At 43.5% G+C, this 144,179-nt stretch overlaps 6 protein-coding genes and 1 long non-coding RNA gene across 9 annotated transcripts in view; 2 read left to right on the top strand and 5 right to left on the bottom strand.

The window, feature by feature from the left end:
• The window catches only part of LOC308094924 (keratinocyte differentiation factor 1-like), a 13,247-nt gene extending 2,036 nt beyond the window's left edge, over positions 1-11,211 (top strand). For 2 of the 3 annotated variants that reach the window (XM_080441748.1, XM_080441749.1), the window contains exons 2-8: positions 1,526-1,689; positions 2,864-3,062; positions 3,983-4,203; positions 4,687-4,846; positions 6,730-6,986; positions 7,805-7,888; positions 9,525-11,211. In XM_080441748.1, the coding sequence (XP_080297874.1) occupies positions 1,554-1,689; positions 2,864-3,062; positions 3,983-4,203; positions 4,687-4,846; positions 6,730-6,986; positions 7,805-7,888; positions 9,525-9,592 (1,125 nt within the window). In that variant the 5' untranslated portion in view covers positions 1,526-1,553 and the 3' untranslated portion in view covers positions 9,593-11,211. The remainder of the gene's footprint in view (positions 1-1,525; positions 1,690-2,863; positions 3,063-3,982; positions 4,204-4,686; positions 4,847-6,729; positions 6,987-7,804; positions 7,889-9,524) is intronic. The other variant, XM_080441750.1, reaches the window with a different exon arrangement.
• Positions 11,212-19,575: 8,364 nt separating this feature from the next.
• On the bottom strand, positions 19,576-26,700 carry LOC308095726 (chemerin-like receptor 1; the record flags this gene model as incomplete). The annotated part of the gene is made up of 4 exons (XM_080442765.1): positions 19,576-19,697; positions 21,618-21,870; positions 23,540-23,785; positions 25,654-26,700. 4 exons carry the CDS (start codon positions 26,698-26,700, stop codon positions 19,576-19,578), a joined length of 1,668 nt encoding a protein of 555 aa, XP_080298891.1.
• Positions 26,701-44,847: 18,147 nt separating this feature from the next.
• On the bottom strand, positions 44,848-45,875 carry LOC308095308. Its single transcript, XR_013934055.1, has 3 exons — positions 45,682-45,875; positions 45,287-45,391; positions 44,848-44,934 (listed from the first exon to the last, which is right to left on the bottom strand). It is a non-coding gene; the product is annotated as an uncharacterized lncRNA (long non-coding RNA).
• Positions 45,876-49,073: 3,198 nt separating this feature from the next.
• gon4la (gon-4 like a) lies at positions 49,074-99,311 on the bottom strand. The gene is made up of 27 exons (XM_080441301.1): positions 99,280-99,311; positions 96,539-96,782; positions 92,499-92,701; positions 90,875-90,952; positions 88,964-89,014; positions 88,756-88,806; positions 88,022-88,114; positions 86,579-86,671; positions 85,406-85,570; positions 84,257-84,455; positions 83,637-83,738; positions 82,434-82,474; positions 82,128-82,219; positions 81,804-82,020; positions 79,690-79,776; positions 78,847-79,009; positions 77,905-78,055; positions 75,929-76,076; positions 75,635-75,751; positions 73,462-74,313; positions 72,967-73,044; positions 69,641-69,838; positions 67,790-67,933; positions 56,741-57,013; positions 55,103-55,200; positions 53,739-53,841; positions 49,074-51,555 (listed from the first exon to the last, which is right to left on the bottom strand). Exons 2-27 carry the CDS (start codon positions 96,732-96,734, stop codon positions 51,442-51,444), a joined length of 4,107 nt encoding a protein of 1,368 aa, XP_080297427.1. The 5' UTR covers positions 96,735-96,782; positions 99,280-99,311; the 3' UTR covers positions 49,074-51,441.
• A 2,962-nt stretch (positions 99,312-102,273) lies between these two features.
• On the bottom strand, positions 102,274-103,383 carry LOC308095725 (chemerin-like receptor 1; the record flags this gene model as incomplete). Its single annotated transcript, XM_080442764.1, has 1 exon — positions 102,274-103,383. The coding sequence occupies one exon, from the start codon at positions 103,381-103,383 to the stop codon at positions 102,274-102,276; it is 1,110 nt and encodes a 369-aa protein (XP_080298890.1).
• A 4,878-nt stretch (positions 103,384-108,261) lies between these two features.
• Positions 108,262-109,299, bottom strand: LOC308095724 (chemerin-like receptor 1; the record flags this gene model as incomplete). Its single annotated transcript, XM_080442763.1, has 1 exon — positions 108,262-109,299. One exon carries the CDS (start codon positions 109,297-109,299, stop codon positions 108,262-108,264), a length of 1,038 nt encoding a protein of 345 aa, XP_080298889.1.
• Positions 109,300-143,298: 33,999 nt separating this feature from the next.
• LOC308095723 (chemerin-like receptor 1) overlaps positions 143,299-144,179 on the top strand; it is a gene marked incomplete at both ends in the record, with an annotated part of 1,056 nt that continues 175 nt past the window's right edge. Inside the window, one exon of the mRNA XM_080442762.1 lies at positions 143,299-144,179. This exon is cut by the window's right edge and continues 175 nt beyond it. Coding sequence (XP_080298888.1) covers positions 143,299-144,179 — 881 coding nt within the window.

Genomic DNA, 144,179 nt, shown 5'->3' with positions numbered 1-144,179 from the left:
ACTGCAACATAATGGCAGTGAAGTATCAAACTCCCTAAATGCACCAGAATACAGGAAATTACATCTATTCTGTTAAAAGGTTTAGCCCCCCCATGCATTTTTACACTCTCAGAGTTCCAGACCCTTAACATAAGGGTCAATTTGGTTTAATTTCTACACATTAGTTACAGACCCATTAAGGTTGGTGTAAGTGAAATAAATGATATTTAAATATAATTTAAATCATTATTAAATATCACGTGTGCCATCGCCACACGTTGTGTGCTTGTAGATCTGCTGTTTGTTTTTTTTACAAATTTGAAAACTTGTGACATTCTGCACAATGAGTCCTTTCTACTTTTGGTACTTTAAGTACATTTTGATTGGTGTAAGTGAAATAAATTATATTTAAATAATGATATAAAATTATCCAGAAATGCGTGTGATATCAGATTACTTTGTAGTGACACATGTTGAACAGAAGAACCAGTTTGATGACTTTGCCTCGAGGCACCAGGTGGGATAATATTTCATAACATTTCATGTCCTTGTGACAGGAATATCCTCGGGCGGATAGACAAGTGATTTAAGTTTCGTTCTGTAGATAACAGCCTCGGTAGCATTTGATTGAATGGTTGCGGTCAAAAATGCGTGTGAATGTGTGAAGTTAATAAGTACATTTACTCAAGTACTGTACTTAAGTAAAATGTTTAGGTACTTTTACTTTACTAAAGTATTTCCAGTTGTCAATACTTTTATTTCTTCTCCACTACATCTCAGAGGCAAATATTGTACTTTTACTCCACTACAATTATTTGAAAACTTAAGTTACTAGTCAGTTTGTAGATTTGGATTGTTATTACAAAACATACATTAACCACTTCAGCCCTTTATACATTTCGGCCATTTGAAAATAGCCGATCTGCAAGCTCACAATGCGTCGCATTGTACTCAAGTAAATTTTTAATTCCGGACTTTTACATTGCAGTATTGATACTTTTACTTAAGTAAAAAAAAAAATTGTACTTTTTCCACCGCTGTACATGACCATGTATTTGTATGTATCTGTCTAAAGCATTGGTTCTCAAAGTGGGGTCCGGGGACCCCCAGGGGTCCTTGGGGTGGTTCCAGGGGGTCCCCAGCAAAAGTAATTAACCACTTTATCCATTTATAAGTTGGCTATTCAAAAATCGTAGATATACAAGCTCACAGCGCGTCACTTCGTGCTGCGCTGCGAGCTTGTAGATCTGCTATTTTTTAACATTTTTGAAAAATCTTGAAATTCTTTAAAACATTTTGCATTTGCAACACAAATCTTCTCTTCTGGGGTCCCTGGCTCAAAATATTTTCAGATGGGGGTCCGCGGACAAATATATATCAATTTGGGGGTCCTTGACATGGAAAAGTTTGAGTGTGCTATCCCAACATATCGTACTAGACGAGTACAATAGCAAAGAACAATAGCATTGCTTTTGCTCTTTGATTGCAAAGCCAGAACTTGACTTTAACATTTCATCTGATTTCCATCGTACACTATTTGTTTCAGACCTTGAGACTGTGTGTGTGTGTGAACCATGTCTAGCAGCGCCGCGGGGCCCCAGACGCGCTGCTCCGCGGGGCCCGACGAAGACAGCCGTGTCCCCAGCTTGTCCCGTATGAGCAGCCAGCGGTCCTCGTATGAGGAGAGATGTGTGGACCCGCCAGAAGACGGTAGAGCCGCTGCACAATTTGTCATATTTGTAACCTTTTAATGTGATCTTTTTTATTTCCCACAGCAGCCATATTGGAAATAAATCGGGCCTCTTACTTTACTGATACTAATGAAGGCTCTGTTCCATTCTGGTCAAACAGAGTCAGGGTGCTGATTATTGTGCATGTTGGCTCACTGGAAACACTCTGCTACACCAGTGGGTCTCAGCGTGTGGTCCAGGGACCCTCATGGTTCGTTGAGAGGGTTCCAAATGGACCCATACAGGTGTGTAACTCTGAGAGTGTACAAATACGGGTCCATTTGGTTCCATTTGTACAGAGTTACGGTGGTCCTTGAAATTAAACAAAAGTTTGACAACCACTGTGCTACACTAAATGGAACAGAGCCTTCATTAGAATCATTGGTAACACCTCTGAAGGGAGTAAGGAAGAGGCCCAATTTCTTTTCAATATGGCTGCTGTGCATAGAGCCTATGAAATGAACATGATCGTCCGATTATTGGTATTTATTGATGTGTGTATCAGCAGGGATGTAGCACAAAGTAGCAGTTGTTGATTTAATGAGTGTTAGGTTTACTTTTTTGGTACACAAATGTACACAGAATTTACAGAATTAATGTTTTTTCGTATATGTTTATAAAAAAATATGTACATTAACAGGAATGTAAAGTAGCACAACATGTGAAAGTGTTATGTTTATGTGACAGTGTAATAACAATATGTTTTGTCACTAAACTCAATGAGTAATCGTGATCTCGGGTGCTTGGGTGGTGCAGTTGTAAAGTCCCTGCCCACCACCACGGAGGTTGTGAGTTTGAATCCACCGTGGATTCAATTGTGTCTACACAAACACGATTGGCCCGTGTTCGAGGGAGGGAAGCCGGGCGGGTTAGGGTGATATCACTGCACGTATTCGTACGGGCTGGGGTGCGGCACCTGTCAGCAGGGACTGTTGGGCGGGCGGAGGAGGACCAAGGCTCTACGTCCTCCCGGTAGGGGCTCCTCACTGGAGTCATTAGGATATGGACAGCAGTGACAACACACAAATGTGTGAGGGGAGGAATTAATTGGCATAACGACTAAATTGGGGAGAATAAGCACAAATAATAATAATCGTGATCTCAATATTGATTAAAAAATAATCCTGCTAATCATCTTGGCCACAATCGTGCAGCGCTACAGGATGACGGCACCCAAAGCAGGACGGCGCAGAGTGTCCACAAAGCCCACCCCAAAGACGCCAACGGACAGGGGTCTGAGACCATCGGCTTCATCCCGGGCACGGCTGAACCCGCCGGCTCTGGGGCCCCCCAGACGTGTGGTCCCTGTGGGGCCACAGGGGTCTGCAGGAGCCTGGTCTGCAGCCTCTACAGGTAGGCCTGTGTCACCAGCATGAAGCTCTACTTTAATTTATCGTTTTACAAATAATTGTGATTAACATTTTTTATTGTTATTATTCTGTTATTTTGGCACATATACATTTAATTTTTTTTAAACAAAATGGCAACTCAAAATCTAATCAAAATAGATAATATGCTATGACCAAAACTGGCTATATTTACATGGATTTAAGTTCTCAGTCGTCATTTAGTTTCCATAGAAGCCAGCAGCTCTCAAGCTCATGGCTATTTTCAGTTATTATTTTAAGATTAGAGCATTTGAAGTGGTCAAACAAGCAATATGTTTCAGAAGCATCTTCCATACAATCTTAACGGTCTCGGATATTTCATATAAAAGCAAAGGTTAAAGCCTGAATCTGTGATTTCTTCACCTGGTTGGCAGTATGTAGAACAGCAAACATTTTCAGTTGTGAGATTTCATATTTGCTTGAATCCATGTATTTGATAGGAACAAAGGTGTGAGTGTGGGGGGGGGGGGACATGTCATCAGATGACCTGACGAAGGTGTAGCTACATCGAATCCTTGCCCTAACTGTCCGAATTGCTCCAGTGCCTTCATTCTATTAAGCTATGTTTAGCCATTTAAAACCGGGAAAGTATCATTTTCGATTTTAGCGTTGGCTATTTAAAAATAGCAGATCTACAAGCTCACAGCGCGTCACTTTGTGCCGCGCTGCGAGCTTGTACATCTGCTATTTTTGAACATTTTAGACAAGTTTGAGTGATTTAGATTTTTTTAACATAAATCTCTTCTGGTGGTCCTCCCTGGCACAAAATATTTTCTACCAAATACACAAAAAAACAAAAGTTTGAGGACTACTGATTTAGAAGGAATTTGTAGAATCGGCCTCAGGTCTTAATGGGTTAATAGATGGCTTATCCTGTGTTTACAGGGTGTGCCAACGCACCATCCTGGCACCGTGCTTGGCGCCCGAAGTTGACCACACCTCTCCGGACGAACCGGAGAAGATCAGCCTCCGTGCCGGGTCGAACCCGGGTCCGAACGGAGAAGACGACACTGCTGATTGGCTAGAAGACCTCCACATAGGCGGAGTCAAAGTGGACGGTCACAGGCAGGACCTGATCATTTCAAATGATGTCCCTCCATACCAAGGTTATTTTAGTTTAGAATTTGTATTCGTTTTTGGTTCAATTTCAGTTTAGTTTTAGCAAAGCGAGGTTACTGTTTTAGTTCTTATTTTGTTGAAAAGACTTGGGTTTAGTTTTCTTTTTTTTGTGATTTCTAAAAAAAAAAATCAGAAAAATAGCAGATCTACAAGCTCACAACATATCACATCAAGACATCATGACGCGTTATGAGCTTGTAGATCAGCTATTTACACTATTTTTAAAGATTTTTGAAAATGTAAAAAAAAACTAAACAAATCTTATGAAATATGGAATATTCCCATAGACTAAAACTATTCACATTGTCTCTATGATTTTATTTCGTTTTGTAAACACAATACAGTTTCAGTTATCGTTGTAAAGCCAAATTATTTTTATTTTATTTTTCATTAACTAAAATGTTTTTCCAATTCTAGCTTGAGTTATTTTGTTAGGTTTGTTAACTATTATATCCCTGCTTTGTACTCAGCAGCGCTACCCGGAGGCCAGTGTCACACCAGCCCGTCGTCCCTCTACAACTCGATGGCATACGATGACGAGTGGGATGACAGCGGAGAGGGCGTGGACTCTCTGATCGCCAAGAAACTGCTGGAGCTCTACTCTGAGTACCAGATACAAGAGCTGGCCAGGTAACCATCTCACAATTTTGATTGATTGAAAGTATTCAGTCAGACATGTAAACAGCACAGAGGTACAGTAAGACATTAATGCTAAAAGGATACCACAAAAATGTCCTGTGGAATTCCTATGTATTCAATTCATCACAATACTAGAGGGAGCAGCGACAACAACGATATGGTACCACCCACCTATAGAAGAAACATGGACAAATTGTCTTTACTACTCTGCCACCAAAATGTGGAATGCCCTGACACCACCATTAAAGCATGTGAATCACTGGCTTCCTTCAAAACAGGCCTGAACATCCATCTTTCAGGAGGCCACAAGGGGAAGTAAACTCACTTTTCCCATAGAAAGGAGTTGGCATTCACTGCCGACTTTCTTTGTATTCCCCCCCTTTTCTAGTCCCCAGGACTTTTTTTGTGTTGTCCTTTTATCCCAAATGTCTGACTGTGCCTCATGCTGTTTACATTTCTGTCTAATAAAGTGTTCAATCAATCAATCAATCAATAATATTAATATTCAGCATAGAATATTAACACATCAATACATGCCATCAACAAATACAAACAACTATATGTACCAAGGAGAAAAAGGGGGAAACGGCGGCAGTGACACCTCCTTTCGATGGGAATTGAAATCTTTGTGGTCTTCTGAAAGATGTTTTTATTTATTATTGAAAGAAACCAGTGATTCACATGCTTTAATGGATGGTGTCAGGGCATTCCACATTGGGGTGGCTGAGTAGTAGAAAGACAATTTTCCCAAGTTTGTTCTAAATTTGGGGGGGTACCAGGTCGTGTTTGCTACCTCTAGTGTTGTGATTGTTGGTGTCACTCACTTTGGAGAAGGAGTAGGGCATTCATTTATGAAAAAAAAACACAAAATATGGAGATAAGAGGTTTCTGCCTGACAGCAACGATATATAAGCAACGTTTTCCAGAAAACTATTATGAAAGCATTTGTAGAATCACGCCTCAGGTCTTTAATAGGTTAAAAATAACATGGCGATTCATCAGCAGCGAGTGGCTGGTCTGTGGTGAAGCACTTTTCTCACCGACAGTCTGACAGAAAACACCCATCAACACGTGACGCTGTGCTTCTAAAATAGCACGCCTGACACAGGATGTGGCTTCACACATGCTGCGTTTGGTGTTTACTGTACCTGGTGACCTAGTACAGTGGTTCTCAAAGTGCGGTCCGGGGACCCCCAGGAGGTCCTTGGCTCGAGGAGGTCCCCAGCGAGATTAGTTAATACAGCCTCAAAATCAGTTGAACCACCTTATACATTGGCTGTTTGAAAATGGACGATCTTGTGGTCTACAAGCCCATAAGGCGTCGCATCGCGCCGCGTTGTGGGCTTGTAGATCGGCTATTTGCAAACAAATCTTGGAACAAATTTGAAAATGTTTGTTTAACGCCACAATTCCTTGTATGGGGGTCCCTGGCACAAAATATAGTTTGAGAACCACTGTCCTAGTAGATGGAGGTTTGATATTTACAGTCATTTATTGGGTGAAGTATTCCTTTAACCCATTAAAACCAGGAAAGCATTTGCACTTCGTGCCACGCTATGAGCTTGTACATATGCTATTTTTGAATGTATTTTTGATGTATTTTTTAAAGCAAACATTTTAACTCAAATCTTTGCTTCTGGGGGTACCTAGAACAAAATGTTTGGGGGAGGGGGGGGGTCCGCGGTCAAATATATATAATTTTGGGGGTCCTTGACATGATTGAGAACCACTGATATAGAAGCACGTTTTTTTCAGAAAACTGTCAGGATTTAGAAGGCATTTGTAGAATCGGCCTCATATCAGGACTTAATGGGTTAAGTAAATGTACCACCACTGAACGATAACCCATCCTATGCCTCCTATTTGTGTCCCAGGTGCACGTCGGACTCGGTGTTCCTGAAGAAGACCACCCACATCAACCAGCTGATCAACTCCCTGGCGGAGGAGCACCAGATGGACGAGCAGGAGGCAGAGTGTCGCCTGGTGCGCGGCATCATCCGCATCAGCACCCGCAAGAGCAAGAAGAGGAGACCGGCGCCCCCCGGTGGCCAGCGGCGCAGCGAGAGGACGCTGTCGGACAGCGGCAACGAGACCATGAGGGACAGCGACTCCGTCTCGTTCAGCAACAACAGTTGAGTTTGACCCATTTAACACATCGAGTTTTTTTTCACAAAAAAATTAAAAGAGCTAGATGTGTTTTCCTACAACTGATAACATAGGAGTGGACAGAAGTGTAATTTTTTTGGGATGACATCACATCCGTCCATTCCTTCTCTCACACTAGGGCAAAATCAAATATCACCATATTCCTTTCAAAGACAAATATATCTGAGAATGAGAGTCGACTTTATTGTCATATCACAGGTTTACTGGTGTAAAAGAACATGGGGTTTCAGGAAAGAAAGGGGGGGTTGGTGCAGGGAGAAGGAGAGCAAGAAGGACAAACTGATTGATTGAATGCATGCTTTATTAGTTAAAAGAGTGTAAACCGCACAGAGGTACAGTAAAACATTTAGCCTAACAGGATAACTGTTTCCATTGTGGTCCTATGTATTCAGTTCATCAACAGGGCATAGAATATTAACACATTAATGTTATATGTTTACAAATAGCTTTAAAGAGATCCGAGCACTCAAAAAATGTGGAGGAGAGGAAGTAAAGTTAAAACAAATATATTCTATAAAAATGCCAACATGTTTCGACCGGTTAAGTTTGGTCAGAGCGAGAACTGAATATACAAATACAAATGCAAATAGCTATATTTAAAGAGGAGAAAAAGGAAAAAACGGCGGCAGTGTATGACTCATAGCATAATAAGCAGCATGAGTTTTGACGTGAGGGTCCACATAGCAGCAGGTTTCTACATGCGGTTAGACATAAGGATATCGGATGACTACAAATCCCACAAACCCCATAACTTCCATGTCTGTTGTGTTTTGTCTCTGCCAGATGACTACAAATCCAACCCAAATATCCAGATATCAGAACAGACCAACTCTGACGCCTTCGCCAGGAAAATGAGGAACTACGGAGGTGTGGCAAAGTTTTATTAACCATGTTTTTTAACTGTGAATAAGGTTGGGATCCGGAACCGGAGGAATCGGTTCCATCACATTTGAAAATGGACCTCACTTTGAGAACCATTACATTAATATGCATGCGCTACTGTTTTTTGATTGATTGATTGAAATTTTTATTAGGCAAAAGAATGTAAAACAACACAGTTACATTTATAATGCTTTTGTCTAAAAGGTCCGGCCAAAAAAGTCCTTGCGGACTTGTTTCCGTTGGGGTCCTTGAGTTAATTTCATAGACATATATAGTAGCAACCAAACAGTTCAAAAATCAACATGAAAATACTGTATGATATGATTGAATTTGCGTTCATCAACAAGTATAATGAAGACTAAAATGATATAGAATCTTTACAATCTAGGAGTCGTTAAAGGGAACCGTTAAGGACTCGGACCGTTAAGTGGGAATCGTTAACCGGAATCGTGACGATCCTAAAGAAGCCCAACACTTAACTGTGAAAGTGTACAAGTGGATTTGCACTCTCTCACAGTAAAATCAATACTGAGGATACCGGGTGTTTTCCCCCTCCGCACATGGGTGGAACGCATGGGTGTGGTCTGTCTGGTGACAGCTCGGTCACAGACAGCTTGCTGTGTCTCGGTCACACAAATAGACAGCAAAGAAAACAATGTAGTGCTTTAGAGTTACTAGGATACCAGGTAAACATCAAGCCAGTGTCTGTCTAAACCAAGGGTTCCCAAACTTTTCAGGCCACGACCCCTCAAAATAATTTTAACTGGGACCCCCCCCCCCCCCCACCCTGACAGGCACTTGGAATTGTAGGCATTACATTTACGTTTGACTCGTTTCTACAGATACATATTGTGAAAATATGTATCTGTTATTTTCACAATGTTTGCCTCTTTATGGCCAAGTTGGTATTAAAAAGGTCTTAAAAGTCATTCAATTGTAACTTTAGAAATGTGCTCACAAAGACCAGTTGTGACAATATGGGGCTTTATGTATGTGGAGTCAGCCAACAGACATGCTCTTATGGCGACATAATGTACCTCAATCGTCATAAGATTTATTGTTTATTCATATTTTATTCATCCGTTTTTATCCCTGGGTTAGGGTTAGTACTTTTGTGGTATTGTGAGGACATAATAGTCGAGTGTACGTATGTGTGAATGTACTGAGTGTACATTCACACATACGTTTATTTATGCTGCAAACATTGTTTAGTTTTATAATTCTACAATTCTACTTAAACAGGGGGTCTGCGACCCCTAGGGGGTCCTCAGAGTTATTACACAAATCTTTGTGTGATATTATTGAGGTTTGTTTTTGTACAATATGTAGTGGGGGTCCCTGCTTCATCTCTCTCTCAGCTAAGGGGTCCTTTGCCTGAAAAACGTTGAAGACCCCTGTTATAGAGTTTTTTTAATCTATTATTGCATTGCCTGTTCTATGTTGTAATGTTTTTGCTTGTCTCAGACCAAGGACAACAATGGAAATAAGTCACTGACTTTGTTGTGTATTTTTTTATATCCTTGACGTTTCCTTGAGAAGCACGTGACACGTGTTTTTCTTTTCTTTTAATCATGACGTCTAATAATTCAAATCAAAATGAATTCTGGTTTGTTCCCCACAGAATCACCCTCTCACTCTGAAGCACAATCCTCTGGGGTGCACCTCACTCATTCACCTGTGAGAACCTGAATCCTCGCTCATTCCAGTTCAAAACCTGTGACCTTCCGGTGCGCTGCTCGGCGACTGCACTGCGTCTCAGCCTCACGTGCCTTTAATATCTGTTTTATTTTTATGTCCTCTTAGCGTCCATGTACGTACGTCGTCGTATATCATGTAGGAATGTGTAAGATGAGAGTCTTAGAAACTGTTCTTCTGATCCTGTGGATTATGAACTTCTGTGGAATATGCTGGTTGGTGAAAGTCCAGGCTCAACAGCAACGGTGGTGTAGAGAGGCATCCAGGCCATTTTGGATTTGTTTTGTTGCTGCCTATAATGCCATGCCCACAATAAGGCACCCGGGGTGAATGTGGTTAATAATGATCATGAATTAATGAATGTTTTATACTAACATTAATGGTTAATCATAATGAATTGTTCCCTCGCCCTTGAACAGAATCACAGCCGAAACTTGACTCCCGTTCCTTCCTGTGCCAATGTTTTATGTTTTAATGTTTTGTAATTAGGGCTGTCAAAATAGCTGAGTTAATTCATTTATGGAATTAATTAGATAAAAAATGTTAACGCAATCCACACAATGAGTCAAACGAGATGGAAAGAAAACCTTTGCGGATGGAGAAAAGCACGAGTTGCTTGTTGCCAGAATAGGCTGCACAATTTACAATAGGCAACAGCTCAAATCACAGCACAAATGTGTTTATAATATGAATGGTGATTAGTCATGATTAATTCATTATTAATATCTAATCTGATATTTTTTAAACATACATAGTTTGACAGCCCTAGTTTAAAGGTTTTAATGTTTCCATTTGTTTAATGTTTTTAATGTTCTAACATTTTAATGTGGTGTTCTTTGGGTGTGACTCTGGGATCATCCAGGCATTAGGAGGATTTGCACATCATGTAATTGAAGGAAGTTCTCTCACTAATTAACCAAAGAAGCCTTTATTTCACCCTAAAGAAACCTTTATTTCACCCTAAACATTCACTGGTTGTATTTTATTTTTTCATTCATTTTCATTCCAAGGACCACTAGTTCGACACACATTCAACCATATAAAACTGGCCTTATCCCTGGGACCCCAATCTACAGTACATGGTAAAATCCTCAGTGTCCATTTGGACCCACTGGTAGACCCCAGACCCCACGTTGAGCACCAGTGATCTAGTGCCATGTTTTTTTGGTTTGTTAGTTTTTGTTGTCTTTAACGACTTTTTAAAAATTAATAGCCGATCTACAAGCTCCCAACGAATGAAGTGAACAATTATGACCCCTAGGATGTTGGGGTGAAAGTGATTCATTATGTACATTTGATATTATTTTCAGTTCTTGGTTGATTAGTGAGCAGAACTCATTCCGTGTTTATTGATAAACATAATCACAACCGTCTTGTGGATGAAATTCATGTAATCCAGTTATTAATTGATGACTTGATGATTTGTACTTGTTAAGGCCAGTATGCACATAATGAACTGTACGCATCAGTGATTGTATATTGAATGATGTGAACTTAATGTCGTAGAAGATTGAATAAGATTGTTCTGGCCACATCATTCTTGAATGTCATATAATGTGAAGTTCATACGCAGTGAATGTAAAGAAATATAGATTTGTTTTCTTGCATCACAACTTGCATTTACATTTTTTGCTTTGTTGTAATCACAGCCTTTGTCTGTCTATGAGCAGCTAATCTCCAGCACTGTTGGACCGATAGGTTTGATACTTTGCACGCATATTACTCCCGGGAGGCAGAGGAAGAACCTCTGCCCCACATGTTTCAAATCAGCCTCATGGTACACATTATATTGAAGTCATGTGATCGTGATATATCTGTCAGATGTTTCATATTCCATTCCAAAGCTACGATTAACTTTCAAATTTAGCAGCACAGCCTGGTGGAGATCTGTGCGCACAGATCTCCAAAAAAGTACTTAAGTACAGTACTCAAGTAAATGTGCGTAGTAACTGTCCACCACTGACATGAATTAAAGGGGCATGACACCCCGGGCTGATTTTGTAGTTTGTTTTCCAGTTCAGGTTAAAAACTACTGCAGATTAAAACATGGCAGACTAATAAGCAACACAGCTCGACCAAACAAATTAATGAGTGTGTTAGAGTTAGTGTCCAGAGCCAAGGGAAAATAAACTACAAAGTCATGCCCTCAAAGAGCGGCTTTCCATTCATACAGGTAATGAGTGTATTTGCCCAGCAGGGGGAAGAAAAGCCCAGGCTCTGTGTTGTATGTACACTGACTGAAATGTTCACCTGGTTGTGATTTTAGTTCTCTTTTGATTTAGATACTCATGTATCTACAGTTCATATGTCATAGTTTGTTAGACAACATAGTGGTTTAATATATTCTGCCCATATGTAGATTACAGTAGATTAATTCAACAATACATTTATGAGTTCATAATATTCCTGCAACACACATTATTTCTGTGTGTGTTATAATACAGAACTTGCCTTATGAACATATATTACTGTAATATGATACATATATTAATTTATAATATTTGTTCAGCTAATTCAGTTTGAAGTCATTTATTTTATTCATTTTTCATTACAGCTGTTTATCTAAACCAGTGGTTCTCAAACATTTTAGTCTCATGTCGCCCCTGTAAATAACATTTTCATCCACGGCACCCCTGAAGTACATTGTTACTTATAGCACCTTATGTCATATTACACATTACAGTAAGTACATATGTAAATCCTTCCCCCTAAGATACAGCATGTCACGACTCTCACGAGGAAAGCTTGAGAGAATATCTGTTTTATTATAGGACAGATTGAAAATAACTTTACACTTGACGTTTAACCAGTTGAACCCTAATCTGAGTTCTCAGAAGTTCTCGCACAATTGAACCCCAGCATCCCTATTCTGTGGGGAACATTCGCTAAAAATAGCAGATCTACAAGCTCACAACGCTTGCATTGTTCTGAGCTTGTAGAAGTACAGTGCAACTCAGGTCCATTTGACTGATTTGAACTAAGTGTAACTAAGTAAAACAGCAGGGTAAAAATATAACAAAAAACACATCAATAATTAATAATATACGACAGTATACACTGTCTGCCCTATGCAGGACAAAGCATATACAAAATAATTGTGTCGTTACAGTATCGCGCCGTATGCTTAGGCAAAAACGTAAACAACCAATATACAAACAGTATATATATATACAATGACCCACATTATGCATAGTAAAGAACACACAGTCACATTAACATGACAGCAACCACCAACCCGCCAAATGCTTGATGTAAGCTAATATAATATAATATGAACACAAGCAAAAACACAGTCACAGTGTCTTCAGGACATCATAGGAAACATTGATATTGTTACAGTGTCAACAGTATTATCAGTACAATACCCACACCCTACAGTGTCACTGAGGAATAGAATACACTGATATTACGCTACAGCCTCCATGCGAAAGTCAGTGTTCGTACAGTGTTGTACTGGTGTTACTTCAGAGGTATTGGTCTATTGACAGAGCAGAGAAGCCATCGCGTGCCTCGTTGTAAATCCTCATGGCTACCTGCACAAAGGACAGACCAAGTCTATTGTAATTCTACTGTGTAGATGAATCTGTCTGTTTCCCCAATGCCCCACAATCTCCATAGGCGGGTGCATATATGAAAAAAAAGCACCTTACCCCCAAAAAATTGGAACAAAAGGTTTCTCAACTGTTTTCTGTAGTATGTGGTGTCCTGAATAACATACTAAAAGTCTACCAAAGTTTGATCACTGGAAATGTTTTATTTTTAAGATGGCGTCCAAGATGCCCAAAAAATCATTAAAACAGCCTAACTCCTTCATTATTTATCCTAGACAAGTACTTTTTGTGTCTAACCCTATGTTTTGGGGGCCTAGGAATCCATTGGACTTGTCCAAATTGCAGATATACAATTAGATAATTGTGAAATCCAATATTTTGTTTGTGACCCTATTAAAACCCTCTGAAATGGTCACCCGTTTCAAGTTAACTAAACTAATTATATAATAAATGTCCAACAATTTTATAATTTTTTTACTGGAACAGGATATCCTCAAAACATAAGAAAACTAATAGTCATAATTTGCAGTAGGCTAATTCAGAAGGTGGTGGCAGAGAATATTATCAGTTGATAGATAGTATTGTTTTCAATATTGAAAAGTTTTGGATAGCTCTGTGGATCAAATTTAGCCCAAACTAAATTTGTCTTTGACTATACACCCCACCCCCCAAAAAATTATTGCATTATGAACCAATCTCTCTGCACCCCTCCCCTTACCCACCCCACAGGAACTTCATAACTCCTCCCCTATATACACAAGAAAATGTATTTTTCTCGTGGACAAGCGCAGTGTCATCTTGTAGACACAAGATTTTGAAAAACATTAAATAGTGGGGGGTGGGCCCGTCTAGAGTTTAGTGGGCCTAGGGTTCCCCTCAGGTGGGTAGAGGGGAGTATGGGGGTCACTGGATTTCTCCCTGAGCCAAGGAGACCCTGAGCTTCTCCTCTCCCCATGTCCGACGTGCAAAACCTCCAACAGAAATTATACGCCAGTGTCCCTATGTCGCCTGGCTCACTGGATAGTCCCACTGGTCCCAAGTGGCTCCCGAGATAGCCTCTCTTGAGTTAGCTTCGGTAGTGAGGACAGTCCCCAGTGGTGGTGGTTGTAAGACCTCCACATGTTGCAAGACTGTGTCAGGTAGACAGTCGTGTCCCTATGTATGCTGGTCCCAAAATGGACCTCCTGGCGGGTCTGGCTGGCTCCTATGCCCGTGATAGGCGCTTGTGAGTGGGCATAGGTAGTGAGGAGGGTCGGCCCCCTCCATAGTGGTGGTTGTAAGACCTCCACGTGGTGGTGCATGACTGTGTGTCAGGCAGACAAGGGTGTATATCGGACTGGCTCACAGGAGAGTCGGTGGTGGCTGACCATTAATATTCCCAGCAGGGACACAGCCCCTTATGGGCGTGGAGGTCGGTTAGATTGGGATTCTATGGGGAGACTGGAGCCCAGGGCGTCATGGGCTGTCCCCTATACGTACCTTCTTGCTGTTAAAATTATCCAGAAAAAAAGGTTCAAGCTTATTGCCAGCAGTACCAATCACAATATAAAGACATGTGAAATTAATTTTGCACTAAAACCTCACACAACTACAAGTCTGAGGAATAAAGAGATGTTTGTGACAAGCACATCTGCACCTTATCCACGCCACACTCCTCCACCACCCCTGCCTAGACACCCAGTGGAAGACACTAGATACATGTTGTGATAGCTCTGTACTGACTTGTACACCCTCTCTAGGCCCATGAGGGGCCATTTCTCTCCACTGTATCCCCGCTGAGGAGTCCATCTTCCCCATAGACCAGACACGTGTTAATTTTTTTCCTACTGAGTGTAGCGTTGTGAGCTTGTACATCGTCTATTTTCACAATATTTGCCTCTTTCTTACCTAATATTTGAGATAATATTGAGTCGTAAGAGTGATTAAATAGTAACTTTAGAAATGTGCAGATACCCTGTATACACTATATACTGTATGTTGGTTTGTTTACTGTTGAGTGAGAAAACAATGTTGCACATTAAGCTAACCATCTGGGGACCCCCCAAAATCATTTGGGGGACCCCCAGTTTGGGAACCAGACACCTTTACAAACAACAACAAAAAAAAAAGACATTTCTCGGTAAGGAATTTCTTCCAAGATTTGTGTAATATTCCCAGTCTATCACTTGGTAGCCATGTTTTTACAAATGTCCCAGTACCACCCAGTAATAATTAATGTATTCCTTATTGGTATCAAAATAAATCTTGAAAGCTTCAACAGAATGTGAATTACATGTATAGGTGATGCATTCACCAATCCTGGGCATTATGGCATGTAGAAAAGGGATAATTGTCCTATTACATTGTTAAACATGCTTATAACCAATTGCTTTAATATATAATTGTACGTATAATCACTTCACTATAATTTATATCAGCTAATTGGATTCCTAGATCACCAAAACATAGGGTTAGACACCAAAAGTACTTGTCTAGGATGAATAATGGAGGAGTAATGGTCTTTTAAGGAACTGGCGGCGGCCATCTTGAAAATGTTATTTCTAGTGGTCCGATTTTGGTAGACTTTTGATATGTTATTAAGTACACCTGATACTACAATAAACCATTGAGAAACCTTTTGTTCCAATTTTTTGGGGGTCAAACCATATTTGCACCCGCCTACCATGTGGAGGAGGTGGGAGGGGTTGTCCATGATAGTGTCGCTGTAGGTACCTTCACCACCTCCTATCACCCCATTCAATGGAAAGGAATTACATCCAAATGTCCCCATTTTATAGGGTGGAGTTGTACAATCTCTATAACCTTGACCACCTGGGTTACACAAATGACTCCCAAAACTCCATTTAATGGTAAGACTTCTCCATTGGCTAATCTCTCGGCCACCCCGCCCAGGCGCCCACCTCTTTAACCCTGCAAGACCCGGATATATTTCTACTTACAAAAAAAAATAATCAACCTTTCAGATGGTGTTTTAGGAGTACTTTGGAGAGGGAAATATAATGTTTTTTTAAAAAAATAGTTTTCGTAAGGTTTAATTGAAATGTTGTAATATTACAACAGTGGGTCTAACGGGTAGCAGAATTTCCTATAGGCCATTTTTACTCACTGTCAGAATAGCATGGCAAATGTCTATATACTTCACTAAAACAACTTAAGGGTTCATTTATATGGTTATGGTTTATCATTTGGCCTCAGAACAGTATACATTATGAATAATATTGGGCCTCAGAACAGTACATTATGAATAATAACATCAATAAGCCATATTTTTAAGAATTTTGATTTTATTAAAAGAACAAAATGAAAAACAGTACAATGAATGTACTAAAGAAACCTAATTACAATATACACTGGTCACAATGTGATGCAAACAGCCCTCCACCGAAGACCAATTCACACCTGCTCAAAATGAAACGGGCACCCCCTCTCATCCATCAATTTGAACACCATTTACAATCACTTGCTTTTTAGCAGTGATAGTCCCAGAAACAGTTTCGGTCTCCTGAAATGCACAGACGAACACCACACTTGTGGCAGAGTAAGCTGGTGTAACTTGAACAGCCACTATTCCTGCAGCGCCCCCTCTCTGTCTTCCGTGGGAGGTGTCCAACTTGGTCCTGGCGCACATCTGATGGCCGATGTTGACATGGTGCCTTGCGTGGATTGCAGTCTGGACACATCCCTTGCAGTGAAGCGAGGCTCTCTCCTTGCTTGTGGCATTCTGGGTTTGGCGTGTTTGGCCGGTTGGGGGGGGGGGCAGTGGGTCAGTGGGTCAGTGGGTTCACTGGGTTCACTGGGTGGATGGTTTTCTTTGGACTCCTCTCCACAGGCCTCTTCATCCGACTCTTCATCAGTTTCAGTAAAGTCGATGTCCACATCACTCTCTCCATGCATTACAATATCCAACACATCCCTTGCAGTGAAGCGAGGCTCTCTCCTTGCTTGTGGCATTCTGAAATGAAAATAAAGAAATACCATTAGTACATTAGTACTAGCACATCTCACTGCAGGTACATATTTCACAAGTCACACAATACTGTCTGGCCAACCTATTGTACTTTGCTTATCCTCACAAGTGGCATCAGTGATGATGGTACTTAGCACTATCAGTGATGAATGATGATGCTTAGCCTAACAAAGGGATTGGGGATGACTGTAAGTGGGCAATCCCAACACCCATCACATGAACAATGATGAGAGATTCTTAACTGGGCGACTCCCATATGAACAATTACCATACACTGATTGCTAACCACAAACATTACCAAAATGTTTTGCTAAAACATTATAGGCAATGACATGTTATAAGCTAATGATGCAGTATATTTGTATTCGAGTACAATTGGTTACAATATACAAATTGGTATATATATATATATATATATATATATATATATATATATATATATATATATATATATATATATACACACACACACACACACACACACACACACACACACACACACACACACACACACATACCAATTTGTATGTTTTAACCAATTGTACTCGAAGACAAATATACTGCTTTAGCTTAAAAGTTATAACATTTCATTGCCTATAATGTTTTAGCAAAACATTTTGGTAATGTTTGTGGTTATTTGTGGTATATATATATATATATAGTAATGCAATGTGGGGAAAATACACATAATTGTATAAATGTATTGTGAAAACTATAAGACTCCACTTAGCCAGGTGAACAGGTGGCATTGCTATTTGCTACCACTATGACCCAGAGTTGTAAAAAAACAACAAGTATAAAGCATGCTCTAATTTACATTTGGGGGATATCTTTCCCAATAATATCATATGTACATGTTCTAGACATTCTAATGATCACCAAAAAAAATATTGCAGACATTTTACTTACTTTTTTGTGAGAAATCCTGTCCAGTGAAAAAGAGATTGTTCTTCCTTCAAGGATTTTCAAGTTGTGACTTTTCCTGCCTCTGTGGGGGGTATTTATATGCAAATATCCCGGCCAATGACATTGCAAGACTAAACAATAGGATCCAATGATGATGTTTAGGTGAAAGAATAACAGGAAAACAAATGATTTATACCATGTTTTTGATAAAATACAAATGTTGTAATATTACAACTGCGGGTCTTGGAGGGTTAACCCGGGGTTACAAAGTATTGCCAAAATCCCATTTAATGGTATTGGATTCTCCATAGGCTAAGGCATATGCTGTCACGTGACCTGTCTGCGGACAAATCATGATTTACGATTCTGTCCCTATCGGGACGTAACTCGAACGGCGCTGAAGCGGACTTCACAACGTTCGGCACGACGACTCGCTCGCCCGGCAGTGCCTCTCGTGGCTCATTAAATGGGGTTTTGGGAGTAATTTGTGTAACCCGGGTGAGCATGGTTGTAGAGATTGTACAATTCCACCCTATAGAATGGGGACATTTGGATGTTATTCCTTTCCATTGAATGGGGTGATTCATAGTAGATCAGTTGAACCCGTCCAGGGTCGCCCCAACGAAGGAGCCATCCTTCCTGACCAGCATGTTGAGCAGGCAATCGCAAAGAAGAGGGCAGAAAGAACAGCCTGCTCCAGCCCTGGCTATAAAGTGCATCAGAGTCGTCAGACCAGTCCAGTAACTCGTTCAGGTGCACTGCCAGTAACTTGTAGTTGTCCACGATCTCCTCCACCTTCCTGTGTATGAGGCTTGGGACCGGCGGTACCCTCCCGCTCGTACAGTAGTCCACCACCAAGTCACAGGGAGAGGACCTACAGTTCAGTGAGCTGAGGATTGCATCGGTGCTTCGTGGAGTTCCTCAGACGTATCAGCAGGCAGAGATCTCTGATCGTCTGGCTGTGTGAGACTAGGAGATGAATGGATGCCGCTGTACCGGTGCTACAGTATCTCTATGCACAGACTTACATGACCCCTGATGTTTGCTGCTAAATTATGTTTGTCACTTGCATACTTTATTTCTATTTTGACCTTATGCCTTATGCTTAAATTGGGTAAGTGATTTACTTTGGTTAAAATAAGTGTTAAATAGCTCTATATTCTGATAGTACCCATTGCTATAGAGTGTTTGTTCAGTCTCCCATGTCTCTCCAACTCTTTATTAAACGCATTTTCAGTGCTCTCTCCTGATTGGCTTAAAATGTGTCACCTACCTGAAAATTTACTATATTCTGTTTACTAAAGAGCTGGAGAGACCCCTGTGACCGAACAAATGCTCTGTAGCAATGATTACTATCAGAATATTGTACTTTAACATAAAAAAAAGCTAAAAATGATTAACAAAGAAATATCACTTACCCTACCTTAAGTATATGTGACATTGTTTCCTTTATTTCTTTGTCTTTTCTCTATTCTTATCACTGTTTTTATTCAAACTGCTAAACTTTTAACTAAAAATTAACTAAAAATGTATGCATCCTCTCACAAGACACGTTATTTGGAAGTTGAAGGGATTTCGGATTCATCCAGTCGCTGACCAGGTCCGGAGTGGACATCCAGTGATGTCGTCATGATTGCTGACACGTTTGACCGATTCAGGCCAACGACTGGACTACCTGGAGGAGAAATAATGCATTGTTTTCAGTTATAATTAATGGGGGATATGGGGATTGTATGGGGAGATATAGCGGGTAAGTTGAACCACCCCCTTTATCTAGAAAACTAGAAAACTGTGTTGTCATGTGACCTTAAATCTAGTAAACATCCATCATTTACACCTGGCTGTGAAATTGGGAAACACATGGGGAAAGTAGAAAACATTATTTTACACAAAAAAAACGTTTGTTTTGCTGGTCAAAGTAAGATTTCTACACGTCAGGTATAATGGTTATATCAAAGCAAATTGACCCAGGTCTAAAAAAAATTATCTTACATGTTGGTGATTTGCCAATGGATAAAACCATGTGAATAATTTAGCAAATAAATTCTCTGAAGTATTATTCTAGAAATTTTTGTCTAAAATGGTGGCTGTGGGGTCAAATTAACCAAATGCCTGGGGGTAAATTGAGCCAATTATCCTAATATTAATCACTGTTCATATTTTTCATTATGTCTTTGCTACTCCAATTATGCTGAATGACCTTTAATTTGGATGAACATATTCATTTAAGAGAAGTTTGCAATATTGTATTAACAATTGAAGGTTCTGAATAACAAACTTTATTTAATTGGCTTTATATTGTTTAAATAACTGTTAAGAAAATAAATAAGACTATTTGCAAAAGGGAAATGTGTTATTACATTATTTTTGATAAGTGAATACATTATTTGTTCAAGTTTAAACTTGAAATATTAAATATCATGTGGGTCAAGTTGACTTGGATCAACTTACCCCTAACCTGAGACAAGTTGAGCCAAAGGACCACAATTCTATTTTCATGGCCCTTTGTCATAGATGCTTACTCATAATTTCAATTGAGAGAAGACATCCTGAAATAAGGGTAGATGTTTAGATTGTACTGCTATCTCATTTGGCCTTGCTTCCAGGACAACTTAAAGGGATATTTCACTTCTTTTTTTTTTTAAATGGGGTCATTTTATCATCTACTCAGGCTTTTGTGAGCCCCCCAGACAGTTTTTAAGTTGCTTATTCAGTATTTAGATGTTTGATATTCATTTTATCAGACACGCCCCCTTCCTATACAAACCCATTATAACTTCAAACTCTTTTTGTTAGATTCATCAAAAACACCCGTCCTTGGTTCTGGTGACACACCCTTATATAATATTATATATTTATAACTGAAAAATAGGTAAAGTGTACAAAAGAAAGTGTTGTTAGTAATAATAGTTCATAGGGCCATAACTGTTATTGCTCCAGGAATGGGCTGTACGTAGTTCTATGTGTCATTCAGGGTAACAAGATAGTAATTAATTGTAACGCCAGTATTTAAATAATAATAATACATTAAAATTTGTATTTTAATGTATTATTATTATTTAAATACTGGCGTGTGTTGTTGACTAAGATGGACAAAAACAAATCTCAAAGGATGAGAAAAAAAAATCAAACCTTTTTCTCTTTTGTCAGTTTAAGGGAGGACGTTTTTGTAAAAAACCTTCAACAACTTGTGCGTTGTACCAATGACACATCAAATATGTGGTATTCAAAATAAAATAATTACATTTTTCCCTTAGTTATACAATTTCTGACAGTCTAAGCATTGATATACAACCTTGTGATTGTGAAAAAAGGGCATAATTGTATTGGATTTAATTTAAGCGTTACACTGAATGACATTTTTTGGGGTACATTTATATGAATAGAATAGAATTACTGACTATTCATGAATATGAATATTACTAGGGAATAGGTGACACTCCAATGAACATTAAAAAAACTATTTTAGGGATTTTTTGCCGTTTAGATGTTTTGATACCTAGACAACCTTATACGTCTTTGACCCATACATATATATATATATATATATATATATATATATATATACTGCATTAACTCGTAAAGATCTACCTACCTTGAACGCTCAACACTAGATCCTCTCTGCTGATCTTCTTTAGGACATTCATCACGATCTCAACTTTCTTCTGTGGATAGGCTTGCACGATCAGATTGGTAGTCTCCATCTTGTCAGCGTCCTCCAGTCTGTCCTTTGGGAGCGGTTGGAGGCCTTCAAGGTTTTTGCTCTTTCGCAGATACCACTTGAACTCCTTGAACTCGTCCTTACCCAGCTCCTTCAGAGTTTCATGGATTCGTTCCTCAAGTGTTTCCTACAAACAGATGATGTTAACATCTCAGTTTCTTTATCTTAAAGCTTTGGGTTTATGTACATCTGGGACTACGCAATGAGCATTTCTAAACATGCACTTTTGGACCGCAATGTTCTAGGTTTGATCCCTGACACTGCCCACGCAGCTGGTGAAAATACAAATCAGATGTGTTGGAGCAGGGCTAGATGTCAAACACACAGGGTAAGCGGTAACAGGGATTCCAGGAGATGTTAGGTAGGTTAGGTAATGACTGATTGATTCTGATTCTGACTAGAAGGGGCAAGGGGTGTATAGGGATGAAGGGGGGAGGGGGGAGGTTTTAATTGATAGTGGGTGGTTCTGACAGACTCGACCAAGTCCACCTTAAAGTCTGAATAATTCTTGCGACACGTTATGAGCTGGTAGATCAGCTATTTTCAAATGGCCAATTTATACAGGGTGAAAGTGGATAAACTTATTTTGATGCTATTTTACTGGGAACCCCCTGGAAGGGGTGGTATATAAAGGGGAATACCACTCATTTTCAACATTGAACTATGTCTTTAATACACCTTAGATAGTCCATGAGCCAGAGCCCCAAAATTGAGCAATGATTATCGAAAGAGTGGGCAAAACCAAACCTATATTAAATTGTTCATAGGGTCAATACGAGTAAATAAATATATGATAACCTCTCCACAGGAGTAGCTTTTTCATGGTTATCAAACATTTTGTTATTTTCCCCATACGTACATGAGGTGAAAAAATTACAAAATTTAAAAAAGAGTTATCATAATGAAACTTCCTGAGTTGATTACTTACATGAAGACAATGATTTATCGTATTACAAGCTTTCTGAAATTGTATATTTAAATATGCAAATTAGGCATTAGGAAAATATGCCCAAATTTGCATAACTTTCCAGAATCAACATTGTAACATTGGACAAAGCCAGAGTCAACATACTTATTTCATTTTGTTAAGATGTTGGAGTCGAAAGTTTTTAACGAGGAAATATTCAATATCTGGCTCAATTTTGGGGCTCTGGCTCATGGACCAAATGCCTAATTTGCATATTTAAATATACAATTTCAGATAACTTGTAATATGATAAATCATTGTCTTCATGTAAGTAATCAACTCAGGAAGTTTCATTATGATAACTCTTTTTTAAATTTTGTCATTTTTTCGTCATGTACGTATGGGGAAAATGTGATAACCATGAAAAAGCTGCTCCTGTGGAGAGGTTATCATAAATGTATTTACTCGTATTGACCCTATGAACAATTTAATATAGGTATGGTTTTGCCCACTCTTTCGATAATGAAATCTTGTCTGGCTCATGGACTAGAGCTGTTGTGTGGAAATAAGAAAAAAGTCCCCCCCCCTGGTTTACAGGTGTAAAAAGTGGGTGAAATTCCTTTTTTGCGTAAGCTCCATCATGTTGTTGTTTTTTTCAGAAAGGGAGAAGAAGAAAAAGGAGGGAAGGTAGCGAGAGCAGAGAGAACTGCTAAACTATTAAAACATTAAAGAAGCATGTCAAAGAGAACCTACAAACAATACTGTTTTTAACTTCAACATATTATTTTGGATATTTTTCATCAATGTTTCAATCTTGGATAATGTACAGAGGAAAAAAAAGCCATTTACAGTTGTACAAATTGAAGTACATGAAAAAATTACCCCATACCTGTGTCTCAGACAAGGCAGTCTGGCAGGTGATCCCTGGTTTTTTGGAAGTGTTGGTCTGAGGCAGCTCTTCAGGCACCAGCACTTTTGGGACAGACCTGCGAAATTCAACCTTGAAATCCCGCTGTGAAGAGGAAGTCGGCCACAGCCGATGTCGGAAGTCGGCCACAGAGGTTGAGATGCCAAATAGTGTTGACAGTCCTGTCCACCTGGAATCGGGCCCATAGTCTCTGCCGTGCCTTTCGGCCTGGCGGAGACAAATACAGTGATCAGAGCTGTTGTTAAATCTGACCATGAAGGAAGGGGGATGTGATGAAGACAAGGAAGGGGCAAGGAAGGGGTGTAGGGGCGAAGGGGGGAGGGGATTTAGTTGATAGTGGGTGGTTACGACAGACTCGACCAAGTCCACCTTAAAGTCTGAATAACTCTTGCAACACGTTATGAGCTGGTAGATCGGCTATTTTCAAATGGCCAATTTATATAGGGTGAAAGTGGATAAACTTATTTTGATGCTATTTTACTGGGAACCCCCTGGAACCACCTCAAGGGCCCCTGGGGGTCCACAGACCCCACTTTGAGAACCAGTGCTTTATAATGGCTGCAACCATTTCAGATGTGTGGCACTGTCTCTGTGTCATGGGGCTGGATGTAAGATACAGTGTGGATCATGTTCTGATGGTACCAGGTGTGTAGTGTAGTAGTGCAGTCAATCTAACCTAAAAACAGGTCCCAACCATAGCCGTGGGGGAAAATTAATGGTTTACCTCAGTAAAATACCAGCAACACAGTGGTCACAGACGATGACGAGAAAGAAAATATATACCTATTGCATAGTACGAGAAAATTAGCTTGGTCTCAATTCAGTTGTTATCCTATCCTTGAATACCTCTGGAAGACCCATGCCCAAAGTAGTGGTGCTGAGGGGGCTGCAGCACCCCCTAGGTTTCTATGGTGAAAAGGTTTTGTATGGGAGTTATAAGTTTAACCATTCAAATCAACACATTAAAACCTTTTTGCATAATGTGTCTGTTGTAATGTTGTTGATCTAAAAATGGTTTATTAGGGGAGGATTTAGTGCAATATGAATAATGTAATCATTTAACCCCATGCACGCAGCGCCGCGGTGCACACTGGATCCGGCGCGTTTCGTTTATATGGGCATTGCCGACTCGGCTCCAAAGTTACCCGCGAGAGCGCAAATGTGCTCAATCTACATCAGTTATCTGAACGGCCTTTCTTTTTTATTAGTGTCGCCTGAAAACTAGGCTACTTCACGGACTCACAGTCACCTGTCCCTGATGCATGTCCACAGCGGTCCACAGTGACATGCTGAACTCATTGGACATACATGACATTGAGCGCTTTCATCCCCAGAGCACAAGGCCATGCTTGGTTTATCATGATTGAAAAAACTCGCCCTGCAGCAGCTCAAGGTACAGTGATGGTTAAAGGGATAGTTCACCCCCAAAATGACTTATTTTTTGTAAAAGTCCGGAATAAAAAAATTACTTGAGTAAAAGGGAAAAAAAACAGGAAAACTTGAAATGTCCCATTTCAAGTTTTCAAGATCTAGCCTATACAAATATTTTAAAAATAGCTGATCTACAAGCTCTCAACCCATGGCGATGCCACGCGTTGTGAGCTTGTAGATCTTCTATTTTCAAATAGCCAAAATATAGAGCTTAATGTTAATGTTTAAATTCAAAATCTAGCCTATAAACATCTTTCTGAAAAGTAGATACAAATCTACAAAGTAACAGTACAATATTTGCCTCTGAGATGTAGTAGAAGTAACAGTATTGAAAATTGGAAATACTCCACTAAAGTAAAAATAGTACTAAATAATAAAAGTACAGTACTTGAGTAAATGTACTTAGAACTATACACCACTGCTATACAAGTTTGTGTCATTGAATTAAAACCTGGTTGCCATGTTATGGTATTCTTTTGCATTGTGCGCACTAGGCAATAGCATGTTTAATGTTTGTGAAACCAATTGCAGTGTTTTGTGTATCAGTTATGGTACCTGTGGGTTCTATGTACTGTATGTGTTTATGAGAAGAAAAGAAAAGCTATTAACAGTTGTACGAATTACATAAAGAAATAACCCTATACCTGTGTCTCAGACAAGGCAGTCTGACAGGTGATCTCTGGTTTTGTGGAAGTGTTGGTCTGAGGCAGCTCTTCAGACTCCAGCACTTTTAGGACAGACCTGCGAAATCCAGCCTTGAAATCCGGACTCCCGATGAACACGTACAACAGCGGGTTCAGGCAGCTGTTGAGAAAAGCCAGGCAGGTGGCTATGGGCACCCCGATGATGATCACACGATCCAGTGTTTCACTGTGCTCTGCCGCCATGAATCTCCCCCACAACACAACCTGTTCCATGATGTGAAAGGGGGCCCAGCACAGGAAAAATGCAGTGATAACAGCCGCTATGATTTTTAAGGGGCCATCTGATCGGAGCAAGCTCAAGTGCTTACCCCTGAGCCGGTAAATTATGACAGAATAGCTGGAGACAATGACGGTGAAAGGGACCACGAATCCCATGAGGAACTGAGTGAAGACCATAGCCGCAAGACTGTAGCCATCGGTGAGGTTATAACCTGGTAAGCACCAGATGATATCCTTATCATCGAGGGAGGGTCGTGTGTCCATCAAGATTAAGTAAGGGAAGCTGAGAGCCAAGGCCAGAACCCAGACACCCAGACTTACACAAGACGCCTTTCTGACACTGCGGCGTGCCAACCACACTGGCCACGCCACAGATACACATCTGTCAACACTGATGGCCATCAGAATGAAGACGCTGGCGTACATGTTGATGGAGAGAACGGTAAAGTTCAGTTTGCACATGAATATTCCAAAAGGCCAGTGGTCGTCCAGAGCTGTTTCCGTGATGGTCAGCGGCAGGAACGCTGTGAAGAGGAAGTCGGCCACAGCGAGGTTGAGATACCAAACGGTGTTGACGGTTTTCTTCATTTTAAAGCCTGTCACCGTCACCCAGATGACAACTCCGTTCCCCAACACGCCGAGCACACAGACCAGGGTGTTTATGGTGATGGACATAATCTTGAGGGATTTCTTGAGTTCATCATGTTCATCCTTGTAATCAGAGCTGTTTCCACCAAACAGATCCAGAGCTGTGGTCATAATCTCCATCGTCCTAAAACCTAAAATAACAAGACAAAGGTACAGTACATGCTTTATTTTAACCCACCATGTATTATTACCCTCTAGAACTAAGTAATACTCCATAACAATTTATAATGTCCTAAATACAAGGCATGTTATGGTAACCAAAACTCACAATGTGATAGTATCACGGTAACAAATCCACGATATGATATCACAATATTAAAAAAAGGCTGTAGGACACGACTTTTCTTGACATAACATGAGCTGTGAGTGTAATATAGCTGAGTAGCTTGTGAAGTTCACCCATTAGCAGAGATGCAGTCTGCTTGATTCAGGGATTACAAAGAAAATCACCCAACAGACGGAAGTTAGTCATAGCCAATTGGAAAGGATTTCTGAAAAATTTAACAAATACATCTTGATCACATGACTCCAGAAAGAAAGGGCCTCATCCACAAAGCTGCTCATACATTTTCTACTATATTTGAGTGTAGTTTTGCGACTATGTAAAGACCCACGTGACATTCAAAGGGTGCGTAAATCTTTGATTTGTGCAGATCGCAGGTTTATCATATCATGAATCCAAGTAAATCAAATGCACGTTCCTGTGTACACCATTTTCATTGTTCTACGCCCCATTTAACATCCAACCGTGAAACTGCAGTTCAACTGCATCGCTCATCAAATAGAACAGATCTGCAGACCCTCGAGCGATGGGTCAACTGAATGTGAATTAAGTATTATGTGTAAATGAGAAGTTTAACTTCCCAGAACCAAATAGTAGGCTAATAAAGCATTTGGGTGCTTTCTTGTAATGGCCTGCCCAATGGCCCTTATCAAGAAGCACATTTGACAAATTATAATAATTCCACTATCATAATTATTATTCATATAATTAAAAGCTGGCATCAGTCAGTTTCACTTTTCACCCAATCTGGGAACCCATCGCCAAAAAAAAAAAGGAAAAACAGCGCCCTCTGCTGTTTTTTACTATTTCACTTAGCTCTGGGGGGAGCAAAATGGAGCACTCGTGCGCAAGGAAACCGGGGTTTTGGTCTGCCTTCAGCCTTTCACTTCCGGTGGTGCGACTATGTTTTCATTCCCACTAACAATATTTCTACACGGAACACTAACACCACTTCTCCCAGAGAACATGGATCGTTTTGGTTATAAGCCCACTTGTTTCTATGATGAAAGAGCAAGTTAAAATGTGAGTATCTTTCCGTGGTTTTGTCTGCTCCGAGGACGCTATTGTTAAATGAGTTTCGGTTTGTGGGGAAGGATCGGCAGACACGTAAAACCCGCCCACTACATTTGATTGGGTAAAGCGTGGCCTGCTTCCTGATCTGAAGGCACGCCCACTTGTAGGCCAGTGCGTACGCGATATGATGAACCCAAGCCCCCAGAGTTGCTGAGAAACATTGAAGCTGCCACCCCAGTGGCCAAAGCTGGAACTGCAGGCGGGGAGAAATACATGCACGCGCAAAACATACTGAGAGATATTTATATTTATACATATAAATATGTAAACATATTATACATACATACATATGCATTTACATATAAATGTGCATCTCGAGTGTATTTAATAAATATCTCGCGTTCAATCCTTGACACACGGGCTGCCGTAGAACGCAAAAAGGACACTAGTGCGCATGCTCATAACTCTATGCGTGATCAAAAACGACTCAATAATTCTACTTCCGGCAGGTTTCCGGGTCATTGAAATGATAGCTGGGGGCGGGGCAATCCGCCCTCTAGTTATATTATACCTCTATGGACGAACCCCCCCGAGCAGAGAGCAGAATCTGTTCTTGAGAGATTACTTTTCACCTAATACAGTGATGTCAAAGTGCCATCCTATCTCGTTAATCTTACAGCAAACAACTTGTGACAAGCACTCAGCAAGTATGTTAATACATTATATTGTTGCTTTTACACTTCACTTTTTGTGCAGATTAGCTACAACACTGAGATGTGCTCATTTCATGAGGTTTTGTTAGCTTGGTTTGTACAGAGTCAGGCTAATTGTTTTCCCCTATTTCCAATCAATGTGATAATTAAGTAAACTGGCTTCTGGCCTTAGTTTGACATCATCTTAAAGCTGCACTATGTAACTTTCCTCTTCTACCCCGGATTTGAACCCGGTTTCCTGCGCAAGTGCTGACATTTTTACCATTGAGCTAATAGTGCCTGCTTGCTTGCTCAGGGGATCTTGAATCTTGAATCTTGACCATCAGGTCAGAATTTGTGTCAGATCCTGTGTCTAGGTGAGACATGACCTTTGACACGATCTAAATGTCTCAATAGAAGATCAGGGAGACAAAATACAACCACCCCAATTGTATAAATGATATTGTAATAACATACACAACCATACGGATTGGGCAAATTATGTTTTATTCATAAAAAAAGTTCCCCCCAAAAATCGTCTCGCTCACTTAATGTGCTCTTTTTATGATATTTGAGCATCTGTCCCGTGGTCTCATGTTACAGAGACAGTGCGTAATTTGCCTAGGGTTGCTGGGTTATGAAAACCCATACAGGAGGGATTAATTCATTCAAGTTAATAAATGTATGTTTTTAATAAGAAAATATATCCAGTAAATGCATTTGCTATTATTTTCATTTTTGACATTTCCAACATATTAAGTAGTCTATAGGATTATATCCCCATAATATTATTCGTATTATTTCCGCAATACTCATTGTCGAGAAGCGCAGCATTTCGGTGGTAACCAGAACGCTCGCCCCAAAACACACTCGCCCCCATTTTCTTCGCGGACCGAGGCTGCCGGATTAGACCCGGGAAGAGCGTGTTTGGGGGCGAGCGTTCTTGTATTCCATTCCGACTGCCATACTCTGAAAGCAACACGTGATTTCATTCACCGGCTTGTTTACAAGTCGAAAATGGGGAAATAAAATAATAAGGAGCTCAAAAACATAATGGATACAAGAGCTATCTGTGCAACAGACAGCTGCAAAGTGTGCATATTTAAGGAAGTATTTTAAAACAGTGAGAACTACGGAGACCTTTGTAAAAATTTGTATATGTTTTGTATGTGTGTGTGCGTGTGCGTGTGCGTGTGCGTGTGCGTGTGCGTGTGTGTGGTGTGGAGTGTCTCTATGGGCCCGCTCTGACCAGCGTCCCATGAGAGGTAAGAGGTGTGCTCTAGCTGAGGTGCAGCACTGCAGACCATGTTTGGCCCTAGGCAGAGTGATTGAGGGGCGGTACCTACCTGCATTCCTCCTCAATCAGCTCGAAATGATGACTGCTGTGTCTGATTACCAAGTAAGGACACCTGGGTTCTGATCAGCCTGGGCCATAAAAAGCTGAGGCATCACCCCAGCTCAGTAAGGCTCACTCTTCTCTGCATTGGACGGTAAGGCATACACTCCACTATTTTCCCAACATTTGAGTTGAAGTTGAACTCGTTACTAATGGACTGTTCTTTCTGTTTTTAGGCAACCTATGCGGGACACTACTAACTGATGAATGTTGATGAAAATACCCCGAATGGGAAGATGATTTACGTTTGGCCGCATCTAATCCCCCACCCCACCTTTGTTAATTACCCTGAATAAACCTGTTTTCTTGTGAAACCCAGCTCTTTCAGCGTCTTGGTGTTGGTCAGCTTCCACCGTGGTATAACAGCACTCTGGTGTTGCCCCTCCCACCCGGCATTCCTCCACTGACATAAACCTGAGAGCTACAAATCATCAAGCAAACAACCCCTCCTCTCCTCTCCTCTCCTCCCCCAGTGTCCCTGAGCAAGGCACTTTTAGCACTAACAGATCCCCCTGAATGTACATCTGAGCAGCCTTCAGCGGAGTGAAGCTGAAATGGAATTAAACAAAAGACTATGTGCATTCTTCTTTTTAGTACATATTTGTTTCCATTTGAGGACAGTGAAACTTTAAACTCACCCAGCGTCTCAATCAATATTTTAATTTAGCAACTAAGATACAGTAAGCAACTCTGGGTCAATTACTTCTCTAATCAGCACAGGTTAGTGGTGGTTTGAGCTATAACATTCTGGGCATGAGTTTTACTTATAACAGAGCATTCTACATATATTGCTACTTTTACAGAAGTAAAAATAGTCTGTGTACTTAAACCAGTGTGTGCGTGTGTGCGTGTGCATGCACACACTCAACTGCCCCAAATGTAGTCACAATTTTAACGATACACAACAAAGGTCGAATATGAATATAAACCCATACCCATACTACAAGATTTGAATTCCAAGGAAATCAAGGTCTTACCTGTGTTGTTGTTGTGCTGAAGTCTAAGAAGACTCTGAAGACTGTCAGTGCAGGTATGCAACTGACCAGTGTGAACTCGTCTTCATACTGTAGCACTCACAGGACTTGACAGTTGACACGGTCCATAAAGGGAAACCCATTCTCAGTTGAGAATGCTAGCGATTGACCAAGATATGACGACCATGCAGACATATCTCGGCCTCACTTTGTTTTTGTTACTTGGGTTTGTGACTAAAAGTGAGTGGAATTTTATTGAAAAGACAATGACTAAAACTAAATCTAAAAAGCAAAAATGCACCCACATGTGCGCACGCACGCACGCACGCACGCGCACACACACACACACACACACACACACACACACACACACACACACACACACACACACACACACACACACACACACACACACACACACACACACAGCAACATGATCTGTGTGTTGGAACTCAGAGGTAGAGAGAGAGAGAGAGAGAGGGGTGGGGCGGCCTGAGGGTTGAGGGAGCAGACAGGGAGGCATCAGCTCTGCTGCAAATCAATCAAACTAAACGTGTTTATTCAATCACTCATTAAATACAGAAATCAGCGGACAGTTAACAAGCACATCCGGCAATGTCAATTTATACAATTGAGAGCATATATGTCAACAATGATAATTTTGCTTTCAAGTAGTTTTGTAGCTTGATAAATGAAAAAAAAATCACACCCAGTGTGAAGTGGGCGGTGTGGTCACAGTGGTCATCACAGTGATGGAAGAAGTGATGGAAGAAGTGATGGAAGAAACCATAACTTAAAAAAAACAAATGTATGGTTCTTTTTAAGTTATGGTCCTATTTATAGGGCTATGCACATGTGTCATGTTTCCCTAGCCAATCACAGTCCTGAATAGACTGTGATTGGCCAATCACGGTGCAGGGTTAGGGGGGGTACATTTGTGGCCAATCACAGCGCAGGATTTGGTGTGCAAATATCCAAACCTCACATATAGGGGCGGTTTCACCGCCCAAAAAAGCTATCACTGCATTTTCAGTGGCACACCAACATCAAACAGCACAACAGATTATCTGTAGTGTTTTTGAGTATTTAGTGCCCAGACAACATACAGTATTTCTGTAGCTTTTACACACACCGCTTGTGTCAGGCACCAAACAGATAAGGACTCAAAAGCAGGCACAGGTTCAACAGGTTTTATTCAAACAAAGCTGGGGGGGGGGGAATAGGCAACCAGGGGCAAAGTGGGCCAGGCAGAGAATAGTCAAAGGGAGAAGCGAGGGTCGGAATCCAGAGAGGTCAGTCAGCGCGGCGTCTAGTCCAAAATGGGTCAAGCTTGCCGTGGTCCGTGGGTCCAATCCAAATCCAAACACAGGTTTATCCGGCAGAGGAAAATCCAGATACAAGCAGGGGTCAAAAAAGGCAGAGAATACAGATTCCGAATACTGGGTTTAAAGCGAGCTAGACTAGGGTAAACTAGGGGTGGGACGATATGGGTACCTCACGATACGATATATATCACGATATTAGGCCCACGATAACAATATATATCACGATATTCGACGATGTTCGATATATTGCGATATCACGATATTCGATATATATTGCAAGAAATTTCACCAACGATATATCACGATATCAGAAAATATCGATATATTGCGATATCACGATATATTGCATGAAAATTCACCAACGATATATCACGATAGTCCTTGTATTCAATTCATAAACACATGAAATAGCACCAAACAGTTCAAAATCATCATTACACAAATACAGAGTAGGAAAAACAACGTATCACAAACCAAAAAAAACTATTTTTTTTATCGATATTTTTCGGGAGTATATCGATTATTTATCGCGGGAGAAAGTATTGCGATATATCGATATATCGATATATCGTCCCACCCCTAGGGTAAACTGGTCTGATCAGCAGGCAGAGAATAATGGCAGAGTGAGGCCTTAAATAACCTTGGCTACTCAGTGGAAACAGGCACAGGTGTGGAAGTGGTCACAAGTGTGTGAGTGTGTGAGCTCCCTTGGGCGTGGGCGTGACAGCTTGTGGTTATTTGGAAAGAAGAGCAAACTCTGCGTGGACTGAGGAGCCAGGAGGAGGAGAGTTAGTGAGCAGATGGAAGAGAAGATTATCATGAGAAATGTTTATACTTTTTTTGCTTTATTTAATTTATTTCAATGGAGAGTCTTGACCTCTGCATCTTAATCTGAACAGTGACTGAACAGCTGACTGAATCTGAGTGAAAGGTGTCCAGGCAGAACAGCAGGGGACCACCCCAAAAGATGTGCACCGTGCACAGGGACCATCCACCTCCCCACTATGCTCTGGGGCCGCGCCCCTGATCTTGTCAGGACCAAGCTCCAAACCTGGTGTTTAAACACTTGATGTGCCCTTTAGATGGCATTTTGAGCACCTGGCCCTCCAGTGGTCTCTGCACGGCCCTGATGCACATCCACACTCATGCATGCATGAACACACATGCACATCAATGCATGTATGCAACCGTATACCCCCGGGCCACTCGCACGCATGTGAATGATTGATTGATTGATTGAATACTTTATTAGCAGTTTGCAAAAAAAAGCACAGGAAAGTGCAGTTCAATACAAGGTCTGCTAACAGGATTTTAAACCCAAGAAAGCCTATGGTTTGTTTCCATTGGGGTCCTTTGTACTCAATTCATCGAAACATTTAATGACAGATAAATATGCACTTATATGCAAAACATCACATCAACAGTAGTGTGCCCTCACACACACACACACACACACACACACACACACACACACACACACACACACACACACACACACACACAGAGGATTTTGTTTAAGCCATTTAAGCCATTTTTGTGTTCGTGTGTATACTGTATAATGTCAAATATAAGTATTTGTTTTTGCATTATACGGTGGTCTCCCTCCTCATTATTCTCTGGACACACGGACACACGGACACATGGACGGACGGACAGACAGGGGGTAAAACATACTCTCGCCATGCCTTTTGGTCTGGCGGAGACAATAATCTATACAATTATTTTCTGCATGTCACAGAAACTGAAGCGGATACGAACTCAGCCACATTCCCAAAACTGTAAATGAAGTGAATCTCTGATGTATATATCCTGTCCCAAATTATTAGATCTCTAGAGCCTGACTTCTAGACAACCGACCGACCCTAGTACACAATGAAACATGTCACCCACAACATCAGCATTCACTGTTATTAACCAATTCTCCCCAGCATCCCTATTCTGGGGGGAGCATTAAATAGCTGATCGACAAGCTCACAACGTGTCGCAAACGTGGCGCGTTGTGAGCTCGTAGAGCTTGTAGTCTTGTAGAACTTGTAGGATATTTTGGGCAAAGAGATTTGGTGTAGATGGAAGTTGCAACTCAGGTCCGTTTCACTGAGACTAGAGGGTTTAAGTGGTTAATATTCAGTGTGAGACAGGCCCTCTGGGTACCCTAACTTTGATTGGCTCCCACAAAGTCTCTCAGAGGAGTTGGATTGGAACTAATTGACAGGTGTTAGTAGATACTTTAATGAACACTTTTGTGGAGAATGTTATTGGTAAGCATTTATTTCAAATGCTAAAAACGTTGGCATAATAATAATTGGTACAAATGTAATTATATTGTAATGGCAGCACTGATTTGCATACCAGCATGCCACAGGTACATGTGATCACTTTAAAGTAATACAATGCAGGTCCACTGTTACGACTGGGGTCGTACGTGGGGTTATAGTTTGTTATTATGAGTTGGTTCTAGTGTGGAAGGGTGTGTGTGCCAGAGAGGAGATGGTGTGTGTGTGTGTGTGTGTGTGTGTGTGTGTGTGTGTGTGTGTGTGTGTGTGTGTGTGTGTGTGTGTGTGTGTGTGTGTGTGTGTGTGTGTGTGTGTGTGTGTGTGTGTTAGTGATGTGCATATCAATACTTGTATCGATATATCGATCGATTGTCTGAATATCGTTTGGTATCGATATTTAAAAAAAAATATCGATGTGTTTTAATATACTTCCGTTTCCGGTGTACGTTAATTTCCGTTTCCGTTGCCGGTACTTCTGTTTACGGCCCGTTTCCGGTTTGGTTCTGTTTCCGGTTCCGGTATTGGTATCGGTATCGGTATCGGAAAATCGCCCCCAAAAATATCGGTATCGTATCGAATTGAAGAAATGTGGTATCGGCACATCACTAGTGTGTGTGTGAATGTATGGAAATCAGGTGTGCCATTCTCAGAAGACGATTGGTGGGGCGCTCTTCCAGGCCAGCCAGTGATTGGTGGGGAGCTCACAGGAGTGCTGCCTTCCAAGTGGCTAATAGGATGGAGGCTCCCTATATAAGAGGAATACAGACCTCAGTGGCACACGCAGGGGGCAGGAGCCCGTCTTCCTCCACTTCCAACTGGCCACCACACCTTATGTTTTGTTACTTATGAGTTTTGTGATTTGACCTAAGTTATTTTCAGTTGATATAAGTTGATCCTGAGGTGATTGTTTCTTTTGCTTATTGTTTATGATAGGAAGGTAAGCTATTGTATTATTGGTTCTTTTGATAGGTAAGATATATTACTCTCCAGTTAGTTCTTTTGATTTGTTACTTTAGTTCCTCACTGAGTTATATACCCTTATGACCCAAGCTTATGTTACTCTTTTGTTATTACTTTATACATTTGTAAATAAACCATTGTTATATTTTTGCACTTCAACCCTTTGTTTGTGTGGCTGCTTGGGAGTTGGGGAAGGCGCCCTCAGGCACCCCTAGACTGGGGCATAACATGAATTGGGGGCTCGTCTAAACGCTTTTCTCGCATGTTAATTGGTAAGTTGTTTTTTTCTCTCTGGTTGGCAGTTTGGTTAAAATTTGTAAGTATGGACTTTTCATTAGAGGAATTCATAGCAAACCCTTCTTGGGGCAAAATTGAGAAGTGTAAGAAAACAGAATTGTTAGTGGTGGCTGCTAACTATGAACTGACTGTGTCTCTCACTGCCCCTAAAGCTGAGCTCCGACATGAGGTGTGTACCAAGCTGGTGGAGAAAGGGGTGGTACCTGCCACTGGACCTGGTGAGAAGGAGGAGGAGGCCTTGCAGGGGGAGGTTGCTGAGGCGGAGGCTACGGAAACACCCGCCACTAATGTGGGGTCTGCTCCTCGCTCACTGGGCCTACAGGCAGGTATGTCAACGTCTGATCGCCAGCTGACCCTCCAAATAAAGGAGGCAGAGTGTCGAAATAAAGAGCTGGAGATCACAGCCCTACACCTACGGCTCAGAGCCCTTGAGCTTGAAAACCCGAAAGCTGCGTCCAGCATAAAGTCGGGAAACAGAAACACTGTCGGGGTCAGTAATTCGGGGGGGGTTTGACATTAGTAGGCACATATCATTAGTATCACCTTTTCGAGAGTCTGAAATAGACTCGTATTTTGGCGCTTTCGAGCGTATTGCTATTGCCTTAAAATGGCCCAAGGAGTTTGTCAATATTATTGCAATGTAAACTTGTGGGAAAGGCCCAAGAAGTGTGCGCTACTTTATCTATTGATCAGAGTGTCGACTATGAGACCCTTAAACAAACCGTGTTGAGGGCTTATGAGCTCGTACCTGAAGCTTATAGACAAAAATGTCAAAATACAGATAAAACTGCCAACCAGGCGTACGTTGAATTTGCACGAGAAAAAAGTGTTCTTTTTGATAAATGGCGTCTGGCCAGTAGACTCACAAGACAGTTTTTTGCTCCCCAGTACATGATTATTCAGGCTCAACGCAGAAGAGAGTGGAATCCCCAAATGTTTTGCGTCGCAAGGGGCCTGCCTCTGCTGAAAATCAAGCATGTTTTTATTGCAAAGAAACTGGCCACCTCATTGCCACTTGCCCAGTGCTTGAACAAAAAGAAAGATTGGAAAAGGCTGAAGGTCCTTCTTTCATTGGTTTAATTCAATCTAGGCCTAATGTTGTGCGGCATAAGCACAAGGTCCATAACGATCTGAGTTCAAACCATACATTTCTAAAGGTTTAGTTTCTTTGGCTGGCAATGATGGGGTCCAGGTTCCGATTACGATCCTGCGGGATACTGGCGCATAAACTTCTATTATCCGTGGGGGGGTTTTGCCATTTTCGAATAAAACTTATCGTGGTTCTAAACTGGTACAGGGAGTTAAGATGAGTGCTTTTCATATACCCTTACATGAGAGTCAACTGTCCTCCTCACTTGTGTCTGGCCCAGTCCGAGTTGGTGTGCGGACTTGGTTGTCTGTGTCAGGCGTGGATCTCATTCTGGGCAATGATTTGGCTGGAGCAACAGTGTTTCCAGCTCCTGTGTTCACAAATACTAGGTGCAAATACATGGCCTAAGTCTCATTAGGCGTCATAGTCAGCTGGCTACAGTGGATCTTACTGTTTGTGTGATGCGTTAATGTTTTCGATTGGTATTGAGTTATTATTAGTTTTTTTCCTCACCAATGTTAAAACCCCTATTTCATGTGCGTTCAATTTGTTCCTAGTTGGGAGGGGAAATCCTGAAATCAAACAAATATACTGAGAATATTATGTAACTGTTTCCAATTTGCTAACCTTCACAAGGATTAAGCATTATAGGGGGTGCTTGATTCTTGGGAAGGGGGGTGTTACGACTGGGGTCGAATGTGGGGTTATAGTTTGTTATTATGAGTTGGTTCTTGTGTGTGTGTGTGTGTGTGTGTGTGTGTGTGTGTGTGTGTGTGTGTGTGTGTGTGTGTGTGTGTGTGTGTGTGTGTGTGTGTGTGTGTGTGTGTGTGTGTGTGTGTGTGTGTGTGTGTGTGTGTGTGTGTGTGTGTCATTCCCAGAAGACGATTGGTGCTCTTCCAGGCCTGGGGAGCTCACAGGAGTGCTGCCTTCCAAGTGGCTACTAGGATGGAGGCTCCCTATATAAGAGGAATACAGACCTCAGTGGCATACGCAGGGGGCAGGAGCCCGTCTTCCTCCACTTCCAACTGGCCACCACACCTTATGTTTTGTTACTTATGAGTTCTGTGATTTGACCTAAGTTATTTTCAGTTGATATAAGTTGATCCTGAGGTGATTGTTTCTTTTGCTTATTGTTTATGATAGGAAGGTAAGCTATTGTATTATTGGTTCTTTTGATAGGTAAGATATATTACTCTCCAGTTAGTTCTTTTGATTTGTTACTTTAGTTCCTCAGTGAGTTATATACCCTTATGACCCAAGCTTATGTTACTCTTTTGTTATTACTTTATACATTTGTAAATAAACCATTGTTATATTTTTGCACTTCAACCCTTTGTTTGTGTGGCTACTTCGGAGTTGGGGAAGGCGGGAACATATTCATGTTGTGTCTCAGGCACCCCTAGACTGGGGCATAACATCCACAAATAGCCTCTGCTGGTCATTACCGTCACTGCCCAAACACACAGCCCAAACATTAACGTTGGGAATGACCGTAATAATCCTAAAACGGGAGCAAAAATATTTTTCTAAAAGAATACCTGATTCTGAGTGTCACAGCACACTGGTCTGTGGAGGTGACATCCGGTTTGGTGTAAAAAAAGAAAGAAAATGGAAATGAATACCGGCAACTTTTTGTCATCTGTGAACATCATAGTCCATGGTGACTCCTCGTCTGATTTTATCTGTCATCCTGTCCATTACCAATGCAAACAAGAAAGGGCTCAGGGCCAATCGTTGTTGCCTTGAACCTGTCCATCACTCCTACAGTACTGCACTCTTCACCACTGTCACATTGTCTACATACATATCCTGCACCATTCTGACATACTTGTCTGCCACTTCTCACTTGTCTACACAAGAAGTGTCTGCAGCAAGTAACTGAATATGCTGTCAATGTACAAGAAATACTAAGTTGTCCCATAATGCATTGTGGCTGTCGGCTAATGGGGGAATTGATGAGTAAATGATGTATGTTCTTGACCTGCTCTATATGCTAAGTGTCATGAGATGATAAAATTGACTGCTTTTGCAGTACTTCCTTAAAGCAAAATTAAACAATTGTTTGTTAAACAAGTGTTAAATAGCTCTATATTCTGATAGTAATCATTGCTATAGAGTGTTTGTTCAGTAACAGTGTTAAATAGCTCTATATTCTGATAGTAATCATTGCTATATAGAGTGTTTGTTCAGTAAGAGGGGTCTCCCCGTCTCTCCATTTTCAGCCAATCAGGAAAGAGTACCCATTTATCAGCTTAAATGTGATGGTGTTCCAGTTCCAATTGTGTCTGCTCGTTTCTTAGCGCCATCACTTCATATTTCACATGTTTCATCTGTATTCTGTGCAAGTTCTCTCTCCTGATTGGATAAAATAGGTATCCCGACCTGAAAATGTTCTGTTTACTAAAGAGGAACAAACATAGATGTAATAGAGTGTTTGTTCAGTAATAGGAGTCTCCCTGTATGATATAGAGTCTATATCAGGACTACTCAACTTAAGATGGCTCAGGGGCCACTCAGCAAAATACCAAAAGTCCAAGGGGCCGCAAGCTAAAAATGACGGTCCTATTTTGGATTTTTTTATTTTGTAACACACACGCATTGTTATTGTTATAAGAAAATGTACATTTTGACATCATATTCTTTTCACTGTACCTGTTTATTTTGTGTGTATGTCCAGTGGCATCAGTTCAGCAAAAGCTAAGGTATGGCAAGGTTAGGGTTGCCAACTCCCAGAGATTGAAATAAGGGACACCTACCCTGGGCACGCGGCAAAGCCGCGCGGCCGGAATAAAATGGGGGTCAAACCCCCCAAAAAACCCGAAATGCATAGAAAACTATGCATTATACCTGTAACAATTGATGTTTGTTTTTGAAAATAAATGTAGCAACCCATATATTTGAACGGAAATGTATATTTTTATCCTGTGCTTAAAAAAAACCCTCATGGTTTGACCATGAGGGGCCGCCAAGACGCTGCGTTGGGGCCGAAAGCGGCCCGCGGGCCGCGGGTTGAGTAGCACTGGTCTATATCAATGAGTACTCTCAGAATATATTTCTATTTGACACTTATTTTAACAGTAAAAAAAATATTATTCAAGCTGTTTACTCCTTTATTTTTATCATTAGCTTCAACAAATGTATTAATTTTCAGTCATATGAAATATTTTTAAATTTTCAATGGCCTATCCATCTTAATCATGAATTAATTAATCAGAGACATTCGTTCTTATCACATGCCCCTGATCAGTGATCACGTTTAAACTCATTCCCGTTATGCTGTCAGTCATCAAAGCCTTTGTTCAACGCGCCTGACCCCTGTGGTGGTGGTTCGATACAGTGGTGGTCCCATACATCAAAACGCTGAAAGAAAACAACACATACAAAGTTGCAAATATAATAATAGTAAATAAGCTACAAGTACTATTTATTGGAGTACTATAAAGAAAGATATAGCCAAAATAACAGATCTACAAGTTTGCATTTTTGCATGGCATCATGGCACATTGTGAGCTTGTATGCTATTGCACACAAAAAAAAGTTTGCAGATGAAATGCACAAAATAGGAACGCAAGGTTTCAAGTGGTTAATTTCACTATTATTTCATGAGCTAGAACATAATCCAAAAAGAGAATGAATAGCTGATGACTAGATCATTTATCTCTCTCCACCTACAGTATAGACAGTTCTGAACTAAATCTACTCTACCAACCGATATTTTCTCTTATGGGGGTCCCTTTTCTCCAAATGGGAGTCTGTGGCTTAAAGCAGTGGTTTTCAACCTTTTTTTCATGCCAAGGACCTCTAAATTGATATAAACTGCTCACAAAATGTAAGGAAACTTGAATTTGGGCCATTATATCTTCCCTTTAATAATACCAATCAGTAAGGTGTTTTATATCATTTTAATTGTTGATTCGTCACCTTTACAACGAGGTACAGCTTCTAAACATCGGAAATTCATGGAATGAGCAACACATGAAAATGTGTGGGTAGCGCCGAACAAAAATGTGCCAAAATGGCCTGTTTTACACTCAGTTTCAGGGTATTCAGTGCGGCAAGAGTGAATAACTGGTCTTCCTGGGGTGTTGTCTTCCTGGGGTGTTGTCTTCTTGGGGCGCCCACTTTTGGGTCGGTCTTTGACTTCACCAGTCTCACAGAACTTAGTCCTAAGTTTGGTTATGGTACCAGGGGCCTGTTCCTCGAAAGGTGAATTAAATAAGCCTGGATTTAAGTCAAATCCAGGCTTGACAAAGTCGGGTCCATATAGCCTGGTTTATTCGGTTCCTGGAACGCCAAGCCAGGCTGAAAAGGAGCGACTTTGTCGAGCTAGGCCTTGTCAAGCCAGGCTGTGTCGAGCCAGGATAATGAAGCCAGGCTTCACTTATTTCTATAAAAGACCATGAAAGTCGATAGCAGAATCCTTGAACTTGACCAATCATGGAGCCCAAAACCAGAGCGGCGTTCTTCTCTGTGGCTGGACAGCAGCAGCTCATGGAATCTTACAAGGAAGTAAAATTTATAATAAGTAAGAAAGGAAACACGGCCGCAATAAATATAGATCCAGGGAGAAAGCGTGGCAAAGTATTGCCGACAAATTAAATGCACAAGTTGTCCAAAAATATGCAATTAATTTATATACAAATCCATAAATATATAATTCAGTTAGGTTTAAACATAAGGAGTTTAAGTGAATGTTGGAATTATAATTATAAACACTTAGAATAATTTTCTAATTTCTAATTTCTAAAATCGAAGATCTACAAGGGAAAAGCTTGCCTTTTGGCGGCCGGGGGTCCACAGTCCACGGGGGTCAACGGGGGTCCGGGAGTACACGGGGGGCCGGGCCCCCCGTGTACTCCCGGACACCCGTTGACCCCCAACAGAGGTCCGGGGTATACGGGGGTCCACGGGGGCGGGGGTCCACGGGGGTCCACGGGGGTCCGGAGGTCCATGGGGGTCCGGGGGTCCATGGGGGTCCGGGGGTCCACGGGGGTCCGGAGGTACACAGGGGGCCGGGGGTACACGGGGGTCCGGAGGTCCATGGGGGTCCGGGGGTCCACGGGGGCGGGGGTCCATGGGGGGCCGGGGACCCCCGGCCGCCATAAGACAAAAAAAATTCGGGCTTGTAGATCTTAGATTTTCGCATAAGAATTGAATATATGATTGGAGTCATTGGACTAACAGCTATTTCACAAAACTTGAAGAACAAGGCACTGGATTAATAAAGCTTGGCTGTTAGCCTGCTCATGACCAGGCTAACTTCACAGCTAAATTGCCATGGTAACTAAGCTAGGCTTGCTTCAATTCTCTTTTGAGGAATCGGATAAGGCTAAACTTAGCCAGGGTGAACTGGCTAAACTAATCTTCAAGATAATTCACCTTTTGAGGAACCGACTCAGCTCTAATCCTGGCTAAATTAAGCCAGGATAGGTGGTAAAGCCAGGCTTTAGCTCTAATTCACCTTTTGAGGAACAGGCCCCTGGACTAACACCAAATGATGCTGCCACTCTGAATGCTGGAACACCAGCCTCAAGTTGCCCTATTGCACGGGCCCGATCCTGAAGGGACAAACGTGGCATCTTTCCACCATTTTTGCTTTTTGGAGAATCCACAAACCCAACAACTTGCAGAAATCATGCTCAGGTGCTAATTTTAATTAGGCACACACCTGTGACTGGCACACACCTGAAGCCCATTGAATGTCATGAATGTCACGACATTGAATGTCAGCAGAAAAGTCTAACAGGCCTTTTTGGCAAATTTTTGCTCGGCGCTACCCATACGTTTGCCTGTGTTGCTCATTCCATGAATGCCCGATGCTTACAAGCTGTACCTCGTTGTAAAGGTGACTAATCACTGATAAAAATGATATATAACACTTTACTAATTGGTATTAGTAAAGGGGAGATATAATGGCCCAAATTCAAGTTTCCTTACATTTTGTGAGCAGTTTACATTTGGCCGCGGACCCCCATCTGAAAATGTTTTGTGCCAGGGACCCTCAGAAGCAAAGATTTGAGTTAAAAATGTATATATATATTCAAATATTTGCACACATTCTCATGTTTTTTTCCCCAAAAAATAACAGATCTACAAGCTCATAGCGCGGCACCGAGTGCCGCGCTATGAGCTTGTAGATCTGCTATTTTTGAATAGCCAAAGCTAGGTGGTTAAAATAACGCAAATTTTGCTGGGGACCCCCTGGTACCGCCCCATGACCACTGGTGGTCCCCGGACCACTGGTTGAGAACCAATGGCTTAAAGGGTTATGCCCACAAAAAGCATTTCATATACAGGCACTCGGGTGGCACAGTGGTGAAAGTACCTACCCAGCACCGCGGTGGTTGTGGGTTAGAATCCATCCCGTGTTCGGGGGAGGGAAGCCAGGGGGGAGGGTGATACCAGTGGTTGGAAAGTGCTGTACTTAAGAACAATTGTGAGGTATAGCCTATTTGTACTTTACTTGAGTATTTCCAATACTTTTACTTCAACTCCAACTACATCTCAGAGGCAAATACTGTATATTAACCACTTCAGCCCTATATATATATATATTAGGCCCGTAACGATACAGTAACTGCATCGATGCATCGTTTTGAATTTTCAACGATCTACTATATCGATATGCAAACAGCTAAATATCGTATCGTTTGACTTTGTATCGTATCGAATCGTTTTGCAATGCAAATAATCGTATCGAATCGTTCTGCAATGCAAATAATCAATTATATCAAACTAAGTACTTTTAAGAAGAAAAAAAGAGAAAGAGGGGTTTATATCCAGTATCCAGGTATTTATTTTTCACACAGAATTTTTGGGTAAATAAATAGTTACTATATCGATTTTAAGTCATTGAATCGAATCGTATCGTTCTAAATTAACCTGTCCTGTATCGTTCATGTATCGTATCGACTAAATCACTGAATCGAAACATATCGTATCGTTCTAAATTAACCTGTATCGTTCATGTATCGTATCGACAACCAAGTATCGTGATACGTATCGAATCGTTGTTAAAATGTATCGTTACACCCCTAATATATATATATATACATTTCATCCATTTGACAATAGCCGATCTACAAGCTCACAATGCGTCGCATCATGACGCATTGTGAGCTTGTAGATCTGCTATTTTCAAAAGATCTTTATACATTTGAGAACTTGTAATGGGACATTCTGTGAACTTTGTGAACTTGTAGATCAGCTATTTTCACTTTCACTTTTCACAAAACTGTGATTTTATTGTTATTATATTTTATAAAATAATAAAAAATAGATATATTTACTTGTGATTTACCCAGAATTCCATTCGTTTTCACCGGAAGCGTTTCAAAAAGCGATCTTTTAATTGTTTTATACTATCTACGGATCGTTTCTCTTAGCCAGTGGAGCATTAGTTACCATGAGCTGTGCTTTCTTTTTCTGTTCTTTTTCGATCTTCTAATCCTACATTCTCTTAAAATCAGCGTGAGGTTCATTTTTGTTATTAGCGCGATAGTTCCTGGCCAAACAGGAAACCGTTGCGGTAGTTCCTGGCCAAACAGGAAACCAGTGCATTTCCACCTCCGTTTTCCGGCCAGATGACGTCATTTCCCCGGGAAAGTCCCCCCAGTCCACGTTCAATATAAAATATATAAATAAAAGGCTTCCGGGGGTGAAATTCATGGAGTGGGTGTTGTGAAACTTTTGCCACTCACAAAAGATATACAATTTAACTTTAGTTTTGTTGAAAACGTTACCTAGTATGCCTTTAAGTAGAAAATGTGAGTCCTTTTTCCACCACTGGTTGTCACCCACAGCCAGGAGTATCAAACTTGACATTGATGAGCTGGGGCTCCTCTCCACAAGTAAAAAGTGTAAGTGTAAGCTTGGTGTCTTTACCATAGAGATGCATGGCAGAAAGGCCCTGCTCGCTGATGAAATGCTTTGGAACACGTAAGAAACAGAGACAGATATTTACCGTGCTCTGCTCTGCATAGCGAACACAGTCGATGAAAGGATCGCTGGTGTTTGGATCCGGGCTACACACCATGCAACGAACCTGGAGCTGACAGACAAACATACAGATAGACAGACATACAGTACAGACAGACAGACAGACAGACAGACAGACAGACAGACAGACAGACAGATGGACACAGATGAAACACAGACTGATAAACAGACAACTTCAAACTCTGCTGGTTTAATATGCACATCGTGTATATATTATTAGAAAAAATAAACAAACAAATGTAAGTGTATTTTGCTTAGACTTTTTAAAAAAAAATTGGGATAAATGGGAGCTGGAAGTCCTTCCAGTGATGTCATCAGTAGGATGCTTATTATTATTGTTATAATTGTTGTTATAACCAGCACAGCTTCACAGTTTCAAAGTGAATGTAATGTATTTCACAAACCCGTTTGAACGGACATTCAGGGCGATGTGTGTGGTCCTTTGCACCCGAAGCCTTTGTGCACTCTGTGTTCTTTAAACGCACGTCAATTCTCACCCGGGGTGTGAGCTACAAGAGAACAAGACATGACCCAATTCAATTCAATTCAATTCAATTCAATTCAATTCAATTCAATTCAATTCAATTCAATTCAAGCGCCAAATCACAAGTGGTCACAATTGTTTCTGTCTAGTCAGAATAGTCTTTTTTTCCCAATCTCTGATCTATAACGGCTGAGTCATTCCACAGCATTAAGTTAGATAGCAGATACATTGGAACAGCTCTGATCTGTGTTTCACAAGAGAACACACGTATCATAACGTAAAGCTACATTCATGAAAACAAACAATACACATTACCGTTGCTACTTCACCGATTTCAAAGAAGTTCACATGTCCACGATCAAATTGTTGATTAGCTCTAATCAGAGCCAGATCAACAAAGCTCTTCAGGCGAGGTTCCATCTGGCTGTATGTCTGTCCTGTCGCCAGGCAGAACACACAGCTCAGGAACAACAAGCACACAGTGAGTCTCATCATCTTCTGCAGCATGGATCCTTAACAGGAGAATATAGTGTTGGTTAGACCTCCAGAGCAGAGTTATTACAGTTAACTAGATATAATAAAATAACATAAACTACAATTGACAAAATAGTTTAGTTAACTGACATAAAAACAAAAAACAAAACAATAGCTAACTGCAACTGTATTGTGTGTTCACAAAACTAACTGAAAATAACTTAAACCATAGAGGAAATTGTATTTATTTTTGTAAGAGTCCAATATATATTTTTTTAAATAGTGAAAATAGCAGATCTACAAGATCAACAAGATCTGCTATTTTCTCATTTATTCTGAGCTTTTTAAATATGTCTCCTAGCCTGCCCCATATTACAATCTAAAAAACTAAAAATAATACAAACTCAACTAAAACTAAGCATTTTCCACAAAATGAAAACTAAACTGGCAAACCCACTTTGAAAACAAATTAAAACTAACCTAAATTGAAAACTTGAAGTGCTTCAGAGGAGAATGTATTGTAGTGTAGACCTTCTTCAGAGGAGAATGTATTGTAGTGTAGACCTTCTTCAGAATATCTGGTCAAACCTCAGTCCAGAGGACAAAGAGCAGCAGAACTTGTGATTCCTCCGTTTGTTTGTTTTTGTGTGCGTTTGGCTTCAACCAGAAAGTTCATGACCACCGGACTTCTACAGTCCACCTGGACTTGTCACAGTTCAAACTGTGGTGATTTATTTATCGTTCCTGGTATCAGTATGATCAGGGGTGCAATGCTCACAGGACGGCCTTGCACGCCGTGCATGAACCTATTTGACCAGGAGCACGCGCAGGCACACGCATAGATTTAAAACTACTTTAAATTCACACCTCAACAAAGTTTTCAAAGGCTCCCGACTCACACCTAGCGAATTAATATAGGAATAAGCCTAGATGCATATCAATTGTCCATTGTGTGACTTGCAGTGTAGGTGTTAAGCGACGTGCACGTCACGTCATTGAAATAGAGTGCAAGAACATACCAAATGAGCATTGCATGCCTGAGTATGATAAACAGACCCCCATGTTGGAGTCCCTGCAGTTATACCGTTAGGTCAGAGCATAGATTGTCAACCGTTTTCAATTCAAGTACTTGATATGCATGAGGCCAGTGTTTCCCTAAACAGTGGGTCAGGACCCATTTTGGGGTCAGTGACCTTTTTTTTTACAGGTCGCGACTAAATATCATTTTTTTTTGTCTTTTTAACGTTTTGTTTTTAATTGCTATTATTTCAAAAGATTTCCAAAAATTACCCATAATAATTCACACATTTAAAAAAAATAAAAACAACTTCAAGCATGAATAAATTAAGAAATAAATAAATAAATGCCTGTATATATATATATATATATATATATATATATATATATATATATATATATATATATATATATATATATATATATTTCTTTGCTTTCTTAATTTATTCTTGCTTGAAGTTTTTTTTTTTTTTTTTTATGTGTGAATTATGGGTAATTTTTCACAGATCAAAAGTGAAAGTGAAAATAGCTGATCTACAAGTTCAGAAAGTTCACAGAATGTCCCAGATTCTCACGATTTTTTAGAAATCATGTCCTACCAAAACATTCAAAACTAGAAAAAGTGCTCCTCGGAGCACAGGTCTACGTTCAGGTACGTTATTGTGGCCTCCTGGTGGCTCTATAATAGGCCAATGTGAAAAGGGTGCCATTTATTCTTAGGTCGTTCACGGCAATCAGACACTGCATTCATGATTTGAGGCATTTTGTTCCAAAAATGTGTTTTGCTAAATTAGACCTGCTGGTGGCGCTATAACAGGCCAATGTGAAAAAGGGTGGCATTTCTTCCTTGGCCTAGAGGGAAGGTGTTTGTGAAATTTCACGGAAATCGCAAGCTGCGTTCATGATTTGAGGCATTTCGTTCAAAACGGACCAATCCTGCACATTTTGGAATCCAACCTTAGCCAATCAGGATATAATATGGGAAATCGGACAGATCCGTGTTGATCACATGACTATAGAGATTCTGTGTACCGATTTGCATGACGTTTGGATAAAATCTGTACAAATTTTGCACAAATCGGCCTCCAGGTGGCGCTATAACAGGCCCATGTGAAATATTTGACACACACACGGACGGACGGACGGAGGGTAAAACATACTCTCTCGCCATGCCTTTCAGCCTGGCGGAGACAATAATTGGAAAATGTTTCAAAGTAAAGTGCGCTGTGTGCATGATTAGAACATGTTTAAACATTCGGCAATTAAGGTCTAATATTTCTTGCTACAAATTGCTACAAAATCTGTATATCCAATCATTTTGGGGCATAAACAAGCAGTTAAAGGATACAAGTAAGTCTGATAATGATGTACCATGCATGTTCGCATCATACTTGACATTACTTAAGACCATTTTTCAATATATATATTTTTGAAATTTTGGACAAAATAGCCAATTTTACATTGAGGTGCCCAGGTGTCCCTAGTGCCCACCTATCCTGTATCCAATGCAGGAGGCAGAGGAAAGGGTAATGGCAGTAATGACATGGGCCAAGTTATTGTGGAACATCTTGCCCTATTAGCATAACCAACATACTACATTTCTGGTGTGAAATGGCACGAGGGACACCCACGAAAAGACCACCTCAAAAATCGGCGTGCGCATATGTGCCCTTTTGTGGACTTGCCCCTTCAGTGCTAACCTTCAAATTGTGAACCCTCAGCTTCCTGTCCGGTTATAATATGAAAATCGAAAGCAAACACCTCTCCCCCTCACAGAATGACTGAAGCTACCAGATGCAGCCACTGATGATCATGGTTCATTATGACACCATCAGTTAGAACATTTTTACTCTGTCCTCAGATTTACTCTTTTATTGACAGCAGACAGTTTAGTTTTAGCCTTAGTAATGTCATTAAAACTCACACCCATCATTGTCACATCTTAGTTATTTGTTCTAGATTACCAAACCGATATGAGTTTTTGTTTAATCAAGTACATTTGCTTTACTACTTTGGATCATTACATTAAAATAATTGGGGTCTGACATCTGGAAAACATCTTAACACATGGTTTCATTTCAGAACAGATCTTGTTCCATCACAGTGTGAATGAAACTTCAGTGTGAATTTGTGACCTCTTAACAGAGAGATACTCGTCTATCAACTGTATTAGTATCTACTGTACTAATTTACAATAATTAACAGGATCAGACAAATTATTTCCTCTTTCAGTTTAATACGATCTTTATTAACAACTTGAACATACATCACATTCATGTTCAAACAGATAACACTGGTCATCACAACACTTCAGTAAGAAATCTAGTCATCATTATTGCCACGTAAACACAAGGTTCTCAAACAAAACAAAATAAAACATAAATATCAATAATAATACACAATGGTGTATAGCAAGGCTACCTGTAACCTCCAGATATTCTTATTAATAATACAATTAATAACAACTACATCTAAGTTTAGCAAGACACAAAACCTTCAACAGCTGTGGTTGCACCGGTCAGCTCCCAGTACAACAGTATCAGACTGTGGTTGTACTGGTCAGCTCCCAGTACAACAGTTTCAGACAGTGGTTGTACCGGTCAGCTCCCAGTACAACAGTATCAGACTGTGGTTGTACCGGTCAGCTCCCAGTACAACAGTATCAGACTGTGGTTGTACTGGTCAGCTCCCAGTACAACAGTATCAGACTGTGGTTGTACCGGTCAGCTCCCAGTACAACAGTATCAGACTGTGGTTGTACCGGTCAGCTCCCAGTACAACAGCATTAGACTGTGGTTGTACCGGTCAGCTTTCAATCTAGTGATTAAAGAGCGTTCTGTAACTATAACGCCACAGGTTCAATGTTCACAGTAAAGGCCAATTCATGCTTTGACAAGTGTGTCAAACGACGCGCCGCAGGACGAAAGTGATGTCAAAACGACAAAAAATGGGCTGTGGCGGACGTCTGCCGAAGGGGGTCGCGTACCTCTGGAAAAATGCAACGTTGGGAAGACGAGGTAAGTTCCGCTACCACGGACATACACAAACCATTCACTTCCTTGTTTACATTTTACTGTTCGCAAGTCGCAGAAAGTATGACTGCTCAAATCTCAGAACGTTGTGAGCGGTGTTCGTTTTGTCGACTAAAACTATGATGAAAAATGTCCGTAGACTACCTTTTTTCATTGACGAAAACGAAACAAAAGCGAAATAAAAAACTAAGCTATGATGACTAAAACTATGACAAAACATATTGACAATTTCGCGAACAAATACAAACTAGACTAAAATGTTAGTGAGGGACTAGTGGAGAAGAGATCCAGTAGAACTACGACAAGACAAGTCATTTCATGCTTGGTTGCGCGCAGGTGTCACACTCCGAAAATAGCCGATCTACAAGCTCACAACGCGCGCAGACGTGTTGTGAGCTAGTAGATCTGCTATTTTCGGCAAAAAATCAGCCATTACGACACCATCAAGGCCTGCCAAAATTAATTTTAGTCAACTAAATCAACTGTAGATTTAATTGACTAAAATCTTATGATATTTAGTCAACTAAAACTAGACTAAGAAAATTCAGACGACTAAAATATGACTAAATGGAATTTTATTCAAAAGACTAGGACTAAAACTATATAAAAATTTGCTGTCAAAATCAACACTGGTTGTGAGACACTTCGTGTTGCTCCAACCATAAATTGGCCTCAAGAGTCATCTGTAATGGTATAGCGAACGTTGGCTCTCATTGGCTAGTGTAATGGTTCTCAAATGTTCTTATGTCAAGGACCCCCAAATTAATAGATATATTTGGCCACGGACCCCCATCTGAAAATATGTTGTGCAAGGGACGCCCCGAACAAGATGTGTATTGTCAAAATGGACAATACACACAAAATGGACAATACACATTGGGTCTGGACGACCCCTGGGGGTCCCCCAGACCCCACTTTGAGAACCACTGGGCTCGGGCAATGGTTCTCAAATGTTTTCATGTTAACTCTTTACCTGCCATTGACGAGATTTCTCGTTTTTCTCTGCATGGCTCAGCCAGCCGTCGACGAGATTATTATTTTTTGGCTTTTTAAATTTTTCGTTTATCACAAAGGAAGCAGGAGATAACGCGATGCGAAGATTTTTTGCTCCATTCACTTCAATGTTAAAAAATAAAGACAAAAAAAAAAAAAAAAAAATAGAGACAAAATTCACATTTTACCTATTTTTGCAATGTATTTTCTATGGCAGGGAAGGGGGTAGATTGTGTATATACTCTGGCAGTTAAAGAGTTAAGGACCCCAAATTAATATATATATATATATATATATATATATATATATATATATATTTGACCGCAGACCCCCACCTGAATTCTTTCAGATTTCGTGCTAATTTCATTTTTTTTTTTAAATAGCCAATCTAAAAGCTCACAACACGTTGTGAAGCTTGTAGATGTATATTGGGTTAAAGTGGTTAAACTGCTATATTGCTATATTAACTAACGTTGCTGGGGACCTCCCTGAAAAGCCCCTCAAGGACCCCTGGGGGTCCCTGGACCCCCACTTTAAGAACCCCTGGGCTGGTTGGTGGTCAGTCAGGGGCCGCCTCCTGGTTGTTGATTGGCTGATCCTCCACAGAACAGGAAGTGGGTTTATGGGAAGCGGAGTGGAACAGTTGAATGAGGTGTCTGAACCGATTACTGACCTGGAGGAGAGGAGAGGAGAGGAGAGGAGAGGAGAGGAGAGGAGAGGAGAGGAGAGTGAGATTTTTTATAGGACCGGCTGTCAAAATATAAAATATTTTTAAATACAGACAATTCTTTCTATCTTTATTGTTTGTTATTATGTAAATACATAAAAGTTTGAGGTGACACTGCCTCTTCTAAATACATGAACCAAGGTACTTATCGACCCATTAAAACCGGGAACGCATCTCTGTCATTTTAGATTTCTTTGGCTATTCAAAAATAGCAGATATATGACTGGGTACAATGCTTTGTTTCCCGCAAGGGGCCATGGAAATTTTCCTTTTTTTTTTAGATTTCTTTACAGATTATGAAGCTCATAGCGCAGACCAAGTGCCGCGCTATGAGCTTGTAGATCTGCTATTTTTGAAAAATCAGCACCAGCTATTGTTTGGCAGTCTCATGATAAAACGATAACGAATCTTACAGCTGGAAATTCCAGACCAAAAAGTGATCCTTTCCTTCTTAACCCATTAACTCATTTCCCGCCATGGACGCATAAAGTCGTTCAATTAAATAGTGCTCTTGCCCGCAAAGACGCATAAAGTCGTTCTATTATCAATTTTTTTTATTTTTTATTCCACAAGGGGCACCCTAACACAGCTTTGGGATGATCCATCGTCACTCAGAGAACAAGTTTGTGGATGTGACGTCATTCCAAAAAACGTCACATCCATCCACCCTGACTAAAGGATTTTTAGAAAAACACTCTTATCTCAGTTTCCTTTTTTTGCATTGAAAACCACCCATTTTCAACGAACCATAGCCCCAAAATGGCCGATCGCGGGTGGAATGTTATTGTGTAAAAAAACTCTGGCACTGGGACAACATATATGAAATAATTCTGGCAATTCTGGCACTTAATGAGTTAATACCTTGGCAGGAGATGTGTTAAAACCGGGAAAAACATCTGTCATTTTAGCTTTTAGCGTTGGCTATTCAAAAATCGTAGATATGCAAGCTCACAGCGTGGCACAAAGCTTGTAAATCTGCTATGTTTGAACATTTTTTAAACATTTTGAATTACGAAAAAGTTGAGAACTACTGATTTAGAAGGCATTTCTAGAATTAGTCTCAGGTCTTTGAAAAAAAAGATTTGTTTTGGGGCTTTTATGCCTTTAATAATAGGACAGTAGACCAACAGGAAATGGGGAGAGAGATGGGGAGTGACACGAAGCAACGGTCGTCGGGATCGGGATTCGAACCCGCGACATGCCAGGCCGGCCTCAGGTCTTAATCGGTTAAATAAGGAATCTGAAATGAAGGTAGGGAAGCATTCAACACTGGCATGCGCCATTGACATACATGGGAGGCAAACTGGAAGCGGAAGTTCTGTGGAGTGCATTGCAGTCAATAGAGCCAGCTGGACCAGCTTATGAACAAACACTACTGTATATCGTAGCTGTGGGCCGAAACCTCTTTTCGATGTGCACACTATGTCATTTTATTGAGGCATCTAAACAGCGCTCGGCAGTATGGCGATAATTGGTTGTGTTGCGATACCAGCCCATTCTAAAGAATAACAAATGTACTCTGTGTTTTTTAAATGCCTCAATAACATTATAAAGCCAAAGAAGTGACGTAGATGTCCTTTCCTTCTTATAAGGATGAACCAAGGTAATTAAAAAGAAGGTACGGGCATCTATGTCATTTTCACACTATTTCTCAACGACTGCAACCTTTATAAAATACTCAGCCCAGGAAAATAAGACATACTGTATCACACATTGTTTTCCGATGTGTACGCTGTATAATATTACTGAGGTCTCTAAAGAGCACAAAGCACGATTCTGGAAGTGACAAAATATCGCAAGACTGTCGACCATTGACGAGCCAGAAACGATACACAGCGGTTTAGATGCCTCAATAAAATGATACACTGTGCACATCGAAAAACAAGTGATTAGAAAACAACCTGTGGTATGTCTTCTTTTATATTCCAGAACCGATTGACTGAGTGTTTGTTCACAAGCTGGTCCATGCCGCCTCTCATTGACTCCAATGTATTTCACTAAACGTCCAGGTCCAGCTTTGCCTCCCATGCGCGTTATCCTCAATGGCGCCTGACTGACCCGTGGATCATCGTTACCTTCTTCTATCATAGCCTTGGGATGAACCAGGAAGCAACTGGTCACTCTCTCACCTCACTGGCCGTCTTGTTTCCCAGCTGGGTGGAGACTCGACGAAACGTCTTCCGGTTGGCTCCACCCTGTTGACAGGCGGTTAGGATGGCCCGGTCTTCCTCTCTGAAATGACCAATTGGATATAAACACACAATATACGTTAGTGGTGGGAAAAAAACGTTAATTTCAGTGAACCAACAATTTCGTTCACGCCAATGATTCGTTCACGTTCTCGTTCAGTAGCGCTTCCGGTTCCGGCCGGCAGTGAGTGCGCGCGGCACGTTAAACAGCTTGTATGGTCCGGTGACAGGTCTAAGCTTAGCCCGCGACCTCCCGTCCTGTGTGCGTGACGTGTGCGGAGCGGGGGCGCGGGGGGGGGGGGGAGATTGGCTGGAACAAAATCGCGAACGTAACAGTTTCAGGAAGTGAACGGGTTCGTTCACGGCAAAGAACTAGTTCTTATGAACGAATTGATCATGAACGACCCATCACTAATATACGTCATGGCTGTCACTTTTTTCCCAAACATCTTGTTTATTTTTTATCCCACGATTTTGTAATCCTTTTTTCACCTGGTGCCAATTTTCTAAGTGATCCTGGGCGCAACACTCCCCCCACCAGCCTAGGGAGGCCAGGACCGAGCTCATGCCTCCTTCAATGCATGAGAACCAACTGACCTTCTTGTCACCTGACATGGGGGAGTTTCCCCGGTAGGACGTAGCGCGTGGAAGGAACACGTTATTCCAACCAGTTCCCTTCCCCTCCATCAGGAGCCCCGGCTGGCCAGGGGGAGGCGGTATAGTGACTAGGATTACTACATGATTTTGTGAGGGTATTAACTACCCTAGGAGACACAGGGAGAACATGCAAACTCCACACAGAGTAGGCCCTTTCACTGATTTCACTGGGTGCTGATGACGCGGAGGAGAAGACACGCCCCCAGCGGACACAGTGTCCCCGGCGGGAATCGAGCCCAGGACCGCCACCGTGCCCCTCTTTTTCCCCAAACATAATGGTTCATATGAAAATGAACTATAAATGAATAACTTTTTCGCTTAATCGAGAAGCAAATTATTTTGATCATTTGTTAAATTTTTTATACATCAATATAATGTTCGGGAACAATTTGGAGTAGATTTTTTTTTAAATACTCAACTAAATGGATTAGTATGAAACCATTTACACTTCAGTGTTGCACAAAAATAGCCAACATACAAACTCACAACGTGTCGTAATTGCGACACACACACACACACACACACACACACACACACACACACACACACACACACACACACACACACACACACACACACACACACACACACACACACACACACACACACACACACACACACACACACACACACACGGCTGTACTCACCGTGTCCACACAGTCACTTTCTCTCCAGTGGGAAGAATCACACTGATGTTTCTGGCACAGATTGGAAGCTCCTCCTTCTCCTCTCTCTGCTCCTCCCCCTAATATAAGATAAGACCATTATTGATCCAGCCAGGGGAAACTTAGTCTCCAGAGGCAGCACAGCAGTTAAGATACAGACTACAGGCTACAAGAAAGAGTACCGTCGATCAGTGTTTCCCCAACAGTGAGTTGAGACCCATTTCTACGGGTCGCGAGTAAATATCCCTTCATTTTAAATTTCCTACATTTTGTTTTATATTACTATCATTTCAAAAGAAATGTCCACAAAAATGCAAAATTCAATAGAACTTCAAAAATAAATTAAAAGAAATAACATAAATGCGAAAGAAACAAAAGTTTAAGAATTAATGAAAATAGCAGATCTACAAGCTCACAATGCGTTGCGATGCGCTATTTGTGTGCAATGTGCTATTTTCACAAGATCGGGCCCCGGCGGCGACATCAAATGTCTTGAGTCTCGAGCTAAAAAGTCTGGGAACCACTGCTGTGGATACATTAGGGTAAAAGGACGCCAATAATAATGAACAAAATATTGTCACTGTCGGATGTCTAAAACCTGTCCTTTTTTATTATGATTTTAAAAACGACTTACAATAAGCCCTGTACGACGAACGCTGCGTCAGAAAAACTTGCCGAATCATCAAGGATCCAAGCCATCCCAACCAAAAACGGCTATGCAGTCTCAAAGCTACTGGCAATAGACTGCAAAAAAGCTGCTTCCCCCATACAATCAGGTACATGAACAAACTGACCAGAACTAGAACGATCCAGGGCAAAGGGAAACGCTAACCCTCTTTTTTTGCACGCTTTCTTTTCTTTAATTTTTTTTAATGATTTTATCATTATTTTGTTGTTATTATCTATGCTGCTGCATTGTCTGAAGGCATCCAAACTAAAATATGTTTTACTCTTATGTACCTGTACACAAGATAAATAAATAAAGTACAACCTTGATGACTATAACTATAATTATGTGAGCGTCCACCCTGATGAACGATAATATTCTGTAAACAGTGGCACCAAATGTGTTGCACTGTCCAGCTTTATCTGAAAATCTGACTCTGATTGTTATAAGGATCCCTGGCTAATAAGTCTGATATCCCTTAATGCATTATAATTGCTTTCTATAACTAAAATTAAGAACGCATTCAACATTTTATTTATTTTAGAATCTTAAGAATCTCATCTTTTACTGAAGGCGGACAACGGCCGTCGCAAGTTGATGATGTCATTTGTCTATGTGTGGTCCAGCCCTATGGACTGTATGGAATGCATGCTCTAATAAAACATATTTAAAATATTGTTTTGATTACCCTTAGGAAGTATTTAAGGGATAGTTCACCCCCAAAATGACTTTTTTCCTATCGATTAGTCACCACATGGAGACTCATGGATATTTGTTTGTTTTTGTCGCATTCCTAAGCCAATCATTTGATAACCGGCATCAAATTATTGCGACCAAAAAATTAATGGGGTGACAAATCGATAGAAAAAAATATTTTTTGGGGGTGAATTATCCCTTTAAGTACACAAGCATTCCATAGGGCTGGACAAATTACATTATCCCCCTATACGCACCTTCGCTACAAGCTCCCTTTGCTCCTCCCCTTGCTCCTCCTCCTCTTGTCTCCTCTTTTGGATGACTCCTCCTTTCCTCCTCTTGGTCTTGGAACGCTGGCGTCTCGTCGCTCTCTTCCTGGTTCGATTCCGGGCATTGCGGGAAACGGAGTCGTTTGCCTTTGCCGGGGTCTCAGGCCGGGCCGGCTCTGCCGGCCGATCGCCGTGGAGGTCTTTGAAGAATACCCAGAATTCCTCGTGGAGGTGGGCGTGGTCTTTGAGGAGGGAGGAGATCTGAGAAACAGAAGTCACATTATTGTGATATATAAAACCGGTTAAAAGTCTTATCCATGTGTTGAGCTTGTAGATCTGCTATTTCCACTATTTTAGAAAATGTAACACTTATAACTTGACGATTATGCCAAAAAAAAATGCGATTATCTCAAATAATTGCAATTATCTCAAATAATTAAGATTATCACAAATAATTAAGATTATCACAAATAATTGCGATTGGGCAATCCTCCAGGGCCAACAATATCGCCACGGGCACTAATCACAATCCTCCCCTCTGCTCTCGCACTGCACGACAGCCACTCACACTCAGTGGTGGAAAGTAACTAACTACTACTTAATTTACTTAAGTACTGTACTTAAGTACAATTTTGAGGTATGTGTACTTTACTTGAGTATTCCCAATGTCCAATACTTTTACTTCTACTCCACTACATCTCAGAGGCAAATATTGTACTTTTACTCCACTTGAATTATTTGAAAACTTTAGTTGTTATGTCTCTCTTTCGTAATATGATTACTTATGGGATATCAGCGCCCCCTGGCGATGCACAGAGCAAAAACACATGGACTCCCGCGACAATTTCATTGGATAGGGTCATGTTACGCGAAACCGGTAGTCCGGAAGGAGTATAAAACCCCTCGTGTAACAGGAGTACGCCCTCTTCTTCACTCTGCACAGCGAACGCGCAGACAACACAACACAACAGCACGGAGAACTTTGCTCCTCGAACCCAACAAACCCAGAGCGAGGGCACGGAGTGCACCTCTACGGGAGTTTCGAGAATGAAAGTTTTGTTATTAAAACGCTCCCGCGTTTCTATTATTTAATTTAATTTCCTTTCCTATCCTCTCAAGTTTTTTTCGCCGTGTCGGGTTAGCTTAGACTCCTAGCAGGCTAGGCCGTAAACTAGGAGCGCTAAGCTAGGCTAGGTGGCTACCATCGCGAGATGCGGCCTGGAGCAGCCCATGGAGGCCCTGAAGGTGGCAGGCGCAGCCCCGGTTCCAGGTTTCCAAGGTCTGGCAGCCCTTCCCCCCAGACGGGTGGAATCCAAACTGCTTCCCGAGGCCAGCGTCGTCAGGAATGCCCTGCAGTTCTCGTGGGCAGAAAGAGAGGAGCCATCCAAACTAGGGTTTGCGACGAAGCTCGTCTCTGCTGCGGACCTGGGGGTCGCCGGCCTTCCCCCGATGGACCAGGCTCTGGCCAGGAGTCTCGGAGACGGCAAGCCTGGCTCCGTAAAGCTCGTCGACGACAAGCCCGTCTTTACGGACCAGAACAGGAGGGCCAACACCGGGTCGCTGAACGTCCTCTACAGGGCCTCGGGCCATGCTGCGGAGGCATTCAACGCCGTGGCCCTCCTGCAAGGATCGGCCGCCAAGAGACTCGTGGAGCTGGTAGCCAAGCCCCTGGGGGACCAGGCCACAGCTGCAGAGGTACACGCCGAGTGGGTCGTAGATGCAACAGAGCTCGAGCGGCTGGTGCAGATTGCTATCATGTGCACCTGCCACGGCATGATGTGGACGGGTCGAGCCATGGCCCTCGTCGCGGACATGGAAAGGGCGAAATGGCTCAAACTCGCCTCCGAGGCGGACAAAAGCGTCGCCTTGAAGCTCCTCCATCTCCCCCTCAAGGCGGATAATCTGTTTCACACGGCCGCCGAGCTGCTGCGCAGCACAAAGGCGGAGGAGACACAGAGAAGGGAGGCAGCGACTGGTCTCCTGACCCTGGCCCCACCTGCTGAAAATCAGCCTCAAAAGAGGCCCACAGGTGGGGCCCCCCTGGCCCCACTCGCCGACGGGGTACATCGCGCTCATCTTCGACCAGAACCAGCTCCCGGGAGGGACGGCCTGGTTCGCTCGGAGTGGGCGACGTCAGACGCAAGGACGAGAAACGTCCCCCCCCACCCCCCTCTTCCCCAAAACCCCAACGTAAGGACAGCGGGGCTAGTGGAAGAGGACGGGGTAGGTGACATTTTCCCCCCGGTTTCACCGGGCCCTCAGCTGGCCCCACCACTACCACTAGGTCGGTGTGGTGTAGGGCCCTTTCCCCAGCTGCACTTAGGGAAAAGGACTGGCGCTTGCCTTGCCCCGACGGACAGAGCCACAGGCGGCTCCACGGGGACAAAGAGACTAAAAGAGACGCTTTGTGTGAACAGAGTTCAAATGTATTGTCGTCCTGTGGTCCCTATGTGTGTGAAAGATGTGCAGCCTGTGTGTGGAATAAAAGTATTGCCAATTACACAACCGCTCATTATTTCCCCTGTGAAAATGCGATGCGGATCGCACCCCGAAGCAAATGGGGTGCCCCGTCATCATCTCTCTGTCATGAGCCCACAGTGTTCGGTCTGTCCCCTGGAAGACAGTCCGAACTGCTGGGACGATACCGAAGCATGCAATGACCAACTTGAATCAATTGAAGGTAGTACAACCTTTTACAATTAATCAAATGTCTCAAAAGTGTTGCTTTCAAGGTATAGGGGAAGTTCCCCATGTAAAAGTAAAATATCTAACTACGCCAGTTCTCTCATCCGTCCGGCAGATGGCAGCAAAGCGCCTCTGTGGGACAGAGGAGAGACAAGATGGCCACCTCCCTCAACCGCCCCAGAATGGCGAACGAGGAGAGGCGGATGTTTACATGTCACAAGTCCCCGGTGTTACACCGAACACGCTCCCCTTGGGGGACGAGAGCTGTGTTCCGGGTAACACCCTCGTCGCAGAAAGGTTCCGCTGTGACGATTTTCAAAGACAAGATGGCCGCCTCCCTCGACCTCCCCAAAATGGCGGACGAGGAGAGGCGGATGTTGCCATGTCAGAAATCCCCGGTGTTACACCAGACACGCTCCCCTTGGGGGACGAGAGCTGTGTTCCGGGTAGCACCCTCGTCGCAGACAGGTTCCGCTGTGACGACACTCAGAGCGACGGCGCCTCCGCTTCCCTCGGGAACGAGCACGCGCTCTGCGGTGTCGATGACGTCAATACCCCGCGCCTCCCCATGGACCCAGCTGACGCTAACGGTCCCCATGGGGACGGAAGCGAGCTCCACGGAGCAGGTGACGTCAGCAGCCCCCACCTTCCCGTTGAATCCCCTCGCTCGGTGTTTGGATCAATGGAAATCTTGCAAACCAAATCCCTGGGTGCTACGCACTGTTCAGAAGGGCTACAGGTTACAGTTTTCCAGCAAACCTCCGATGTCAGACAAAGTACTGTTTTCTCGAGCGTCGGGCCTTGCGGCCGTGACGCTGAGGGAGGAGGTTTTGTCTCTTTTGAGCAAAGGTGCGATCAGAGAATTATCTCCGGATCAGAACCGTCTGGGGTTCTATACGGAATATTTTCTGGTGGAAAAGAAGGGGGGGGGGGCGTGAGACCCATTCTGAATCTGAAAAGCCTCAACAGATATCTGAAGGTCATTAAATTTTCGAATGCTAACAACCAGGACGCTGTTGCGCACGATACGAGAAGGAGATTGGTGGACGAGTATAGATCTCAAGGATGATTATTTCCACGTCCCAATCTACCCTCCGCACCGGAAATTCCTGCGCTTTGGCTACAAAGGGAAAGTGTACGAGTACACGGTTCTTCCCTTTGGCATGTCACTGAGCCCCAGGGTTTTTGTGAAATGCACGATGCGGCAATAGCTCCACTGAGGCAGCAGGGTCTCCGCCTGTCGACTTACATCGACGACTGGCTGCTGGCAGCGGACTCGAGGGAGGAGGTGGCACGGCACACAGAGATGGCCATTGCACACTTGACGTCCCTGGGGTTCACGATCAACGCTCAGAAGAGCGTTATGATCCCAGCCCAACAGGCCACCTTCATAGGGATCTTGCTGGACTCAACCACAATGGTGGCGCGTCTGTCTCAGGACAGAATAGCCGGGTTTCTGTCATGCGTAAAATCTCTTCGTCTGGGGCGTCGGGTCGCATACAGAACCTGCATGCAGGCAGCGGGTCTCATGGCCTCGGCCTTGCACCTAGTCCGGTTGGGCAGATTTCACATGAGACCTTTTCAGAGGTGGATGCGGTCCCTGAGGGTCCCGCACACCCAAGGGTATCGGAGGGTGGTCGTGTCACCACATTGCGTGGAGACACTCCGACCATGGTCACAGGCGACCTTTCTGTCCGAAGGGGTCAGAATAGGCGCTGTGTCGACTTGGAAGGTCGTTACCACGGACGCCAGCCTGTCAGGCTGGGGCGCGGTCCACGACGGCTACTCAGCCAGGGGGAGGTGGGACTCCGTTCTGAAGGAGGCCCACATCAATTACCTGGAGCTGTTAGCGGTCTTCCTCGCTCTCAGACACTTCGAGAGCCGCATCCTGGGGTGTCATGTCCGGGTCAGAACGGACAATACCACAACGATGTGTTATGTCAACAAACAAGGAGGCTTGGGTTCCCTTGTGTTGGACAATCTAGCTCGCAACCTCAAGCTGTGGTGCGACTCGCGCCTGGCGTCGGTTCAAGCAGTTCATGTACCGGGCCTCCTCAACCTCGGGCGGACCTGTTGTCCAGAGGGGGGCTCCGGTACGGGGAATGGTCACTCCTCCCACGGGTAGCAGACATGATCTGGATCCGGTTCGGCCGGGCCCAGATCGATTTGTTTGCATCCAGAGAGAACACGAAGTGCTCTCGGTTCTTCTCGGCAGGGGACAAGGACATCTCCATGGGGGATGCCTTGGCACACGAGTGGCCGAACGTACTACTGTATGCTTTCCCGCCCCTGGAACTGATCTCTGACGTTGGAGAGAGTCAGGCTCCAGGGTCTGACGGTACTGTTAGTAGCCCCGGCGTGGGGCATGTGGAGGTCAGACATATCTCCCCTCCTTTACGGCGAGCCGTGGCCCCTCCCTCCTTTCAGAGACCTGCTGAGACAGGAAGGGAACGAGGTGTTCCACGAGAACCCACAGGCACTAGATCTGTGGGTCTGGCCCGTGAAAGGGCGAGCCTGAACTCGCAGGGGTTGCCTCCTGATGTGGTAGCAACCATTCAGGGGGCTAGAGCGGTCTCCACGAGACTACAGTATGACGTCAGGTGGGACGCTTTTGTGTCTTGGTGCGCAGGACGGTCGCCACCAGTGGTGGCTTTCCAGGCGCCTGTGGGCAGCATCCTGACTTTCCTACAGGATAGGTTGAATAAGGACTTAGCCTTTTCCACCATCAAAGTGTACCTGGCAGCCATTTCCGCTTGTCACGAGGGGTTCGATGGCAAGACGGTGGGCCATCAACCGCTGGTGCGCCGTTTTATGAACGGTGCTAGGCGGGCCAAGCCGGTTAACAGGCCTCTGTTCCCAAAATGGGACCTTGCGGTGGTGTTGGATGCACTCTGCCGTCCTCCTTTTGAGCCATTTGAGTCTGCGGATCTAAGGATCGTGAGTCTCAAAACGGTCCTCCTGGTGGCCTTGTGTACAGCCAAACGAGTTGGTGACATACAGGCGCTTTCGGTGAGCTCAGAGTGCAAGTGGTTTTCAGACGACGGCAAGAGGGTTTTACTGAAACCCAACTTGGCGTTTGTGTCTAAGACTGGAGTGGTGGCTAGGGCCCCAGTTGAGCTGGGGGCCTTCCACCCTCCACCGTTCACGTCAGTGAATGACAAGAGGTTGCACTGTCTCTGTCCAGTAAGGGCGTTGAAACGTTACTGTCAGATGACGGCAGCCAGCCGTGGGTCGTCTTAGCTATTCGTCTCCTTTTGCCGGTCTGGCCAGAGGAAGGCGGTGGCTAAACAAAACCTTGGCCAAATGAATCGTGGAAACAATCAGATTGGCCTATGAGAGTAGTGGCTCTGTAGTCCCAGAGGGACTAGTCACTAAGGGCTCACTCTACTCGGAGTGTAGCTGCATCGTGGGCCCTTTACAGGGGGGTATCGATGCAGGAAATATGCTCGGTGGCAAACTCGTCGTCTCCTTCGACCTTTGCGGCCTTTTACAGCCTTGATGTGGCGGCATCTGAGATGGCGCACACAATCTTGGGTGTGGCTGCTGGATCAAGCCAGGTAAGGAGGGGGCAGGTCTAAGGTCATGCGACGCGTCGAGATCTCAAAGTTTGACCGTCCTCTGAGGGCCGTCGTGGTCCGGGATGCAGAGGGCACGCGTAGCTTCCTGAGCGAACCATTGGCCTACTACATCACTAGTGCAACGTCTAATAGCACTGTTCTTAACGCATTAAAGGACAACTTAGTTTTTTTACAACAAGGGTTATTTTATTAGTTTGTAATGATAATAATTAAAAGATGAGTGTTAAAAAAATCATGTATTGCTTTCTATCATTATAGTGATTTTAGTGATACTTTGTACGCACATCCCCACTAGGCCAAGGAAGAAATGCCACCCTACATTCTTCAAATCATCCTCATGGTGGCGCTGTAACAGGCAGATTCACGTTTTGGCCTATACAGTTCAAGAGTTATAGGCCAAAACGTGAATCTGCCTGTTACAGCGCCATTTGAAAAATGGACTATTTACCAATGGATTCCCTGCCATTGATGGAGATCTTTCCATTACGCTAGAGGGCGCTCTTCACTAACCTATGAATGATCCCTGCAAGAGAAGGAATATAGACGGAAATTACCCAAAAAGATTCACTTCCGTCCACTCCCATGTTATGAGATGTAGAAAAACACATCTAGCTCAGATTTCTTATTTTTTTGTGAAAACGAGCCATATTCAACTGCCGATAACAACAGAATGGACTCTCTGTGGATCGTCAAAATTAGGTAAAAAAATACGCTGGCAGTAGCAGATGAATCAATTTTTAATTAATAACTGGCAGTGATTGTGTCGATTAAAAGGCAGAAAAAAGACGTAAAGTCGGAAAGTCACAGAACAAATAACGGACATCTGTTCGTAAACGGAGGTCTGCCAGCCATGCATTCATGGCATCCGTTTATGTTGTTGAGTGACGTCAGACTTCAGGTCTTTATAAAGGTGTCGTACATGTCCAGAGAGAGGATATACATCTAGAGAGGGACAGACAGACAGACAGACAGACACAGAGGCAGACAGAGAGAGACAGACAGAGACAGACAGACAGACAGACGGACAGACACGTGAGGTAGACAGACAGACAGACACGTGAGGAATACATCTACGGAGACAGATAGTCATGCTACGCTGGACGGTGCACCTGAAAGGAGGAACAAAGAATCCCTATTCTGCTGTTGTAGCAGTGGGGCAGGAGGTCTATGCCTTTGGAGGGTACTGGAAGTGGCACGGTCATGTTATGGTGTACATGTTCAACACAGTGGCCTTGCGCTGGATTAAGTTGCCCCCCGTGATAACCGGAAGAGAACGTTCCCTCGGGGTTCCCTCCATGCGCTCGGGCTACACGGCGGTGCTGATAGAAAAAAACATCTACCTCTGGGGAGGGTCTCCTTACTGCAACGCTCTTTATGCGTTTGATGTCGGCCGCCACGTATGGTTCAAGGCCACGGTCTCTGGTACTGTCCCAGAGGGGAGGCATGACCACTCGGCGTGTGTCTTGGGGAAGGTTATGTATATACATGGAGGAAACACCCGGCTGTCTGGATACACTAATGACATCTACACGTTGGACACCGCTACAATGTTCTGGACTTTGATTAACACCAGAGCCACAGAACATCATGATGTTCTGTGGAAATTCAACCCAGAGAAGTTCTCCTGGAAGAAACTTGACCATGGGAGTTTCGTGAAGTCAATGCATTGGACGCGCAGTTGCATGGTGGGAGACCGTATCCTCCTCTTTGGAGGTGATGTATATCACCGACATCACCTGTACATCTTAGACTTAAGTCCTAGTCTGAAGACAATATGTAAGCTAGCAGTTTCCCAGTACAGTCTGGAGCAGTCGGAACTCCCATACAACATCAGGTGGGAACTGGCAGCCATGATTACATACAGAAACAGAAAGAATATTAGTGTGCTGGCTCCCAGTGAGCCTAAAAAAAAAAGAAAAACTGAATAAACAGCAATCTTATATGGTGGGATACCCGAGCGAAACCCGCCGGGACCCGGCGGCACCCGACGGGCCGGGCTCGGACACATCCTAGTATCTTACTATCTTATCTTACTACTATATAATTGACAAAAGCTCAGAAAGTTCGTGCGGGATACGCAAGCACAGGATCACTCCATTTTCCCCGAAACTTGCCACAGACTGTTGATCAGAGCTATGCTATGTTTTAGGCATCTTACCCCACCTCGATCTGTGATCAGACTCTCGCCTTGATTGATTCTCTGATTTTCCTATCAGACCCTCAGCCTGATCTGGCAGGTTGCCATAGCAACCAGATACAGGAAGTTTGACCTCTTTATCACAATTACGGCAAACTCAAAGAGTGGCGGTGTACTAACAGACATACTGTACCTGACCCACAGATGGAGCCACTCTGCGTCACTCTGCGTCAATCCATGCTACATGGCCCTGTGGGACAGCCAACCCTAACAACCCCTGCATGGTCAATAACAGCTTCCCTAAAGACATCTGTGACAACACTCGACTGCCTCATGATGGCCATGGTTACCCACAGTACAGGCGGCCTAATGACCGAGGTAGGGAGGTTGGGACTAGAGGTTAGGGCCGCAAAGCAAAGCGGGGAGGGAGGAGAGAAGAGGAGCGGAGCCGAAAGGAGAGGAGAGGAGAGGCCAGAGGGGCCGGACTTCGCATGACGTGTGTGCAGAGTGACTAGGCCAATGCTGTCTGGACCAACCTCGGATCGGGCCTAGATGTGAGGGCCCGGACATCTAGTATACTATAATTTATAAGGTCTCTTATACAATATATTACATGGAGGGAAGCGTCCCGGGCGTATCTCGGAAACATCCTAGTATATACTATCATAAGGTCTCTTATAAATTATATTACATATGGAGAAGCATCCCAGGTCTAACTCGGAAATCGTTGAACCGTTCGGTATCAAACTTGGCCGGTGGTGTTGAACGGAACAATGGTTTCCGAGAACCATAAAAACACAAACATTCGTCAGCCCGCGTGCCTGAGGAAGACAAAGAGATTCTCAGTGTGTTCGGGGGATTGTATGCATCGCTTCCCTGATTGGCCAACCCGACCCGGTGGCTTAACTGATTGGCCGAGCTTCTCAAAGCCAATATATTGACAATATATATATTACTTTGACAATTCCACAGGGGGGCGCTCTAACGCAACTTAGGAATGATCCTAGGACCCTGAAAGAAGGAATGGACGGATGGGACGTCATCCCAAAAAATGACACTGCCGTCCACTCCTTTTTTATGAGTTTTAGAAAAACACTCCTCTCTTTTTTTTGGTGAAAACTGATTTTTTTCAGTTTATAGACCAGACCCTCCTCCACCCCCCAGACATGCTTTGTTTACATCCACGTGAACATCGCGCCTCCCATGGCCCTCCAAAGATCGCCAATATAAAAGGTAAAAAACCCTGGCAGAAGCTAAATAATTAATTTATTAATACTTGACAGGGAATGTGTTAATAATTACTGGTCAGATTCGAGTCAGGGCACTATGCCTTGGGTTCTACGCTATCGGTCTCGGGACTAGTTCGGACAGAAACATTGGCTCCATCACAACTCAAATCCCACAAAAACAAAAACAGTGAGCACACCAAACTATTTAAACTTAAAGCACAGGGCCTAATAAAAACAAAACAAAATAATAATACAACTAGAAAATGTGCTCCTCGGAGCACAGGTCTCCGCCAGGTCAGGAAGTTGTAATAGAGGTTGTGTTGTGTTTGTAACAAGCGTCATGCAAAGATTTTGTCCAAGCGTCATGCAAATCGGGGCCAATGGTGCCGGAGCTTAGGTGTTCACAGACGGACGGACACACACACGCACGGACGGACGGACGGACGGACGGACGGACGGACGGACGGAGGGTAAAACATACTCTAGTCTCCACCATGCCTTCGGCCTGGCGGAGACAATTATTGATGACCACGGCAGAGAACCAGTTCCAGGCAATGAAAGAGGATGATATGACCCCTTTTAAAAAAGCATTCTGATGGAAACCACAGTACAATAATGCTACGTCTGGACTAGAAATTTGTCTTTGGATAAAAGTGCTTCTCAGCGTCTGTTATGAGACCCTTACGGGTCCATAACTCAGAAAGTGTACAAATGACCCTTTCTGGTCCATTTGGTTACATTTGTAAACTCTCGAGCTAAAGGGGCACCCAAATCCCGTGTTTCAATGAAGTTGAGGACATATTATCCTATTATTATTATCCTATATTATATATTGGAGTGTGTTTTGTGTTTTTCTTTTCTGTGTATTTTTTTTTATGTGGAACATATGACATGAAGCAGAGAATGCCAATTATTCCTGGACAACAGCACATGTGTTTCCTGTAGTTCCAGTCAGTCAGACTCTCACAGGCAGAGGTCTTCAACAAGTGGAGGTACTGCAGGGGGTCCACAAAATTGTTGCTTGATTAGACTTTTTTAGACTCTGGGCGCTTGTGAATGATCCAACCACCGAAGAAGAGTACACGCAGAAATCACCAAAAAAAGGATTCACCAAAGTCCACTTTTAGGATTTGTGTTTTTCAAAAAACAAGCCACATTCAAACGGCCATAGCTCTTGAATGGAGGATCGCGGCCAGCCATTTTTTTCCCTCGATTCTACCGGACCCCCTTGCGTGTAATGAGCCGATCTCCGTGAGGACGGCGGTCACAGAGAATATTCCATGATTTTTCCATGAAGGCACAGTAAAATCGCCGTTTTCGCTGGCAAGGGGACCGGAGACGGATGAATTAATTAATTCATTCCTGGCAGTGAAAGAGTTAATAGTAGTAGTAGAAGTAATTGCAGTACCTTGCTGATGTTAGACGGGTCGGGGGCGGAGCTTCCCTGCAGAACAGACACTACTTCCTGGTAGTGGGAGGAGTCTTGACCCAGGCTCTGCTCCAGGTGTCGAAGAAACGTCCTGCTGCGTTCAAACAGACGCTGCTCTGCCACCTAGAGGATGAAGAGCAGAAAAGACTCAAGCCCCGGTCACACATCTGCACGAGACGCGCCGTGCCATACCACACACACACATATTTGTGAGGGCATTTGACGTGTTTGACGTGTTTTTCCGCAATGGCGTGTTTTTTTTTGGGGGGGGGGGTTCAGAACCCAAGATATCGTGATCCAAAGATTTGCTGCTCCATTCACTTCTTGGTTAACTTATTACTTAAAAAGGCTGTGTCTCGGCTCCTGTGTACCTTTTTTTTTTACCATGTATTTTTGGTCAAGACATGCTATTTTCAAAGGCAGACAATTAACTCACCAGCTGCCAGAGTTATTTCAGATTTTTAGCTGTTGGCTGCCAGAGATCTTTTATTGAAAAACAAAAAGTACTCAGGAGCCGAGATACAGAATTTTTAAGTTTTAAGTTAACAAGGAAGTGGATAGGAGTCTAGATCTTCGAAAAATCATATCTCCTTGGTCTTTGGGTCAAAAAAAAAAAAAAAAAAAAAAAAAATAGAACGCATTTATGCGTTATTGGCAGGCAAGTGATGGATTCAATAGAACGCATATATGCGTTATTGGCAGTAAATGAGTTAATGTCAACAAGGTCGCGATGACCTCGTTGACATTTGTGAAACCACACAGTATAACCCTCAGTGATTAGAAACCATCAGGGGATCGATCATACAGGAGATAAATATTTTACTACAATTAGACCGGGAAAAGCATCCGTGCCATTTTAGATTTCTTTGGCTATAAACACATTGAGTGCCAAAACCGTATACTGTATATACCTTTTTGCAAATACACCTGTGGAGTGCCAAAAATGTATATATACGTTTTTTTTTTCTTTTAGTTTTTTTCGTTTAGAGCAGCTCTGGAATCACCCTAGGCGATTCTGAGAAGGAAGGGCCAGATGGATCACCGTGTCAAAAACATGGCTCCCCATCCGCTTCCGTTCTATTTCCTTCTCTAAAACCCCTATAACTCCGAAACTTTTTACGCTGGGTAAAAGGACTCATTTTGTATCCGCGATCGCTTTGCCATTGTGACCCGCGTGAAAGATGTTATCGTTCCAGCCGTTAGCCAGGCCCATCGGGCAAAATGGAGGCATGCTTTTTTGTTCATGGATCGCTCGTCATGGAGTCTACAGCTTTAAACAGCACAATGGAACGCAACGGTGAGATTCCAAGCACCGAACGCATTCTGTTATTATAAAATTCTGGCACCCAATGTGTTAAAAAATTGCAGATATACAAGCTTGTGCTGCGCTTTGAGGTTGTAGATCTGCTATATTTTTCATTTTTTCAATTTTTCATTTCAAGGACCCCCCAAATGATATGTATTTGGCCGTGAACCCCCATCTAAAAAATATTTTGTTCCAGGGACCCCCAGTAGCAAAGATTTGAATACAAAATGTCTGGTTTAAATAATATGTATATTCAAAGATTTGCACACATTTTCACGATTTTTCAAAAATAGCATATCTACAATGAGTTTGTAGATCTGCTATTTTTGAATAGCCAAAGTATAAAGTAATGGTTTAAGTGGTTACACAGATGCGTTCCTGGTTTTAATGGGTTAAAACAACCCTTTCTCTTGTGACAACCAGGAAAATGGTTCCTCACGATATTTCTCAAAATCTGCTATACTTGTGGGGACATTTGGTCCACACACACACACACACGCACACGCACACGCACACGCACGTACCAGTCCACAGTGCTGAGCTTGTGTGGGTGTGAGGAAGGCTGCGTAGTCCCGGAGGACTTGAGGCCAGCGGTCCAATATGGCAGCCAGTCTGCCGTAGAGCTCTACTGGGCATGCCCGGTCGCCATCGCACTCAAACTGCTCCAACGTGCCTAACAAACGCTCCGCTCTGTCTGGGGCGAGCGACACACACTGACACAACTAGAGGGGCCGAGAGAGAGAGAGGGAGGGGTGGAGGAAGTACTCAGATGTTTTACTTTAAAGTAGCAATACAATACAATATTTAAGGGCCTGTAGAGAGTAAAAGTGAAAAAGGTATTGGCATCAAGATATATACTTGTCAAAAATAGAAGATCTAGAAGCTTACAACGTGTTGCATGGTGTGGTATGTTTTATAATCATAATTGTCTCCGCCAGGACGAAGGCGTGCAGAGACTATGTTTTGCACCCTGTCCGTCCATCCGTCCGTCCGTCTGTGTGTCTGTGAGCAACTAATCTCTGGGACCGTTGTCCCGATGGACTGCATTTTTCACATGGGCCTGTTATAACGCCACCAGGAGGATTATTTTTGTCATGTGATCAACATGGATCTGTCCGATTTGTCATATTCCATCCGGATTGGCTAGGATTGGCATCTAAAGTTTGCAGGAGTGGCCCGTTTTGAACAAAATACCTCAAATCATGAACACAGCGTCTAGAGATGCACCGATTGCAAAATCCTTGGCCGATACCGATTACCGTTTTTTTTAAAGTCTGACCTGCCGATACCGGTTTTACCGATACCGATTTTCTATTTTTGAACTAGTTCTTTTTCAGGCTAAGTACAAGTACTTAATTTTGTGTATTTGCCAATACAGAGTACCAATAAGATTAAACCAGGAAAAGAGCACTTATGCCATATCATAATAGTACATCCAAAATCACAGACGATATCCAGTCTAATATCATGATATGGCTATAATATTGATGCCCTAACTATGCAACGAAAGGCCTAAAGTCATTACAAAAACAAGAAGAATTTTAAAAAGAATACTACTGTAGCCTATATCATTTATTTTTTTATTTGTACCATTGCTGTTATGGCTGTCACTGTTATAGAGCTGCATGATTTTGGCAAAACTTATTATGGGTCCATATTGAGATCAGATATTATTATTTATTAAAAATTTTAATATTTTTTAACTAACAAAATCTTATCTTAATGCAAATTTATTTTCTTATAAAAGCAAAAATAAATAAATAAGGTTTTCCCATTCAGACACATAGCAGGACATGTCTGCATTTAATTGTTTTCAAGGTGAGAACTTTATCTTATGTCACTCTAGTCCAGGGGTCTTCAACAGGGGGTCCGGGACCCTTAGGGGGTCCTCAGAGTTACTACAGGGGGGGCCGCCAAATCTTTGTGTGATATGATATTTTTTACATTAAACACTAGCATCCCATTTCTGAGGAGGACTAAAGCCAAAAATGGCAGATCTACAAGCTCACAAGCTTGTAGATCTGCTATTTTTGGCAAAGAGGTATATAGGTGTAGAGGGGAAAAAAGAGCAGACCAAGTTAAAAAAAAAAGTTCAATTTCATACAATATAGAAGGGGGTCCCTGCTTCATCTCTCTCAGCTCACCTTATGTCACTGTTTTGGCTTGTTTTAACCTCTGACTAAAAATGTTACACTACTCTGTGTTGCTCAGTGGACTTTGTTAAACTTTCGGACGAGTCTCTTAACGAGCTTTAATAGGCTACAGCTGGATAGATGAGAAGACGTCTGTAGGCACATGAATTAAACCAGCGTGTGGATGGCTGATATCATGATCACAACGTCTTTTAGAGTTGTTGTTGGAAGCTGTTTACAGCATTAAGGACTTTTCAGATGGCGCCTAGTAATTTATTTGGAATAAGAGGCAACCCTGCAGGTAGGAGGAATGAGCAGCTACTGGCTGTATGAGAGAAGTGCGCACACGCATCGCATCGCGTGCACACACACACACACACACCAAAGTTGTCTTTTCAACAGCATATGCAAAGAGAGTCGGGGTGATTTTTCTTTGCAACTGGCTACAATAAAAGGCATTTCTTTTCGGTAGTCTACAACATCTTTTGCATGGACCGTATGAGAAGCCTGGTGACGCACTTACTGCCTTTATCCCCGTGATTGACGAACCGACAGTCACTACATTGACTAGGCTATAACTGCGACCAGCATTATCGAATATAATATATTCCATATTATATAGATATTCATGTATCCTTATATTTCAATGGTAATCAGCACCATCTGTGGACTGTGGGCCTCTCTTGCTAATGTTTACTGAGTCCACTCACACGACTTTGATCATCATGCTGTTGCTGCGCAGTGCCAACGCAGTTTCAATTTGACCGGCATAAAATCGGAATTTATGACAGTGACCGGCCGAGCACCGATCCAGCCGGTTTGACCTAAAACCGGCTTTTTTAATCGGCGGCCGATTAATCGGTGCATCTCTAACAGCGTCCGATTGCCGTGAAACTTTGCACGCACATTCCCACTGGCCATTCCCACTAGGCAGAGGGAGAAATGCCACCCTTTTCACATTGTCCTGTTATAGCGCCACCAGGAGGCCAATTTTGCAACAAAAAATCTGTACACATTATCTCTATAGTCAAGTGATGAAGACGGATCCGTCCGATCTTTCATATTCCATCCTGATTGCCGAATTCCCAACATTGCTGGCCCACAATAACCTACCTGACCTGGAGGAGACCTGTGCTCCGAGGAGCACTTTTTGTAGTTGAAATCTGCAAAGTAACTAGTATCTCTCCTCTCTCTCTCTTAACCACTTAACCCCCCCCCCCCCCCAACACCAAATGTCATCAATCTACAAGCTCACATTAGGCTTGTGGAGCGTTGTGAGCTTTTAGCTTGTTGTATATTATTGTATAAAGTGTGTGCATATTTGTACTCATTTACATTTTTCTCTTGCCTTACTCATGGTGTTGCTTTGACCGTGATGTCCTTCCATCATGCTTTCTTAAAACCTGTATTTTAATTTATTTATATATATATATATATATATATATATATATATATATATATATATATATATATATATATAATTTTTTAAAACTGCTGTATTGTCCTTGCAAACTAAATTTCCAAATTTCCAAACTAAAGATAATAAAAGTCTTATCTTTAAAAAAAACAGTTTAAATAATGAATAACGTGCCCAATAATGTAATGTCCAGATTCTGAATACAATAACATCCAATCAGTTTGACTGTTCATTTTCAGCACACATGTTTACGAAGAGAGACAGACAGACAGACAGACGGACAAGACAGACAGGTTCTCACTCTGTTGGTATAATCCTGAGCGAAGGCTAAGACGTCTGTCTCTCTCTGATCCTCACTTTCATTACACCACAGGCTGCCCTACACACACACACACACACACACACACACACACACACACACACACACACACACACACACACACACACACACACACACACACACACACACACACACACACACACACACACACACACACAGGATTGAAGCAAAGACAATTGTTTAGGTTTGTTTTCCTAAACAATTACACAAAATATGTAGAATTACAGTATGTTCTACTGTATGTTCCTGCTGTTCTACATACAGCCAAACAATCACAGACTGAGGCTTTAACCTTTGATTTGATGAAATAGCCCAGACAATTAAGGATTTATGGAAGATGGTTCTTAACATGATTGATAGTTTGACACACTCTAAAACTAAATAACTAAGCTAAAACGGACGATATCAGCCGACTGTCCAATGACATCATAATCTGATGACATCATCTGGTCTCACCTCTTTCTCCTCGGGGTCGCCAAGGTCGTCGTCGGGGGCAACACTTCCTGCGTGTGACGGGGAGGAGTCGGACAGAACCAGGCGGAAAGGTAACTCCAGGTCAAAGCCTTCCTCGTCGCCTAGCTCCTCCTCGTCGCCTAGCTCCTCGTCTCCTAGCTCTTCATCTCTTTCTTCACTTTCTCTCTCCTCGTGTCCTCTGTCTTCCCCTTGTTCCTCACCTCCGCTCTCCTCATCTTTTTCATCTCCTCTATTCTCCCCTCCTCTCTCCTCATCTCCTCTCTCCTCATCTCCTCTCTCCTCTGTCCTCCCTCCATCCGGCTGCATTGTGCGATGAGGAGGCGGTAGCCAAGGCAACGGTCTACCCGGCAACCGCCCCAGCCTGGCGAAGGCTCCGTATCTCTGACTGATCGACGACAACATCGCAGCCGGCGGAGGGTGAGACACGGAGGAGGGTGAGACAGGCGGAGGGACGGAGGGTGAGACAGGCGGAGGGACGGAGAGCGAGACAGGCGGAGGGACGGAGAGCGAGACAGGCGGAGGGACGGAGAGCGAGACAGGCGGCGGGACGGAGGGAGAGGAGGAGGAGGAGGAGGGAGAGGAGGAGGAGGAGGAGGGAGGTATTTCCAGCGTGACGAAACCGATACGTTGGAAGCCAATCAACGGGGGGAGGCGGGGCGGGTAGCGGCCGCCGCCGCTTAGGCCCCGCCCCATCGATGACCTCAGCAGCGCCCGCTGACACGGGTGTTTCCGACGGGCTCGGCGACTGGCGGTTACGGGACGGGAGGCGGAGTCAGTGGGGCCGTCGCTGTCGTCGTGGTGTTTGAGTGATTGGTGGATGAGTGGAATGCTCCGCTGGTAAAAAAATAAAGAACAAAAAAACACAGAAAATATTTAGAGTTAACCCATTAAGACCGGGAGCGCATCTGTGTCATTTTAAGATTTCTTTGGCTATTCAAAAATAGCAGATATACAAGCTCATAGCGTGGCATGAGCTTGCATATCTGCAAAAAATAAATAAAATTGTGAACATTTGTGCAAATCATTGAATATATATATTTTATAGCGAACATTTGTAACTCAAATCTTTGCTTCTGGGGATTCTACAAACAGGGTTAAGTGTTTAATCAGACAAAACAATTCTAATGGTTTTTATAATCGAGTAAATTGATATAAGAATTATTTTTAGCCATTGGTTCTAAACATCAGTCTTGATATATTTTCCGTTACTTGCTCAGCACTACCCTGCGCCATCCGGACACCCAAGACTTACAGTTTATTAAAACAGAATATAATAATTATAATAATAATATAAAATATTAATTATATTGATAAATATTGTCCATACCAAGTGAAGTGCGCAGGCAAAAGTATTTGCAAACTTGGGGTTATGCAGACAGTAGCCTATATGCATATGACAGGGGTTATGAGTTGGTGTCACATTAGCTCTGTGTAGAATTACTGAATTACGTATACCTTAAAAGAGGAGTTCACCCAAAAAAAATCTTATTTTCTATCAATTGCACACTCTATGAAGCCTTGAATCCATGGATTCTTTTTAGTTTTTGTCGCATTCTTAAGCTAATAATTTGATTCCCGTGAGACGGGAGACACAAAGTAGATTATTTGTGTCTCCTACCGGAAATACACACGGTCATCAAATTATTGTCTTAGGAATGCCACAAAAACAAAAATAAATCCATGAAATCCTTTAAGTCAGTCCACCTTAAGGCCATGTTAGCTCATTGCATTAGCTTGTTTACTCCGTGACATTGTGTGTAATGGTGGCGAGCCAATAGATTAGCATTATTGTTATTATTTTTATGTCGTCGCGTGTCCCCCCCCCCCCCCCACACACACACACACACACACACACACACCCACACATACAACGTCCTGGACCCACAGTGAACACACACACGCGAACCCACACAGACACATATATCCAAGCACACACACACACAGAGCGTCCCGTCGTGCCAGCCACTGAGGAGAACCGGGAAGAACACATTTTGGCCTCACCACCTCACCACTACAGACAGAGCTTTGTAGAATTATAGGAGGGGTATACAAAATATGTTGCAATATAAATAGATAAGCCTCATCTATTAACCACATCAATGGGAATATAATCAACTAGAACAGAATAGAATCAAATAGTAGAAGGTTGTGTTACAGTCAGCCAGTAAGGTTGTGTGTTGCCATCTTTCTCCACAGGGGGGCGTTGGTCTGCAGGCTTCACTCTGCCACACGCTAACGGCATCGAACCCACCACACCTTGGTGGCGGTACATCTAGACGACACGCACACACGCACACACACATCATGTTAGAAAAATAGCCGATCTACAAGCTCCGGCTATTGTTCGGCAATGTTCACACGGTATAAAAAACGTTTCAATGCAATCCTATAATTTTGAGGTCACAAGTATATTAATACAAACGTGTGTGCGTGCGTGCGTGTGTGTTACCTTGACAATGTTATCGGGGGCGCCAAAGCGACAGCATTGCTTGAATCTGTGTTGGATCTGAGGAATGGTCTTCCTCAAGACAAACCGACTGACCAGCTTGGTGGCGTCCGCAGACCGCTCCATGTCCCTTAGCCCTAACACTAACAGACTGACACACACACACACACACACACACACACACACACACACACACACACACATTACAGCAGCGAATGCCACGCCACATAAAGCTAAACTACGGTGTGTCACGCTACACTACATGACGTGACGTCAGAATTTCACTGCCTATAGAGCATTGGTTCTCAAAGTGGGGTCAGAATCAGAATCAGTTTTATTGTCACATCACAGGTTTACAAGGTAAAAAAGTGGGTGAAATTCTTTTTTGTACATCGTTCCCATCGCAACGTTAGTTTCCATAGAAAGAAGAGGGGGGGGAGAAGAAGAGGGTGGGGGGCAGGTGGGAAGGAGATCAAAACAAGAGAGCAACAGAAGGCCAGACAGGTTATCTACATATTTACAAATTACCTGAGATAATAAAAAAAACTAAAAACTAAACTAAGGTGCCTGAGCATAGCAGCAATGTATTGTATACTGTGCATGTTATACTTATACTGTGCATGATAGACAATGGACGTTAAGGTGCTTAGAGGAAAAGGAGCACAATAAAAAAAGACCAAAAAAAAGTCAGTGCGTTATACAAGGGATTAAGGTGCAAAAGGTCAGTGCGTGTCCACCTAGAGTGGACTGACCCTAGTATAATCCGCAAGTAGCTCCATGAGGGAGTGCAACAAAAGTTGACCTCAGCAACCCGGGGGGACCCCGGGGGGTCCGGGGACCCCGGAGGGGGTACTGGGGAGGGGGTTTGAGGGGGTACTGGGGAGTCCCCAGCAAAGTTAGTTAATAAAGTGTCACAATCCTTTATTCAGATATACAATCTATGAGCTTGTAGAACTACTTTTTTCTTTTTTTAAAGTGAATATTTTGTGCAAATCTTTGAATGATATATATCTTTAAAGTGAACATTTTTAACTCAAATATTTGCTCCTGGGGTCCCTGGAGCAACATATTTTGAGATGGGGGTCCGCGGCCAAATACATATCATTTTGGGAGGTCCTTGACATGAACAAAGTTTGAAGACCACTGATTGCGAACGCGGAAGGAGGCACGGCGAAGCCGCGCCTCCGACCAAGTGGAGCTTACTATGTAACCATGCTTGGGTTGTGTGTGTCTCTGTCCGTGTGTGTCTCCGTCTGTGTCTCTGTGTTCACGCTCTCATTGGCTCGCGCCCCCATGTGACTCGAAACTCCGTGCTGAAATGCCAGCAGATGCACTGCCTGTATACAGCCGGCAGAGTGCACTACTACAGTGTGGTTGAAATATGGCAGCCACAGTCAATCTGCGTTCGCCTCCAGCGTTCGCGCGTCTTACTTGTATTATAGCAACATACGTTTTTAAACTGGATTTAGAAGATATTTGTAGAATCCCCAGATCCCCAAATGTTTTACAGATGTTTGCTTTAAAAACATATATATATATATATATATATATATATATATATATATATATTCAAAGATTTGCACACATTTTCACGATTTTTCAAAAAAACAAGCTACAAGCTCACTCTGTGCCACGCAATGAGCTTGCCTTGTAGATCTGCTATTTTTTCCCAAATAGCCCAAATAAATCTTAAAATGACACATATGCGTTCCCGGTCTTACTGGATTAAAGGGAACTGTTAAGTAATCGGACCGTTTAGAGGGAATCGTTAAAGAACCGGAATCGTCCTAGAGGTTGTGAGCTTGTAGAGATCGACTATTTCCACTATTTCCTTAAATTGTTTGAAAACATTTTTCAATAGATTAATATACGCAGATGAAAGGGAACGACTACGAGTCATGTAAATTAATCATTTATATAATGATCTCAGGTAATTGCAATCAGGTCATAAGTGTGCCAGGCCTAGGTCACCGTCTCACCAGTCCTCGGCTGCAGTGAAGTTGCTACTCCTGCGGGGGCAGTAGTGTTCCGGGTCCAGGCTCCAATGTGGCAGCAGCTCAGGGTACATGAACACGCTGCGCGTAACAAACAGCCAGGCTAGCTCTGCCGGCATCACTGGATAGCAACGCACTGCGCGCGCACACACACGCGCGCACACACACACACACACACACACACAGTGTTTGCGGAAGTCATGAAAACGCTGCAGTTCTCGTTAACTCTTTCATTGCCACACTTATTTCAGACTGTGTCGTCCCAGTGCCAGGAAAAAGGTGCATTTTTCCTCCGTTTGTTTTTTAACATTGAAGTGAATGGAGCAGCAATTTTTTGGATAGCGTTATCTCCTAGTTCCTTTGAGATAAACCAAAAAAAATATATATATTATATAAAATATATATATTTCTTTTTAATTAAAAAAAAAAATCGTCATTTCCGTCCGTGGCCATGAGAGCCATAGAGCCATCGGACGGGAATTCCCGTTTTTGGCAAAAAAAGAGTTAATGGCCTAGAAGGTGTCACTAGTTCCTCTCCTGCTGGTTGCAGAATAACTTTCCATTAAAGTGGGTATTTGACTTTGACTTTACACTTGGTCTTATTACTTCAGTAAACATGTTCATAAATACTTTAGGCTTTCAGTCGCTGGTTTAAAGTCTTCTTTCAATTATCATGACATGCGTTTTTCTAAATTATGCTCCCATTCATTTGAAAGAATTGCTGCCCTTCCAACCAATAGCTTTAAATTAAAAATTTAAGACGGGACACGCAATAACCCCACGTTTGCAACTACTTTCGCCTGCGCACTTCACCGGGTATGGACTAGTTAATATAAAAACATTAAAAGGCCCACTGGTTGGGAAACGCTGACATACAACATGTAATTGAGGCAGAGAGACAGACAGACAGACAGGTAGGTGTCTCACGGCGTCCTTGTGCATCCATTGTGCTGTACTGCGGCTTGTAGTCGATTGGCTGCCTTCTCATCTCTTCGATGAGCGCCAGCGCCTCCTGGAGGTTGGAGGACCTGAAGGAGCTGGACCTTTGATGCAATATCTCCGACCCGTGAGCCAACACATCCAATTCATACTGATGAACGAACACACACACACACACACACACACACACACACACACACACACACACACACACACACACACACACACACACACACACACACACACACACACACACACACACACACACACACACACACACACACACACACACACACACTTTAAATTGTACTCTCATATATATTGTTGCTGTCAGGTGGACACCTTGTATGTCCAAAATCATTCCTTTTTCAATTTCGATTTAAAATAAAGAAAATGGCTGATGGCATCGCGAGGCGTTGTGAGCTTGTAGATCAGCCATTTTCACTACTTGTGTGTGGCAGTCTTGTATGATGAAGTAGGTCTTTGAACCGCCCCCCCCCCCCCCCAAAAAAGAAAACGTGGACCTACAAGGTTTCTGCCCGACAACGATATTATAAACGATAAATCCCTGTGAGTTTATCTCTGTGTGTGTGTGTGTGTGTGTGTGTGTGTGTGTGTGTGTGTGTGTGTGGGTGTGTGTGGGTGTGTGTGGGTGTGTGTGCATGCGTGCGTCTTTCAGTATGCCTTTGTTAACCCATTTAGGGCGGGAACCCCTATTTGTAACTATACCTTTGAAGACGGGAACCCCTTTTGGGGTTGTTGTTGCTATGTACAGTATATAGCAACATACATTTTTTGTGATTTTTGAATAAATATTTGTGTGTGTGTTACCAGGAAGTGTGTCGTTGTGTCAGTCTCGGTTTGCAGTGAGTTGATTGGATGAGTCAGCAGGTTGATCTGGGTCAACAGTTGGACATGCTGCATGGAGACAAAAACACAGACACGATACTCAACTCTGATTGGCCAATCAGATCACCAGCTATGGAGTACCCTGATGTCATCAATATGATGTCATAGCACTGGTGTCATAGACTGGCCTAGACTCCAAATTTGGGCATGCCTGACATGGAACTCCATATATGGGCATAAAAGGGACACAGACAGACAGACAGACAGACAGACAGACAGACATGTACGATGGGTACAATTCTATTCCCGGCCTGCATTGTTCCCAAGTTGGCCTTCAATGTCTATATGGGTCTCTTTACACACATGTGTGCGTGCACCAGTGGTGGAAAAAGTACTCAATAGCCTAGGTATAAAATAGGGCTGAAGTCGTTAATGTATGTTTTATAATGTAATAATTTATATCTGCAAAGTAACTAGTAACTAAAGTTTTCAAATAATTGCAGTGGAGTAAAAGTACAACATTTGCCCTGAGACGTAGTGGAGTAAAAGTAAAAGTACTGGGAATTGGAAATACTCCACTAAAGTAAAAAATACCTCAAAATTGTACTTAAGTACAGTACTTGAGTAAATGTGCTTAGTTACTTTACACCACTGGCGTGCACCCACATGTACCTGTTGTATTTGCTGCTGTATATCTGCTATTTTTGAATAGCCAAAGTGTAAAATAATGCTTTTTAGCTCAAATAAAAAAATGACACAGATGCGTTGCAGGTCTTAATCATGGGTAAAAAATGCTGAACAATGTTGACCAGTATGTGAGAGAGCTTGCACGTTCATCTCTGTTCTTGGACCTAAAACGACGTAAGGTCCCCCTGGCATGTGGCTCGGATCCTAGCTTCCTAGGCTTCAGGAGGAAACTTAGTGGAAAGCTAGACAGTCGCTCCCCCGGCTTCGGTGTGTGGTCAGACTGGCCGGACCTGTGCTGTTGGGCTGATGTTACCTTGAAGTGGGTAGGGTCTAACTCTGAGGCGATGGATGTCTCGGAGGACTTTATATCTGACTCCAGTATCTCTGTCAGAGCATCTATGACTGTGTGTGGAACAGAACACCAACTCCCACTGACTAATGCCCGAGCAAAGGCAGCGACAACACTGGACTGAGCTGAGACTGCAAGGAAAGACTGCATGTTTCCCTGCTGTGGACCATTCTGTCTCTCACTGTGTGTAAAAAAATGTTGCTTTAGACGAGTGCATTGTTGTCTTTACTCTGAAAGCGAGGTTGCAGGTTTTACCATCTAAACTTAACCTCTTCATCTGGTTTCCAGGCAACCATGCTCCTCACTGTATACATCATGGTCATGAACAAATAGCTGAAACCATGTCCCACATCTTAAATGGGTGCCATGTATTGGGACTCTACATATGTAGGCATGACAGAATAGTGGAGTTGATATCAAAAGATCTCTTCTATTTTCAGGTCCTCCATCATGCTGTATACAGTAAGCATTCTACTGTGAAGCCAAGCATGTTTAGCCTGTGTAAAGATGATTCTGTGTGCTCTAACATTTCAGCTAACACCCCTGATGGCATTGTTGTTAATGATAACCATAGGGAGGTGTTCATTCTCGAGGTCCTCTGTACTTTTGATTACAGCTTAGTAGTGGAATCCTTCCTAACCAAAGTGCTCAGCTAGAGCAGACCATCTCTCAGCTAGGCTACAGATGTAAACTTTTGGTTTTATTTTTTTTGGTAGCCTAGGGCACGTGCACAAGTTGGTTGTGAGGGGCCTTCAAATGGCCTGCCTCTCCAAAAGGAGGGCTAAACAATTAGCAAGGTACTGCTCAATATCAGCTATTATAGGAAGCCGCTTAATTTGGAGGAGGCGTTGTTTCCTTTACCCATGATTGTTGTCTGCTGTGTTTGACAAGTATGCCAACATTATTGTATGTAACAATGTTCTGCCTTATATGCACTTTGTAACTGGCTGTTTTTCCATTATCTGACTGCACTGGCAGTGTTTATGTCCTTTGTACAAGGCATTCTTGTACTTCTGTTTATGTGGCCATAAATACATATTTCAAATGTGTGTTCGTTAACCTGTTGTACTTGCTGCTGTAGCGTAGCTTTTTGCGTGGCGTCCAGCGTCAGTGTGTAGGGCTCAGTGGGCGGGGGCCGCGGGGCAGGGGGCGTGGCCTCTGCGACGCCCTGCCTCTGTCGTCTCCTGAGCAGCGCCAGTTTCTCTTTCACCGTACGGAGCGCGCTGATTGGCTCCTCCGCCTCTGTCTCGGTCTCGGTCTCGGTCTCAGCCAATCCGCTGCCAGAGGACAAGAGTAAAAAAAAACAAAAAACAGCTTGTTTATATTCAGACCTGTGTGTGTGTGTGTGTGTGTGTGTGTGTGCGCGTGTGCGCGTGCCACTAACATGCGTGTGTGTGGGGGTACAGGTTGCGTGTGTTCTTGCGTTTCTTCGTCCTCTTCATCGTCAACGTCCTGACCAGTAAGATCCTCCTTTAACTACACACACACGTGCACACACACACACATACACACACACACACACGCACACACACACATTATGAGATTATAGATCAATCAGCATTCAATGACTGGTTATACATTATTACATTAAATTACATCATAATAATTAATTAATTTACATCAGATCATAACACATTACATTAAATCAAAATAGATTGCATCACAGTGTAAAGTAAATAAAGATTCTTACCGTTTCAAACAATTCTTCCATTAACTCATTCACTTCCTTCTCTGCAGGAGAGAGAGAGGCAATCAAAAGTTATAATTATGACATAGTCAGTGTGTGTGTGTGTGTGTGTGTGTGTGTGTGTGTGTGTGTGTGTGTGTGTGTGTGTGTGTGTGTGTGTGTGTGTGTCTTCCAAAAAAATATCTGAGGACCCACAACAAATAGTATAGTAGAATTTGAGAAAGTTAGACGCACAATTAGTAAAAGATTCAGGTTAAGTTTAGGGTTAGGATTAGACATTTAGAGGGCTAGGTTCGTCGAGTACCTTTTTTCACTGACGAAAACCAAACAAAAACTAAATAAAAACTAAGCTATGATGACTAAAAAAAATATGACTAAATATATTGACAATTTTGTCAACAAATAAAAACTACTGGGGGGCACGGTGGCGCAGTCGGTAGTGCTGTCGCCTCACAGCTAGAAGGTCCTGGGTTCGATTCCCGCAGGGGACGCTGTGGCCGCTGGGGGCGTGTTCTCTCCTCCGCGTCATCAGTGCCCATACCCTAGGTGGGGTTGGCGAAAGGGCCTTTCTGTGTGGAGTTTGCATGTTCTCCCCGTGTCTCCTAGGGTAGATACCCTCACAAAAACATGCATTAATCCTGGTCACTATACCGCCTCCCCCTGGCCAGCCGGGGCGCCTGATGGAGGGGAAAGGAACTGGTTGGAATAACGTGTTCCTTCCACACGCTACGTCCAACCAGGGAAACTCTCCCCTGTCAGGTGATAAGAAGGTCAGTTGGCTCTCATGCATTGAAGGAGGCATGAGCTCGGCCCTGGCCTCCCTAGGTTGGCAGAGGTAGTGCCCAGGATTACATAGACAATTGGCACTGGGTGTAAAAAAATGGGGTTACAAAATCGTGGGATAAAAATTTAAGAAAAAAAAAAAAACTAGACTAAAATGAAGAGTGAGGGACGAGTGGAAAAGAGATCCAGTAGAACTAAAAGACAAGTCATTTTATGTCTGGTTGCGCTCGGGTGTTGCGCTCTGAAAATAGCTGAGATTTAGTCGAGTAAAATCTTATGATATGTAGTCGACTAAAACGAAAACTTTTCAGATGACTGAAATATGACTAAAACTAAATGATATCTTATTCAAAAGACTAAGGCTAAACTAAATAAAAATTAGCTGTCAAAATTAACACTGGTGTGTTTGTGTGTGTTACTTACTGGATATCCTAACAGCCCTGTCGTCTCTGTAATCTTCTTTATCAGGTTCATCGACGTCGGCCAAGAAGTTATACTCCGGGTCATCTTCATCATCACACTCCTCTGGAGAGAGAGGCAGGCAGGCAGACAGACAGGCAGACAGACAGACAGACAGACAGACAGACAGACAGACAGACAGACAGACAGACATATAGTCAGATAGACAGACAGACAGACAGACAGACAGACAGACAGACAGACAGATAGTCAGATAGACAGACAGACAGACAGACAGACAGACAGACAGACAGACAGACAGACAGACAGACAGACAGACAACACGATGCGATGCAACACGTTGTGAGCTTGTAGATCGGCCATTTTTACTATTTGCTCAACTTTTTCAAAGTATAAAATGATCAAATATTATTATATGGCTCATGATTTATTTTGATTATTGGTAGCGGTCATTGTTAGTATGAATGTCAAGTCAGTTGGTTGGTTCTAAACATGGGTTTCAACACATTTTGAGTTAATTGCCACAGCGCAAGGTGAAAGGTTATCTAGCAGATCGTCACATCAGCTATTTTTGAAATAATTTGAAATGTGAAACATTTGGGACCCAACTTCATCCTCCTCACCTTCATTCTCCAGGATCAGTCCTCTCAGCCAATCGTTCCAGTCCCTGTCCTCCTGGGCGGGGCCACAGTCGTACATGTCGGGGGTGATGTCGGGAGCCTGAAGCTCCGCCTCCAGGCGTTCCAGGGGAACGTCCGTCAGCGGCCGCTTGGAACGAGTTCTACACGAAACCAGACTGACGTCCTCGTCTACAGAGAGAGGCTGCGCACACACGCGCGCACACACACACACACACACACACACACTTAACCCATTAAGACCTGAGGCCCATTCCACAAATGCCTTCTAAATCAGTAGTTCTCATTTTTCAAAAATAGCAGATATACATGCAAGCTTGTATATCTGCTATTTTTGAATAGCCAACGCTAAAACCTGAAATGAGTTACACAGATCCTTTCCCGGTTTTAATGGGTTAATTTTGCTGTCGGGGCAAAAACCTCTTATTTCCATATTTTAACCTGTTGTGTTTTTTCATAAATGAACGCCTTATTTGATCATACTACAGCGTAACACAAAAGGATCACAATTGGCAGATCTGCAAGCTTGAAACGTGGTGCGTTTTGAGCTTCGATCTGCTATTTTTGCGACTTTTGAATTAACTGAAAAGTAACATTTTTGGACATATGAGGTCCCCCCCCCCCCCCGACAAAGACGATAGCTTTATCTGTATTCACATTTAACAAGAAATGCTTGAACACAAGCAATGCACAAGCTTGGGAAACTCACGGGTACGTCGTCTCCTCCATATGTGGCGACTGACAATTATCACAGACACTGAACAGAATGTAGCCAATGCCCTGCAACTAGTTTGTGGACATTACAGAGACTTTCCACATATGAACACAAGCAGTTTACATTTTTTTAACCGAGCTGTATAATAGCATCCTTAAGACATTGGTACTTTAGCACGGAATGCCTCTTCCAGACTGTGGAAGAGGCATGGAACAGTAGAGAAAATTGTCACTTCTCTATACTGTCCTGATCAACAACAACATCTGGTGCGTTAGCTGTGACATCTGGAAAGGCATCATTGTACCACAAGTAATCTGGCCGGAGTTATAACTGCTGTGCTGTCTCTGGCCACTGAACTCGCCCCACGGGATCAATAAAGGTCCGCGTGTGTGTGTGTATGTGCGTGTGTGTGCGCGTACCTGGTAGGGTTTCACACACACGGACAGTTCTTCCTCAACGGCGTTCAGTTCCTCCAGAAAAGAGCTGTCAGTCACCGCTCTGGTGGGCGGGGCCTTGGGAGGAGGGGGCGGGCCCATAGAGCCATGGCCCGCCCTCAAACGCCTCCTCGACCTGCTCCGAGAACTCTGGGAAAAGACAGACAGACAGATCAATAAAATGATTTACAAGAATAAAATGTGTTGGTGTGTGTGTGTGTGTGTGTGTGGGGGGGGGGGGGTCTTGAATACATTGTGGAAATATGTGTTTTTTTTTAACAACACAAATCATGTAATGGGTCCCTGACACAACATCTTTTCAGATGGGGTCTGTGGCCAAATACATATATTAACTCATTCAGTGCCACTGGACGTCTAAAACGTCCGTTGATATATAAGCCCCGAGTGCCACTGGACGTCTAAAACGTAAAAAAAAAAAACATGTTCAGAACCCAAGATATGATGATTTGAAGATTTGCTGCTCCATTCACTCTTTGTTTAACTTCTTACTGAAAAAGGCTGTATCTCGGCTCCTAAGCACTTTTTTTTTACAATGAATTTTGGCTGTGGCACTCAGAGCCAAAATTCCATAAACAAGCTGGGCACTGAATGAGTTAATACAGGCCTAATGATTAAGAAGCACTGCTGTAAATAGTGTTTGGCACTCATTTTACACACATACAGTCAAAGGACCACAATGGAAATAAGCTCTCGAGCTGTTTGTGTTTTATCCTTATGACAGATATGTACAACTACAATGTATGGTCATTAAAATGCACTTTTTGTCAACAACTTTTTGGGGGCCGGCCATAGCTGAATTAGGGTAGAGAGGCCGCCTGGGAAATTTAACGTCTCAGGTTCAATTCCCGGCCTCGGCTATGTGTCGAGGTGTCCCTGAGCATGACACTTCACCCACACTGCTCCCCTTTGAGCGCTCAATATGACCACCCGAGCAGCCATCAGCTGGGTGAAGCTGAAACTGTATATATTATTCAGCGCTGATCAGAGCACTACATTCTGAAACGTTTAATTTCAAGGACCCCCATAACTAACAAATGAGTTAAAGAGCTGCAAGTGTCCATTACATGTCATTCAGTGTGTGTGTGTGTGTGTGTGTGTGTGTGTGTGTGTGTGTGTGTGTGTGTGTGTGTGTTCTACCTGCCAGGGACTGGTTCTGTCATCTTCTGGTCTGTTAACTCGACTTCCTCTTGGAGAAGAAGCTGTACTCTCGACATCACTCTCCAGAAATGTCTGCACACAGAGAAATGTGCATTCATTGAATACTCTGTGGGTAAATGGTGCATTTATATACTGCTTTTATACAAAGCGCTTTGCATAGATTGTGCATTACATTCACCCATTCACACACACATTCATACACCGATGGCGGAGGAAACCATGCAAAGCACCAACCTGCTCATCGGGAGCAATTAGGGGTTCAGCGTCTTGCTCAAGGACACTTCGACACTAACTCTGGGGTAGCCCGGGATCGAACTGGGAACCTAGCGGTTTCCACATGTATTCTTATCATGAATAAAGAGTACATTTAATGTAGATGTACTGCTCACATACACAGGGATTAAAGACGACTTAAAGTTTTTGTCTGTCCAAAAAACAGCATGAAAGGAGTCCCTCCACACTAGTGCTCTGTTTCCTAAACTATTAACACAATATGTAGAATTATTACATCGTTACTGTCGAGTAGAAACCTCTCATCTTCGTGTTTTACCTGTTTGTGTTTTTCCGCAAATTAACGCCCTACTACTCGATCACACTACAGTGTCACCAAAAGTATCAGATCCACAAGCTATCTGCTACTTTTGCATTGAATTGTGAGTACAGTTTTCGACATATGAGGTTTCCACCCGACAGAGACGATATGTAGGTGTTATCATTCTAAACATTATGTTCTGTCATTTTATTTATCCCCAAGTTTCCTAGGGCATGGTGGGCATCACTTCCTGTCGATTTGATCAGTGATGCCCACCATGCCCTAGGAAACTTGTGGATATGTGTTTTGTTTTATAATTTAGTTAAAGAGTGTTTTATTTATTGTTGCATTGCGCGTTCTATGTTGTAATGTCTTGCTCGTCTCATACCAAGCGCCACAATGGAAACAAGTCACTGACTTTGTTGTGTTTTTTTTATCCTTGACGTTTCGTTGAGAAGCACGTGGCGCGTGTTTCTCTTTTAATCATGACGTCTAATAAATCAAATCAAATTCTACATACTGTACAGCCGACCGCTGAAGAAATCACAGATTGAGGCTTTAAGCTTTGCTTTTATGAATTATCCGAGACCATTGGAGCTTTGGCTTGCTTCTTTTTAACCTTAATCGTTGTCTTTATTATAGTGTTCATATTTGTTAATAGTGTTGTAAAATATTGTACGATTAACAATTGTGTATCCGGGATACACAATTAGGATAATTGCGGAATTGCGGAATCCGTAATAGGATCTGGGATTCAGATGTCTTGTAATTTTCATCAAAATTCTTCAGATAATAGATTCAATAATGACAATAAAACACATGAAATGATATTCTTAATTCCTCTCATTATCATTCATTGAATACATTAAATTATGTATTTTTTTCCTTACGTCTTCAGCCGTCTCATCTTCATCCTCATCTTCTGGCCGATATTCTTCATCAGAAGAGTCTTCATCAGCCAGAGGAATGTCAACAAACTGAGCCTGACACACAGAGAATAGACAGGCAGACAGACAGACAGAGATAGTTTATTAATGTTTACATTTATAGGTATAGGAACATTTTGAATAATTTGGAATCTTTTTTAACACACATCTTCTCTTCTGGGGGTCTCTGGCACAAAACATTTTAGGATGGGGGGGTCTGCGGTCAAATACATACCAATTAGGGGGTCCTTGACATGAAAAAGTTTGAGAACCCCTGTTTTATATATCTGGTCACATTGCAACCAGTCTCTGTCTGGCTTCGTGCTCTACTTTATTATTATTGATCCTACACTGCCACCTGCTGGCTTCAACAGCTATTGTATTGTTGCAAGTGTGTTCTGGAAAAATGGTATGCACATTTGTGCTTTATTAATTCTCTTCATTAAATAATAAAATAATAATAACGTTCAGTTGTGAATAATCACTTGAATTAGAAATCAAATGAATTCAGGCGTATTTTCTCTAGCTTGAAGATGATGCTTCACAACCATCTACAGCACATATAAATAAAAGTAAATGTTTTGCAAGTTCCAGACAGGATCAAGATCTCTTTTTCACAGTCATATCAAATGTCTCCAGAAGGAGAGAGACAGACAGAAAGAGAGAGACAGACAGACAGACGCAGATGAATACAGTACCTTGACTTCAGACCTCTTCTTAACAGGAGAGATGTTCCACACAGGAAGCACCTGAGAAAGACAGACAGACAGACAGACAGACAGACAGACAGACAGACAGACAGACAGACAGACAGACAGACAGACAGACAGAGAGACAGTCAGACAGTCCATTATCATTCATATTCTGTTTGTTTGTGAATGCTGAATATGGGACAGTTCCACTCACCTCTCCTTTCTGGACGACCTCCTTCAACCGAGAACGAGTCATCTTTGGCTCCTGCAGACAGACAGACAGACAGACAGAGAAGTTATACTTGAGCATAAATGGGGTAAGCCCGGGAACGCATGTTTGTCATTTTTAGATTTCCTTGGGCTATTAAAAAATAGCAGATCTACAAGCTCATAGCGCGGCACCGAGCACAACTTTTCACGATTTTGCACAAATAGCAGATCTACAAGCTCAAAGCGCGGCAAAAAAATCTAAAATGATAGAGATATGTGTTCCCGGATTGAATGGGTTACAGATCAAACACACCCAAAAACGTGGCTACACACCACAGCGATACGGAGTCTTCAGAGTGTAAAAATGTAAAAGTGAGAAATGAACTGCGCCTAAAGCACCGATTCATACGCGACCTAGGTCTGCTATTCTCGGCCGTTCTCGGAGCGCGAAAACCACCACGCAACAGAGCATGAATTAAGCTTTATTAGGGCTGGGGGCGACATGACTGCAAATCAGTACCATGATTATTTCAAACTTTTCCCTCAATTACATTAGATGTACAAGCTCGCGGCTTGTAGATCTTTGAAAAGCGTACATATAGAATATGGATAAAGGGGTTAAAATGACTGTCACAAGCTCTTCTTTCTTTTCATTGGTTCAATATTTATAAAACAGACACCCACAGACACACTTAACCATTTTCACAACCATCTCACTTTCCAAAATGATCAAACATTGCAACAATAGCAGATCTACAAGCTCACAACGCATTGTAGATCGGCTATTTTTGCTACTTTTCCGCGGCACTCTTGTACGACGAAGTAGGGCATTAATTAATTAATTGAAATATGGAGATACAAGGTTTCCTGACAGCGGCGACATGATTGATTGACACTTCACTGCATCGTTGAAGCGCTGAGAAAAGTTGAGAGACATCTCAACTTTTTTTGTAGCTTGTGTAGCGGGGGTCGGGGGTCAAAAGCAAGAAATAGGCCACAATGAATTGATTCAATTCACATTAAAGGAGAATTACGGCCAACGTTATTCTTACCTTTATTATGACGTTATGATATCCTTGGACGAGTGCTACAGTACAGAAATTCCATAACTCCATAACGGATCCGCCTACAGTTAAAAACCCGTGCCTATAGGTCTTGCTTTGGTTTTTCTGCAGAGATCTGATGTTTACAGTGAGAGAACACTATGCAACTTGTTGTTCTTGAATGCGCTCGAGCGTAAGGCGAGCTTTCACGACACTTCCGGCGCCTGACCGTTATGGAATTTCTGTACTGTACCACTCGTCCTAGGATATCATGTCATAATAGAGGTAAGAATAACATTGGCCGTAATTCTCCTTTACGTAGGCTACAATGGCTGTTTCTCTGCAAACAACATATATTTTAAATGTAATACAAGCAGAAATATGTTCAGATAACATACATAAAGACTAGGGGTGGGACGATATGGGTACCTCACGATACGATATGTATCACGATATTAGGCCCACGATAACAATATATATCACGATATCTGAAAATGCCGATATATTGCGATATCACGATATATTGCATGAAATTTCACCAACGATATATCACGATAGTCCTTGTATTCAATTCATAAACACATAAAATAGCACCAAACAGTTCAAAATCATCATTACACAAATACAGAGTAGAAAAAACAACGTATCACAAACTTAAAAAAAAAATTAATATCGATATTTTTCGGGAGGATATAGATTATTTATCGCGGGAGAAAGTATCGCGATATATCGATATATCGATATATCGTCCCACCCCTAATACAGACAGATAGACATCATATATTATATTCCGTTTTGTTTGTGAATGCTGAATATCAGACAGTTCAACTCGCCTCTCCTTTTTGGACAGACAGACAGACAGACAGACTTACAAAGGGAGGAGGGACGGCCTCAGTCTCGTTAATGGCAGCTTTCATCATGGCCACCACATGCTCGTTGGTGATCACTTCCTGTAGGGCAAAGGTCACACAATGTTTTTGTTTTATGTGGTTAAAAAGAATCTGATTTTCAACCTATTTCATCATTGTGATGCGAGGACATCAATATGATGTGGCAAAAACATACCCTATTAAGTGGTTAATGTAATAATAATCTAAATCAACAATGTGGTGCCGTAAAAAGTGCAATATTTTCATCTGAGTTGTTGTGGAGTAGAAGTATTAAAAAACTCAAGTAAAGTAAACTCTTTTACTGCCATGGACGCGTTAACTCGTCTATTTCTGCTAAGGCACAGCCTGCTGTCGATGAGTTTGGACGAGTTTTCATTATTTAATTGTTTTATTAAAGATCGCGCTGTGATCTATAATCCGGAGTGACCACTTTCACTGTAACTCACACGGATACGGAAATAACGTCATCCGAAGATTTCCACCTCCGTCCACTTCCTGTTTATTGGCTTCCTGCAAATGTTTGTAACTTGAGTTCATTTGTTTTGCCCTGGATTCGGCGAGACACCGTGGTTTCAACCTGGTCTAACACAGGAAGCTACGGTTCCGGTTTAACTTTTTTTTCTAACAGTGATCCCCTTTGTGTTTACCAACTGTCTGACAAGTGATCATAATGTGTATAAATGTTGGCCAGTTAGGGAGGTGAGAAAGTTACCTCACGGGTGAAAAATTGTTCCTCTGGGGATCATCACCTCCATGACCTTCACTGGCTCCCAGTAAAACATAGAATAGTTTTCAAAATACTCATCACCACCTACAAAGCCCTCAATAACCAGGCACTCCGCTACCTCTCTGACCTCCTCAAACGCCACGCCCCCTCCCGCTCCCTCAGGTCTGGTGACGCAAACCTCCTGGACTTCCCCATGGGGTGACAAGGCTTTTTCAGTTGCAGCCCCCACCCTTTGGAACCCACTCCCCCTCACATCAAGGCCGCCCCCACTCTTGCCGTGTTCAAAGCCTCCCTCAAAACCCACCTTTTTAGACTTGCTTTCCCTGCCTAACCGAAACCAAATCTCCCTTTCGTCCTCTTAAGGTCCTTACACACCGGGGCGAATTCTTCATGCGAATAAATACGTTTTTTTTTAAAACCTTATGAAGTCAATGCAAGCGTCCACATCAGTTTCGCGAAGCGAAAAAGCGTCTTTTAATTATTCGGAACGAGTCCGAATTTTGCGTATATTCGCATATTCGCCGGTGTGTAAGGACCTTAAGTCTTAGCTTATTGTTTTTAGCCTATTAAGGTTTTTCTTTTCTTTTGCTCCTAATAAAATTGTTTTTAAGCTGTTTTGTAAAGCGACTTTGGGTACTAGAAAAGCGCTATATAAGTCTGATGTATTATTATTATTATTATTATTATTATCGGCCACAGGTCCTATTTGTGTCTACACACGGTGGATCGATGAATCATTACGAATCTACATTTTCTGTGACCAGTTGAAAAGGTTATAAAACACGAAAATCGCTGGCAGTGGGTGAGTTTATTAATGTATGCTCTGGCAGTTAAAGAGTTAAGTACAGTACTTAGTTACTTAAGATGACGCTGACTCACGTGCAGGATGTTCCGGACGTTGACCGTGGTCAGGTTGTGCTGTCTGGACTTGCTCTCCAGTGATTGGTCCAGCAGCCTGTCAAGCTCCAGCTCTACGCCCGCCCCTTCCTCCTCCTCAGTGTCGGAGCCTTCGTGGTCCACCGCCATCCTCTTCCTCCGCACCCCTCCTCTCCTCCTGCCCCTTCCCTCTGGCACGCTCTCCTCTGACACACACACACACACACACACACACACACACACACACACACACACACACACACACACACACACACACACACACACACACACACACACACACACACACACACACACACACACACACACACACACACACACACACAACATTTTTACATATTTCAATGTATATTTCAATACAGGTCTGTTATCATACAAAGCAGTATTACTAGTAATACTGCTTTACTTTAATACTTTAATAGTCAAACTGATTGTGCTTCTATATTAACTAATTTTGCTGGGGACCCCTTGGAACCCCTGGGGGTCCCCGGACCTCACTTTGAGAACCATTGCATTACAAAACACTCACTGTATATGGTGACATGTGCAAACACAGTTAATAGCAAGTAGAATTTATGTAAAGCGCCTGTGAAACTCTCTCAGAGCCTGTTTTGTCCCTGACTGACCACAAGGGGGAGCCCATTAATATGTTTAACTGATAAAGGAACATGAACGCTTGCTTCTGAATGAATGCTTATATGTGCTTACATATAGAGTGGCCTTTAACCCGTTAAAACCGGGGGAAGCGTCCGTGTCATTTTAGATGTTAGCAATATATATAAACATATGTTTTTCAGAAAACTCTAGATGTGATCTGAATCTTTTCTGCTCGTTTTGTGCAGTTTTTGTTCCCAAATAGAGACAAGATATGCTTGAATCTGAATAATAACCATTTTATTGAATTCCCTGGGTCAGAATTGGAAAGAAAAATTTGTGAATTTGTGTCTGTATTGTTCCATTTTCGGGTTCGGGTAGGGGATAGGTATAAGAAAGGGTTAAAAATTAACCCAATGGGACTAGCCTGGATCCAGACGAATCTGCCTTTGCAAAATTGCATCGCACTTTAGCCCTCGGCAGATTAGGTCTGGCCCCCCTCCATAGAGATTCCATTTCTCTCCCTCCGCAGTTGTGCGGAACCAACCAGGGACCAGTATCCAAATGTGGGCGGGATTATCACCTTATTTGGAGCAATGACGTACAAGGAAGCACTGCTCTGATTGGTTCGTGAACAAGGAAGCACTGCTCTGATTGGTTTAGGTGTAACCAATAGAGTCCGTTTGGATCTTTTTGTAACCGCCCCTTGGAAAAAAATCTATCGTTGATAGGGACCAGACTAATATCCACGCAGTGTGTCGTGTGATATTGTCTGGCCACGCGAGGCTACCATGGGACAGTAGTTGAACTGGGCAACAAGAAGAAATCTTAACTAGACACCATTAGGGTCCTAAAAAAAACAGCGGGTGCAGTAGAAGCTAAATCTCACTACATGGTTAAAATGGAGTTTGAAGTTCAATACGTTCATATAGGTCTGATCAAATTAATATCAAATATCTAAATGTTGAATCAAGCAACTTAAAAACTGTCTGGGGTGATCAGACATAAGGCAGAGAAGACGTTAAAATTACCCCAGAAGTGTTTTAAAGTGAAATACCCCTTTACCCACTTAAACCCTCGACACTTAAAGGAGAATACCGGACAAATTAAGTGTCGTCTTTGATGTCTCGTTACTCACCTATCGACGTGAAAAGTGGCGTTCTTTTTTTCCATAGATTCCCCTGTCGTCATTTTTTAAACCCCCTCCGTTGTCATAATGGGAGCGCGTGGGTTAGGGAGATTCGTCTATTATAACCAATGCAAAGTTGTTTTTTTCTCTACTGCTAGTCATTGTGGAGTCTCATGATAGTCAAACATGCGCTGAAATTTCCTGCTAGGCCACCGTTAATGGCGAACGACTTAACACTGGTTAACTCGTGTTGCCAGGTTCTGGAAAGAAACAAGCATCCAACAGACTCAGAGTACATCTATTGCATTGATACTTTTACTCAAGTAAAACATTAGAGTACTTTTTCCACCACTGCTGAGGTGTACACAACATTTTTGAAAACAGTTATTCGAATTATCAAAAATAAATACATTAATTAATTTATTGAAATTAACTCATTCACTGCCACAATTATTGCTGGCCGCGTTTGCCCACTGCCAGAGATTTTTCATCGAAAAAAAAAAGTACTCAGGAGCCGAGATACAGAATTTTTAAGTTTTAAGTTAACAAGGAAGTGGATGGGAGTCTAGATCTTTAAACAATCATATCTCCTTGGTCTTTGGGTCAAATTTGAAACAAAAAAAAAAAAAAAAAAAAAAAAAAAAAATTACGTTTTTTACGTCAGTGGCAGGATTGGTAAACGGGAGAAATTACGTTTTTTACGTCAGTGGCAGTGAATGAGTTAACACCCAGAAAATAGCCAAAACTGAGCACATTTCAATCTATAAGGCCAAATCTAATTTGAAAAAAATATATTAAATATATATTAAATAAAAAATGTTTATACTATTGGAATCTTACACACCTGCTCCCAATAAATTACATCACCACAGCGCAAAAGTAGGTCAAATCAATCAATCTCTCTCTCTGGGAGCTACAACGAGAAACAGTGAATGTAGGTTTTCATAGACATGGTCGCTTGTTTCTCTCACATAATCTGGCAACACCGAGAGCCCTCGCTGCGGTGTTGTTGTCACACTTCTTCTCTGCTACATGGCTACTCCCAGTCGGCTCTGGATCGGCCGAAAAGGTCCCAACGGACCACCTGACGGACCTCTAACCGACGGGCCGACGATAGCGAACGCTTCCCGACGCCAAGTCGGCCCAAAGTCGGTTTGGTGGAGAGTGGCTTTTAGACCCCAACTCACCGCCTAGCACTCACCTCTATAGACCCCAACTCACCTCTTCAGACTCCACCTCACCCCCTAGCACTCACCTCCTAGCACTCACCTCTTCATACTCCACCTCACCCCCTAGCACTCACCTCCTAGCACTCACCTCTTCATACTCCACCTCACCCCCTAGCACTCACCTCCTAGCACTCACCTCTTCATACTCCACCTCACCCCTAGCACTCACCTCCTAGCACTCCTCTTCATACTACACCTCACCCCCTAGCACTCACCTCTTCATACTCCACCTCACCCCCTAGCACTCACCTCCTAGCACTCACCTCTTCATACTCCACCCCACCCCCTAGCACTCACCTCTTCATACTCCACCTCACCCCCTAGCATTCACCTCTTCATACTCCACCTCACCCCCTAGCATTCACCTCTTCATACTCCACCTCACCCCCTAGCATTCACCTCTTCATACTCCACCTCACCCCCTAGAAATTCACTCTCCCTGTGGCCTTTCTTGCCACCTTCTCTCTCAATTGACGCTAGCGACTGACCGAGATATGGCTACTATGCAGACATACAGTATATTGGTCACTCGTTCTCATGTTGTTTCTTGGGGTTGTTTTTTCTTGACCACAAATATTAACAATGTGATTTAGATAGCATGTTGTTTAGACAGATGCTAGATTAATTGTTTACCTTGTTTACCAGTGAACCAAATTCAGGCCAAGGACCCCTTAGCTGAGAGAGAGATATGCTGTGTAAAATTGTGTCGTAGATTAATCTTTTTCATAGATTCCATACATACAGTTTCATAAACTTGTTTGACAGCTCTGTCATCATTTAACACCTTAAAGTAAACCATCAATACTTAGTAAACTTGACCCTTGGCTCTGTACTTGGCCTGCTTTTTTTTCCCAGTACACCAAACCTCTTTGCCGAAAATAGGCGATCTACAAGCTCACAACGTGTCATACTGCGACACGCTGAGCTTGTAGATCGGCTATTTTCGGCGAATGTTCCCTCGAAAATAGGGACGGGGCCATATACATAACACATTTAGGGCCCTCCTGTAGTGACTCTGAGGGGCCCCTGTTGAAGACCCATCTACATCAAGTGTAAAATGTAATTGTACCTACCCATAGTAATAACCAGACTGGAGTCGGTGGTGTCTTCCTCCACCAGTAGAAACTCCTCTTCCTCGTGTACAGGAAGCAGCACCGAAGGTTTGGACGTGTTGACTCCCTGGTGTACCGGAAGCACTTCCTGGTGTACAGGAAGCACCAGAGAGGGTTCGGACATGTCGACCCTGAGACGTTTTCTGGCGCTGCTCATGATGCAGCGACATGGCCTGGACACTGGAACTGGAATGCTCGACTGATCCTAGATCACATCCCACAAGAAGGAAGACACACACACACACGCACGCACACACACACAGAACAGTAAACACACCTCACTTTAGGGATGTAGCCTTTAAACACATAACCCATTATAAAGACAGGGAACGCATCGGTGTCATTTTAAGATTTCTTTGGCCATTCAAAAATAGCAGATCTACAAGCTCAAATAGTGAAAATGTGTGCAAATCTTGGAATATATAATTATTTTACTCAAATCTTTGCTTCTGGGGGTCCCTGGAACAAAATATTTTCAGATGGGGGTCCGTGGCCAAATACATATCATTTTGAAAAAGTTGATACCACTGATATTATAGCAACAGTGAAAAACATATATATATATAAAAAGCTGTAGAATGAATCCCCAGAAATAAAGATTTGAGTTACAAATGTTTGCTTTAAAGATATATATATATATATTCAAAGATTTGCACATATTTTCACGAAAAAAAATTGCTGATCTACAAGCTCATAGCGCGGCATTCGGTGCCGCACTATGAGCTTGTACATCTGCTATTTTTGAATAGCCAAAGGAATAAAAAAAATGACACGCAGATGCGTTCCCGGTCTTAATGGGTTAAACCCCAGCATCTGTGACAGCTTTCCTCACAATAACAGAAAACACATTAGAATAGAGCCCTGAGGGACTCCGGTCAAACATACAGGGTTAAAGTGATTAAAGATGATGTAAGTGACCATTGGCACGGGGGAGGGTAATCACTGGCACACTGGAATAAGTGTGAGAGAGAGGATTTCTTTCTATTTCAATTGTTTTAATAACAATTTATTTAAGTCCCCTTGCATTCTGTCTGTATGAAATTGACCTTAGTTTTGAGTACACCTCGGAGCATGCACTGTAGCCTATGCCACAGACACACAATGGTTGAACACACAGTTCTGGATCATATCATATCATATCAGAGAATGATGGCGGGGGAAAAAAAGGCAAAGAAAGTTCAAATAGATGTTCGGGCATTCCAGCCCTCATGGATCAATACGGTTTTGTTTATGTTCATGTTGTGTAGTAAATATTGTCTGCCGAACATCCAATGTTAAGCCATTAAGACCTGAGGCTGTGTACAACAGCGTATCTATATCTATCTATCTTTCTATCTATCTATCTATCTATCGATAAAGTAGGTTGTTATAACCAATGTTATAATAATAATAATGACTACAGGATAGGTGGGCACTAGGGACATCTGGGCACCATATTTTTGGGGTGACTGGGCACCTGGACAAGTGGGCACATGGAGAGGTGGGCACCGGGATAACTGGGCAATAGGACGAGTGGGCACTAGGGACATGTGGGCACCTGGATGAGTGGGCACTTAGGGGTGGAGATAACTGGGCACTAGGACGAGTGGGCACCAGGAGGACTGGGCCGCTACCAGTGCATGCAAACTAGACTTTGTCTAGGGCAAACAGGCCAACTTGTGGTCTGCCTATGTCATGGAACAGCTGACTGTCTGACAGATGCTTAAGCAGGCTAGTGGATTGACTGGCCCTGTGCATACATAGTGATATCATTTTATTGTGTACTGTTGAGCTATGTTTCAGTTCAGATTTTTTTTTAGTTCAGTTATTTTTTTCTGTCTATTTTTTAACAGTACGCTACTCATTTGTATCTATTTTGTTAACAGTAGACTACTGTTTATTAAAAAATCATTTAATAGTCTACTGTTTAGCTATGTTTTCTCCATCCTAACATCGATCATTTGCTCATTTTCTGGTGTCATATTTTTTTGGGGGGTATTTGACCATTTCCCAATTTGTTCAATTTTTTAACACTACTTCTATTTTGGCAAAATACACTCTTATATTATACTTTGAAACTCTGTTATAATGTACTTTTGAACTCAGTACTATTTAGGCAAATAAACCCCCTCCCCCGGAAGAGTATTTTCAATTTCAGTACTTTTACTTCTACTCCTATACATCTCAGAGGCAAATATTGTACTTTTACTCCACTACAATTGTATGAAAAATGTAGTTACTAGACTAGTTACTTTATGGATTTTGATTAATATTACAAAACATATATTACCCACTTCAACCCTGTATACATTTCAGCCATTTGAAATGATGCATTGTGAGCTTGTAGATCTGCTTGTAGATTTTAGACATATGATAACTTGTGAACGGGAATATTCTGCATAATGAGTACTTTTACTTTTAGTACTTTAAGTACGTTTTGATACCAATACTTTTGTACACAAGTAAATTCAGAAATCCGGACTTTTACTTGAAAAAGAGCATTTCTACATTGCAGTATTGATACTTTTACTTGAGTAAAAAGAATAGAGTACTTTTCCCACCACTGCTACACATGAAGCTAACAGTTAGCTAGGGATGCTAAACCCTCAACGGCTTTTATAAACAAAGCGTCGCTTCAAAGACACGAACCACGTCAATTCAACATGTTACAATTTAAACCGTTTGTTTATTGTTCAAATATAAATAACGTATCGCTCTCTTACCCGCCTTAGCGCTGCTGCAATTCGTCTGCAAAGGGATATTAGATAAAACTACATTTCCGGGTGTAAAACTACATTTCCGGTTGGTGTGTGAGGTCCTGCAGCCACCAACTTCCGGCACAATAGTACGCTTGTTGGTGTTTTGCTGCCGCCCACTGTTGGTGTTGAGTACTGCATCCATGTCTCTTTACATTCTGAGAGAAGTTTGATTATTTCTACACATGAACAGTGGTGTAAAGTAACTAAGTACATTTACTCAAGTACTGTACTTCAGTACCATTTTGAGGTACTTTTACTTTACTGGAGTATTTCCAATTTTCTATTATTTTACTTCTACTCCACTACAATTATTTGAAAACTTTACTAGTTACATAATTGTAGATTTTTATTTATTATAACAAAACCTACATTAACAACTTCAGCCCTATATACATTTTGGCCATTTGAAAATAGCCGATCTACAAGCTCACAATGCGTCGCATCGCGACGCATTGTGAGCTTGTAGATCTGCTTTTCTTTTTCAAAGGATTTGTAAATATTTTATTACATTTGAAAACTTGTGAAATGGGACATTCTGCATAATGAGTACTTTCTACTTGTGTTGCTTTAAGTACTTTTTGATACCAATACTTTTGTACTGTTACTCAAGCAAATTTTGAATTCCGGACTTTTATTTGTAACAGAGAATTTCTACATTGCTGTATCGATACTTTTACTTAAGTAAAACATGTGAGTCCTTTTTCCACCACTGCATATGGGCAGAAAAGGGACACAGATAGACAGACAGACAGAGGTGGGCATGCATTCCTATTTGCATCGGGTCTAGTATTATATGTTCAAGTCTGGTATATTTTTTGATATCTTTTTTTATCAACATCATTTATTTTTACTTTCAATACTTAAGTACATTTAATATCAGAAAAGTAAAATAAAAAAATAATATGCAAACTGCATCACACCATCACACCCTATAGCACCCTGTGAGTCATAACTGTAAGCACCATATTTGGACAAAAGGGGAAGTAAAGACCTTACATTAACCAACATAGCACATATCTACGCCCATAGCACCCCTCACACACCTACCGCAATATTTACATATATATTGGCACATGATACTTTGCATAAAGACTGCAGTGCACACACAAATATGTACTAAATGTACACACATGCATATACTTATACACACATAATGCACAGTGTGCAGTCACATAATACACTTACTTACAGATAATATTTAAGTAGGAGCCATGCACACCTTTAATCACATCAAGGTGTGCAATGACTAATGCACATATTTTACATATGTTTCTTTACCTAATATAATATTGTTGCTATTCATAGTAATGTTTTATTTTTATATGTCATTTAAAAAAAGAGAATCTTTAACATATCCCACCTTTAAGAGCCATCAAAAAGAAAAATCATTTCTACTTAAGTCCTCAGTGTTGAACTCAGAACAGTGGAAATGGAACAAATGGAACTAAGTGGTAACTCATTTAACCCCTGCTCACTTTGCTAGGGTCGGATGGCTCAGGGTAGAGGACATATACAGAAACTTGCAATGGGCCTGGTCTACAAGATACTGTACACCACAATGTAAAGACCCATGTACCTGTCAAAGTACTTCAAAGACGTAAATGAAGTCTACAGTCACAACACCAGAGGTATAGCTCCACTGATCACGTCCGGGCCAGATTTGGCACAAACAATAGGGTTCAAGGGGTTGAATTCGTTCTCCTGCTATGCAACAAAAATGTGGAATGCCCTACCAAAAGCAGTGAAGGAGTGTAAAACCATAGTATCTTTCAAAACTGCCCTAAAAGAGTACCTTCAGGTGCCCCCCCCCCTCAAACCTTTTACTGTACATATTTCTTATTTATCTTATTTTCATTTCTAAACTGTCTATATGATGTTCTACATCAAGGGTGGGCAGCTTTGATGATGGAGAGGGCCACTATATTACCACACTCACTCACATGAATTCAAGGCTTCATGGGGTGTGTAATTGATACAAAATAATAATGTTTGACTGAGAGCCAGTGAAGGTTGTCGAGGACTGGTGTGATGTTGATGTGGTCTCTGCATCTGGTTCTGGTGAGCATGCGGACAGCAGAGTTTTGACCATACTGTAGTTTATTGAGGACTTCGGAGGTGAAACCGTTTAAAGGAGGCTATTACAGTAATCGAGTCTGGATGTGATGAAGGCATGAATTAGTGTCTCTAAAGCAATGTGGGACAGTGTGAAGGCAGGCAATGTTGTGGATAATAGGTCCTCACTAATGCTAATTATAACATGCACCATTTTTGTCTACTTGGTCTGTGTCATCGGAGCACACCGGCCGTTCGGTCCTCCACAGTGGTGTAAAGTAACTAAATACAAGTACTCATGTACTGTAGCCTACTGAAGTACAAGTTTGAGGTATTTTTACTTTACTGGTGTTTACAATTTTCAGTACTTTTACTTCTACTCCTACATCTCAGATTCAAATATTGTTCTTTTACTCCACCACAATTATTTAAAAACGTTACTTACTAGTTAAATTGTAGATTTTGTTTATTATTACAAGAACACTTCAGCCCTATATACATTTCGGCGATTTCAAAATAGCCAAACTGCTCACAATATGTCGCGATGCGACGCATTGTGAGCTTGTAGATCTGATATTTTCTTTTTTCAAAATGTTTTTTATCCCACAATTTTGCAACCCTTTTTCACCCAGTGCCAATTGTCTAAGTGATCCTTGGCGCTACACTCCCCCCACCAGCCTACTTTTGCAGTATTGATACTTTTAAGTAAAACATTTTAGTACTTTTTCCACCACTGTTCTCCACATATCCGGGCTTGGAAAAGTTCGAAATTGTTTTGCGGGAGGACCTGCTGGGCTCCTTCTGGACAACCCAGGGGACCAGAGGGGACACGCCGCCAAACCGCTCGTACCTGACCGAGGTGCCTCTCTCTCTTCCCATACACCGCTGTCCGCCGTGGCCTGGATTCTATGGTTCTCCTCTCTCCCCCCTCCCTACAGGGGAGGGGGGAGAGAGCCCTTGGACTTCCACCCCCAGGATTGGTACGGTAGCATGTGTCTTTGTATCTGCCCGTTTGAACGCAGTATTAGGCAGCTTTTCAGTGAAGGCGTTCTCCAGCAATTTCAGGATGGACAGTTTGCAAATTTCATTCCTGAAATCCTGAGCCATGAACACGTACAACAGCGGGTTCAGGCAGCTGTTGAGAAAAGCCAGGCAGGTGGCTATGGGCACCCCGATGATGATCACATGATCCAGTGCGTCACTGTGCTCTGCCGCCATGAATTTCCCCCACAACACAACCTGTTCCATGATGTGAAAGGGGGCCCAGCACAGGAAAAATGCAGTGATAACAGCCGCTATGATTTTGAAGTAGCGACCTGAGAGTTTGCCCAGCGAGTGCTTCCTTCTGAGCTGGTAGATCATGACAGAATAGCAGGAGACGATGACGGTGAAAGGGACCACAAATGCCATGAAGAACTGAGTGAAGACCATGGCCGCAAGTTGAGACGTGAGTGCATAGTTGGGTAAGCACCAGATGATGTCCTTATCAAGGAAGGAGGGTTGTGTGTCCATAAAGATGAAGTAAGGGGAGCTGAGAGCCAAGGCCAGAACCCAGACACCCAGAATCACACAAGACGCCTTTCTGACACTGCGGTGGTTCCGGGTCCACACTGGCCACACCACAGATACACATCTGTCAACACTGATGGCCATCAGAATGTAGACGCTGGCGTACATGTTGATGGAGAGAGCGATAAAGTTAATTTTGCACATGACTTTACCAAAAGGCCAGTGGTCGTCCAGAGCTGTTTCTGTGATGGTCAGCGGCAGGAACGCTGTGAAGAGGAAGTCGGCCACAGCGAGGTTAAGATACCAAACCGTTGTGACGGTTTTCATCATTTTGAAGCCTGTCACCCAGATGACAACTCCGTTCCCCAACACGCCGAGCACAAAGACCAGGGTGTTTATGGTGATGTTCATGATCTTGAGAGATTCATCCTTGTAGTCAGAGCCATTTCCACCTGACAGATCCATCTCTTCATTGTGATAGGCAGCAGTTGTGTTCATACTCTCCATCGTCCTAAAACATAAAATAACAAAACAAAGGTCATTTATCACACCATGTATTATTATCCTTTAGGACTCAGTAATACCATAACATTTATTATGTCCTAAATACTAGGCATGTAACGGTTACCAAAAATCACAATGTATCACGATAACAAATCCAATATATATTTATCGCAATATTAAAAAAAAAAGAAGGAAAAGACTGAAATCTGTTGGACGCAATTTCTCCATTAGTGGAGATGCAATCTGCTTGATTCATGGAATTTAAAAAACTCATTTCACAAATTCTCAGACTAGACTAGTTTCTCCACCAGACCTGGTTAAATACCCCGGGCCTGTACATTTGGAAGTCAGTCATAGCCAATCGGAATTGAATCTGAAAAATCTAACAAATACATCATGATCACATGACTCCAGAGAGAATGGAACTCATTCACAAAGCTGTTCTTACATTTCTACTATATTTGACTGTAGTTTTGTCTAAAGTCCCACATGGCATTCAAAGGGTGTGTAAATCGTTGATTTGCGCAGATCACAGGTGTATCAGATCATGAATCCCACTTCTTAATCAAATGCACGTTCCTGTGTGCATCATTTGCATTGTTCCATGCACGCACCATTTAACACCATACAAAGCAACCAGAAATATACAACATGAAACCAACAGCGCTCCGTTCTCAGCAAGTTCAACTGCATCGCTCATCAAAAAGGAAAAAGGCAGGCTTGCATTGCAGACCCATCACTTGAGCCCCTCACTGAATGTGAATAAAATATTGCTCTCATGTGTAAATTAATTATATATATTATTTTTTTTATTATAATTTTTCTAAATTCAGAATAGCCAATCATTTTTTACCCCCTTTTTCTACCCAATTTAGTCGTTATGCCAATGAATTCCTCCCCCACACACATTTATGTGTCTCACTACTGTTGTACCTGCCAGTGAGGAGCCCCCACCGGGACGGAGCATTCCCTCTACTCCCCCGGCCCAACATTCCCTGCTGACAGGTGCCACCCATTATCACCCTCCCCGCCCGGCTTCCCTCCCCGAACACGGGCCATTTGTGTTTGTATACACGCGCGTCAAAGCCGGATACACCGCGGTGGAATCGAACCCACAACCTCTGTGGTGGTGGGCAGGGACTTTACCACTGCACCACCCGAGCACACCTGGATTATATATTATAATTAAAAGCTGGCTGCTGGCTGGCTGGCAGTTTCACTTTTCACCTAAGGCAGAGGTGTTAAAGGAGAGATCCGGACATTTTAAGTGTTATCTTTGATGTGTCGCTTATCACTCACCATCCTTGAAAGGGACGTTGAGTTATTTCAGAGTCATTTTTTCAACCCCCTCCGTTGGCATAATGGGAGCGCGTGCCTAAGTGAAATTCGTCTATTATAACCGATGCAAAGTTATTTTTTTCTCTACTACTACTCATTGTAGAGTCTCATGATACTCAAACATGCACTGAAAGTTCCTGAGAGGCTAACGCTAATGCCGAACGAGCTAACGCTGGTTGCTTGTTTCTCTCCCAGAACCTGGCGACTCGGTGTTGCCAGGTGGGTGTTTGTGTGTGTGTGTATGTGTGCTTGTGTGCGTGTCCACTGACATAAGTGAGCACAGTCTTGCGATCGAGAAAGGTCGTCACAGGCAGACCTGTATCCCGAGAGAAGACAGACTATGCACCCACTGCGCACAAAATTAAGTGGAAACCGAGCTACACTTCCTAACCGTCTGTCCATTGTACCAAGACATCAGAGACACATACTTCCCACAGATTACAACCACACAGAGATTTTGAAAACATGACCAATGACAAAAAACTCCCATATCTGCTGGGCGAAGTACAACAATGTGCAAACACAGCAGCAAGATTCGTGAGTTGCTGTGATAGGAGAAGGATATCAAACGGAACACAACCACCCTAAAGACTAATCAGTGTGTATATTCCGGCACTATACCTGCACCCAGTGATCTTGGTACATAGAAATTGATCTATTGAAGATTCTGACTTTCAAATGTACATATTTTTTGTTTTGATTGTATTGCTGTATTGTTGTATTGTGCTTTCTGCTTTGGCAATGTAAACGTATGTTTTCTCATGCCAATAAAGCCCTTTGAATTGAATTGAATTGACATAAACCTGAGATCTACAAAGCATCAAGTAAATGACCTCTGCTCCTCCTCTGTCTGTCTGTCTGTCTGTCTGTCTGTCTGTCTGTCTGTCTGTCTGTCTGTCTGTCTGTCTGTCTGTCTGTCTGTCTGTCTGTCTGTCTGTGTGTTTGTGTTTGTGTGTGTGTGTGTGTGTGTGTGTGTGCGTGTGCGTGTGCGTGTGCGTGTGCGTGTGTGTGTGCGCGCGGCGCGCGCGCGCGCGCGCTGTATATTGCACTACAAACACTATACAGCACTAGAATGCTCTAATAAAGCAATTGGATTTGAAAGTGATTTTAACAATTTCATTATACCTGAGCTGCTGATCCACATTCATCAATAAGTAATTACAATTTAAGTAATTACACATCACTCAACTCCTTCAAATTTACTCACAATTTCAACGATACACAACCAAGGTCAAATAGGAATATAAAGCAATACTGATTTATTTCCATTCCAAGGAAATCAAAGTCTTACCTGTGTTGTTGTGCTGTAGTCTAAGAGGACGTCTGAAGACCCTCAGTGCAGGTATGCAGCTGACTAGTGTGAACTCGTCTTCATAGCACTCACAGGACTTAAGACCTGTCCATGCAAGGAAACACATTCAACGGATGAGAATGCTAGTGATTGACCAAGATATGACGACCATGCAGACATGACAGGTGTATTTTTAATCAGACATTAAGGTGTGTGTGTGTGTGTGTGTGTGTGTGTGTGTGTGTGTGTGTGTGTGTGTGTGTGTGTGTGTGTGTGTGTGTGTGTGTGTGTGTGTGTGTGTGTGTGTGTGTGTGTGTGTGTGTGTGTGTGTGACACACTGTGGCCCGTCCCACCTAATCTGAGTTTCCCAAAGTTTTCGCCAGCTCTCGCATACAAACGGGAGGGGCGAGGAAACACCTCCCACCAAACAGCTATACATCATTGCGCAAACAACCTATCCTCCTCCTCTCCTCCCCTTTCTTTGATTGCAAATATGAAAATATAGAACTCAGAGCACAACTTGTATTTACCTTCCCTGTATCCATAGCAACGTCGCTGTCAACTGTTTAGTGAGGCTGAACTACAGCTCAAATCAGGATACAAAACGACACTCCTTATTTTCATTTGAATGATTTCATTTGAACCTTGTATTCATTGTATAGACCAGTGGAGGTGGATTTGCTATTAGAATGCATGATAGCCAACCCTGATGTGGATCTTTTCAGAAAGGTCAACGTCAAACCATGAGGAAGTTACATTTGTTTATTATTAAAGGCGAGTTGAGTCAGAAAATACATTTTACTTGCATTTATAATCAATTTTGCATCTTTTATCATTACTGACATCAAAAGTTTCAATACAGCAATGCAGAAACACTCTGTTACAAGTAAAAGTCCCGTAATCAAAATGTACTTGAGTAAAAGTACAAAAGTAATGGCTTAAAAATATACTTAAGTAAAAGTACTTATTATGCAGAATGTCCTGTTTCACAAGGTATACAGAATGTATAAAATGTATTCAAATCTTTTGAAAATAGCAGATCTACAAGCTCACAACACGTCATATCAAATATTGGTAATTTGTAAATATCACTGTTTATTTCACTGATAGTTATACGACACCTTTAATTCATTTTTAACCCTTAAATTCAATTAATTATTTCAGTGGACCTAATATAATTTGACAACTTTGCTGTCCTGGCATTTGACCTTTGTGCCCTAAAAACATTTACAAGACCAAAGGCCAAGAGGCCTTTCCCCTAAAAAGATGAAGTTCCAGGCCTCTACCCACCGACCGAACGACCGGTTGGTCAGTGAAAAGGACCGCGAGGTCGAAACGTTGTGTTGCTTGCTGCTGTGAATGCATTTGGAGCATTTAAAAGTGAGATGTGACTATTAATGAGAACTGCAACATTTGTATTACTTCCGCATTGGCTTCATTTCCAAGACCAAAACCTGTAATTGCCTTAAAAGAATTGTGGGTGGGGCTCTTACAAAAACATATGAAAGCAACATCCAGTCATCCCCAATTAGGCATTGCATGTTGAGGGGGCCTCTATACAGCAAACCACCAAAACCACTTTCACTTCTGCCCAAGGGGGGCGCCATGAATGCAAACAGTTAAAGGTAGGGTACGTGATATTTTTTGGTAGTTTTAATTTTTTGTTAAAAAGGTTTAAGTATTATATTCTGATAGTAATCATTGCTACAGAGCGTTTCTTCGGTTACAGAGGTCTCTCCAGCTCTTTAGTAAACAGAATATAGTACATTTTTTGGTAGGTGACAAAATGTAAGCCAATCAGGAGAGAGCACTTAAAATGCATTTTCTGATTAATAAAGAGCTTGAGAGACATGGGAGACTCCTTTTACTGAACAAACACTCTACAATGAGTATCAGAATATAGAGATATTTAACACTTATTTTAACCAAAGTAAATAATTTACCATACCTTTAACTCTATTTCCCTCGACAGCCGCACCCCATGACTGACACAGCCCTGGGTAGGCAGCCCGACCTGGTGGAGATCTGCACTCAGAGGAGCACACTTTTCTAGTATGTTGATTACTAGACCAGTGAGCACCGGTCTACTGGGAAACGATGCAAGTTGGAAATGCATGCCCCAACCTGATGCAATACCTGATGTACCCGTTGTACCTGTCTGTCTGTCTGTCTGTGTGTGTCCCTTTTGTTTGGGTTTTTTTTTTTTTTTTTTTTTACAGTCGTATGAATTAAAGTATAATAACAAGATAACCCTAAACCTGTGTCTCAGACAAGGCTGTCTCTTGACTGATGATCCCTGGGTTTGTGGAAAGGTTGGTCTGAGGCATCTCTTCAGTGAAGGCGTTCTCCAGTACATCATACTTCCAATCCTGAGCCATGAACACGTACAACAGCGGGTTCAGGCAGCTGTTGAGAAAAGCCAGGCAGGTGGCTATGGGCACCCCGATGACGATCACATGATCCAGTGCTTCACTGTGCTCTGCCGCCATGAAAATCCCCCACAACACAACCTGTTCCATGATGTGAAAGGGGGCCCAGCACAGGAAAAATGCAGTGATAACAGCTGCTATCATTTTGAACCGATTTGAGGAGCGATTCCTCCTGAGCTGGTAGATCATGACAGAATAGCAGGAGACGATGACGGTGAAAGGGACCACAAATGCCATGAAGAACTGAGTGAAGACCATGGCCGCAAGTTGAGACGTGAGTGCATAGGTGGGTAAGCACCAGATGATGTCCTTATCAAGGAAGGAGGGTTGTGTGTCCATAAAGATGAAGTAAGGGGAGCTGAGAGCCAAGGCCAGAACCCAGACACCCAGAATCACACAAGACGCCTTTCTGACGCTGCGGTGTTTCTTGGCCCACACTGGCCACACCACACATACACATCTGTCAACACTGATGGCCATCAGAATGAAGACGCTGGCGTACATGTTGATGGAGAGAACGGTAAAGTTCAGTTTGCACATGACTTTACCAAAAGGCCAGTGGTCGTCCAGAGCTGTTTCTGTGATGGTCAGCGGCAGGAACGCTGTGAAGAGGAAGTCGGCCACAGCGAGGTTGAGATACCAAACGGTGTTGACGGTTTTCATCATTTTGAAGCCCGTCACCCAGATGACAACTCCGTTCCCCAACACGCCGAGTACAGACACCAGGATGTTTATTGCGATGGACATGATCTTGAGAGATTGTGTGAGTTCATCATGTTCATCCTTGTAGTCAGAGCCGTTTCCACCTGACAGATCCATCTCTTTACTGTGATAGACAGCAGTTGGGTTCATGCTCTCCATAGTCCTAAAACATATAATAACAAAACAAAGGTCATTTATCACACCATGTATTATTATCCTTTAGGACTCAGTAATACCATAACATTTATGTCCTAAATAGTAGGCATGTAACGGTTACCAAAAATCACAATGTGATAATATCACGATAACAAGTCCAATATATATTTATCACAATATTTAAACAAGGACGTATGACATACAATAGATGTCATTGTGACTGGAGAGCTAGGACGTGGCTTCTGTGTTCATGATCTGAGAAGGATCCTGGAGGAAAGACACAGAAGTAGTGCTGTCAAAGTTAGCGCGTTATTGACACATTAACGCATGAGCGAATTAATCGCGAGGTGTGAATGAGCTGCACGCAAAGTTGTGTGTCCTCACTCTCTCTCTCTCTCTAGTTACTAGTTACTCTAGTTACTAGTTACTTTTCAGATATAAATGATGATATTATGAAACATACATTAACCACTTTAGCCCTATTTTATACATAGGCTATTTGAAATTAGCCGATCTACAAGCGACGCGTTGTGAGCTTGTTGATCTGCTATTTTCAAACATTTTTGTACTTTTACTTTTGGTACATTCTGATACCAATACTTTGTAATAAGAGTGCGTGGCTCAGCTTTGGGGGTACTATGCGTCTTGATTTGAGTCATTTCCCATCGTCAGAATCAATTGCACAGCAGTGTCATTAGATGACATTGTCATATGTTTTGATCGATGTAAATGAGGCTATTCATAATAGATAGATAGATAATAGATAAATGACAGTTTTGATTGGCCACATTCCATATGCTAATGCTAATCTACCAAATAAATCTACGAAATCTTTGTAAAATAATATGTATATATGTCTGTAAAGGTTGAGTCTCCTGTTGGTGGTCTTGTATCAGTACCCCTGCTTCATCTCTCTGTCAGCTAAGGGGTCCTTGGCTGAAAAAATTTGGGCCTGTGCCCTGGTACATATGAAACGGGGGTCCTTAAAATTAAAGAGCCAGAATCACTGGCCTAGATAGTCATTTAGGCTAATGACCACATAGTAGACTATGTCTTCCTAGCTTACCAATCACAGCATTCAAGTAACACAAATCTACAGGTTGATAATGTTTTATTTGTTCTTACAAAATTGTGGCCACAAGTAGCCTATGTTATATCAAGTTATTGTTATGATGGTTATATGAACATTACAGGTCCACAAAAGGAACCCACGACAACAGGTGATTTAGCCATATATATATATATTAGCACATTTTCGTCATGTAGGCAATAGAGGGAAGTTTATTTATTTATGGTCAACATGTACTTACTGGCAGTATGGACGATCGGTAGCTTAGCTACCTACTTAGCATAGTTTGGATCTACTATTGTGAAATATTGCATTTTTACGTTTTATACTTTATTTTGATGGCATAGTTTGGATCTGCTATGGTGAAATATAGCATTTCAGTAGCTTAGCTACGTACTTACCATAGTTTGGATCTGAATGAATACATTGGATAACATATCCAGTGAGAGAGTGTGTGACGCGTTGTGGGCTTGTAGATCTGCTATTTTCAAAAACTTTTGACAAAATGTGAAAAACATGCCATGTTTTTGCATTTTTAGACCACAAATGTTATGGTGGTCCCTGGCACTAACCTTGTGGTTGGACATACAGTCAGTGGAAAAAGCATGCACATTTTTTACTTTAGTAAAAGTATCAATACTGCAATGTAGAAAATGTAAAATGACTATGTTATAAGTAAATGTCCGGCATTAAAAATGTGCTTGAGTAAAAGTACAAAAACATTGGTATCTAAATGTACTTAAAGTACCAAAACTAGAAAATAGGCTACTCATTATGCAGAATATCCCATTGCACAAGTTGACAAATGTGTGACATCTTTTGAAAATAGCAGATGTACAAGATCTGTGAGCTTGTACATCGGCTATTTTAGAATGGACGAAATGTTTATAGGGGTGAAGTGGTTAATGTAAGTTTTGTAATAATAATCGAAATCTACAAAGTAGTACTGAAGTTGTCAAATAAAAAAAGGTAGGCCTACTGCCACATAACACTACAGGCCTTCACATAATGAACATAGGCCTACTGTAGTGTGCACATAACACTATAAATAGCAAGGTTAACATTAGGCTAGGACTGTAGTAGTTCAGATGACACCTTGTCAAAACAACTACAGGAAAAAAGCTACATCACTGTGGGTGGAAACACGATCGCATCGTCCACCACCAGCGTCATGGCCGAACTGTTTTTTGCACTTTCTCCATTACAACCCGTACATCTACATAAACGTTCAGGTTTCAAATATAAAGTGCGTACCCCATGGCCATGGATGTTACAATTATATACGGGCCGTCAGAAGTACCCGTGTCTTCCGTGTTGTTCAATGAAAAGCATTCTAATTCGATCAATGGCCTCTTTCTCCGAATTATCTCCATGCTTTCAACTAAGCGACCCTAGCGGTTGGGAGGTGTATTGCACACTGATACATTGTAACTGTATGAGGAAATGGCCCTCGATCGGATTAAAATGCTTTTTATTGAACAACACGGAATAAACGGATACTGTTGAGGAACCGTACATCATTATAACGTCCGTGGCCACAAGGTAAGTACTTTATATTTGAAATCTGAACGTTTATGTAGATGTAGGGCCGTAAATGGAGAAAGTGCAAACATCAGGTTGAAGTTCATCAATGACGGTCGTGACAGACGATTGTCTTAAGATCAGTAGTATATCCATTTAGTCTGGTTCACTATGTAATTTTGTTGGATTTTTTTGAAGATTTGCAAAACTATACATTTTTGGAAAGGTTATTGTCTAAGGAATCAGAAAATCAATGTTGCCATTTGCCCAGATGTGTATACGGTGGCCATATTGGCAATTACAAAATGGCCACCCTAAAATGTACGTTTTTTAATATCTCGGCCTCTAAATAAGCTGGAACATTGATTTTAACTGCTAAACCTACATTTTCAGGGTCAAGGAATCCAATGGTGCAAGTTATTATTTCATTTTATTTTATCATCCCATTGACATAATCCACCATATGGGTAAAAAACAGCACAGCCCAGGCAGTCAGTCAGATACTAACTGTTGTTTTTATTTATTTAAACTGTGAACTTTGGATGTTTGTGTAACCATATTAAACATCATGACATGTGTAATCATAGACAGTCTCTATGCATCATCATAATCATCATCATCATCATCATCACTTTCGTGCATCACAGCTTGGGAATCGTCATCGTTCTGGCACTGGCTGCTGCACTGACACATTTCAGTACAGGCTAAGTCCTTAGCTTTGCAGGAACATCTGCCAGAAGAACAGTCAGATTTACACTTGCATTGAACCATCTCAAGGATGGCCTTTGGAGCTGGGAGGACCTCTGTGGTCGTTGGTTTCAGCATGCCATCCAAGTGTTTGAAGTACCCATTTTGCAGGGGATCCAGCTGTGGATCCTGCAGAGCAATGGCTGCTTGTGCCCATGCCCTTGTTTGGACATGGACTCTCAAGATGTGCTGCTTCAGAGCTCCAGGTGTTGGAGGGAGCTTGTCACTTTCTGCCCTGTGTTTGCAGAACAGATGCCATCGCAGTTCAGGGATTGTCTTGATGTTGATACCCTTGTGTTGACAGCTCCAGTGTTGACAGCATTCCTTCTGTCACTTCTGCTTCATCCAAAAGCACTCCAGACCCAACTTTTCCCAGCCCGGATATATGGAACAGGCGTGCGGACGCCGAGGACGGGCCGACGGCAGGCGAGAGAGAGGCCTCCGGTCGGACACGGCCGGGCGGCCTGGCACCCTGGAGGTCCTCGGCGAGCCCAGGACGATCTGGGCTCGGCAGTGGCCCCCTCCTTTGAAATTCTCTCCCGGGACTATCGGCAACCTTTCCCAGCCCGGATATATGGACCAGCGTGTGGACGCTGGGGACGAAACGCAGGCAGGCCGCCCCAGATTGCGGGCCTGCCGGCGGCCGCTAGTCGCTGCACTGTGACCCGGGAACCAGGCCGCCCGAAGGCCGTGGAACCCACTACGTTCTGACCGATTGGCACTCGTAGCCCGCCTCTTGCAAGGGCCCCGCCGGCACCTTGTGTGCTTCGGCGGACGCTGCTTGCAGCCTGCGGGCCCAACCAGGCACGGAGGGACCACGTGCGGAGAGGCCCCGGCCTGTCCTCCGCACTCCTCCGCGGCCGACACCGGCCTAACGAGACCGAGACGCCCCGTCTGCCCTAGTTGCCCTGCCACGGACCGTCCGAGGGCCCCCGCGGTCGGCCTCGCCTCGAGCCCCATCACGGGGCTCGGCAAGGAGATCCGTTTGCCACAGGGGCGCGCTCCGGAGACTCGTTTCTCAAACCCTGCGTGTGTCGCGTACTCCGGTGACCGACCAAACAGCTGCGAAACGGGCCATGGGCGCCGATCCCCCGTAACATCCTGTCGACCTGGGTAGAGGGCAAAGGAGGATGTGGCGACCGTCGCAGTGCACGCCACCGGGAGCTCCCGCCGCCCCTCTCACGGGGGGCCTTGGCGGTCTCCGCGGACCGGCAACCCCATGGTGCGCGCCTCAGCTGGGCGCGCTCTCCGCGGCGGAACAGGAGGCCTACCTGGTTGATCCTGCCAGTAGCATATGCTTGTCTCAAAGATTAAGCCATGCATGTCTAAGTACAAACGGCTTGTACAGTGAAACTGCGAAAGGCTCATTAAATCAGTTATGGTTCCTTTATTCGCTCCTCAGTTACTTGGATAACTGTGGTAATTCTAGACCTAATACATGCAAACGGGCGCTGACCTTCGGGGATGCGTGCATTAATCAGATCCTAAACCCTCGCGGCGCTCTCGGGCGCCGCGTCGTCCGCTTTGGTGACTCTGGATAAACTCGGGCAGATCGCCCGCCCTCCGTGGCGGCGATGTGTCATTCGAGTGTCTGCCCTATCAACTTTCGATGGTACGCTACGTGCTTACCATGGTGACCACGGATAACGGGGAATCAGGGTTCGATTCCGGAGAGGGAGCCTGAGAAACGGCTACCACATCCAAGGAAGGCAGCAGGCGCGCAAATTACCCACTCCCGGCACGGTGAGGTAGTGACGAAAAATAGCAATCCAGGACCCTGTAATTGGAATGAGTGGACTTTAAATCCTTTGACGAGGAGCCATTGGAGGGCAAGTCTGGTGCCAGCAGCCGCGATAATTCCAGCTCCAATAGCTTTAATATCTTAAAGTTGCTGCAGTTAAAAAGCTCCTAGTTGGATCTCGGGATCGAGCTGACGGTCCGACGCCAGTCGAGTCACCGTCCGTCCCTGTCCCTGCCTTCCGGCGCCCCCCCCGATGCTCTGAGTGTCCTGCTTGGGGTCCGGAGCGTTTACTTTGAAAAAAATAGTGTTCTAAGCAGGCCCGAGTCGCCTGAATACCGCAGCTAGGAATAATGGAATAGGACCCTGGTTAATTTTTTTACTTCCTTGTTAACTTAAAACTTAAAAATTCTGTATCTAGGCTCCTGAGTACTTTTTTTTTCTCAATGAAACTAACTGAAATAACTCTGGCATTCAATGTGTTAACTACTTTCGCGGCCCCGTGTGGTTGGCGACTAACTTCTTAGAGGGACAAGTGGCGTTCAGCCACACGAGAAGGAGCAATAACTGGTCTGTGATGCCCTTAGATGTCCGGGGCCGAAATTATTCCCCATGAACGAGGAATTCCCAGTAAGCGCAAGTCACCAGCTCGCGTTGATTAAGTCCCTGCCCTTTGTACACACCGCCCGTCGCTACTACCGATCGGATGGCTTAGTGAGGTCCTCGGACGGGCCCCGCCGGAGTCGGTCACGGCCCCGGCGGAGCGCTCGGAAGACGCCCGAACATGACTATCTAGAGGAAGTAAAAGTCGTAACAAGGTTTCCGTAGGTGAACCTGCGGAAGGATCATTACCGTTCTGTCCGGCACCCTCGCGCGGGGGTCTGGAATGCCTGAACATGCCACAACATAAAATAATTAACAAATACAGTCTGAGGGCAATGATTACTGGCCTTTTGTACAGTCACTGCAAATAAAATGCTTGCAACGGGAACTACTTGGTGTGTGGATCTACTCTCAAGTATAGTGTAAGCTACACTTTTTGATTCAGCACCCATCCTAGTAGTATTGGGATGTGCATGTCTTTGTAATAATTTCCGCAATTAATATCAGCCACAGTTTGATCATTTTGGACACACTTATGGAAGCTTAGAGTAGCAATAATACAAAAACAAAAATGTCTTTAAAAGTATCAGTGGTAAGTTAACATTTTATTTAATTTGAATGAGCAAGTGAAACATGTTTTTAGGAACAGCTGGAATATGAATTGATAAATGATTTTCTTATTTCAAAGATATTGCAAGAAAACAACCATATCTGGTCATTTTGGACTCAGTCATGCATCTAAGGGTTAATGTTGTAAAGTTTTGTAGCTTTATAATTACCACCATTGGATTCCTCGACACTGAAAATGTAGGTTTAGGAGTTAAAATCAATGTTCCAGCTTATTTAGAGGCCGAGATATTAAAAAACATACATTTTATGGTGGCCATTTTGTAATTGCCAATATGGCCGCCATATACACATCTGGGCAAATGGGAACATTGATTTTCTGATTCCTTAGACAATAACCTTTCCAAAAATGTATAGTTTTGCAAATCTTCAAAAAAATCCAACAACATTTTAAATCAAAGCATAAGGAACCAGACTAATTGTCAGACAAACCAAAATACGAAAATATCTCTGGCAAACACAATAACGCACGCTGCGCGCGCACACACACACACACACACACACACACACACACACACACACACACACACACACACACACACACACACACACACACACACACACACACACACACACACACACGTACATACACTCGCGCGCCACGAGGGAGGCGGCATGTGGTGGAACGCTGTGTGGAACCTCATCCAGGAGAATAACAGGAGGATAGATTCCATAGCCCGAAGGGACAGTCATGTGTTTGATTGGTTGTTGTTGGTTGTCAGGGCAATATCACAACCAATCGGTGGACGGACATTTAATTATGACGCGTTTCAGAACCCTTTTTTAGCAAACCCGCCCCCTTTTTCCAACAGACCAACCAGACTTACCCAACCCAGCCCCTTTTTCACCGACGCCCCGCCTCTCTTTAAATAGCTTCAGTGGTTAACTCCCCCTTTTGGCCATTTCGCCGTTTTCTGCGTGTTAGACTGGATTCTCCAGTCAAAAAGAAAAGAAAGACAAGACTGAAATCTGTAGGACGCAACCTCTCCATTAGTGGAGATGCAAAACAAATTTCTCTGACTAGAATAGTTTCTCAACCAGACCTGGTTAAATACTTTGACCTGGTTAAATACTTTGTAAATCAAATGCACGTTCCTGTGTGCACCATTTGCATTGTTCCACGCACCATTTAACATCATACAAGGCAACCAGAGATAGCCAACATGAAACCAACTTCACAGCGCTCCGTTCTCAGCAAGTTCAACTGCATCGCTCATCGAATAAAGTAATGCCCTCATGTGTAAATGAGTTATATATTATGATTAAAAGCTGGCTGCTGGGTGGCTGGCTGCCATGAGTCAGTTTAGCTTTTCACCTAAGGCAGTGATGTCAAGGGCCGTCCCACCCTGTTAATGTTGCAGCTGCATTTTTTTAATTTTTTTTTATTATTCTTTATTTATCCAGGGTAGTAGCTGAGCACAAGTGCTCATTTTCAGCAACGCCCTGCACATAGAAACACACAGACAGACAGACACATTAAACGACGCATTGCAAACAACCTGAGACAAGCACTCAGCAAGCATGGTCAATTCACTCCCCCAATACATTGTGTCTTTTACACGTTTTGTGCAGATTCGCTACCGAACTGAGATGTATTCATTTCATGCGCTTTCGTTAGCTTGGTTTGTGCAGAGTCAGGCTAATTGTTTCCCCATATTTCCAAACAATGTGATAATTAAGTAAACTGGCTCCTGGCTTTAGTTTGCCCTCATCTTAAAGGGGTAGTTCACCCCCAAAATAACTTTTTTTCTATTGATTACTGACCATCTGGAGCCTTGAATTCATAGATATTTTTTTGTTTTTGTCACATTCCTAAGCCAATAATTTGATTATAATAAATGTGTCCCCATTGATTCCGGTAGGAGACACAAATGCATTTGTGTCTCCTACCGGAATCAATGGGGCTAAATTTATTATAATCAAATAATAAAGGAAGGAATGCGACAAAAACAAAAAAATATCCATGAATTCAAGGCTCCATGGGGTGAGTAATCAATAGAAAAAAAGTTATTTGGGGGGTGAACTACCCCTTTAAAGTTAACTTGTTAGGCTGTTTGTGGTAGATATGCAGGAGGCAGAGGAGATAGGCGGTTATTAGTAGGAATGACATGGGCCAAGTCATTGTGGAACAGCTTCCATTATGTACTACATTTCTGGTGTGAAATGGCAAGAGGAAAAGTTCCCCCAAAAATCAGCGTGCACACTCTTTGAGCACCTGGCCCTCCAGTGGTCTTCGCAACATGCTGTTCCTAATCAATACTTGTTTACTGAGACCGCTGTAACTATTTTTATATTTATATGTGTGTGTGTGTGTGTGTGTGTGTGTGTGTGTGTGTGTGTGTGTGTGTGTGTGTGTGTGTGTGTGTGTGTGTGTGTGTGTGTGTGTGTGTGTGTGTGTGTGTGCGTGTGTGTGTGCGTGTGTTTGTGTGTGTGGTATAAGAGCACTCTGGTGTTGCCCCTCCCACCCAGCATTCCTCCACTGACATTAAACTGAGAGCTTCAGGCATCAAGCAAACAACCTCTCCTCTCCTCTCCTCCCCCAGTGTCCCTGAGCAAGGCACTAACAGAGCCCCCTGAATAATCCATCTGAGCAGCCATCAGCTGAGTGAAGCTGAAACGCTGAAAATTTCCCCCACAGGATTAAACATAAGTCTATGTTCATTCCTCTTTTTAGTACATATGTGTTTCTATTGTGTGTGCGTGCAGCTGGTCTTACCTGTGTTCTTGTGCTGTAGTCTGAGAAGACGTCTGAATACCCTGAGTGCAGGTATCGTATGCAACTGACCAGTGTGAACTCGTCTTCATAGCACTCACAGGACTTGCCACGGGGCCTGTCCATGCAAGGAAACACATTCAACGGTTGAGAATGCTAGCGATTGACCAAGATATGACGACCTTGCAGACATATCTCGGCCACACGTTCTCATGTTTTTGTGACTTAGGTTTGTGACTAAAACTGAATGAAATTTTATTGAAAAGACCATGACTAAAACTAAATCTAAAAAAGGGGTGGAGAGGAGGGCAGAGGTTATTTGCTTGATGCTTTGTAGCTCTCAGGTTTATGTCAGTGGAGGAATGCTGGGTGGGAGGGGCAACACCAGAGTGCTCTTATACCACACCCACACACACACACCCACCCACCCACCCACCCACCCACACACACACACACACACACACACACACACACACACACACACACACACACACACACACACACACACACACACACACACACACACACACACACACACACACACACTCTCTCTCTCTCTCTCTCTCTCTCTCTCTCTCTCTCTCTCTCTCTCTCTCTCTCTCTCTCTCTCTCTCTCTCTCTCTCTCTCTCTCTCTCTGCTGGCATGCAGGCACTCAAAGGAGAAACTCCTGAATACAGCTATTTTAGCTGTTAGTTAAATTGTTGATTATAACGTAATTACAAAGGTCTCAGTAAACAGGTAGGGATTAGAGTTCCACAGATTTACCCCTATGACTGATATGCTACTCCCTTTGAAGTTGGTCCTTGCTTTTGTTTTCTTGAAGATAACGGTTCCACTGAGTTCATATTTGCATTCTCTGGGCTTGAACAGCTCCTGCAGTAATTTATTGTGTGCCTTGTACATTATTGCACTGGAGTTAAGTGGCTTTCAATGAATACTTTTTTTTTGTAACATAAAGATGGGATGAATTATTGTTTCGTATGTATTTCCCCACACTTCCATACAGTATTTTAGATATGGCAATAGCAAGGATCAGTACATGTGTCTGGAATGATTTTTTCTTAATGATACCTTTCATTTTATGTAAAATTGCTATTGTTTTGGATAGTTTTCTTTTTAAGATGTCTATATGTGCATGCTTCCAAGTACGTTTGTTATCAATAATGATTCCTAGGAATTTGATATGATTTGCTTGCTCAATTCAATATCATTTATGGTTAAATGGATTGGAAAATTATTTGTTTTATTGCCAAAGATAATAAAATTAGTTTTACTGATGTTTAATGATCATTTATTTATGTCCAACCACTTTTTAAAGATTTTAAAGTCATTTTCCACTGCATGCAAGAGCTGCCCAAGGTCTGCACCTGAAGAGTACACTACTGACTGGTGTATTATAAGACTGTAACATGGTTAATGATGTTTTCTTTGGGGTGTCTATGACACAAAAATGACGGACATATTAACGTGACTGGGGTGGGAATAGGGACATAATAGGGACATAATAGGGACCGCGGTGGCTGCAAAGACATAAAAGAATGGGCTCCTCCCCTTAGAATATGACTCTTCTCCCCGTGTGATGTCTGTCTGTTGTTTGATGTGTTTTTAGTGCTGTGATTTTTCTTAATCTTTTATGTTTTTCTCAGTTTGTGTATGGCGTTCATCTTTGAACATGTTGGGAAGCCAGTGTATGTATATATACAATATTTGTATGCTGTTTCTGATATGATTTGTGGTGTAAACAAGACATGACACACAGTCATGTATACCAGCTTACTTTCTTGTCTGTCTGTCTGTCTGTCTGTCTGTCTGTCTGTCTGTCTGTCTGTCTGTCTGTCTGTCTGTCTGTCTGTCTGTCTGTCTGTCTGTCTGTGTGTGTGTGTGTGTCGTGTATGCGTGGCTTGTTTTCATAGACCTGGTTCCTGATTTCTCTCGCAGAATCTGACAACACTGCTAGGCCGCCATAGCTTGGGAGGACGAGACCGCCCGTTCAGAGTATGGGAAAGTATCCCCATTGGCTTAAAGGACAGCCAATGATCAAAAACATGTCGAGAATCTGTTGAACACATGTTGACAAGTGGTCAGTCTCTTCTTAGACCAGCTCGGAAGGTGGTAAAAAAAAGTTAAATAAAAACAAAGAAAAAACTAGAAAAAGTGCTCCTCGGAGCACAAGTCTCCACCAGGTCAGATTATTGTGGCCTCCTGGTGGCGCTATAATAGGCCAATGTGAAAAGGGTGCCACTTCTTCTTAGGCCTTAGACGTCAATCGGACACTGCATTCATGATTTGAGGCATTTTGTTCCAAAAATGTGGTTTGCTAAATTAGACCCGCTGGTGGCGCTATAACAGGCCAATGTGAAAAGGGTGGCATTTCTTCCTGGGCCAAGTGGGAATCTGCAAATTTTGGAAGCCAATTTTAGCCAATCAGGATGGAATATGGAAAATCAGACAGATCCGTGTTGATCACATGGCTATAGACACAGTACAGAGGAGAGAACACTACAGGTATTATTCAGGAATTTGTGGAAACATACTGCTGGAGGACACACATTTTACGTGTTGTTTGCAATAAGCAACACGTCCTCCACCACAACTTCCACCACCATTCTACCACAACTAAGGTTTACTTCCGTAACCCCGGTTTTGTAAATTGCGAACGAGGTGTTCACATATGGGAAACAGCGCCCTCTGGCGATGATACAGAAGCTTCACATTCACTCCCTCAGGGCCAAAACCCTTTTTGGCCCGATGGGCCTTCCGTCGCTTTCCGGTAGTCCCTTCCCTGAAGGCATAAAAGGAACCGGAACGCGGAAGTCATTCTCTTGCACACCAGCTTCCTTCTGCCAACGCAAAAATAAGGGTGTTTTTGTGAACACCTCGTTCGCAATTTACAAAACCGGGGTTACGGAAGTAACCCTTAGTTTTGCTACATCGCTCTCTCGGTGTTCACATATGGGAGATATAAACGCCCGGAATGTATCTACAAATCGAGATACCACAATACCTGCCCCAGTACCGGGCGCCAGGGCCCCGCCCCCCAAGGGGCGTGGCCCTCGGCACCCAGGCGCCATCAGACCCACCGGGTCTGAGGCAAGGATCAGGAAAGTAGGGCCCTGACAGACCATTGTCAGCCCTAAGAACTAAAGGACAGGCACAGCCTGTCCATCTTAGTGGAGGGCCCTAACAGACCGAAGTCCGCCTTACTGACCTAAGGCCCAGACGTCGACCTATGACATACTAGGCACAAGGGCATGAACAGATCCTACATCCGTTCTATGCACCTACCCACCTTCAGGTGGAAGCCACACCCAGGACTGCGAGCACCAAGGAAGACACCGCCAGGTCCAGGCTAGAAAAATAGCGAAAGTCGAGGAGACTACCAACTCGCTGTCATGTAGACGTCCTGAAAGACACGCCTCTGCAGAGGCTACTAGTGTACGCCAGGCGAATAGCATCCACAATCCACCGGGAAGGCGTTGACTAAGCCACCGCCTTCCCCGTGACCCGGGCCCCAAAGAAACGAACAACCGGCAGGCTCGGTTCTGGGCCACAGTCCTCCGGACATACACCCCCAGGGCCTTCACTGGGCAGAGACAGTGCAGCCTCCGATCCTCCTCCGGGCAAACGGAGGCAGGTGAAAAGCCACCAACTCAGTAGGCTTTAAGCATTGCTAGGTAGTCTTGAGGACAAACGCCGGGTTGGGTTTGAAGACAACCCTACTGTCACCTCCAGCAAACCTCATGCACTCTGGACTCACCGAGAGGGCACGAATATTGCTCACCCGTTCCGCTGTCATCAGCGCAACCAGGAGTACCGTCTTGAACGTGAGGAACTTTGGTTCCACCGTCTCCAACGGCTCAAAAGGAGGATGAGAGAGTGAATCGAGCACCAGGAGCAAGTCCCAACGCGGTGAACAGGGACCTTGAGACAGGATGTGCACGCAGCGCACTTCCTGAACTGGCCCACAAGAGGCTATTTTACGCGGTTTCCCCCTCGAAGCCAAACGTGGCTCACTGAGATAGCCGCCAGGTACCCTTCGATCGTGGAGAAACGTTTCCCAGATCATACCTATCCTGTAGGAAGATCAGCCCAACCTCCCATCCTGTATACGGGGGGAGAGGATGGGGGCATGCACTATAGTGTGAACGTAACCGTCTCAGAAAAAGAACGAACTCGTTCACATTCACGGCAAGGAACTAGTTATTTTGAGCGAGTCGAACCTGAACGATACCCCACTGGTAGCCACCATTCTAGGTGGAAAACCAGTCGCAGTCAATTTTTTCCCTCCACGGGGGGGAAAGGTTTCGCCCCTCGCCTGCTGTCGCGGATCCGTGCTTAGCGGGAGGGGCCAAGGTTGCTCGTAGAGGAGGGGAGCTATCTCCGACCTCCAGGAGCCCCATACCGGAGCCACCAGCAACGTCACCAAGCCTTGGAGTCTGATCCGTTCCGGAATGGGGTGGATCAGTTCCAGCGGAGTGCACGCATAAGGCAGCCCCCCCGGCCATTCGTGCGCCGGGGCGTCCAGGTCCAGTGGAGCCTGCCCTCTCCTTGAGAGGAACAGCGAGCAATCTGCGTTCTCCGCGGCAACTAGGTCCAGATCTGGTCCGCGACCCCGGGGTGTGGAGACCAATCTGAATAAAAGTCTCGCCTCTGGACAGAGGATCGGTTCCCCTGTTCAGAAGGCCAAGTACATGAGAGGCGCTGATTGATTCCAAGTGTGCGTCGCACCACAAACTCAACCTCCGTGCCAGACTGTTCAAGGTAGGAGATCTCGGACCTATTTGCTTGTTGGTGCAGGCCATGGTCGTGGTATTGTCCGTCCTGACCGGGACGTGACGTCCACTGATGTGGGGCTCAAAGTGTTTTACCGCCAAAAAGACTGCCATCAACTCCAAGCAGTTAATGTAGGCTGTCCTCATGCTGCGATTCCACAGACACCTGGCCGTCCGGCCCCCGAAGGTGGTGACCCACCCTGTGAGGCTGTCATCGGTGGCGATCATCTTACTTGAGATGATCCTCCCTACCGGGACGCCCTCCGACAGGAAAGAAGCTACTTTCCATTGTTGGAGGGACTGCATGCATGCCGCGGACACTGTCACACGGCAAAAAAACTGAGGGAGCCCATCCTGAGAGACCGCATCCAGTGCGATACCTATAAGGTAGCGTGATGGGACTGGGTGAGCACGCACTTCACTCACTTCTCGAAGTTCAGTGTGAATCCCAGGGAGGTCAGGTGCGACACCACCAGTCTGTGGTGATGACATGCATCCTGAACACGAGTCCGCACTCAGCAACCAATTGTTCTAGTAGTGACAGTAGTGACGTGTCGTAACCGACACGTCACTACTGTCCACTCGTGTGTGACAACAACGCTCTGTTGGACATGGGTGGTTTTGTGGAAACTGCGGCCTGTACCCCCGTGCTCTCATATGAAGCACCCAGGGGTCGGGTTGCATTCTTTCCATCGCTCGATGTGGAGTGACAAAGTAATAGGAGGGGTTGTTATTGATGTCGGGCGTACGAGAGCCGCCATCTTGGCTGTACTCGTTGGCCCGGCAACCATGTTTGTTGCACCCGAGCCCCGTGGGCTCGGGTGCGTCGCCATTTTAGGTGCCACGTGTTTGCCCACGGCCATTTTGTGTTTTGGCACGTGTTTTCCAACGGAGGCAGCCATTTTGGCCGCCTCCGCCGACAATACAACAACATTTGGGCTTAAGTCTTACCTTAAGGCACTTTTTTGGTGGACCAAGGAAAATTTTGACGTGACCCGTGTAGCATGTGACGGTTTAGGCCCGTCACCTGCCTACGTTCCGTCCAACGACCACCATCTGTTGGCTGGAGATCGTTGGCTCATTGTCATTTCAGACGTAATCTTTTGTTGCAATTTGTTTCTTAATACACAAGCACTTGTCATAGAAAAAAACATTCTGAGCAACAAAACCATCGGACACAGAGACATGCACGTTCAAGTAAACTTGTACTTCTGAAAGTGTGTGTGTCGGAACTTCTCCCAGGGGCTAGAGGAGCGATCCTCCGCCGTCTCCGCTGGCTCCGGTGAAGACTTTGCTGCATTTCGTTGCGAATCCATGTTTTTTTTTACACAAGCATGTATTGTCATATAAGAAACATTTGCAACGGCAGCAGGGGACACAAGTGCATGCACATGGTGAAGACTTTGCTGTATTTCGTTGCGAATCCATGTTTTTTATTACACAAGCATGTATTGTCATATAAGAAACATTTGCAACGGCGGCAGGGGACACAAGTGCATGCACATTCACATAATTCTCTACAATGAAATGTGTATGTGTGTCTCGTAACCCGGGGCTCGTGGCGCAATTCTCTGCCGCCACTAGGTCCGGTGAAGGTCTCCTCCTCTTCCTCGGCGTCCTGGAACTGAGGCCCGCGGCCACTTTGTCCAGGTGCAAATCCCCCGTCTGGGAGGAGAGGGACCCGGGGGAGACCCCTGTAGGGGCCTGTCTTGGTGGGGTTTGAAGGCGGGGAGGCGGTCGCTGTCCCTCCGGTCGCGCTGCTCGCCTCTGGCTGGCAGCGGTGGGGCGGAGGAAGACTGCACTGAGCTAGCAAGAGGCCAGGCTAAGCTAAAAGCTGTTTTAGCTAGGCCAAGGTAACTAGCCTGGTTAGCTTAGCGTCCGTAGAATGCTGCGTTTTCCTCGTCCGGAAAAGCACAGCGGGGATAGGAGGGAGAGAAGGAGGTCAGGGGAACTCTCAATGGTCCGAGAATCCTACCCGTTGCTTTAGAGTTAGTAGAACCCGCAGACCTCGATCTTGTAGAAACGTGTTCTTGTTGAATACGGTGAAGCTCCTTCATCGTTGGCAGAAGGAAGCCAAGAGAATGACTTCCGCGTTCCGGTTCCTTTTATGCCTTCAGGGAAGGGACTACCGGAAAGCGACGGAAGGCCCATCGGGCCAAAAAGGGTTTTGGCCCTGAGGGAGTGAATGTGAAGCTTCTGTATCATCGCCAGGGGCGCTGTTTCCCATATGTGAACACCGAGAGAGCAATGTAGCAAAACTACAACTTCCACCATCTACAGTACAAAGCCACAGAAAAACGCTTGCTTCGTGCAGAAGAACATATATGCACAACACGCTGTATAAGGACCAAAAAAATTAAAAAGGACCCTAACCTCAGAAGAGTCTGGACACTTCCACACCAACTCACACAAATAGTTGACTTTCACACACCTACTATGGATAGCGTCTGCAATTCATGCGATGCTGTCATGTTCCCTTGGGAAACATCAAAAGGTCCTGTTGGTAACAAGTCCTTCCGTGCCTGTTGCCAGTATGGAAGGATCCAACTCCAGCCATTCATGGACCCCCCTCCTAAACTACAATCTCTGTTCGACAGGGACTCTCACCAATCCAGGCAATTCATGGACAACATCAGGCAGTACAATGGCTTAGTATCAATGGCTTCCAAGAACGTCACTGGTAAGATAGTGGAGTTCAAAAGACAAGGACCAAAGCCATCTGCAATCTTTCCTGACAGCACAAACAAACCCAAATTCTCACAAATCTTTGTCTTTGATCAAGATAATGAAATAAAGAACTGCCTTTATCAAGCAAAGGGAGACTACGGAGGACACATCGGAGGACACATTGGCCTTGATTCAAGATGTGAGCAAGATGTGAGCCTAGATGTGAGGGCCGCGTAGCGGCCCACACCTCTAGTATTCTTAAATTAAAATTGGGGAGGGCCAGAAGGCGGACCTCGGCCACGTCAGTCTGACGTAACCATAAACAAACCTGATACGCCCATATATAAGCATGTCACTATGACTCAGACATAACCATAAAAATATGCCCATATATAGGCATTTATGGATACAGTATCCGGTTGTCCAGAGCCACAGATCCAACCGCTATGCCCATATATAGTGATGTGCATATATGGGCCCGACAGACTTGAAACACGGCACGCTCCCGGAAAATGACTTGAGGGAGTACGGTGCTCGCCGCCGAGTCGTTTGGATATACGGTTGTCCAGAACCGCCGATCCGACTGATATGTCCATATATGGGCATACATGGATGGATATCAGTTGTCCAGAACCACCGATCCGACCGATATGCCCATATATGGTCAAGCCAATATACAGGGTTTGGGCATGTAGGATACTAATGACATCAGGGATCTCCATATATGGGCATAAAAGGGACACAGGTAGACATGTTACTTGAGTAAAAGTACAACAGTATTGGTATCAAAATGTACTTATAGTACCAAAAGTAAAAGTACTAAAATGTTTGAAAATAGCAGATCTACAAGCTCACAACGTGTTGTGAGCTTGTAGATCGGCTATTTTCAAATAGGTTATGTATAAAATAGGGCTGAAGTGGTTAATGTATGTTTTATAATATAATAATTTATATCTAAAAAATCACACCCTGTGTGAAGTGGGCGGTGTCTTCCTAGCTAACCACAATACTGAATGGAGTCAACCAATCATGTACAAAAGATAAATACATTTATTGAAACACTCTTTATGATGGACAAAACCATAACTTGAAAAAAACAAATGTATGTTTTTTTTCAAGTTATGGTTGCTTATATAGGGCTATGTACATGTGTCATGTGACACTGGCCAATCACAGTCCTGAATAGATTGTGATTGGCCAATCACAGCGCAGGATAATTGTACAAATTTCCAAACCTCACTTTTAGGGGCGGTTTCACTGCCCAAGATATTTGTACATTTTTCCAAATCTCACAAAAAAAAGTAACTAGTAACTAACGTTTTCAAATAATTGTAGTGGAGTAAAAGTACAATATTTGCCTCTGAGATGTAGTGGAGTAGAAGTAGAATAATTGGAAATACTCCAGTAAAGTAAACAAGATCAGGAGACCTGGTTCTGCCAGACCCAGACTTCACATGACGTGTCAGCCTGTGTCTATGCCCATGTATGGACGAAAGGGGGACAGAGTTTTATGGCTGGGGCCTAAGGACAAAGTGACCAAAACCAGTTTTTTGCCCATGTATGGAGAAAACAGGTACAAAACATGCCCATGTATGGACGAAAGGGGGACAGACTTTTATGGCTGGGGCCTAAGGACAAAGTGACCATGCCCATGTATGGAGGAAACAGGTACAAAGCCTCATGTAAGCCAGACCCCCTGGGTCCGGCAAAAATCACACCCAGTGTGAAGTGAGCGGTGTTATTTAAGGTCATCACAGTGATGGAAGCTCACTTAAAAAAATTTTTTTGAAGTGCGTGGTGCTATTTATAGGTTATGAATTTCATCATGCGTCTCGCTAGCCAATCACAGAGTGGTCTGAATACTCATCAGCCAATCACAGTACAGGGAAAGACACATTTTCACGACGGATGGGTCATGGGTCGCAACCCCACTTATAGGAGCGGCTACACCGCTCAAAAATACCTCAAAATTGTACTTAAGTACAGTACTGGTACAGTAAATGTACTTAGTTACTTTACACCACCAGAGGTACAGTAAGACACTTACAAATGAATACATCTCTCTGTTTCAACACTCTCTGTTTTCAACACTTTGACATCATTTGTCGGCGAGCCCCAAAAAAGGTCCTGACAGCATAATCGGACCAAATATCATACAGTGTGTACCTGCCCTAACAGTCTATCTCAAGAGACTAGATGCAATGTAATGAGGTGGTATGATATCTCTGCTGTCCAGCAGTAACCAGCTAACTCCAAAACGTGCCATTTAAAAGGCCATTTAAGCATATATGGAAGTTTTGAAGAAGTAAAATAACCATTCTAATCAATTCCCCATACTTGAATTATGCAGGAAAGTAGGTTCATAGGCCTCTACACAAAATAAGATTCAAAAGTTGTTCATACAATTTGCATGTGACAATATAGGGGTCCACATATAACGAATGATAACTACCACTAAGCTACGAGTCTGCAATGGTTATCATGCCAAATTGTAAACTAGATGTACAGCTAGTCAACAAATCAAACCTTTTGCCCACCCATTTGATAATCATGGCTCAATTTTGGGGCTCTGGCTCATGGACTAAATGCCTAATTTGCATATTTAAATATACAATTTCAGAAAACTTGTAATACGATAAATCATTGTCTTCATGTAAGTAATCAACTGGGGAAGTTTCATTATGATAACTATTTTTTACATTTTGTCATTCTTTCACCTGTCACGTACGTATGGTGAAAATAACAAAATGTGTGATAAATATGAAAAAGCTACTCCTGTTGAAAGGTTATCATATATTTATTTACTTATATTGACCCTATAAACAATTTAATACAGGTACGGTTTTGCCCACTCATTTGATAATCAAATCTTGTCTGGCTCATGGACTAATTGGTAATGCCTGTGAAGGAAGTAAGGAAGAGGCCCAATTTCTTTCCAATATGGCTGCTGTGCATAGTGCATAGAGATTAGTTTGGACTCAAGCCAGTAGTGATGTGCGGGTCGGGTTTTTTCATGACCCGCCCCGCCCCAACCCGCGACGGAACGCGACCCGCCTCAACCCGCCCCGCGAACCCATATATAAATCTATGGCTCAACCCGCCCCGCGACCCGCGGTGGGAATATATATATATATTATATAGCGCTCTTTTAAGTACCCAAAGTCCCTTTAAATGTCTACAGTAGCACAACATTGTCATGGGCTGAATAAACAAGCATGTTGGTCAAAATAGGGTTTTTTTTTTTTTTTTCGTGGAGAGCGGCTGACCCGCTCACCCTCAGCCCGCATAATTTTCTCTGAAATCCTGACTCGACCTACCCGCGCCGCGGGTTGACCCGCGGGTCCCGCGGGTTACGGGTCGACCCGCTCATCACTACAAGCCAGGTGTAATTACCTAAATCAGCCACCACCACACTTTATTTCTACATAGGCTTGCACTTTATTTTGACTTTTTCTTCATCTATTCATATGCATATAAATCGATGTAAATGCATGAAACTTTTACCATTACCATAAAGTGACATCTCAACCTAGAGGCCTATATTTAGAAAACTGTTGGGTCTGTTAAAAAAAATATGATTGATTGTTATTACTTTAGTTTTTTTCTTGGTGTGACCTTTAAAGGGTTAACTTGTAAGTTGCACTTTAACTCAATGACTGACATGGAACTCCATATTTGGGTATGGCTGACATCATAGTTTCATCAGTGATGATGCGAGTGTTTGGTTAGCTCGGCTTAAAAGCAAATGACACAGTGTGAATGACAGTCTGGCATATGGCACATCGAGAGGAGACATTCCAGCAGAGATCCAGAAGCGAAATATTCTCTTGTTCAACTCTTGGCCCATTACAGACCATGTATAGCAGCACCTTTAACGATGACCTGCTGCTCCTGACAATGAGCCATCAGCAAAGAGACACAGAAGAACCAGGATCTTACAGTAGTCAGCAGTTTACCAAGACTTTAACTCAGTCCGAGGTAAAGAGACATCAGCTGACTTACTTAGGAAAGAAAACTCACATCTGTAAACAGTGTGACAAGAAGTTCAGTTGTTCAGGTCACCTTAAGACACACCAGCGTGTCCATACAGGAGAAAAAACATTCCATTGTAAACAATGTGACAAGAGTTTCAGTCGGTTAGGTAGTTTAAAGACACACCAGCGCATCCACACTGGAGAAAAACCTTTCCTCTGTAAACAGTGTAACAAGAGTTTCAGTCGGTTTGATAATTTAAAGTCACACCAGCGGATCCACACTGGAGAAAAACCTTTCTGTTGTAAACAGTGTGGCAAGAGTTTCAATCAGTCAGGTAGACTGAAGACACACCAGCGCATCCACACTGGAGAGAAACCATTCCTCTGTAAACAGTGTGACAAGAGTTTCAGTCGGTTAGATACTTTAGAAACACACCAGCGCATCCACACTGGAGAAAAACCTTTCTGTTGTAAACAGTGTGGCAAGAGTTTCAGTCAGTCAGGTAAACTGAAGACACACCAGCGCATCCACACTGGAGAGAAACCTTTCCTCTGTAAACAGTGTGACAAGAGTTTCAGTCGTTTAGATACTTTAGAAACACACCAGCGCATCCACAATGGAGAAAAGCCTTTCCTTTGTAAACAGTGTGGCAAGAGTTTCAGTCAGTCAGGTCAACTGAAGACACACCAGCGCATCCACACTGGAGAGAAACCTTTCCTCTGTAAACAGTGTGACAAGAGTTTCAGTCGGTTAGATTCTTTAGAAACACACCAGCGCATCCACACTGGATAAAAACCGTTCCTCTGTAAACAGTGTGGCAAGAGTTTCAGTAAGTCAACTCACCTGAATAGACACCACCGTATCCACACTAGAGAAAAAATAAATCTACTGTAGACAGTGTGACAAGATTTTCAGGGTGCTACAGCACCTGAAGAGGCACCAGTGTATCCACGTCCTCATTTTTCAGGAAATGAAAAAACAAAATATTGTGGTACCATATATATATTTTTTTATCCCACGATTTTGTAACCCCATTTTTTACACCCAGTGCCAATTGTCTATGTAATCCTGGGCACTACCTTCCCTCTGCCAACCTAGGGAGGCCAGGGCCGAGCTCATGCCTCTTTCAATGCATGAGAGCCAACTGACCTTCTTGTCACCTGACAGGGGAGAGTTTCCCTGGTTGGACGTAGCGCGTGGAAGGAACACGTTATTCCAACCAGTTCCTTTCCCCTCCATCAGGCGCCCCGGCTGACCAGGGGGAGGCAGTATAGTGACCAGGATTACTGCATGTTTTTGACAGGGTACCTACCCTAGGGAACACGGGGAGAACATGCAAACTCCACACAGAGAGGCCCTTTTGCCAACCCCACCTAGGGGTATGGGCACTGATGACGCGGAGGAGAGAACACCCCCACAGCGTCCCCTACTGGAATCGGTGGACACTAGATGGAGGTATCTCACCTCAGAATGGATTGGTGGGGTGGTAATGGGAGGAGATTGGGAAGTGATATGAGGAAGTGAATTACCCTGTGTGTCTTCATGCATTTGTTTGGAAGTAAAGATCAGAGACTCCATACTCCGTCTGTTCATCTCATTCTCACTAACTTCCACAATATAATATATAATATATAATATAAGTTTTTCAGGAAATGAAGAAAACCTTATATTTTTTAAACAAAGCAATACTGCCTCATCAAAGTTGGTATAGTGACTTTATATATTGTCAGATACTTGCATGTGCCATTATATTATCACCACTACCCAAATCCAGCTTAAGTGGAGTTAGGAGTTTCGTCCAAACAGATATCCGGCTCAAGTGGAGTTAGGAGTCCGATCATCTGACAATAGCTCCAATCGCTGCTGAGGGAGAGGTTTCAAATGGGTCTAAATTCCTAAAAGCTAACAATGGATCTCCAAGCTCACAATGCATCACAACGTGTGAAATAATGCCCTGATGCTTCATGACACTTATTATATAGGCCTACAATAAAAAACAGGACTTTAAATATTACAATAACTTCTGCAAAGAGGGGTTCACAGAGTTGGAGTTTGAGTAGAACTAGCGAGAGAAATGCTATGAAGTTATTTCTTGTCACATTGCTCTCCTCATTAAACACTTCATAGATTACTGTCAGTGCTAAGTTTGATAAACAGGTACACTGCATAGTTTTAAAAGACTAAGGGGGGAAAAACCCTGCGTCGTTAGTTTGTTTGCTGCGTGCTCTGCGGTAGATCTCCTCTCTCTGTGTGCGCTCACTGCGCAGTGTGCTGTGCTGCTGTGCTGTAGAACGGCAGCAGGGAGAGGAGAGAGGGGGTGTTGCGTGGTTTGACGGACAGTTTGAGGATCCAATAGAGTTGGGAGGTTTTGTCAGAGGCGCCTTTTAATACCTTTCATTGGTAAATTTTGTTTTTACACATACGTAAAGGGTATTCAATAGCGTTGATTTATGAAAAAGAAAAAAAAAGCTGAAAATGGAGTTGGCTGGTTCCCGCTGGACAGCGACAATATGAAATTAAACTATACAATGTTGAATGAAACATAAGACGGCAATAATTGTTCGTTATCATAATTTCATCTACTGTAGAACACGGTGTATGAAGGCGAGTATCACCCCAATCATCCCAACATTATCACATTCTGGGAGGTGTTTGAAGAACTCACAGAAGATCAGAAGAAACTTCCTTTATAAGTATCATTTTGCTTGTAGTTTTGATTCACTTCGAACAATGATAACCGTGGTTTTCCAGCGTTTCTCCATAAGAAACGTACTTATGGGATACCATCGCCCTCTGGCGATACACAGAGCATAAAACATACGCTCCCGAGAACAATCTTCGATTGGACAGGGTTCTGTGACGCAAACCGGAAACCGGTTGGGCTATAAAGCCCCCTGCGTCACTAGGTTCATCCTCTTCCTTCACTCTGCTTGAGCGAATGCACACGAGTCCTGAAAGAAAACACGAACTAGCAACTGCGATAAACTTCTACGAATCCCAACAAACCCACTGCGAGGGCACGGATTGCCGCTCTACCGGAGTTTTCGTTTTATATAAGTTTATCACGGTTAGAATTAGTAAACGCTCCCGCGTTCCTTTCCTAACCTCTCTGTTTTCCACCACGAGGCAAGCTAACTTTGGCTAACGCCGTTAGCTTGGCTACAGGCCGCGTTCCACACGGCTAACGGCTAAGCTAGTTTTAGCTTAGCTGCGCTCGCCTCGTGGCAACGAGAGGACGTTAGAAGATGGAGGAACCACGACTCTGCGGCCTAGCAGGTTGTGGTCTACCTGTGGCGGCGGACGATCGCCATCGGCTGTGCTTGCTGTGCCTGGGGCCGAACCACGCATGGCTCGCCCTCAACCAGCCGGGCGACGAGGACGCTTGCGGGCCGTGTGATGATTTCACAGTACGGCAACTGGAGGGCCGCCTCAGGAGGGCTCAAGGCCTGGCGGCCTCCAGCAGCGGCGGCAGTGCTAGCGCCGACGCCGGCCTCGCCATGGGCCACTCGGCGTCGGTGCAAAGCACAGGCCTCGGGCCAGGCCTGCCACAGGAGGCGCCGCGTTCCAGCGGCGCCAGACGGAAGGTTCGAGGAGAGGCGCCTCCGTCGCCTGCTTCGGACCGGGCGGTCCCAGCTGAGGCCAGTGGGCCACCTGCAGGAGACTGTGGGCCTCTCTCCTCCCCCTCCTTCGACGTACTCAACTGGGGCGACACGCCGACGCCGGAGGGGTGCTCCAACGGGGAGGACTTTGGCGGTACAGAGGCCTTCCTGGAGGTCGACCTCTCGCCCCGTCGAGCACGGGTCGCTCCGAGGACCAGTCCGGAGCCCACCGTTCCTGCGGCGCGTGCAGAGGCCCCGGCGTCTGCAGCGGCCTGGTCGGAGGCTCCCGATCCAGCACCGTGGGTGATGGCTGCCAGCCAGGAGAGGGAGCCTCTGGAACCAGTATCGGCCGACTCCGGAGGGCGATCTCCAGGTGCGGCCTGGAGCAGCCCATGGAGGCAACAAGGGCTTCGGTCGGGGTCCCCATCCCGGGCTTCCGGGGCCTGGCGCCCCTCGCTCCCAGGCGGGTGCCGTCCAAACTCCTGCCCGAAGCACTGGGAGTCCGCACAGCCCTGCACCATTCCTGGCGGCGTGGCAGAGCGGAGCCGGACAGGCTGGGGTTCGCGACCAAGATGCTATCTGGAGCGGACTTGGGAATCGCGGGCCTTCCCCCGATGGATCCCACCCTGGCAACCAGGATTGAGAGGGCGAGGAGAGGCTCGGTGGAAGTGGGCCCGGGACATAGGCCCATTTTCACCGAGCAGGCCAGACAGCAACGCTCCGCGGCCCACAACGCCGCCTTCAAGGCCTCGGGCTCGGCTGCGGAGTTGCTCAACGCCGTCTCGCTGCTTCAGGGGTCGGCCGCCGTCAGACTGAGGGAGCTGGTGGCCAAACCCCTGGGGGACCGGATGTCTGCGGCAGCGGTCCATAAAGTCTGGGTGGCAGATGCGACGCAGCTGGAGAGGCTGACGCAGTTGGCGATCCTCTGCACCTGCCAGAGCCTGGTGTGGACGGGTCGAGCCATGGCCCTCACGGCGGATCTGGAGAGGGCCCAGTGGCTGGACTTGGCTACAGAGGTGGGGGCAACAGTGTCTACGGGACTCATCGCCCTCCCCCTCCAGGCCCACAACCTCTTCGATAGCAGCGCGGACCTGATCGGGAGGACACAGGCGGAGGAGCAGCAGAGGCAAGGGACGGCTACTAGCCTCCTCACCACTGCCGTCGCTGGACGCAGGCAAGGAGCGTCTAGGTCGTCCTCTGCCAGGACCAGTTCCTGGGAACGTCCCTGCGGCTCCTTTGGTGCTGTGGACGTGAGGCTGCGCCAGGACGCCGACACCCCTCCTCCGGTAAAACCCTCCCGAAAGGGCCTCGGGTCCGGTTGCAAAGGGAGGGGTAAATGACAGTCTACAGCTGATCCCGTCACGGCCACTTGGCCGGTATCATGCAGGGTCAGCTCCCCACTTGGGGACCAGGACGGGCGCTCTTCTTGCCCCGACGGACAGGGCCACGGGCGGCTCCGCGGGAACACAGAGACTATAAGAGACGCTAAAGAGAATTCAATTGCCATGCTGTCCTTTAAGTCTTGTGTGTGTAATGTGCCTTGTGTGTGTGGAATAAACCAGTTGCCGAAACCACAAATGCTCATTTCTTCTCATACTAATGTTAGAGGCGGATCGCACCCCGGTGGGGTGCCCTGTCCTCGAAATTATGCTATGAGCCCTCAATGTTCGGTTTGCACCCTGGACGGCATTCCGAACACTGCAGGGACAACTCCTGTGCGTGCCATGAACATGATGAATCAATTGCAAGTACTACCTTTTTCTGCTATGAATCTTATGTCTCAAGAGTGTTGTTTTCACAATGTGAAGCAGGGGCTTTCTGTGAACAAAACATTTCTAACTGCGCCATTGCAGTTCCCCCTTCCGTCCGGCAGATGGCTGCAAAGCTCAAATGGCGCAAATGGCTCAAATGGTGCCAAAATGGCGGCCTCTCTCTCCGGCCCTAAAATGGCGGACATGAGAAGGCGGAAATGTAGTTTTCAGTCAGCCCCGGTGTTGCACCGTCAAAACTCCCCTAGTGGGAAGAAAGTTTTGTTCCGTGTAGCAACAACGTCTCCGCGCAAGAGGCCCGCCTCAGCAGACCTTCCTAAAATGGCGGTCGTCAAGAGGCGGAAGTCGATGGACCATCGGACCCTGGTGTTACCCCTTCGACTCCCCCCGGGTGGGACGGGTGTTTCGTTCCGGGTAGCAACTCGACCGAGTGAGGGTTCCGCTGTCCAGTCGAAAGGAGTGACGACGCCTCCGGTTCCCATGGAAACGGACTCGTACTCCGGAGCGGTGAGCTCCTCGCGTCTGTCGAGACGCAAGCTAAGGCCACCGCTACTGCCCCCTGTGGACGCCCTCCCGCTGGCTTCGGCGGCGGGGATGGCAGTCTCACCAGTTACCTTGGCAACGGAGCAGCGCTCTTCGGAGCGGATGACGTCATTGACCCCCTCCGGACCCACGAACCCTCTGGCTCGTTGCCTGGCGCAATGGAAAAAGTGTACACGAATCCCTGGGTGCTACGTACCATTACACGGGGTTATAGTTGCAATTTTCCTGTAGACCTCCCCTAACGGATGAGGTCGTGTTCTCCCGGGCGTCGGGCCAGGCGGCTGTAACGCTGCGGGAGGAAGTTGTGTCTCTACTGAGCAAGGGTGCTATCAGAGAGTTATCTCCGAATCAGAGCCGGCTAGGTTTCGGAATATTTCCTGGTGAAAAAGAAAGGGGGGGGGGCGTAAGACCTATCCTGAACCTGATTTGAACCTGGTTTAAATAGGTGCCTGAAAGTCTTAAAATTTCGAATGTTAACAACGGCCAAGTTGTTACAATCAATAAGACGGGAGGATTGGTGGACGAGTATAGATCTGAAGGATGCCATATTTTCACGTCCCAATCTACCCCGCGCACCGTAAGTTCCTACGCTTTGGCTTTGAGGGCAAAGTCTACGAATACACGGTGCTCCCGTTTGGCATGTCACTGAGCCCTCGGGTTTTCGTGAAATGCACAGACGCGGCTATCGCCCCGCTACGACAGCAGGGTCTCCGTCTGTCGACGTACATAGATGACTGGCTGCTGGGGTCGAGGGATGAGGTGGCACGGCACATGGAGTTGGCCATTGCGCACCTGACGTCCCTGGGGTTTACGATCAATACTCAAAAGAGTGTACTAATCCCATCCTAGAAGACCACCTTCGTGGGAATTGCCCTGGATTCAACCACGATGGTGGCACGCCTGTCCGAGGACAGAGTGGCTGCTTTCCTGGCTTGTGTGTGCTCCTTACGCGTGGGGCGCAGGGTCGCATACAGGGCGTGCATGCAGGCTGCGGGTCTTATGGCTTCGGCCATACACCTGATCCAGTTGGGCAGGTTCCACATGAGGCCTTTTCAGCGGTGGATGCAGGGTCTTAAGATACCGCACACCATGAAATCTCGAAAGGTGGTCATTTCGCCTTGGTGCGTGACGACCCTGCAGCCATGGTCACAGGCGTCCTTCCTGTCCGAGGGAGTCAGGATGGGGGAGGTGGTGTCACGAAAGGTGATCACCACGGACGCCAGCCTCTCGGGTTGGGGGGCCGTACATGACGGCTACTCGGCTAGGGGAGTGTGGTCTTCCTTTCAGAGGAAGTACCATATCAATTATTTGGAGCTGTTGGCGGTCTTCCTCGCCCTCCACCGGTTTGAGAACCGCGTTGTGGGATGTCATGTCCTGGTCAGGACAGACAATACCACTACGCTCCTCGGAGCACAAGTCTCCTCCAGGTCAGGTAGATTATTGTGGCCTCCTGGTGGCGCTATAATAGGCCAATGTGAAAAGGGTGCCATTTCTTCTTAGGTCTTGCACAACAATCGGACACTGCATTCATGATTTGAGGCATTTAGTTCCAAAAATGTGGTTTGCTAAATTAGACCTGCTGGTGGCGCTATAACAGGCCAATGTGAAAAGGGTGGCATTTCTTCCTGGGCCAAGTGGGAATCTCTGTGGAAAATTTCACGGAAATCGCATGCTGCGTTCATAATTTGAGGCATTTTGTTCAAAATGAACCAATCCTGCAAACTTTGGAAGGCAATTTTAGCCAATCAGGATGGAATATGGAAAATCAGACAGATCCGTGTTGATCACATGGCTATAGAGATACTGTGTACCGATTTGCGTGTTTTTTGGACAAAATGTGTAGGAGTAAAAGCAAAAAAAAATATTTTGCAAAACTCTGCGTCATGGTGGCGCTATGACAGGCTGATCTGAAGAATGTGGGGCAGAGGTTCTGCTGTGGCATCCAGGGAGTGAGTGTGCGCAGTTTCACAGTGACAGGGCCAACGGTGGCGGAGATTAGCTGGTCGCAGACAGAAGGACGGACACACACACGGACGGACACACGGACGGACGGACAGGGGGCAAAATACTCTCTCGCCATGCCTTTCGGCCTGGCGGAGACAAAAACCCAAAAAGGAATATGTTGGCTGAGAAGTGCTACTCACAAGCCAACCTCCAGGTATAAACACCTCTGTAATCCCTCTCTAGTGACTATGCATAAACACGTGTCACTCTCAAGGATGTATGAAACATTGTCTTCTCCAGATAGACAAACTGCCCATGAAGTTTTTACTCACAACGACCGACAAAATGGCTAAGAGACTGGCCTCGTTCCCAGAAGCACATCAGTCCTTTTGATGTGCCAGCCGACAACATAACTATACAAACAATAGGCGACACCAATGTTTCGGAAGAGGAAAAAGTCAACAAAAAGTAAACAAAACAAACAAACAAATACAGAAAGGATCTAATAAAATAAATGTGTTAGTTACTGCTGTATACTGCTCACACGGATATTTCATAATGTACATATAGAAGGTATCTGCATGTAAACATGGTTATAATAATAATAATAATACCTACAATTTATATAGCGCTTCTGAGTGCTTCAAAGCAAAACAAATTAAACAACTTTATTAGGAATAAATAGTTAAAAGGTTCGAAGCTGTTAGAAATAAAGGTAAAAAAGGGGGATTAGGATTGCAAGTCTGAAAAGGTGGGTTTTGAGTGTGGCTTTAAAGGTGGCGAGGGTGGGGGCATTTTTTAAGTGCGTTCCAGGGGGAGGGAGCGGCCACCAAGAAGGCCCTGTCACCCCAGGTTGGTTTCTTTGTCCTGGGCATGTCCAGGAGGTTGGCTTCACACGACTTGAGGGAGCGTACCATAAACAGATTAATAATTTAGGACATTGACTGATTTGGCAGATATTAAATCATTATTACAAAGTATAGCTGTCCCACTTTCATGTCCCAATATACTGTGGAATCACCCTACTTCAAAGGATCTACACCATGAATTAAAAAAATATATTTGATATTTAATATCATATGGTGTATGTCCCAAGTCAATTGTCTCTGGCTTATACAGCACTTTCAGCTGCAATACCAAAACGTCCTTTTGGGCAGGGGGGGGCTACTGAGCAATTCTGTCTGGCCATCATCAATGCAATGGCAAGGCAAGTGATGTCACTTGCATTGCCATTCTGAAATGGCCTGTTCAGACACGCCCATTCTGAAAATCTCTGAAATGAGAATGAATGACTGAATGTTAAAAGAAAATATTTTTTGGGGTAAAAGAGACACTGGGGAGCCCTAAAAATACCCCCCCCCCAAAAAAATTTTTAATTCATGGTGTGACACCCCTTTAAGGGTGTAAAAGGCTACAGCCCTGGTTGTGGTCAGGTCGCGTTGCATCGTTGTGGCCAGGTTGAAGGTTTCACATGTTTTTTCTCATCACTAAACAGGACGTACGGCCTACTCTGTGACCACATCCTCTTCTCTAGTGCTGTTCTCTACACCCCCGCAATCTACCACTAACATGCACAACACTCAGCATTTTAGTCAATTGTCATTGAGTGGAAAGAATAATAAAAAATGTAATAAACATGATTCAATAACTTTAGCGGCTCTACTCCGAGTCTCTCGCGGGGTGACTGAACTTCTCACCCTATCCCTAAGGGAGACGCCAAACACCCGTCTGAGAATTTTCGGTGGAAACCGGAACGTTCGGCCCAAAACACAGTTGTCCCCATTTATTTCCGCTGACCGCTCGCCCCCAGCAGTTCTTGTATTCTTGCATTTGTTTTACTGAGGTTAAGGTAAGAATAAGGTTAGGGTTAATCAGAGTTTTACTGAGGTTAGGTTTAGGAATAAGGCTAGGTTTAGGCATAGTTTTACTGAGGTTACGTTTAAGAATACCTGGTGCCGACCGTTCCGAGGTCGCAGGATTCGACCCGGGGCGAGGCTGTTTTGGGGCGAGCGAGCGTTTTTGTATTAATTTCGTCCGTTTGTATCTGCAATCTTATTGTTTTGGTATGACTCACAAACCATGACCAGAGGTGAGAGTAGGGACGCAGATTGCTCTGTATATCGAGAGCTTCGCCTTCTGGCTCAGCTCTCTTTTCGTCACAACATTGCGGTACAGCGACCACAATACCGCTCCTGCTGCTCCGATTCTCTTGAATAGAAAATGCATTGGTTTGATTTAAACGTGAAAATCTGTGAAAGATAGCTTAGGGCGGATTCAGACTGGGTGCGATTGAATCGAACCGTTCCCGAGTACGAATGGCCTCTCCCAGCTGGCCAGCATTCACATTGGCCAAGATTCCAACGCACTCGAGACCATTTTCATTTAACAGTAATGGTAAATATGTGCCTCATGGGGGCGCTGTTGATTATGGGGCTTTGGGAGATACAGAATGTCATTTACAGAAGTCACTTGTCAGAGTTTAAAGTGAATAATAAAGTTTGACTGTGTTCCTCACGTTGTCTTGAGTTATAATAATAACAGAACAACAATACACAACCAAAGCAGTGTGTGCATTGGTCTTTCAAACCTCAAAATGTAACGTCTTCTCTCGCGTCTCTGTTATTATCAATATGATAGTCACGTCACTGATACATCCTTGGTATTTTAGCAGTGACGTCACGGACTAATCCTTGGTATATTTATCCTTATATATACGTTCGCCAAACATGTGTTTTTTGTTTATTATTTTTCACGGCTCGCGCTACTCAAACACTAGCGGGATTATTATTTCTTGTCAACATAGAAATAGAACTATGAGAAGGTATAACCCAGCTAAAATAATGTGTCATTATAAAAATATATAAATGATATATGATTAGCAGTCCACTTCCTTCTCTTGGTACGGATGGATTCACACTGCCACGTTCCGTTCCCGAGCGTGCAGCAATCGGACCCGAAACTACCTTCCCAGGTGATGCGTTACGGGGAACGGTTCGCTACGTTCACACTACCACAACATCCGGGACCATAGTGTGAATCCGCCCTTAAATACACCTGTGTATTAGAAGAATTACTTCAAATGCTACATAAGAGTGTATCTACGGGAGATATACTGTATATCCCAGTAGATACAGTAATGAAGATGATTTCCAGATAAGGGCACTTTACTGTTTTTGAATGACAGCAGTATATGAACAAAACATTTATAAATAAATCACAACTCCAAACGCCCACCCAGATGGTACCAATATGTCATATTTTGGCACTTGGCACTCAACATGAAGGGTTGGATTGGGGGTAAGTCCCTGCAACATACTAGCGTCATGTCCAAGGGATGTAGTACATCATGTGACATACTAGCATCATATCCAGTATGCAATTATTATTATTATTATTATTATTATTATTATTATTATTATTACATTTAACAGTTTCTGGTTGGTTGGAGACAGTAGGCTACTGAAGCCTTTGTGTGCACACCGGACAAGAAAACATGCATAAATTAAAACAAAATTCCTGCAGCAACGGGAAGCATTTGTTAATATTTTCTTAGGACTGTTGATGTTATAAATGACATATTTAAGAGACTGGAACATTTGAAATACTTTCAATGTGAGTGGGGTCATGACTCATGTTGTATGATGATAAATACTCATTATAATGAAACTCTATAGTGACATTTTGGTACAACTTATGAACGTGATTATGAACTTCTGATTATTGATGGTGGCCATGTGACAACATCAGCGTGGGAATAATGTGTGTTGGTGAGATACATGGGGCTACATGGGGCTTCCTCCCCCACAAAACAATACAATAATAATTATTATGATTATGTTATTATTATGCTGAGTTGTCTTTCCAGCCCTCCCCTGCGTACGGCTGACGTCAGACATTTCGTCAGACCCTCATAGAGATCCTCAGCGTTCACTGACCACAGTTTGAAAAAGACACTTCTCTGACTGACACCACTTCAACGCATTGACACAGGTATCTATTCTGTTTTTATCTAGACAGTCTATAGCAATTCTTGCAAGCAAACACTACAGGAGGGTTATAACACATTTCGCCTTTAATTAAAGCTGTATTGTAACGTTTCTTTAGCGATTACATTTATATCTTGTCCAATCTGTATGGCAGAGTATGTTAATAAAATATAAGTTATACAATTGGGGTGGTTGTATTTTGACTCCATGCTCTTCTACTGAGACATTTAGATCCTGTGTCTGGGTTAGAAATGACCTTTGACACGGTTCTGTTTCTGGTTTGACACAAATTTTGACCTGAAGATCAAAATTCAATTTCTCCCCTGAGCAAGCAGGCTCTATTGGTAAATATTTCAGCATTTGCGCAGGACACAGCGGTTGAAATCTGATGTAGAACAGGAAAGTGCTGCTTTAACGGTTCTAATGTTGATGTGTGAAATGTTTCATCGACATGTATTTAGGGTCATCATAAATTCGTTCGGATTCGTTCTGGTTCGTTTTTGTTCAAACAAAACGTTTTTTGTTTGTTAAAATATTAGCATAGTAATCATTGCTATAGTGTTTGTTCAGTCACAGGGGTCGCCATGTCTCTACAGTACTTTAATAAACAGAAAATACATTTTCAGGTGGGTGCCAAAATTTCAGTTCCAATTTTGTCTGCTTATTTCACTTTCGATTTCACTTGTTTAATCTGTATCCTGACTGAGTTCTCTATCCTGATTGGATAAAATTCGTATCCCAACCAGAAAATGCATATTCTGTTTAATAAAGAACTGGAGAGACATGGAGACACCTGTTACTGAACTCTAGCAATGAGTACTATCAAAATATAGAGCTATTCAACACTTATTTTAACCAAAGAAAATCACATACCCTACCTTTAATTATCACATTGATTGGAAATAGGGGAAAATAATTGGCCTGACTCTGTACAAACCAAGCTAACAAAAGCTCATGAAATGAACACATCTCAGTTTTGTAGCTAATCTGCAAATGTGAAGTGTACAAATTGTGTGTGTGTGTGTGTGCATGTTTGTGAATGTGCGTGCGCAAGTATTTTTACTCAATTTAGTAACTTTCAAGTGCTTTGACGTAAATTAGTTACTTTTTACAGACTTTGATTTTATTTTTACTAATTTTAAGTACTTTAAAATGTTTTTACTGACTATTACGTGTTTTTACTCATTTTAACACATTTTAAGTATTTTTACTCATGTGTGTGTGTGTGTGTGTGTGTGTGTGTGTGTGTGTGTGTGCCGTGCGTGTGTGCGTGAGTGCGTGCGTGCGTGTGTGTGTGTGTGTGTGTGTTGCACTCCTGTTTGTGTATAATTAGTGTAACTGGTTGCATCTTTGTGTTGCAATCAACCGCAGCTGTTGAGGCCAGACACAAACATGTTGAGGCCGTCCGCAAACGGACGGACGGACGGACGGACGGATGGACACACACACAAAGTCAGTCCTTGGAGTGGCTAGCACCACTCAAAAATATATTGGGGGAGCGAATTTGCCATGCTTGCTGAGTGTCTGTCTCAAGTTGTTGTAAATGGTAAAAAGAATTTCAAAACATTGCTGGCCCACGATAACCTACCTGATCTGGCGGAGACCTGTGCTCCGAGGAGCACTTTTTTCTAGTTAGTGTTATGGTATTACTGAGTGGGTACTAATACTGTACATGGTGGGTTAAAACAAACCATGTACCTTTGTTTTGTTATTTTAGGTTTCAGGACGATGGAGATTATGACCACAGCTCTGGATCTGTCTGGTGGAAACAGCTCTGATTATTATAAGAATGAACAGGATGAATTCAACAAATCCCTCAAGATCATATCCATCATCATATACACCCTGGTCTTTGTGCTCGGCGTGTTGGGGAACGGAGTTGTCATCTGGGTGACGGGCTTCAAAATGAAGAAAACCGTCAAAACTGTCTGGTACCTCAACCTCGCTGTGGCCGACTTCCTCTTCACAGCGTTCCTGCCGCTGACCATCACAGAAACAGCTCTAGACGACCACTGGCCTTTTGGTAAATTCATGTGCAAAATTAACTTTATCAGTCTCTCCATCAACATGTACGCCAGCGTCTTCATTCTGATGGCCATCAGTGTTGATAGATGTTTAATGGTGGTGTGGCCAGTGTGGGCCAAGATTCACTACAGTGTCAGAAAGGCGTCTTGTGTAAGTCTGGGTGTCTGGGTTCTGGCCTTGGCTCTCAGCTCCCCTTACATATTTTTTATGGACACACAACCCTCCTCCCGTGATAAGGACATCATCTGGTGCTTACCCGCCTATACACTCACGTCTCAACTTGCGGCCATGGTCTTCACTCAGTTCTTCATGGCATTCTTGGTCCCTTTCACTGTCATCGTCTCCTGCTATTCTGTCATGATCTACCGGCTCAGAAGGATGCGCTCGCTGCCCAGCCACTCAAGTCGCCCCATCAAAATCATAGCAACTATTATCACTGCATTTTTCCTGTGCTGGGCCCCCTTTCACATCATGGAACAGGTTGTGTTGTGGGGGAAATTCATGGCGACAGAGCACAGTGAAGCACTGGATCATGTGATCATCATCGGGGTGCCCATAGCCACCTGCCTGGCATTTCTCAACAG

The sequence above is a fragment of the Gymnoscopelus braueri genome (genome assembly GCF_963280865.1).
Source record: "Gymnoscopelus braueri genome assembly, chromosome: 11".
NCBI classification, from domain to species: Eukaryota; Metazoa; Chordata; class Actinopteri; order Myctophiformes; family Myctophidae; genus Gymnoscopelus; species Gymnoscopelus braueri.
This window is presented reverse-complemented; position numbering and strand designations above follow the sequence as displayed.

What these genes read in the sequence shown, in the direction of transcription:
- gon4la (XM_080441301.1), bottom strand. Translation starts at nt 96,734, where the DNA reads ATGAGCAGCGCCAGAAAACGTCTCAGGGTCGACATGTCCGAACCCTCT. An exon ending in CAGGGCTGTTAGGATATCCA is followed by an intron (nt 82,475 to 83,636) that starts GTAAGTAACACA and finishes TCTCTCCTGCAG; the next exon opens with AGAAGGAAGTGAATGAGTTA. An exon ending in AAAGTGACTGTGTGGACACG is followed by an intron (nt 53,842 to 55,102) that starts GTGAGTACAGCC and finishes TGGTCATTTCAG; the next exon opens with AGAGGAAGACCGGGCCATCC.